General features: G+C 43.0%; 1 protein-coding gene, 1 non-coding gene and 1 pseudogene across 6 annotated transcripts; 1 reads left to right on the top strand and 2 right to left on the bottom strand.

Moving 5' to 3' along the window:
* The first annotated feature begins 57,543 nt into the window (after positions 1–57,543).
* LOC116869588 lies at positions 57,544–57,652 on the top strand. The gene has a single exon (XR_004383060.1). It is a non-coding gene; the product is annotated as a U6 spliceosomal RNA (small nuclear RNA).
* A 22,884-nt stretch (positions 57,653–80,536) lies between these two features.
* On the bottom strand, positions 80,537–82,809 carry LOC116869580 (annotated as a pseudogene).
* A 13,599-nt stretch (positions 82,810–96,408) lies between these two features.
* Positions 96,409–141,221, bottom strand: RAD23B (RAD23 homolog B, nucleotide excision repair protein). 5 transcript variants are annotated; one of them, XM_032860788.1, is made up of 10 exons: positions 140,738–141,220; positions 123,365–123,446; positions 122,964–123,043; positions 119,585–119,853; positions 113,757–113,812; positions 108,708–108,835; positions 106,191–106,323; positions 104,097–104,224; positions 103,187–103,390; positions 96,409–97,767 (listed from the first exon to the last, which is right to left on the bottom strand). In XM_032860788.1, exons 1-10 carry the CDS (start codon positions 140,801–140,803, stop codon positions 97,654–97,656), a joined length of 1,260 nt encoding a protein of 419 aa, XP_032716679.1. In that variant the 5' UTR covers positions 140,804–141,220; the 3' UTR covers positions 96,409–97,653. The 5 variants fall into 5 exon arrangements, with proteins under 5 accessions (XP_032716679.1, XP_032716680.1, XP_032716681.1 ...); XM_032860789.1 differs by having other exon boundaries at positions 103,187–103,387; positions 140,738–141,219; XM_032860790.1 differs by having other exon boundaries at positions 103,187–103,357; positions 140,738–141,216.
* Positions 141,222–144,179: the final 2,958 nt, after the last annotated feature.

The raw sequence follows: 144,179 nt of genomic DNA, 5'->3' as shown, positions 1-144,179 counted from the left end.
TTGACAGAGAGATAGATCACAAGTAGGCAGAGAGGCAGGCAGAGAGAGAGGGAGAAACAGGCTCCCCGCTGAGCAGAGAGCCCAACATGGGGTTCGATCCCAGGACCCCGAGATCATGACCTGAGCCGAAGGCAGAGGCTTTAACCCACTGAGCCACCAAGGCGCCCCTAAGCTGTTGAATTTGATTTGCTAGTATTTTGTTGTGGATTTGGGCGTCTCTGTTCATCAGGGATATTGGCCTATGATTTTCTTTTCTTGTAGTGCCCTTGACTGGCTCTGGTATCAGGGTAATACTGGTAAGATGAGTTTAGAAGTGCTCCCTTCTTTTCAGATTTTTGGAAGTGTTTGAGAAGGATGGCATTAATTCTTCTATCACTGTTTTGTAGAATTCACCAATGAAGCTATTTGGTCCTGAGCTTTTCTTCGGTAGGGGATTTTTGATTACTGCTTCAATCTCCTTATTTGTTATTGATCTGTTCAGGTTTTCAATTTTTTCCTGATTTAGTCTGGGTAGATTGTATGTTTTTTGGGGTTTATCCATTTCTTCAAGGTTATCCAATTCACTGGCATATAGTGTTCATAATAGTCTCTTATGGTCCTTTATATTTGTGTGTCATCCCTTTTAATATCTTTTATTTTATTTCCACTATTTTTATTTGAGTTTTCTCTTTTTTCTTATTCTAGCTAAAAGTTTTTCTTATTGTAACTAAAAGGAAATTTTATTTATCTTTTCAGAAAAGCAATGCTTAGATTCATTGATCTGTCATTTTTCTACTCCCTATTTCCTGTATTTCGACTCTATTATTTATTATTTCCTTACTGCTGATCATTTGGGGCTTTATTTGTTCTTTTTCTAGTTCCTTGAGGTATAAAGTTAGGTTGTTTATTTGAAATCTTGCTTCTTTCTTAATAGGGGCATTTGTTGCTATAAACTTCCCTCCCAGTGCTGATTTGCTTTATCCTGTAAGTTTGCGTATGTTGTGTTTTCATTTGTATTAATGTCAAGATAAGTTTTTATTTCCCCTTTGATTTCTTCCATGACCCATTTGTTGTTAGGTGTCTGTATGTTTGATTTCCACATTTTTGGAATTTTTCTATTTTCATCTTGTTATTAATTTCCAGTTTCATATCATTGTGGCTGGAAAGATGATTTCAATCTTCTTAAATTTTTAAGACTTGTGTGGCCTAACATGTGATCTGTCCTAGAGAGTGGTACATATGCACTTGAGAAGAGTATGTATTGTGCTGCCGATGGGTAGTATGTTCTGTACATGTCTTATATCACTCTTTTTTTTTTAAGATTTTATTTATTTATGAGAGAGAGAGAGAGAGCGAGCACAGGCAGACAGAATGGCAGGCAGAGGCAGAGGGAGAAGCAGGCTCCCTGCAGAGCAAGGAGCCCGATGTGGGACTCGATCCCAGGACGCTGGGATCATGACCTGAGCCGAAGGCAGCTGCTTAACCAACTGAGCCACCCAGGCGTCCCTATATCACTCTTTTTTAAAAAGACTTTGTTTATTTATTTGACAGAGAGAGCACAGACAGGTGGGAGTGGCAAGTAGAGGAAGAGGGATGCAGGGCTCCATCCCAGGACCCCAGAATCTTAACCGACTGAGAGGAAGGCAAATGCTTAACTGACTGAGCCACCCAGGCGCCCCTGTCTTATGTCACTCTTAACAGACAAATGCATGTGTATATAAAGAGAAGATGGCCTAATAATTCCTAGTCTTTAAAAGCATAGGCTCAAAAAGTATTCTCAGAGATAAACACTAATAAAGAAGCTAATATAAATTGAAGGTCTTTTTAAAAAAGATTTTATTTATTTCTTAGAGAGAGAACACAAACAGGGGAGGGGCAGAGGAAGAAGCAGACTCCCGGCTGAGCAGGGAGCCCAGCACAGGACACCACTGTCATGACCTGATCTGAAAGCAGCTGTTTAATTGACTGAGCCACCCAGGCGCCCCATAAATTAAAGGTCTATTATCATTTAGTCCTCACAAGTCCTTGGATAGTAGATATTATCTCTCCTAGAACTCAGGCAACTGAAGCTTAGGTGGCAGGACAAGCCTGAGATTCCAATCTTTGCTCTGTATCAGAACTAAGAGGGGATTCTCAACAGGTATGGCCCCCATGGCTGCCTGGTGACCTGCAGCATGAGCTTTTTAGGGAGGGGGGAGGCGACCCGTGTTCTGTCCTTCTACCGGTCCCTTGCCGTTGCTGAGGTTCAGGTTCTACACCCCTACCCTCCAGTTATTAATGTCATGAATAGAGGAGATAAAAGATAAAAAAAAAATTAGTGGCATTACTACTCTTACCTCTATTTGTTTTGTTTTGTTTTGTTTTTGCAATTGTGTTTGGCATTTCATAAACTCAAACGTAAGAGAGTTATGTATCATTACCTCGGTTCATTACTCTGTCACATCCAGAACAGTGCCCAGCATGCAATAGATGCTTAATACGTATCTGGGAGGAGTGGGTGAACGACTAAGGACACCAGTTTGGGAGAATTGGGTGTCTCAGCAGGTTCTCGTTTTGACTGAGCTCAGCCCTCTTGGGAGTGTGCCCCAGCCAAGCCTACCACGAGAAAGCTGTTTCTCCCAAATATTGGCCTCAGCTGCTGACGGTCGCTGATGGTGGCAGCTAGTACATGAAGAAGTGATTTGTTAAAGATGAAATAATCGGAAAACTTCAGGACTGGGAGCCTTAATGACCACTGTCCTATTCTGGCATACAGGAAGTAGCATTATTTATTTATTTATTTTAAAAATATTTTATTTACTTATTTGACAGACAGAGATCACAAGTTGGCAGAGAGGCAGGCACAGAGAGAGGAGGAAGCAGGCTCCCTGAAGAGCAGAGAACCTGACATGGGGCTCGATCCCAGGACCCCAGGATCATGACTCGAGCAGAAGGCAGAGGCTTTAACCCACTGAGCCACCCAGGCGCCCCCCAGGAAGTAGCATTTTTTTAAGAAGACTTTTTTTTTCTTTATTTGAGAGAGAGAGAACATGCATTCAAGAACATGAGCAGGGGAAGCGGCAGAAACAGACTCTGCTGAGCAGGGAGCCCGATGTGGAGCTCCATCCCAGGACCGTGGGATCATGACCCGAGCCAGAGGCAGAGGCTTAATAGACTGTGCCATCCAGGCATCCCCAGGAAGCAGCATTTAGATCAGCAGGTGGCTTTCAAGTTTGTTCAGGTAACATAGCTCTTCTGACTTTCTTTATAAAACACCGGGCATTCTGAAATTCCTAAATATATCATTCTATGCTTGCTCACATCTCATCTGCCTGCTTGGGTAGCAGAATTGTAAAAACGGTAGGCCAAGGTCAAATCTCCACTCCATCAGGGTGTGGGGCCTGCTTAGGATTCTCTGTCTCCTTTTCCCTCTGCCCCTCCCACTCCCTCTCTAAGCGGGGGAAAAATAAAAATCTCCACTCAGTCAGAATAGCCATGGGACCCTGTAGAATTCATGGAACGACCTTGAAGCTTATGTTCATCTTTTTTCAAATGGGCAGGTGGAGGGACAAAAGGAAACAACCAATGGGAAGTGTCTGCAAACACCCAGTTGTGAGGAACAGGAATTCTGGAACATATTTGAGAAGCCCTACCTGACCTCCTCCAACTCCTCCAAAACCCAGACCCCCAAAGGCCCCGGTGCTCACTCCCTTCCTCCTGGAGCTGTGGTTAAAGAATCTCGACACCGGAAGCCTAGAATCAAGTGCTGATGTACCTGCTTTCTAAGGGCAGGAACTTGGTTAGGTTACTTAACCTGCCTAAGCCTCAGTTGCATCACCTGTAAAATGGGGAAGACAATATGGTTTGTTAACAGTAAGGTGGTTAATAAGAATTAAGTGGGACACTGCATAAAGATGTTGAACATCGTGTCTGTCTCATAGTAAGCATGCCCTAAGTGTCACCTGTTTTTATCAGTATTATTACTAACTGGGTCAAATCTCTCGGCTGTTAGGAAGAGGAATGCAAGCTGAGGTTCAGTCACGAACGCTGACAATGCCATCTCTTAGAAGAGCTCTTAGGAATGAAGCTTTTCGGGCCCCAGATATTTGGTGGTTTCTGGCTCTGGTTCCTCCCCTGATTTGCTCCCTGCCCTTAGGGTCTAAGACATACAAAAATTCATTTTTCTTCTATCCAATTCCAATTCCTTACCCTGCAAGCAGAAAAGAATCCAAATTAATTTTACTCACCATGGCTGGGAGTTGTGCACCCCAAGGACCAAATCTGGTGCCTTGAGACAAGACTCCATATAGTCAAAACCTCTTACACATTGACTGATACCACTTGGAATATGGATGGTACAGAAGACAAAAGTCCTGTATCAGTGGAAATCTATGGAGTCAGTCACTGAAATTGAATGGAGCTGAGTGTCCTTAGGGTAACAAAACCATGATGCATGTAACTCACTCTTTTTTTTTTTTAAAGATTTTATTTATTTGTCAGAGAGAGAGGGAGAGAGAGCGAGCACAGGCAGACAGAATGGCAGGCAGAGGCAGAGGGAGAAGCAGGCTCCCTGCAGAGCAAGGAACCCGATGCGGGACTCGATCCCAGGACGCTGGGATCATGACCTGAGCCAAAGGCAGCTGCTTAATCAACTGAGCCACCCAGGCGTCCCATGTAACTCACTCTTAAATAGAGTCAAATCTTAACAGTAGGTGAATCTGTGTAAAGGGTAAATGAGGTGATTTGTACTTTTTTTTTTTTTGCAACTTTCTGTAAGTTGGAAATGATTTCCAAGTAAAAATTTAAAAATATAGAACCCAGTAAAGGACACGAACCCCCTGACTGTTTTGTTAATCCTTTCCCAGCTAAGGGGAAGTGCTCTAAAGCAAACAGATGAGGTTCTGGAATGAAGGTTTGCAAGCAAATACTCCATTGTAAAGTCCTGACTTTCCAGGAGTATGCAGAGCCTCTGCGAGCGGGTCACTGGATGGGCTTCTATGCAGTGTCTTCTAGTTCTGCTACGAACAGCTGCCAGGTATGACCGAATTAACTGGTCACACAGCCAGCATGTGGTCGAGCCTGCCTTTGGTCCGGAGACATCTGTCTTCGAAGCCCAGTGCCGTTGACACCATTTCCCCACCACACGCCAACGTGGGCCCTGCGCTTCGTGGAGTTTACTAAGCTTCCAGGGTCAGTACATACCTACCTAAAAAAGGAACCAGATCTTGCATATAAATCCTATATGTGATTGTAGAAACAGCTGTAAAAATAATGGGATCACTACAGAAGGATTAAAATGGAGCACATTTCAGTCAGAGGAAAGGCTTTGGGAGCTTTTAGCAGGAACTCCGCAGACTGAACCTGCAATTAAAAGGAAACCCCTGGATGTGTTATAAGCAATGTGTTTCAAAACCAGATTCACGTGAGGAAAGAAGTATGTTGGCGTTTGCTACCACATTTACCATTCTGTATCTCATCTTCCCAAACACTTATGTTGCTACATCATTGTTTTGCCTGTTTCTTCATTTCCAACAAAGTCGCTGGGCATTTTCACGATCGGTACAAGTGTTGGCTGACAATTCATTCCAAGTTTCCTTTTCCTGGGAATTCAGACCTCCTCTGGACAAATGACAGATGGGCCGTCTTCATCCCGTTTGGCTCAGAAAGGACCATCCTGCTGAAGAGAGGATGGAGCTGATTTCTAGAGACTGACAGAAATGACACTGTCCATTCAGGTCCCCTCACCAGAAGCTTGCATTTATTTATTTATTTATTTATTTATTTATTAATTATTATTAGTATTAGTATTATTTACCAGAAGTTTTTAAACAGGATCATCCACATTTCATAAGATCTGGCAGGGGCACCTGGGTGGCTCAGTCACTAACCATCTGCCTTAGGCTCAGGTCATGATCTCAGGGTCCTGGGATTGAGTCCCGCATCGGGCTCCCTGCTCAGTGGGGAGCCTGCTTCTCCCTCTCCCATTCTACCTGCTTCTGTACCCTTTCTCACTGTGTCTCTTTCTGTCAAATAAGTACAATTAAAAAAATATATATATTTTTTAAAAAAGAATAAATCTCTGGCACAAAAGCAGATGAGAAGTCTTCCAAGGACGCTCTTATGAGCAAATTCTCCGATCCTCAGTTTCCTTCCCATAAGTCAGGGTTAATGATATGTCCTTGGCCAGTTTCCTGCAAAGACTCCGTGAGGTAATGGGTATGGAGGTAGCTGTACCGGCATACAGCAAGCGCCTGGCAATAGGACCTGTAGGAAGAGTAGTAAGAGTATGAGCAACAATAACCTTTTCTTGAATGCTGACTCCAACCCAAGTTCTGTGCAGAGCATCCAAGACAGCCTGTTAGGGAGACACTACAGAAGAATATGGCTGAATGTGGCTTCTAGAGTTAGCCTGGGTCTTAGTACTGGATCTGTCATGTACCAGCTGTGGCCTGGAGCAAAGAAGTCAATCCCCATCTCCCTTGGTTTCCTGTTTGTAAAATGGGGAGCAGTGTGGATGGGAAAGCCATGTAAAGTACTTGGTACAGTGTCAGGTGCCCTGTAGATGTTACTGGCTGCTGTGAGCTCATTTGAGTACCCCAGCAACCCTTGGAGATCAGGACTGCTACTACTTTCATTCACAGAGGAGGGAGCTGAGGGCCTGGGGGTCATGGCCTCAATTTCCTTCCTCTTCTCATTGCTCCCCAACAGGTACAAATGTTAATGCCCCTCCCCATTATGTGCCCAAACTTGCATTTACATTGTAAGCCCCTATGTGCATTCATACATAGTCAAGGGTGCACGGGGCCATAGGTGTAGTACATGCCCATAGGGTATTTGTAAACTGTATACATGAGCTCTTGTACTAACACAGCATGTACATTATAAAATGCATAGGTATTATTAAAGAATGACATGACAGTAGGCAGAAATTAGAGTTCAGGTACTTTTTTTTCAGCCCCACAGGGGGTCAGGCAAAACTTCCGGATCACTGTTCCAAAGCAGCAAGGTGCAGCATGGCAGGACGGCCAGGATCAGATCACAGAGGGGGCTTGTTACAAATGTCCATTCAGGACAACTGCCCCCCATCAGGATCTCTGCAGAGGGACTAGGAACTAGTATGTAAAAGGTGACCCCAGGTGATTCTTAAGTTTAGGAAGTTGGAGAAGATTTCCAAGGCCTTAGGTCTAAAACATGCATATAAATCTGAGATCATGTATCTTCTGGAAGCTTCAATCGGTTCATTTGTAAATGAGGATAACAATCCCCATTCTCCAGGGAGACGTGGGTAAAGGGGCCTAACAGGGCATGCGCCGTTTTTCAAACTCTAAAAAAAGGGTGGCCTGTGGTAGGGAATACACTTTGCATCACAACCAGCACACACATCCAGAAACGTGTGCCTGCGCGCATGTGTGTAAGCGCAGCAGACACTACGAAACACTCCTCGGATCCTTCCTTCAGGCAGTGTCTTTGGAGTTGATTCCGATTTTGTTTAAGAAAACATGCTGGTAGAGATCCTGGGTGGCTTTTTTGAATAATATATGCCCCTTAAAAAGTTCTCCTGCGTGAATGATTTCACCATCCTTTGGATATTCTCAATAACCCTGTGAGATTAGGAGTAAGTTGGTAGCCGAGGAAGCAGAAGACAGGACTAACAGTCTGGGTCTAGGGCCTTCCCTTCAGCTCATGTGACTCCATGCTCTCCCCAGGGTCACCTCACCCAAGCCTCCCAGATGGTCCCCACAGGGCTTTTTGGAAACCAGAGCTGAGGTCATTCTCATTTTTGAGGTCCTAGTTTATTTTAAAAAATGAAGAAGTTGGGTGGCTCAGTGGGTTAAGCCTCTGCCTTCAGCTCAGATCATGATCCCAGGGTCCTGGGATCGAGCCCTGTGTCGGACTCTTTGCTCCGCAGGGAGCCTGCTTCCTCCTCTCTCTCTCTCTGCCTGCCTCTCTGCCTACTTGTGATCTCTCGCTCTCTCTCAAATAAATTAAAAAAAAAAAAAAAAAAGAAGTGCCAAAAGAGGAGGAGAATGATCCTAGTTAGCAGATCAATGCCCTGAACATACAAACACATCAACAGCAATGACTGCACATTATTATCCTTATTTGGAGATTATATCAGAAACCTACATTTGAGGCCACTCGTGATGCAGGACCCTATTCAAATAACCTTCCTGTGCCCCTCCCCTTGACAGGGGAGAGGTCCTCATGGCCAAACACATTTTGCATGAATTTCCCTTGACAGAGGTTGTTGGTACCTTGCTGGGACAGGTTCCCTGCAGGCTGGGGCTGGAAGCCGGCCACCAGCGAGCCAAGGAATCAGAGGAGCTGAAGTCATGGATAAAGTGAGTAAAAATGCCTTCCCAAAGCATGGCTGTAAAAGTCAGGAGTGAACTAGGATAGCAACTGTAGCCCGGGCTGCTTGAAGGATATTGATATGAGAGGAGACAGATTGAGCACATAGAAAATGATAGGAGGATTTAGCTAATGGACAGGTTGAACTTGAAGTCACAACAGAAGAAATTCAAGTGTGGGAAGAGGGGGAAATATGCACAGGCAGGCTGGGAGGAATCAGCCTCTTATACAAAAAGGCACCTACTTCCCCTCCAGAATCAGATGTGCTGGGTAAACCGCGTCACCCTGCAACCAAATAACAGATGAAGAAAACTGTCTCCTTATAAGATTTTCCAAATAAAGGGCACCTGGGGGGCTCAGTGGGTTAAAGCCTCTGCTTTTGTCTCGGATCATGATCTCGGGGTCCTAGGATTGAGGCCCGAGTCAGGCTCTCTGCTCAGCAGGGAGCCTGCTTCCCCCCCGACCCTCGCCTGCCTCTCTGCCTACTTGTGACCTCTTTAAATAAAATCTTTTTAAAAAAAGATTTTCCAAATAAAGTATGAAAGACATGAAAACCAGACATTATGTGTCCCCTGATGAAAGAATGCAGTGTCCTCTATAAGATTGCCAAAAAGATCACTTCTGTGTCTGACAAAGACTTTGGGGCCAGCTACCAATTTGCAAGGAATACAGGGGATGGAGGGAAATGTTGAGCTGCACCAAGAGTGTGTAATGCAACCAGAAAATTCAGAGTGTGAGAAACCACAGCTCATTCTCTAGAGTTCTTCAAAATATAAAGTGTAGGGAAAGGAAAAGGATGAAGGGGAAATCCACAGAGGGAAATAGACCTAAGAGATATATCAAGTTTTTTAAAAAAGAAAAAAATATTATAATGTTTAAATATGTCTAATTAGATGATAAATTCAAGCAAGTGGCTATTTTTAGAGGGAAGGTCAGGGCTGTGACTAGGATAAGGCATGTAGAGAGCTTCTGGGGGATAGCAAAGGTCTTTTTTTTTTTTTTTAAAGATTTATTAGAGAGAGAGAGAGAGAGAGAGGGAGAGCGTGTGCACGGGCAAGTGTGGGGAAGGACAGAAGGACAGAATCTTTCAAGCTTTCTCTCCACTGAGCCCAGAGGAGCAGAACTTGGGGCTCTATCCCATGACCTTGAGATCATGACCTGAGCCAAAACAAGAGTTGGATGCTTAACTGACTGAGCCATCCAGGCACCCTTCAAAGTTCTGTTTCTTGACTGGTGGAATTTAAGAAGGTGTGTGCCTCATTAGAGCCTTGATAAAAATGAAATACAATTTCTAAGGCCTTGGGTACCAGCAACACAGTTGGCAGAGGGATTGTGTTTATCAGGAGAGAATGATGTCTGGGATTTGTCTTATAATAACACAGGAGAGGGGTCAGAGGATGGTGGTATGGCAGGGACGTGACTGGCCATAGGGTAGTGATTCTTGGGGTTGCTTGATAGGTCCATGAGTGTTCGTTATGATCCCACTCCCTCTACTTCTGCTAAGGTTTTAAGTTCTCTTAAATAAAAAATATTAAAATTAAAAAAAAGATGTGTGCCTTATAATAATTCACCAAGCTGTCTATCCATGTGGTTTTCTGTACCTGAGCTTAATTTTACAAGGTTGAAAATATCAGAGGCAGGTTCTTCTGGTTTTATGTGCATGTAGCTTTAAGCTCTGGCACCGAACTCAACAGTTAGGATGTCAATGACAGCGGTTCTTCAAAACCCTCACAATTTCGCAGCTGTCTTCCTTCTCACAGCGCCACTAAGAAGGAGAACGTGTAGCCCAACACAAGAGAGATAACAGAGGATTTGGAATTAGATAGAGCTGGACTAAACCCTCCTATCTACACGGTTCACTTGCTGTCTTCTATCTAATAGTTGAGCAATGTTGTGTAAATTTCCAGATCCCATGGAGCTTCAAGTTCCTCATGTATCAAACAGGAGTAATGTATTGTTGTGAGGCTTAGGTAAGTGTGTACAAGGGTATACAGTAGATGCTCAAGTGATGCTATTACCGTAATTATTTTTATGAGTCAAAGAACAGGCTGGCCGGGTTCTGGGACCTGGAGTGTAAGTCCTCTGCCTTGTTGGGTAGTCATTCTGATCATTCCCATAGTTGCTCTAAGCCCAATGGTCGTTTCTCTTCCTGTCTTCTGCTTTCTCATGAGGACAGGCCCAAGCAAGGAAGCATAGAGTCATACCTTTGAGTGATTGGAGCGTGTGATGCTCTCTGGGGTGTCTTTCCCTGAGGACATTATATAAGGAATCAATGAGTCACCCTTTCAGTAAGAAAGTCAATGACAAAACAACACCTTCACTGACTTATTCGTTTCCATCTGGGGTTCTGGACTTGGGAGATATGGGCCCATCTGCGAGAAACCCCTACTTACTCTCCTGGGCCTGTCCAGAGCCACACCGCTGAGGCTGCCAGGACCTGTCTGACATTCCACCTCTTCAAAGATAAGTCTGGTTAACATTGTGCTCCTCCAGGGGGCATTTGGCAATTTCTGGAGACTTTTGGTTGTCATAACTGGGAAGATGCTCCTGGCATCTACTCGGTAGAGACTAGGGATGCTGCTAAACGTTCCACATCACTAAAGACAGATCCTTGCCACAAAGAAATATCAGGCTCAAATTGTCAATAATGCCAAGGTTGAGAAAACTGATCTGGAGGGAAGTGGGCAAGGAGGCTGGTGGCCTGCAACCTGCAGGTCCTGCCCCAGGCACGTAGGCCTGTGCCCAGTTTATAGACAGAATGCTTGAAGTTTTGAGAGGTTCTATGGCCTTCCCAAAGTCACTGAGCTGTTGGGGAGGTGGCCTCCTGACTCTAAGGCTCCTTCTCTTTTAGAGATTGCCTCCTCAAGGTTTCCTGATCGTTGAGATTTATGGCACTCCTTTAAAATATGACCTTCAAAGGACAACCTGAACCCCAAGAAGGAAGTGGAACCTTCCTTAGGAGTTGCTCATATAACACTCACTGGTTTCCCATTCCCGACTCGGGGATGATCCAGCCCAGCTTCTGAGTTGGGGCATACAAGCCCTTTCAAGTTGGGCTGCCGTTCAGCGCTCCAGCCTCCCGTCACAATTCCCTCAGCTCCACAAGGCTTTCTCCACTGCCCTCCCCGCTCGGTCTCAGAGCCATGCCTTTGTTCCCTGTTGGCCAAATCTGTACCTGTTCTACCTGAAGACACCAGGTGATTTTACGGGGATAAAGGGATGACTGTTTTTCACTTGAATATAGGTATTTGTTTTAATGGGTATTAGCAGAAAAGAAACCAGCAAGCAACCCCATGATACAGTGTGTGGTTTTTAAAAAGATTTTATTTATTTATTTGAGAGAGAGTGATAGCACAATGGGGTGGGAGCGAGGGGCTGAGGGAGAGGAAAAGTAGACTCTCTGTTGAGCACAGAGCCTGACACAGGACTCGATGCTCGGACCCCGGAACCTTGACCTGAGCTGAAGGCAGATGCTTATCCGACTGAGCCACCCAAGAACTCCCAGTGTGTGGTTTTTAAATGAATGGATTTAAGTTTAGAAATTGTCAATTAAAAATGTCACCTAGATACTGTACAGGTAGTGGTAAAAATTGTGAAGGTGGTGTGAATGGGCCCAAAGTGTATCTTTACACAAGCTCTTTTTCAGTCCCAATGCCTTTACCCTGCCTGTTCCCCAGCTCGCCTCCCTGCCTCCTAACCCATCCCGCCGCGTGTCCCGCTCCTGCCTCTTCAGGCTTGAAGACCCAGCCGAGGCTTTCATTCCTCCAGAAGCCTTTCTGATTGCCATCCGGCTTCTGGCCCCAGCTCAGTCCAGGGTTTCCTTTGTGAATTCCAGGAGGCAAGACGCACAGCCTCCTAATGCAGCCTGAGACTGAGTGGCGGGGGCTCTGAGCAATTCCAGAAGAGCAGGCACAAGGCGAGGTTTTTTACCATGACGTTCCCGTCTCCAGTTCATGCAGGAAAGAGCTTCTGACCTAAACAGAACCTTAGTGACAAGCCAGGGCTCCAGAGCATTTCAAGGTCATGTCCGCATTTATCCTGACAGGAACCAAGCATCAGGTAGCATTGGACCCCCGCTGAGTCTACACAGCCTGTCGCCCGTGTGCCAAAGAGTCTCTGAACTCGGGCCCGGGAGACCTTGCTCTGTTTGGCCAGATCCCTTTTCCCCTCTGAGTCCAAGTGTTCCCATCCATAAAATGGGACCAGGGAGGGATACCCACCTACCTCCCATGGTTGCCATGAGTTCTGACCTGAGTGAATGGCTGTGGGAGCGTTTTGGAAACCACAAACACTTCTCAATGAATGGAAAGGGTTGTTATTTTTAAACTCCTAAATGAGGACAGCCTGGTGCTCTGGGGTTTTCAGTGTGATGCTGTGTAACTAGAATAACCGGATTGCATGTTCGTGCATCTATGCGTGTGTGCACACACCCTGCTTACAGAATGCGGTTTTGAGGCCTCTTTGAGATCCAGCAAATGCAGGCAGCTCAGAGAAGACAATTAGGACACACACTCACCAGCTCTTGCTTGAGTCGCACCGCTGAGCTGGGCCCTGGTGACACGGAGAGGAAGGACATGTCTCTGGCCTGGACGAGCATCTATTTCAGCAGGCAGAACCCAAGCGTGATGAAGGACTTCCATGCTGAGCTAGGAGGACCACGACTCACGACACATAGGGTACTGCCGGAATTCCCCGGTGTAGCCCCGAATCCTGGGAAGCCTGCAAACTGATGAGAAAGATGTTGTTTTAAGATGAAAGAAATGGAATGCTACTTTATTACTTGTCTTAGACACGATTCCCCAGAAAAATGTAATGTCTTTATTTTTCAGACATGTTTTTAAATTGCATTTGGGGAGAGGATCAGATGGGCACTGAGAGGCTCAGCTTTGTCCTGAGCTGACCTGAGGCCTAGAGCCCGGGTTCTGGTACTTCCCAGCATGGCCCCAGTGGCAAGCAGAATACTCGACACCAACCCTCAAAGCTGTACATAAATGCACAGTCCACATCAGCTCACGATGACCACCAGCCACCGCTGCCTGGCCGAGTCCTGTGTGGGGCCTGGGGACTGGAGGAGGACCGGGGTGTGTGTGCTGGCCATGCGTCAGCAAGTCAGACCACCGAGGGGGAACAGTGTGATGATACCTGATGCCAAGAGGGACCAGAGGATGACATCCATGCCAGTAATGAAAGCTGCTCCCTGCCTGCCAGTTGTGGCTTCCTCCGAAGCATGCCCTGGGGGCCACCCTCTGGGGGCCAGACGAGCCAGCCCTGGCGCCACAACTCTGTGGGTCCCTACCATTCACATCCTCCCAACTCTGGGCTCCTCTAGATCAAGGACCGACGCTTTATCTCCAAATCCCTGGCACAGTGTAGGGACTCTGAGAATGGTTGTTGAGTGAATGCAAGATTGGAAAGGCATTACAATGGATAGAAGACCACTGCCCTGAAGCTTGTATTTTCAAGGGTTATAAATGGCTCTGATTTAGAGTTCCCTCATTTAATTTATCTCAGCATTTCTATTAGGCCTTTCTGCCTTTTCTTGTTAAAAGTACAAATATTATTAAGAGGCAAGATCTATATACTACATATGTAAATTATGAAACATAATTTGGAAAAATGAATACCCTAGGGGCATCTGGGTGGCTCAGTGGGTTAAGCCTCTGCCTTCAGCTCAGGTCATAGTCTCAGGGTCCTGGGATCGAGTCCCACAATGAGCTCTCTGCTCAGCAGGGAGCCTGTTTCCCCCCCACCCCCCGCCACTGCCTGCCTCTCTGCCTGCTTGTGATCTCTGTCAAATAAATAAATAAAATCTTTAAAAAATGAATATGCTTAAACCACCAACCAGCTCAAGAACTGGACCATTCCTAGTACTAATGCGTCCACCTCTCTCAAATCCTCCCCTTGAAGACCCTCACAGACCATCTCTATGGCCACTTTCCTCAACTTTCTGTTGGTTATTCCATTTATGACTTCATGGCTTCACTCCAAATGTATGTAGAATGGAATGAATCTATTATTGGGTTTATTTAAAATTTTTTTTATTTTTTAAAGGTTTTAATTTATTTGACACAGAGATAGAGAGCACAAGTAGGCAGAGCAGCAGGCAGAGGGAGAAGGAGAAGCAGGCTCTCCACTGAGCAGAGAGTCCAACGTGGGGCTTGATCCCAGGACCCTGGGACAATGACCTGAGCCAAAGGCAGCAGCTTAATCAACTGAGCCTCCCAGGTGCCCTATTGGGTTTATTTTGTTTTACTTGTTTTGAGCTTCATAAAAAGGAATACTCTGTGAAATCTTATGCACCTTGCTTTCTTTACTCATTAGTTCCATGTAATTGAACGTGGCCGTAATTCATTCATGCTCACTTCTGAATTGTATAACATTGTGTAAATATACATTCATTGGTTCGTTCGTTCGTTCATTCATTCATTCATTCACCGGCTGATGCACCTTATGCTTGTTCCCAGTTGTTTGCCATTATTTCCAATGCTATTGTGAACATTCTCTGTGTATTTTCTGGTGCACATGATTTAGGGCTTCATCTCAAGTATATACCACAAAGGAGATTGCTGGAATGTTTCAGAACGTTTGGGAGCTGGTGAAGTGTATTCATGGCCTGACATTCAGAGCTGTCTGAGACCTGGCCCAGAATCACTCCAGCCTTGCTCCCGCCACCCCTGCCGTGGCCACCCTCCCTGTGCCCTTCCCAGAACGCGGATTTGCCCTGCACGTCATGGGCTCTAGGACTTTGACCATGCCCAGAGCGCCTTTCCAGCCCCTCCTCCTTTCTTCTCTCAAAGTACAGCTCAAAGCCTCACTTCCCTGCTTCGTGGCCAGTCTCCTCTGCACCACTGCACTTTGCTTGGGTTGAGGGAGGAAATATCCACTACCAAGCCTCAGCTCTACCCCATCTCATGGTGGTGTGATTTTAGAAAGTTTTTTCATCTCTGAACTACCGGTCCACACCCCTAAGACAGAGGGATCATGCCATGACTACTGAATATTTACTGAGGCCAGGCTTACTTTTTTTACATGCATTCCACAATTAACACAATGTGGTATCATGTTGTCGTTAGGGTCATACGCTCTGGAATTAGATCATCCTGGGCTTGAGGATTAAGTGAGTCAACGTATATAAAAGACTTAGCACAATGCCTGGCACATAGAAAACGTGCAGTAATTTCTAGCTGTGGCTAGTATCCACACCCTAATAAAGGAGTCACTTATGAAGGCATCACTATTTTTATTCCCAGTTTACAGAATAGGAAACTGAGGCACGTAGAGATTCTTAACTTGCCTGAGGGATACGGTTGAGTTAGGATCTGAACCTTAACAACAAGCCTAAGCCCCTAATGACTTTTCATAACTACAGTTTGAAGATGAGAGGCAAAAAGAAAGTATTAAAATCAGAAAGTATTTTCTTCTTTTCTGTCTGTTGAATATTTGGCCAAACTCCTCTGGCCGGTGCTCAAGTCTGTATTTTCTCTCTTTAAAAATGAATACTTTCAGACAGAAAAGCCTGGTTATTTTTACATCTAATGCCTTCCTGGTATAGCCAGGGCAGGCCAAAAGGATGTATTTAAACAGTCACAATGGTTCATTCAGGGGGAACCTCCTTGCTAAGAGTCACTGCTGTTTTCTGTCTTTCTCTCACCTTAAAAAAAAAAAAAAGTTTATGAAGCAGTAAGGCAGCACTATAAACATGTTTTCCAATTCACTACCAGCTGTCTGGTGAATCATAAAGCTCCCTGAAATGAGTGTGAATGAGGACCATCCCAACAGTGAAAAGATTAGGAGGCTTTAGGGGCACCTAGCTGGCTCTGTCAGTAGAGCGTGCAAGTCTTGATCTCAGGGTCGTGAGCTCAAGCCCCATGTTGAGTAGAGCCTACTGAAGAAAAAAAAAAAAAAGATTAGGACATTCGTGGTTTTAAAGTGGTATATAAACTAGTAACCAGAAGACTTCAGACCATTTACGTCTTTTAAAGAATAAGCGCTCTGCTTGAGGCTTCCCAGGACTTTTCATCTGGGTCTTCTAAGCACTTTTCAGCGGGATTTGGTGTTTGGGTCTTTCTGCCCACAGACGGGTGTGGGGGAATCTTTAAAGGGCCTCCTCTCAAAATTCTGACTGTGGCCTCCCTGTAGGATGAGGTTAGGCTGAAGGAGTAGTGGGGGATACAGCTTGGAAGGAGAGCAGAGTTGTCCTCGGGGCTGCATGCACGCTTACGCTCCACATTCAGCAGAACTCTCTAGCAAGCCACAGTGTTCAATGGTGCTGGCGGCGGCGGGGTGGGGGAGGCAGCTGCTGGAGGAGTTTGGGCAGTCATTTGAGAGGACTCGGGGGGAGGGTCTAGCAGCCTGGCGGTCACATTTCCTGAAGCCTGTGTCCACCAGGAGCTGAGACTCTGAACCTATAACTTGATCAGAGCCAGGGTTCCCTGACGTTAAGCTCAGGGCTCTCTGTACCCAACTTTGCCGCCCCTTATCTCCCAACTTCCATCTTGCACTCTCAAAGGGGCAAAGATTTTTTGTTCTTTATCTTTAATTGTGATGAAATACACACAACATAAAATGTCCCATCTGAACCATGTTGACGTGTCCAGTTCAGGGGCATTAAGGGACATTCACGCTGTCATGCAGTCACCACAACTGGCCATCTCCAGAACATCTTTGTATTCTCATTCTGACACTCTATACCTATCAAACATGAACTCCCCATTTCCCCCTCCCTCCCAGCCCTTTGTAACCACCATTACACTTTCTGTTCCCAGGACTTTCACTACTTTTGCTACCCCAAACAAGTGGAATCACACAGTTTTTTTCTTTTTTGTGGCTGGCTGATTTTACTTAGCATAATGTCCCCAGATTCACCCATGTTGTCCATATGTCACAATTCCCTTCCCTTTTTAAGGCTGAATAATATTCCATTACATATATTCCATATTTTGCTTATCCACTCATCTGTTATTAGGCACTTAGGTTGTGCCCATCTTTTGGCTACCATGATTAGTGATGCTATGAACGTGGGTGCACAGTATCTATTTGAAATCTGATTTCAGTTCTTTTAAGTATATACCCAGAGCTGGTATTTTTGGGTCATATGGTAAATAAATTTTTGGAAGAACCGCCATACTGTTTGCCATAATGGCTACATCGTTTTTACATTCTTACTAACAGTGCGAACATGTTCTAATTGTTTCAGAACCCCATGAACCCATGTTATTTTCTATTTTTGTTTTTTTATGGTAGCCATCTTGATGGCTGTGAGACAATATTTCATTGTGGTTTTGAAGACCCTGACTCTTAGTCATCTCTCATGTTAGTCCAGGCCCTCCACCAGTGGAAGATAGGGTTAAACATGGAGGGATTTTCTTAAGAGAAATAGCTGGGAGGGAAAACCTATAGGGAGCTGTGGGAGGCTAGGGGAGCTTGGGGGGATTGGAAGGGGAACAGAGTGGTCTGTGGAGTCATCTCAAGAGGCAGAACAAGGGTGGCTGCAAGTATGGCCCCAAGTGAAGGGGACAAGGGAGAAAGTTGGGCAGAAGCATCCTAGACTGCCATGCAGTCTCAGGTAGGTTCAGAAAGGTCTTTGGGGAGACCTTGAGCCAGTGTCACCTTGCAGAGGAGTCCAGTGTCTCCCAGGATCAGGGCTGCCTTGGTATGCCTGCCACACTCAGTCAATGGCTAGGAGCAGCCCATGTAAAGTGCGGCCAGTACCAACACCATGAAGGATTTCAGAGCAGCTCAGGGTCAGTTACAGAGAATGACTCTTTCCATCATTGGAAGCTGAAGTTAAATTAGGTCCTACTAGAGTAGGATGGGCCCCTAATCCAACATGGCTATCATTTTCATAAAATGGGAGAATTTAGACACAGACTCACATCCAGGGACAGTGTCATAGGAACATGAAGGCAGCGATGGGTGATGCTTCCACAAGCCAAAGAATGTCTAAGATTGCTAGCAAGACACCAGAAGCAAGGCAAGAGATGTGGAACAGATTCTCCCCAAGGCCCTCAGAAGGAACCAGCCTCGTCAACACTTGGATTTCAGACTTCTAGTCTCCAGAACTATGAGAAAAGCCATCTCTGTTGTGTAAGCCACTCAGTCTGCAGTATTTTATGGGGCAGCCCTAGCAGATTGAAAGAGAAGACGAGGAAGAAACCAGGTTATCATGGTAATCACATTGGATATTTACTTTTTAAGGAGCTCTACCCTACCGTATGATGACATTAAAGAAAATTATATTACTAGAAAAAAATAATTGCTTATCAGGAGATTATTCTGATGTGGCAATACACAAATGTTTTCAAACAGCTGGTACCTTGTAAAAGAAGGCTCTTGTAAACAGGATATTCCTGTTGGCATGGGACTGCATATTTGCTTAAAAAAACAGTGCCCCGTTTCTGCAACAGTCAACCAACGCAAACAAGGAAATATAGCTGGAGAAATTAGAAAATGCATACATCGTAGAAAAATCCCCTGGACACGAAGGTAGGCAAGACCAGCTCAAGAGTGACAAAGGATGTCTGGCAAACACAGAAGCTTGCCCTTTGAAATGTCTGACATTTTCCTGGAAAAGTCACACTTGGGTATATTGAAAAGAAAAAGCATACAGTGTCAAGGCGGGAAGGGCGCTTAGGGATAATTTCATCTCTCTACAAAGTTTTACTGGTTGAAAGAACTGAAGCCCAGAGAGGGGAAGGGACTTGCACAACGTCACACAGCCAGCAGCAAGTGGCAGCTGGGACTCCTGAACCCAGCTTTTCTAACTCCAGGTCAAGAAGTCCTTCCCTCTCTACCATCCTTTCCTCTTTCATTCTTCTGCCTCTCCCTCTGTGCCTGGTTCCTAACTAAGTTAAATCCATGGGGGAAACAAAATCACTTTCCACCTGGCAAGTGAGCTCTTCTCATTGTTCCCATTGTCCCTGGGACATTGGCAGGCCTGGCGCAGCGCTTTCACCCACTGACCTGGGACCTTTGGAGACTTCTTCCAAGTTATGTCAGTGGAGCGGGAGGGCAGGGCGACACCCTTCTCCCCCAGTGCCTGACTTACTGCTCCAGGGGATAAACCCAATGCCCAGCAGAGTCCTCCCTCCCTCGCTCCCTCCAATCCCAGAAGGAATTGCAAGAAGACCCTTTACCTTTTTGTAACTAGGACAGGAGGATTTGGCAGGCAACTCCGTCACAGCATCCAGCACTTACAACACAACACCCTCCCAACACACACAGCCACCAAGCCCCTGGAGGAATGAGGCAAGCTCCTAAGGAGCCTGGACATGGGGAAATGTGCAGTGGCAGAGGAGAATGGGCTTCACCTTTGCATTTGCTTCTGGCCATCCTACCCCTAGGCAGGTTCCAGAACTCTGAGCTGCCACGGTAGCATCTAACCACAGGCCGTCAGGAGGACTGGAGGAGAGGATGCTTACTGCAAACGGTCAGCTGAGTGCGTGTTCCTGTTGCTATTTTTATAGGGACTGCTGCTCGTGGAGACTTCTGATGACTTCCCGCTGCGGGGTCCCTGGTTACCAGTAAGTCCAAGGCTAGTGGGATCGGGCAGGCCGAATGTGACAGCGTCCTAACTCATCCCTCCGCCTCCTGTCTCTCCTCCCTGCTCCACCTGCCCTCCGAAGCGATCTTGCTGAAGTGCCAATCTGCTCGTGTTCTTCCCTCCTCAAGAAAACCTCCTTTGGCTGCCCTTCACTTCCGGGATCAAGTCCAAACTCGAGGCTTGGCACCTGAGCCCATCATCATCTGCACCTGGCAACCCACTGTGCTCGAGCCTCATGGATTTGCTCTTCACTCTCTAAACATCTGTTGCTTTTCACCCCTCTGGTCCCTGCACTGCTTCCCCTGCCTCCTGGGCGTGTCCTTTCTGTTCTTCTTGATCTAGCTCAGTGGTTCTCAAAGTGCCACAGCAGCTGCAGCACCGGGGAGCCTGCTGGGTATGCCAACGCTTGGGCCTTACCCTTGACCTGCTCAATCAAAAACACTGGACAAGGAAACCAGCAGTCTGAATTTTACCAAGTCCTCCAGGGCACTCGGATGCATGAGTAAGTTTGAGAACCACTATCTAGTGAAAATGTCCTCATTCAGATGTTGCTTTAATTTTATTTATTTATTTGACAGACAGAGATCACAAGTAGGCAGAGAGGCAGGCAGAGAGAGAAGGAGAAGCAGGCTCCCCGCTGAGCAGAGAGCCCAATGCGGGGCTTGATCCCAGGACCCTGAGACCATGAGACCATGACCTGAGCCGAAGGCAGAGGCTCAACCCACTGAGCCACTCAGGTGCCCCAAGATGTTGCTTTAAATTTTTTTTTTTAATTTATTTGAGAGAGAGAGAGAGAGAGAGAGAGAGCATGAGCAGTGGGAGGGGTAGAGGGAGAGGAAGAAGTAAACCCCCGCTGAGCAGGGAGCCCAAGGTGGGGCTCAATCCCAGGACCCTGGGATCATGACCTGAGCTGAAGGCAGAGGCTTAACCGACTGAGCCACCCAAGTGCCTGCCAGTTTTCTTTTAATTTTATTTTTTGATTTTGGTGAAATACATAGAACATAAAATTGACCATCTTAACCATTTTCAAGGGTCCAGTGGTGTCAAATAGTCTCGCTCTATGACAGTTTTCATGGGAACAAAAGGATGATTCAAATTACTTGAAAACAAGCAAAATTGGCAATCCAAAAATGATTAATCACATCCACACTGAGATTTGGAACTCTCCAGAAGGCATGCTTGCCCCTCTTTGAGAACAAGAGTAACAGTTAACATTTGCTGAGTGCTTACTAGGTCCCAGGGAACCAGGCTAAGTCCTTTCAAACATATTTTATTCAGTGTATGTACCAACTCTAGGAAGCAGATACTACTACTACCTCCATATCACCAAAGAAGAAAGTAATGCACAGAGAAACAGAATAACTTACTAAGGAGCCATGGATCCCTGGATTCAGATCTCAGAGCTGCCCCCAAGCTTAGGTCCTAGCTTTCTACAGACAGCACTGCTCAGGGGAATAGCGGTTCTTTCTGCCTCCCAGGGCTATTCTCCATAAGCTGGCCTTTTCATCGGTGCCGTAAATGACCCACACAGTCTTCTCTTCCATCAGACCATCTCACTGTCATCCAAGCTCAGCCTCTGCTCAGTCTCATGAAGTCACAGTCCCTTACTGGAGACCAGACCAGGGCTGGAGTCCTCCACTTTGCTTTGGCACCTCTGGGGTCCAAGGCAATTTGCTTCTCTTGCTCAGTTGCAGTTTTCTCACTTGGAAAATGGGAATAATCCAGGATCACCATCTCCTACCTCAAAACCCTCTGAGCCAGGTGTCTCAGAATTCAGCCTTTTCCAGGTTTTAGACAGCCAACATGCACCCCATATTGTGTATTACATAACACCCCCACTGGAGTCTGAAAGGCACTCCCCAAATTGAACACGTGATGATTTTTGCAGCAAAAGGATAAATATTCACATGGAGTGGGATGAAGACACGGTTGTTTCAAATTAACTTTTACCATCAAATATGCTACAGAAGTGTTTTTGTTTGCGGGGGAGCTCTCTGGAATTTGGACTTGAGATTATAGATTTGTACCTGCCCCGGGGGCTTACTGCGAGGACGACACACCCTGAAAGTACACGCGAGAGCTCTTAAGTGAGAGCTCCGGCTCCGGAGGAACTGAGGTACATAGATGAGGCAGGTATCCTGTCCAAACCCTCCACTCATGCAAGCCCCTTCCAAATTGTCTTCTTTGACTTTCCCGTTCATTGACCCACCCCTCCGTGGGCTTGTCTCATCCCCAGATTGGCTTTTTCATCTTCCTCACTGGAATCTCTCCAGACATGTACGACTAGTCATTTGGCCTCATCCTCCTCCTTGGAAATGTTAGGTTGTGAGGACCTCTGTGAGCCGGCCTTGGTCTCTGTACTAGGGCCGTTTGACGTAAACTCCTCCTAAAGTTGACTGCTTTCCTACAAGAGCATGGTCACAAGCAACCCAGGTCTTTCTAGAAATATGAACACGACCGCCCTACCCTATCAGGAAGCCCACCCCAAACATCCTCTCTCTGCCTGACACTCGGCTGAGGGAAGGTCACCCGGACATGATGAAGTAGTTGGGCTAGTCTCTTGTCTTGTAGGGTCAGCCAGGTAGGGTCTTGCACCTGGTCGTCAAGGTGTTACCACACCGTGTTTCAGGAACACCCCGGGGTGCCCAGAAATGTGGGAAGGGCAGAGGCAAGGCCTTCACGGTGTATTTCCAGCAGCTCGTAGAAGCTGTTGTTGCCATGACGAGGATGTTGCACCACAGAATGGGAAAGGCTCTTCCCCAATCTAAGCCATGATTATGTGGGTCCTATTCTGGCCACAGACACCACGTGGGGAGTCAGGCCTCTGCTGTTATTTCAGCCCCAGGGGTGAAAACATCCGAACAGTGGGATCTTTTTTGTACCTGGCTCCAGCTTGGAATGCACAGACTTTGGATTCACCGTTGTTTGTCTCCACCTATCACCACGCCAAACATAAGGGCCTTCTGATGCACATCTATGCTCCCTCTTCCTAAGGCTGTCCTGTTCCCAGCGGCACCCTAGCCACCACCTTGGCAGGGGCCCGAGACCTGGAAAATTAAGGGACCTAGGCCACCCCTGCGGACACGGACTGGCTAGGTTAGGGGTGAGACTGGTGGGAGGAACAGCGGGGTGGGAAGTGGGGTATCCGCTGGGCTAGCCAGCTTGGGGTCCAGGTAAGGACAGAGGGGAGGTCCTGCGGTTTGGGGGCTGGGGAGCTACTGGTACGGGCCATATCAGCTCGTGCCCCTGGTGGCGGTCGCAGGAACTGCAGGCCGATGTCCTGGCTCACTGTTCTTGTTGATTTCGCCGGCTTTGATGAGGCCTGTAGGGAGAAGCCTTCTTCAGAGGAATGTAGACCTGTCTGTACCCGAAAACCAAAACTGAGTCCAAGGGGCGTGGCTGGGCGGCTGGAGGACAAGCCCCACCTTACCTGGGCGGACCCTGGCATCTGGAATGAAGCCTGGCCCAGTGGGCCTCGGGAGGTGGCTGCAGGCCCAGGGCCAGCCAACGCTGCTTTCCCATGTGTGCAGGTGTTGGCTTCCCCCAAACCAGACTGGGGTGGCGGGGGGGGGGGGCGGAGAAGGAGCCTCCCAGGAGAGGAGAGCTGGGGGCTTTCCCCTCTGTGTGCACCGACCTGTGCCAGGAGGCAACGGCTGCAAAGAGGCCGACTGGGCCTTTGGCAGGGATTCTCGGGACCCCTCAGTTCCGATCCCTGGCTTGAAGCGCTCCCTAAGCTCCTGTTAGCGCCCACTGACCTGTCCAATACTAGCTACTAGGTACCTGTGTCACTGAGCACCTGAGCTGTGAGCCTAATCTGCCCCAGATTTCAGAGACTTAGTATGAACAAGAGAATGTAAATACCTTATTAATAATCTTTTTGGCAAGGGCACCTGGGTGGCTTAGTCGGCTGAGCTCCTGACTCTTGATTTCAGCTCAGGTCATGATCTCAGGGTCTTGGGCTCTAGACCTCGGTTAGGTCCTTGCTCAGCAGGGAGTCTGCTTGGCGACTCCCTCTACCTTGCCATCTGCCCCTCCCCCCACTTGCATTTTTTTTCTCTCAAATAAGTAATAAATATTTTTTAAAAAGAGTTTATTTATCTGAGAGAGAGAGAGAGAATGAGATGGGGGAGGTTCAGAGGGAGAAGCCGATTCCTGCCCAGCAGGAAGCCCGATGTGGGACTCAAACCCAGATCATGGTCTGAGCCGAAGGCAGACTCAACAGACTGAGCCACTCAGGAGCCCGAATAAATAAATCGTTAAAAAAAAAACAAACAAACCTCTTTTGGCTATTGAGTTAAATAGCATATATTAAAATTAATTTTACCTGTTTCTTTTCATGTTTTAAGAATTCAGCTGCCAGGACATTTACACACGTGGCTCGCATTTAATTTGTTGGGAGCGCAGCATGCCAAGCTTCCTTCTGGCCCCAGGGTCTCTGTACTTGTCTTTCTCTCTGCCTGGAGCGCTTTCCTCTCAGCATGACTTTCTTTCTTCTTTATTCCGATCTCTATTCCAGTTTCCCAGATCTGACTCCTAAAGAGTCCCCTCCACCTCCCTTTCATCAGATGAAGACGATCCAGTTCAACTGTCTTCACAGCACTCACCACTCTTCTATATCCTGTTCACCATCCCCCAGCCCCCAGCCCCAAGTCGCTCTCATCCTTAGAAGGTAAACTCAGGAGCTGAGACCTTGAACATCCTGGTCACTGTTGTCTTCCTGGTGCCCACAGTCAGTATTTGCTGAATGAATGCTGAGGGGCCCCTCTGATGTGGACCCATGGATCCTTCAATTGCCTTCATTTGCCTTCAAAATTCGAAGTCAACAAAAGTCAAAATTCTAGTCTGTGTGCTTGACTTGGCCATTCTCCTGGATCCTTTGTTTTGCCTTTTCTGATCACTTGTCCTGGGAAGTGGGAAAGCAAATGTGGATTTGCATGACTGTAACAGTCCTTTCTTTTACTAGTTTGCAACCTATTCTGAAGGTGAAGAGTTCAGTCTTTAGACATCAAAGTTTCTGGTCTCCGTTTTGTCAATCAGTCCATGCCTCTGGCCTGGTCAGAGCCTTCTTGGAGCTCTGGTGCCGTTGAAGTGCTGATCTCTAGGGGTTCCTCTTGCCCAAAGGTGAGAATTTAGGTGTTAGGACTTGGGCAACTGCCAAGGGCATGTCACCCTGTTTTGAACTCCAAAGTCACTTGGCTAGCATGGCAAGGTCTCCATTAACCACTGAGCTGGAGTGCTTGGGGGCAAGAGATGTCCTTAACTTCCTGGCTAAGGATCAACTAACTAGAACATCCCTACTGAAAATTTGAATAGCATATGAATCCATTTTCCAGCTCTAGGACATCATGGCGTTGAATACGGTGACATATTCTTAGAAAGGACAGTGAAGTGGCATTGCTGTTTTCCTCTCAAACTTACAACTGAGTGCTGGGGCTGAGTCACAGAGAGGCTTTGGGGGTCCCTGGTTCTGTTAAGAGCAGCTGTGTGACTCTAGGCGAGGCAAGGCCTTAACCTTCAGGTTATCCGTGTCCCTGTGGGGAAAATGGGGGTGATATGACCCAGCTTGCAGGGAAGACACGAGAGGAAAGTGGGTAACACATGGGAAATGCTTAGCACAGTGTTATACGTATTGGCCTTGTTGGCAATGTCTCCGGCCGCTGCAACGCACTGAGCCACATATGTAATCAAAGGAGGGCAAGCGCTAGGACATAGAGGGCCTCCAGTCCAGGCCAGTCTGTAAGACATGCCGGGGCCCTGGGCGGCCTCCACCACTCCCTGGCCTCAGCTTCCTCTCAGGTAAGATGAGGCTGGGGCTTAGCCTCTGATTTTCACTCCAGTGCTGAGAAGCTGCCAGTCTTGGAATGCCTTAGGGTCTTTTCTTCTGACAAGCTTGTGTCTCAGCCTGGCTCCAGAAGGCTGAGCCCTCCTTCTCTCTTGGCCGGACTGGGACCTCCCCAGGTTCTGGCTTCCAGCCCAGCCAAACTGCTGTTCTCAGCCCCTGTCTGCTTGCAGCCCTGGCAAGGGCATCGCCCCGACCCTGGAAAAGTGGTCCTGCGACGCCCTCTAGAGGACGCAGGGCTTCCTTCGGCTGCCAGGTGCTCAACCTTGAATCCTGGAGCCTCAGGCATCTGACCTAGGACCCTGCTGGAGAAAGGGGTGGGGAGATCGTCAGGCATGCAAATGAATGCCAGCTGGGAGCAGAGGTAAGGTATTCTTCTTCATAATCTTATGTCTCTCTCTAATCTTGTCCCCTGCAGGGCCTCCTCTCTGGGCTCACTGACTCCAGACCCTCCCACGAATGCCCTCCTAGTCTGCCCACCAGCCCCTGCTTAAAACCCTTAAGGCTTCTCGGGCCAACCTCCCCGAAGAACAGCCAAGACCCACTTGGATGGCGCTTCCCGGTGTTTCTAGGCTCCTTTCTCTCAGGATCCCAGGACTGATTTATCAATTAGGTATTCGAGATGTAGCTACAGAAAGATTTCTTTGCATAACCTCTCTTTCTACACAGGTGTACGTTCTGCCCAAATTCTAAAACAAAGAAGCTCCCAAGTTTAATACACGTGAAATGAAATGTCTGCAAAATATAACATTCTGGGGCGCCTGCGTGGCTCAGTGGGTTAAGCCACTGCCTTTGGCTCAGGTCATGATCCTGGAATCCCAGGATCAAGTCCCACATCATGGCTGCCTGCTCAGTGGGGAGTCTGCGTCTCCCTCTGACCCTTCCCCTTCTCATGCTCTCTCTCTCTCTCAAATAAATAAATAAAATCTTTTTTAAAAAATGTAACATTCTGTCAACTGTCTTTGCAGCTGGCCTCAACTGTTACACACTGCATATTGCTCATATTAAACATGCAGTGTGGGTGACTTTTCATAGGCACAATGTGAGGTGGGGTGGGGCCATGGAGGGTAACAGCGCCTGGGGCCTCCAAGGTCTAAAGCCATCCCGGGATGCCCTCCTCACCTTCTGCTGCAGCCATTCTGGGACACTTGCTGCTCCTCCCACACTCTCGCTCTCCCTGGATTCCAGGCCTCAGCTCCTGCAGTTGCCCTGCTCTGATGCTCTCTCTTCTCCTTCCCCACCCTTCACCTTCTCCGCCTCGCCTGGCTAATTCTTTTTTTTTTTTTTTTTAAGATTTTATTTATTTATTTGACAGACAGAGATCACAAGCAGGCAGAGAGGCAGGCAGAGAGAATGGAGGAAGCAGGCTCCCCGCTGAGCAGAGAGCCCCACGCAGGACTCGATCCCAGGACCCCGGGACCATGACCCGAGCTGAAGGCAGAGGCTTCAACCCACTGAGCCACCCAGGTGTCCCCGCCTGGCTAATTCTGATGGATCTCTCACTAGACATCTCAGGAGCCGCTGCTCAGCACCTAGGTTATAGTGTCCTCTCATTGGATGTCTGGTGGATGGTCAAGGAAAAGTGGGTGGATGGATGGAAACTTCTAGCATCGGGACAGCGTAAGAAGGGAGTTCCACAGTCTGGTATCTGAATTTCCTCTTGGATGCCTCTGTCAACTTGTGGTTTAGACGCTGCTGGAATGTCTTCAGAGGGCAGAAAACTTCTGGTTCCACTACTCAGTTTGTGAGACTGGCCATGCTGCTCTCCTTCTCTAAGCTTGTCTTTTCCTCTGTAAAAGATTTCATAATCCCTAGGCCATAGGATCCCAGGGGTTGACTAAGACAACTTCCTTGAACTGTAAAGTCATTCTGACATCTGAATTTTTATCATTGCCCTGGTCCAAATTTTATTCGGCCGCTATAAGAAGCTTCTTCCTTAACTTGATTTAAAACTTTCTTCCCATACTCTACCTGGTCACTAGCCACTCTTTTCTCTGGAGTCCCACATACTGAGAATGGCCCGCCGGCTTTGGTGGCAAGCCTGGTCAGGACTCTGATGCAGAGAGGGGCAGAAGAAACAAGTGCCCTGCCCGTGTCCTCAAACCAATGACCCTCTCCTGTCAGAGCACTCAATGTCCCCCGCTGGGCCACAGGCCCCAAAGAACCAGCCACGGAGTTTATGACGTCTTGAAGTTGCAATCCGCAAGCTCCAGAATGTGGCTAACTCTAGGTAATAGGACCAGACTTGCAAGGGAAAAACAAACAAATTGCAGAAGGAAGAAAAAGGTGAAGAAGGAAAGTTTATTATTTATTTATTTTAATGACTTACTTATTTTAAAGATTTGTTTATTTGAGAAAGAGAGAGAGAGAGCACACACAAGCACATACTTGTGGGGGCCAGGAGCAAGGGGTGGGGAGAGGAGAGAGAAAATCTCAAACAGACTCTGCCTTTTATGGAGTCAGTCACGGGGCTCAGTCCCACAACCATGAGATCATGACCTGAGCCGAAATCAAGAGTCAGATGCTGAGCCGACGGAGCCACCCAGGCGCCCCTGGAGAGGGAAACTTTAGACTGAAAAGACATAGCAACCAAGTGCTACATGTGGATTTGGTTTGTATCCAGACTGGAACAAACCAACTATTTAAGATGATACAATCAGGAAAAGGTGAACATTATCAATAAAAAATAATAAAATTATTTTTAACTTTTAGGTGTGATTATGGTATTGTGCATATATGTGTGCTTATTATCTTTTGGAGATATCCACTGAAATATTTATCAGTGAAATGATTTGTGATTGGTTTGAAATGATCCTACAGTTATGGGGAATGGTAGGTAGGGAATGCATGGAGGTAGAGATGACATAAATTTGTCCCTGAAGTGATACTGGCCAGAGTTGAAGGTTTTTTTTTTTTTTTTTTTAAGATTTTATTTATTTATTTGTCAGAGAAAGAGAGAGAGAGAGCAAGCGAGCACAGGCAGACAGAGTGGCAGGCAGAGGGAGAAGCAGGCTCCCTGCTGAGCAAGAAGCCAGATGTGGGACTCGATCCCAGGACACTGGGATCATGACCTGAGCTGAAGGCAGCAGCTTAACCCACTGAGCCACCCAGGAATCCCTCCTTGAAGGTTTATTATGTCATTCCTTCTAGTTTTGTGTATGTTTGAGAAATTCCATAATAAATGCTTTTTAAAAAAAAAAAGGCATTTATTACTTGTTTGACAGACAGAAATCACAAGTAGGCAGAGAGGCAGGCAGAGAGAGAGGGGGAAGCAGGTCCCTGCTGAGCAGAGAGCCTGACGCAGGGCTCGATCCCAGGACCCAGAGACCATGACCTGAGCTGAAGGCAGAGGCTTAACCCACTGAGCCACCCAGGCACCCTAAATGCCCCCCCCCCCACTTTTTTTTTAAACTTTGGGAACTGTTTTGATTCCTGGAGACACCTTGAATGCATTCACACCAGAAAGACTAGAGAATCCTTTGAGTGTGCTGGATGGAACGCGTCCCTGGGCATGGGGGTGGGGGGCAGAAAGGAGGACCTGTGCTTGAGCACCGTGTTAGTCTACCTCAGTGTTCAGCCCTGGACGGGCTGTTACTTTTGAGCTCCCGCCATGTGCCAGCCACAGTCCTAGGCACCCTCCATCTCCTTGGAGGGAAGATGTTTTCCTCACAGATGAGAAAGCTGGCAGTCAGTGCGTTCACATAAGTTGCCCCGATTCACAAAACTCAAAAGTGTCCAAATTCTACTAGCACAGCCAGAGATGGATGGGGGACAAAAAGGAAATGGGATAACAGAAGGGAGGAAAAAACAACAACAAAAAAAGACCTGGGCATCCATGAACAGTGCAATCAACCCAGGAAACAATGAAGAAAGTACCAGATAACAATGGGGTTGAAGACGTAAGACCAGATTGGTGCAGACTGAAAAATTCCCAAAGAGAGGTTTCTGGAAACACCTGAAGGAACACATGATTTCATACAGAGGTTGGAAACACTTTATGTCATATTTCTTGCAAAAAGTATAAGACATAATGAATTTAAAAGTTAGGGGGAAAAAACCCTGTAATGTTCTAGAATAAAATAGAGAGATATAAAATAGAATAAAATAGAGATAACACATTTTATAAACCTAAGAGAAAGTTACATGTTCACAAAACCAAAATATCATTTTTTTAAAAAGGGGGGTTGACAGATTCAATTATATGAAAACTAATTTCTCCACCTCTGTGGCCAAAATTAATACAACAAAATCAGAAACCAAGTTGTACACTGGAAAAATTATTTGAACACATAAACCAATAAATGGCTCATTTTAGTAATATATATAATGTAAACGTTTTTAAAATTAATAAGAAGACCAACAATCCAATAGAAAAGTGAGCAAAGAACTTGGATAGACAATTCACAGAAAAGGAAAATGTGCTTAGTATATGAACAGGTGCTCGCCCTTACCCATAAGAGAAATGCTAATTTAAACTACCGTGAGACGCTCTGAGACTCACACTAAAACATTTGATAATACCCCTGTTGGGAATGCTATGGGGCAAGAGACACTGTTATGCATTGTTGTGGGGAGTGTCAGTTGTCCCAAACTCCATAGATGCTCCTTTGACAACATCTGTCAAAATTAAAAGTGCATATGTCCTTTTTTTAAAAAAAGATTTTATTTGTTTATTTGACAGAGAGAGAGAGAGATCACAAGTAGGCAGAGAGGCAGGCAGAGAGAGATGGGCAATCAGGCTCCCTGCCGAGCACAGAGTCCGATGCAGGACTCAATCCCAGGACCCTGAGATCATGACCTGAGCCGAAGGCAGAGGCTTAACCCACTGAGCCACCCAGGTACCTCTATATGTCCTTTAACTTAAAAACTCCACTTGTAGGAATTTACCTCATAGATACACTCAAACATGTACAAAACAATTACGTACATAAGTATTCATCACAACTAGGTTATAACAGTGAAAGTTTGGAAATCTCTATAGAGAGAACTTGCTAAATAGAGGATGGTCATTTGTACGCTGGAATAAAATGCAGCTGTTAACAAACAAAGGAAGGAGTTAAATATGCTGATAGAAGATTACCATCAAGATTAAAAGAATGTTTTAAAGCAAGAGGAAAAGGTACAGAAAGGAGGCCAGTGTAGGTGCTCTGCAAAGGTGAAACGTACATCATATCATCTTCACTATTGGCCTTTTTGTACTTGACTGGTTTTATTCCATGTGTAACTGTTACCTTTTATAAAATTTAAAATTTATAATTTATAAATTAGAAAATTAACTAATTAAATTGAAAAGACAGCCTGAAGCCACAGGAAAATTTTTTAAAACTCTAAAAGACAGGAAATGACATCAAAGAGAAAGGGCAGGAGCTCTTTCTGCCCACGGGTCCTGTCTCTGAGCTTTAATAAAACCACCTTTTGCCCCCAGAAAAAACAAACAAACAAACAAACCAAAAAAACCCAAAGATATCATAACTTAGCATCAGGCAGTATTTATATAGCCACCATACTGTAAATGCTCCTTATTGACTTTTTAAAATATATTTTTAACTTTATTCTTAAAAATGAGATTAATTCACTTATCATAAAAGTTACCCCCTTTTAAGCATCCAGTTCAGTGGTTTTTAGTATATTCACAGTGTTATGCAGCTATCACCACTATTTAATTCCAGAATATTTTCATCAGCTCCCTAAGAAACCCTGCACTAATTAGTAGTCACTCCCCATCCCCCTTTCTTCAGCCTCTGGTAACCACTCATCTATTTTCTGTTCCTGGCGTTTTCTGTAAGTGGAATCATACAAAATGTGCTTGGAGTCTCTGATGTCAGGGAAGGTCTGGGCCCCTTTTAAAGGGCTCATCTTTTTTTTTTTTTTTTTTAAAGATTTTATTTATTTATTTGTCAGAGAGAGAGAGAGGGAGAGAGAGCGAGCACAGGCAGACAGAATGGCAGGCAGAGGCAGAGGGAGAAGCAGGCTCCCTGATGAGCAAGGAGGCCGATGTGGGACTCGATCCCAGGACGCTGGGATCATGACCTGAGCCGAAGGCAGCTGCTTAACCAACTGAGCCACCCAGGCGTCCCTAAAGGGCTCATCTAATGGATAAAGAAGATATGGTCCATATATACAATGGAATATTATGCAGCCATCAGAAAGGACGAATACCCAACTTTTGTGTCAACATGAACAGGATTGGGGGAGATTATCCTGAGTGAAATAAGTCAAGCAGAGAAAGTCAATTATCATATGCTTTCACTTACTTGTGGAGCGTAAGGAATAACATGGAGGACATTGGGAGAAGGAAAGGAAAAGTGAATTGGGAGACATGGGAGGGGGGGACAAACCATGAGAGACTGTGGACTCTGAGAAACAAAGTGAGAGTTTTAGAGGGGAGGGGGATAGGAGGGTTAGGTGAGTCTGGTGGTGGGTATTAAGGAGGGCACATATTGCATGGAGCACTGGGTGTGGTACATAAACAATGAATCTCGGAACACTGAAAAAATAAAATAATAAATAATAAAATAATAAATAATAAATAAATAAATGATAAATAAAAATAAACAAACAAACAAATAAAATAAAGAGCTCATCTGATTCGGTCAAGCCCATGCTTTTTGACTAATTCAAAGTCAACTGATTAGGGACCTTAATTATATCTGCCAGCTCCTGTCACGTTTGCCACATAATATGAAGTAATTAAGGAGGGCTACCCTCTATAAGCTCTACCATATTCTATAGGCTGGAAGCAGGTCACAGGTCCTACCCATACACAAGGAGTGGAGATTCTACAGGCAGAACTCCAGAGGGAGGAGATAGCATGGCGGGTCTTAGAATTCCTAGCCACACTCTTCCTGTCAAGGATAATGCTGTGGAGGTTCCTCAAAAAGTTGAAAGTAGAGCTACCTTACAACCCAGCAATTGCACTACTGGGTATTTACCCTAAAGGTACAAACGTAGTGATCCGAAGGGGCACGTGCACCCGAATGTTTATAGCAGCAATGTCCACAATAGCCAAACTATAGAAAGAACCTAGATGTCCATCAACAGATGAATGGATAAAGAAGATGTGGTATATATATACAATGGAATACTATGCAGCCATCAAAAGAAATGAAATCTTGCCATTTGCGATGACGTGGATGGAACTAGAGGGTATTATGCTTAGCGAAATAAGTCAGTTGGAGAAAGGCAACTATCATATGATCTCCCTGATATGAGGAAGTGGAGATGCAACGTGGGGGGTTTAGGGGGTAGGAAAAGAATAAATGAAACAAGATGGGATCGGAAGGGAGACAAACCATAAGTGACTCTTAATCTCACAAAACAAACTGAGGGTTGATGGGGGGTGGGGTTATGGACCTTGGGGAGGGTATGGGCTATGGTGAGTGCTGTGAAGTGTGTAAACCTGGCGATTCACAGACCTGTACCCGTGGGGCTAATAATACATTATATGTTTATAAAAAATAAAAAAATAAAAATAAAAAAAGGATAACACTGGCTGTGGTCAGAATATCTAGACTTGCAGATTTACAACGTAACATGTCCGTGATGATCAATAAGCTACTTGGAACCCTCCGTTTTTATATACTTAAGAACAGATACATAATACCTTGGACCTGAGCCGAGGAAACCGTGGTTCTGATTCCTAGTTCACCACGAGCTCACGGTAGCAATTTAGATGACTTCTTTTCTCTCTCTGAGCTGACTTTCTTATCTGACTTGTGGGGATGGTTGAAAGTCATGCCTACCTCTCAGAGCTGGTGTGAGGATTTCGGGTGAGAACTCACACGCACTGTCCACCCCTCCCCCACCACACTGGCACTCACACCCACCCTCTTAACCATATAGTGGCCTCAGCCCACATGCGCCTCTCCCAGAGCCACAGGACAGGCCTCTGCAGTCCCACTCCTCCCTCAAAACCACTTAAGGGCCTGGGATCCCATGTCCCTGCCACCGAGTCAGCTTCCCTATCCCCGGGCAGCGGGCATGCATGTGGATTTAACATATGGCTGTCTCCTAAGAAGGGGGGAGAAAAAGCAAAAAAGAAAAGCACGACCTTCTACGGGAAAATGAACACAGCGCAAACCTGTCACATTGAATACGAATGCCTACCCTCCTGACAGCCGCCAGAGCAAGAACCAAGAGCTGCACTCAGCCCCACCAAAGGTATCATTAGCTTCTATTCCCTCTGCATTTATGATGACAGTGGGTCCAGAGTGGCACGGAACCAGCTTTAACGCCTGCTATAAAACTTTGTTCACGTGAGCCCACCCATTAAAACACGACTGGAGCACCAGATGAAAGCCCAGGGCCTTTGGGGGTGATTCTGGCTTCCTCTGTCACACCCCTGGGCCACCACAGCAGCCTTCTGTGCTCCCAAGTAATGTCCTCCTTCCTTTTTTTCTTTTTTAAAAAATTACAGTAAAACATTACAAAAATTACATAAAACATTTTTTTCTTTTCAAAAAAATCACAGTAAAACATTACAAAAATTAGAAAACATTTACCATTTTAACCATTGTTAAATGTGCAGTCCAGGGGTGCTAAGTACATTCACAGGTTGTGCAACCGTAGTAAATATCCATGTCCAGAACCTTTTCATCTTCCCAAACTGAAACTTCGTACCCATTAAACAGTAAGTCCCCCTTCCACCCTCCCTCTAATCCCTTGGTGCTCACTATTTGACTTTTTGTCTCTGAATTTGACTATTCGAGGTACATTGTATAAGTAGGATCATACACTATTTGTCCTCTGTCTGGTGAATTTCACTTAACACAATGTCTTCCAGGTTCATTTACATCATAGCAGGTTCCAAATTACTTTCCTTTTTAAGGCTACAGAATATTCCATTGCTGTATAGACCACATTTTGTCGATCCATTATCTGTTGATTGACATCTGTGTTCCTTCTATCTTTTGGCCATTTGAACCTGGTATACCAAACACTGGGGTACAATTATCTGTCTGAGTCTCTGCTTTCAATTCCTTTGGAAATATGCACAGAGGTGGAATTTCTGGTTCAGGTGGTAATTCTATGTTTAATTTTTTGAGGAGCCACCTACGCTTTTCCCCAGATGCTGCCCCGTCTTACGTTCCCACCAGCAAGGCAGAAGGGTTCCAGTTTCTCCCCATCCTTACCAACATTTACTATTTTCTGCTTTTGTTTGCTTGTTTTGTTTGCTTGTTTTTGTTGATCAGAGCCATCCTCTTGGTTATGAAGTCATAGCTCATTGTAGTTTGCATTTGGGTTTCTGACACCCCTCTTGACCCAATCAAAATTTCGTCCCTCTGCTTTGATTGAGCCGCTTCTCAAGGAGCAGCACGCCCACTGGGTTTGTCCTGCGAGGGACCTGGGCCATCCCTGAGATATCAGGTCACCACTCGCCCAGAGAGCCTGTGCATCTACGAGCAGCACTTCTTTCCTTGGCCAATTCACTGCAGACATCGAGTCCTGCTCTTGTCTTGGACTGCATGGCTCAGAGGCTCCTGCCAGATGTGGGAATGCCACAGCCAGCACGTTCCTGGGCCTGCCTCACTTGGAGCCAGGCATCGTCTAGAGGTGGAGCGGCTGGCAGCAGCCAAGTCTTCAGGGCTCAGCCTCGGAGGAAACGTAAAGGCCGGCAGACAGCACAGCCCTATAGAGTGATGTCCTTGGAGTGCTATTTTCATCTGGCTGTCATTACACCATTCGGAACTGAGATGGAACACTTGGATGAATTTCCCTCATGCTCTGAGCCCACAAGAATTTATGCTGGTCAGATGTGATACATTATGGAGCCCTGTTTGGGGACAGGGAAGCTTCTAGAGGATATTTTTGGTAAATTTGATATATCCCTGATACACGGTTGCTTCGAAACAGCCATTTGTATAAGGTATACAGTGACTGTATTTTCTGAACCTGAAATCAGAAGACTAAGTTCTGGCAAGAATGAGTGCATTTATAGAAATACAGCACATTTAAAATTGGAACTCTACCACCAAAACCCAGAGGTATGGACTCGTGGAAAGGCATGACATGCTAATGAAGCTTGCAAACAGAATGTGATTCAGGGTGGTGGTGTCCCCCACACTCGCAGTCTTGATCTCCAGAAACATGCTTCTGCACAGACTGGGAACTGTGTTTTTCATTTGATTTCAAGAACCCAAACAATACATAAGTAAACTCTCACTAGGGAAAAAAAGAAAATAATACTAATAAGGCCGGTATCTTCTTTGACTATTATTCCTAATGCCTGTCTTGTTTTAGCAGTAATTACTGCTGTAAGTTTTGATGGATTGCCTTCTTAAGCCTTTTCTATCAATTTACAGACAGGTATCTATTTATAAATACATTATTTTGTATTTTAAACATAAATTGTGCCATATTTATATTAGTTTGCAATTTAACTATTTTCACTTAATATATGTTAAAGATTTTTTTTTTTAAGATTTTATTTATTTAGCTGACAGAGATCACAAGTAGGCAGAGAGGCAGGCGGGGGGGGGGAAGCAGGCTCCCCACTGAGCAGAGAGCCCGATGTGGGGCTCGATCCCAGGACCCCAGGATCATGACCTGAGCTGAAGGCAGACACTAAATGACTGAGCCACCCAGGCGCCTTATGTTAGAGATTTCTAAAAGCCTGAGCATATAGTGATATTCAAAAATGAAGGAATTTTCTAGAAAGTCAACTTTCCCATTGGGAGTGTGTTGTACTTTGGTCCTGGGTGAAAATGAACTGTTTACACAAAAGAGAGACCCCGCCGAATGGAGCACTGGAGGTGAGACTTAATGCTCAGGTATCAAATATAAATGAGGTAAGCCAAATGTGTGGAAGACAGTCAGGAGAGGGGAGGAACATGGTGAACAGCAGACCGCTATGCCCCCATGTCTGGGGTAGCCTCTATGCAACTCTTGGCATATGGGAATGAAGACTTGGTACTGATAGATACTGCATAAGAACCCGGATTTTTTTTTTAGTTATTTTTTATTTATTTTTTTTGATATTTATTTATGTATTTATCTATCAAGAGAGTGCACGCACAAGCAGGGGGAGCGGCAGGCAGAGGGAAAAGCAGACTCCCGGGTGAGCAGGGATCATGGCCAGAGCTGAAGGCAGACGCTTCACAGACTGAGCTGTCCAGGCGCCCTTGCATATTTGCTTTTGTGATGTTCCCAGTCAACTCTGTTGAGAGCCTCAGAATCACCTGCCTGCATCTCTGTTATCCAGAAACGTTTCTTCCCTACCCTCAGCCTGCAAGATGAGGAGCCCTACCTGCCAACACGGGTGCCATTTCTTCTTCTGGGCCAGAGCAAAGATCATCTCAGAGTTGGTTCTCAGATGCCTTGACCATAGAGAGGTGACAATTGTGCTTTCAGCTTTTAGTTTTCAGGGCAATCCCGGTTTTGACATCGTGAGCCCTCTGTTGTTACAGATCGAAGCCCTCAATTCTTCAGGAGGCTGTTGGCTGCAAGTAACAGAAATCCAGTCACAGAAGTTTAACAACCATGGGCTTTCACTTTTTTCAAGTCTCGGGAAGTCTAGCAGCAGCCAGGGATGAGCCGTGGTTCTGTGGGGCCCCAAGGAACTAGACACATCCATGATCCTGCTCTGCCGCCCTCAGCACACAACTCTCTCTTGTAAGCTCAGAGCCGTAGCACCTCCCGGCCATACTGCTCTTTTCTGGGGGGATGTGGAGGAAGAACAAAGGTAAAAACCATAAACGGGTTAAGCCAATTATTTAAAAAAAATTTTTTTTAAGATTTTATTTATTTATTCAACAGAGGGAGAGACAGTGAGAGAGGGAACACAAGCAGGGGGAGTGGGGGAGGGAGAAGCAGGCTTCCCGCGGGGCAGGGAGCCGGACAGAGGACTTGATCTCAGGACCCTGAGATCACAAGGGGAGCAGAAGGCAGACAGATGCTTATCGACTGAGCCACCCAGGTGCCCTAAGCCAATTATTTTTTATCAGGAAAACCAACAGTCGATTCTCTGGAAGTCCCACCCTCTGGCTCTCACATGGGACAGCCCGGGACATGCAGTTTGTTTTTTAGCTGAATATTGCTACCCCAATAGGAGGTTGCTAGAGAGGAAATGGGGAAACCCAATGGATACTGGGCAGGCTCCTGCGGTGTCTGCCATATTAGACATGTTCTTTGTTTACAAAATACATTTCGGACTTCAGCTGTCATCCAGGGTCATGCCGGCTTGAAAACGAAGCAATCCATGGGTCTAACCCAACCACGGAATCCAGAGACTCTAAAGAGTGACAGGGTTCGCCAGGCTGGGGCATTACTACAGAGGTGAGGGACGTGGTCACAGATCAGGGCTTTGTCAGAGACAGTGGCAGACGGTCATTTCCACCCGTGACTCTCATTCTGGTGCCGCATTGCCACCTGCTGGGGTCCCCTCTTGGAAACAAGGTCCTGCTCGCCTTTCTGACTTTTTATTTTTCAAAAATATTTTTATCTAACAAAGAACACAAATATTTGTTACAAATATTGTAGCAAAGAGCACACATTGAGTTCATTCGGGCTCACTTTAAACATTTGATGCATCTTTTCGATATGTTCTTACCTAGATGTGTCTCCTCCAGCTCCTTCATATCACCGTAGCTCATGAGGGGATGAACCAGACTTTTTGGCCCATAGAGTTTCCATGGTCAGTTTTGCTGATTGCACATTCTTGGTGTACTTCTTCTTCTGTATTTCCTGGAAATTTACAGCTGGGTCCAGACACGGGATCAAGCTTAATCCTTTTGGCAGAATTATCAGTGGTATTTGTTAAGACTATAGGAGGCACGCCATATCTGGTTTCTCTTTTTGTGATCTTAGCGGCCAGTGATAGCCACGTTTCCTTTCAGTGTTAAAGGAGGAATGCAGCATCTGTAGGGACTAAAGTCTTCTCCCCGGGGATGCTGGGCTCCTAACCCCTGCTGTCTGGAAATGTCTTTATGCAAAAGGATGGGCTCCCATACTTCTTCTGGAGCTTTCTGAGGCCCCAGTGCAGGTGAGGTGGGCTTAGGATGGATGCCCACCTCTCAGGTCTACTTAGGTCTTAGCGGGTGAGGGAGGAATCCACCAGTTTCTGTCACGACACACGTGAGGTGTCAGGAGCATGCAATGCTGGACGATGGAACATACTTGGGGAGTGGGGGGGCTGCAAACTGTGGGTGGTGTCAAAGACGGATGCGGCTGCTTGTATAGCTGTGCCCAGACACACTGGAGTCTTCTGACGCTGAACACTCGTGAAGAAAACCACACTTCCACCTACGCCAAGGCCATTTCCCCAGCAAAGTCCTTGGATACTGGGTTAAACTGATGAAGATGAAGGGCTCACTCCTCCCCTTGTCCTGACATCACCCAGCCATGCATAACAGAGCCCCGAAGCATCACCACCTGGGGAAGGACAGAGGGATGGCAATGGCAATGGGAGCCAGACAGGCCAGTTAAATGCTCTTCCCTTCCACAGGCTACACTCTCCAGCTTTCCTGCCGTCCTCGTGACTAGGAAGGGATGAGAGTAAGGCCCTCCAGGGCACTGAATCGGAGGGGGGCAGGGAAACAATCTGGAGAGAGAATGTGCAGAGTCAGCTACACGGGACCTGTGCACGGTGCTTGGGCTGGTGTTCCTGCAGTCGGATGAAATGCTTACCACCCTTCCTGGTCGTGAGAGAGGTAGCAGCTCCCTTGGAGCCCAGTTCTGTTCTGTCATGTCGTTCTCTAGGAACCATTTCCAAAGCTCAGCCCAGAGCCTGTCCTTCAACCCTATCAATTATTTCTTTCAGCAGTGAATTCCCTGTTTTGCTTTTGCTTTTTTTTTAAAGATTTTTAAATTTATTTTTGAGAGAGAGAGAGAGAGAGAGTGTGTGCAAGCATGAGTGGGAGGGGCAGAAGGAGAGGGAGAGAGAATCTCAAGCAGACTCTGCATTGCGTGTGCTCTATGGCTCAAAGGATTCATGAAGCCATAAAGAAGCTACATTTTCTTTAGGAAAGAAAGAAATTCTATCTTTCCTGATCCTGAAATTCTACTTTGAATTGTGCACATATTCCAAGGAATCATAATCTCTTCAGCCAAGCACATAGAACAGAAATATCAAATCCATGTTGTGCTTGCCATTTACCCATTCTGCACTCATGACAGACATTACTAATCAATCATGTACTCTTTCTCCCCCAAGGCCAGATGTGGCTTTATCCAACTCCATATAACACTTCAAGTAACCACTTCTAATCATTTAGATAGAGAAGCAAGACTAATGCTGTTTTGTCATGTCTGCCCTAGAACAAAGATGAGTTAAAAAATGCCACAATATTTTAAAGTCTCTCTCTCTTTCCTTCTACATTTTTTTTACTGAATGCTTGTTATGTGCAAGGCTCTGAGGTATATGCATCAGAAGAATGTAAGTATTATTTTATCTCATTTTTAAAAATATTTTATTTTTAAGTAATCTCTATACCCAAGTGGGGCTCAAACTTAACAACCTTGAGATCAGGAGTCACATGCTTCACCAACTGAGCCAGCCAGAACCCCACAGAGGAATACAATTATTTTAATATGGATTCAGTCTCAGGAAACCTCTAGAACACCAGGAGGGAAGTGAGGTATAACATTAGATCACAAGCTATGCAAGGATAACACGGTGATGCACCCAGTGTATTATGAGGGATGAATGTTTCCTGCCAGGAGCTGGTAGGACGAAGTCTTGTACAATATATGAGATTTTAATATGTGGCAGTACAAGGACAGAAGGAGCAGTGGAACGGATTCTAGAGGGAAGGAACTACATGAGCACATGCAGAGAAGTCAAAGTCAGCGTGAGCAGAGCAGAGAGCAGGGGGCACCATCTGGCTGAGTAAACAAGACAATGTGATAGGGAGTGACAGTGGCTGAGGTTTGCAAGGAAGGATGGCATTCGATTACCAAGGCCTTGAATGCCTAGCTCAGGAGGTAGGGCCTGATTCACTCAACAGGGGGAAGCCAAGGAGTGGGGTTCAGGGTGGGAGAGCGGTAGACCAGGGCTTTGTTAGGAATGTGGATCTTGCTGCCAAATGAATGAGGCATCAAAATGGGAGGCCAGAAGGAGGAGAAGCCACTGGAAGGCTGCTACCATGCCCCTGAGTATCAGCCATGGTCTAACCAAGAGAGAAACCACACCTATAATTCGGGAATGGAATATAAAAACTTTTTTTTTAATTGTGGCGAAATATACACAACATAAAATTTGCTGGTTTAACCATCGTTGAGTGTACAGCTCAGCGGCATGAAGCAGTAACACCACTGTACTACCCTCACCACCATCCCTCTCCAGAACACCTTCATCTTCCCAAACTGGAGCTGTCCCCACTAACTATTGCTCCCCTCTCCTCCCCCCCTTCCCCCTCCCCCAGCTCCTGGCAACCACTATTTCACTTCCTGTCTCTGTGGGTTGACTACTTTGGGTATCTATTTAAGTATAAAGGACTTTGAACTAGGGAAGTATGGTTAATTAGTAAACAGGACAAAAGATACAGAAGCAGCAATAGCAGAGAGCAGCTATGAGTTCTGGAGCACAGTGGATATAGAAGGATACCCCTTCACCCTTCTCTCTTCCTTCCAGGGCTGGGATTCAAGTCCTTTTGGGGAGCATGTGGCTGCCATAAGATTATGAAACCTACCAACGGCAGAGAAACATGTCACAAGCTAGTGCAAAGGACTAGACTTCCAGGTGGCCACAAATGTTACCAGAAGCACAGGCAGGCTCGAGTCAGTCAGTAGGAGCAGGCTCGCGTGGAAGACATGGTGGATTCTTTCATAGTGGTACCACCCACGTGTGCACCCCAAGGTTGAGTTTACTCTAGCTCATTTTCGAAACTTGATGTGATGATCTGATATCCGTATGTATTGTGAAAGGATTACCACATAAGATGAGTTAACACATCCGGGATCTCACATAGTTACTTTCTTTTATTCTTTTTGGTTCCATGTATAAATGAGATCATACATTCGTCTTTCTGTGACTAATTCCACCTGGCATAATGTCCTCGAGGTCCATTCATGGTATTGCAAATGGTAGGATTTTCTTTCTTTTTATGACTGAATTACGTTCCTCTGTGTGTGTGTGCGTGTGTGTGTGTGTGTATCTACACTGATCAGTTCATCTATTGGCAGACACTTAGGTTGTTTCGGTCTTGGCTATTGTAAATGCTCTCACAAATATAAGGGTGCAGGTATCTCTTTGAGGTCCTTGAGATCTTTGAGTTCAGCTACATCCCTAGAAGTGGGATTGCTGGATCACACAGTAGCTCTATTTATAATTTTTTGAAGAACATTCCATACTGTTTTCCAATTTACACCAATTTACATTCCCACTAACAGGCCAGGAAGGTTCTCTTCCCACATATCCTTGCCAGCATCTGTTATCTCATCTTTCTGGTAATAGGCATTCTAACAAGTATAAGGTGATACCTCATTTTGGTCTTTTTTTGCATTTCCCTGGTGATAAGTGATGTTGAGCATCTTTTCATGTACAATTTGGTCATCTGTATATATTTTTGGGAAAATGTCTTTTTTTTAAAAGATTATTTATGTATTTATTTGACACAGAGAGAGAGATGACAAGTAGGCAGAGAGGCAGGCAGAGAGAGAGGGGGAAGCAGGCTTCCTGCCGAGTAGAGAGCCCGATGTGGGGCTCCATCCCAGGACCCTGAGATTATGACCCAAGCAGCAGGCCGAGGTTCAACCCACTGAGCCACCAGGTACCTCAATATTTGGGAAAACGTCTATCCAGGTCCTCTACCCATTTTAATCAGATTATGTGTGGGTGGTTTTTGTGTTTGTTTGCTTTGTTATTGAATTTGAACATTTCTTATATATTTAAGTTATAACCCCTTACTAGTAGATATGTAATTTGCAAATATGTTCTTCTGTTTTGTGGGTTACTTTTTTATTTTATTGGGGGGTTTTTTGGTATAAGTTCTTTAGTTTGATGTATAGTCCCACTTGCTTATTTTTGTTGTATCTGCTTTTGGTGTCATATCCAGAAAATCATTGCCAAGACCCATCCATGTCAAGGAACATTTTCTGTATGTCTTCTTCAAGGAGTTTCATGGCCTCAGATCTTATCTTTAAGCCTGTAAGTCACACTTTGTGTGAGTGGTGTAAGGTAGAGTTCCAGTTTCATTCTTCTGCATGTGGCTATCCAATTTTCTAAATATTATTTATTAAAGAGACTATCCTTTCCTCCATTGAGTATTCTTGGCTCTCTTGTTGAATATTAGGTGACTGATATGTGTGGGAATTTTCTGGGTTTCTGATCCATCCCCTTGGTCTGTGTATCTATTTTTATGCCAGTACCATAAGTATTGTGATGACTACAGCTTCCCAGTATAGTTTGAAATCAGGAAAGATGATGCCTCCATTTTGTTGTTCTTACTCAAAATGGCTTTGGCTATTTAGGGTCTTTTGTGGTTCCATTCGAATTTTAGGATTGTTTGTTCTATTTCTATGGAAGGTGTCATTAGATTTTTGATAGGGATTGCTTTGAATCTGTAGATTCTGGGTAGTATGGAATCCTAACATTAATTATTCTGATCCATGAACATGAAATATTTTTACATTTATTTGTGTCTTCGTCAGTTTCTTTCATCAATGTCAGTTTTCAGGATGAAGACTAGATTTTTCTTTTTAAAGATTGTATTTATTTATTTGTCAGAGAGCAAGAGATAGTGGACAAGCAGGGGGAGCAGCAGGCAGAGGAAGAAGCAGGCTCTCCACTGATCAAGAAGCTAGATGTAGAACTCCATCCTAGGACCCTGGGATCATGACCTGAGCCAAAGGCAGATAATTAACCAACTGAGCCACCCAGGCACCCCAAGACTAGATTTTAAGTAACAAGGCTCATAAACACTAGTTCTCAAACTTGGTTGAAAACTGGAATCACCTGGCCAGCTTTAACTTGTACATATATTTAAGACTCACCCTCAAAAATTCCAATTTCATTGGTTCAGGGTAAATTCTGAGCAGTGTGATTTCTAAAGCCCCACAAGGTAGTTGTAATGGGTAGCCAGCTGGCCCAGAGCAGAAGTTATAGGTGGGTGGCCTGAGGGCCAAGCCCAATCAGTTCATCTATTTGGTTTGGCCCACCTAGTATTTTAAATTTGTTCCACTGACAATATTTAAAAATGGAAATTTCATAGACATGCACAAACAAAGTCTACAATTCCAGCGTTTCCTGAAAAATCAGAAAATCCGGTGCACTCAGTCAGATTCCGACAAGGCCATAGTGGGCAGATATGGAGTAGCTGTTGCCCCTGTAACTGTCCTTCAGAAGCTCGGCCTACTCATTCCTCACCATTATCTCACCATGTGGACATTTAGCTTTGCTAACCCAGATTAGACTCTAGAAGTATGTTGGACCTTCTCCCTTGGATTCTGTCTTTGGCTGCTTGGCTGGGAGAGAAACATTTCTTCCCAAAATTTGGTTTTTGATTTTCAAATTGCAAAACAGCCAGTGTGTTGTATATCTGGGTATTGTGCCCATACATCTTCATCTTCAATATGTTACCTCCTGCACAGTATTGTTTTATAGGAGGTTTTTGAATGTCCTAAGACGAATTATGATCCCTGGTTGGAAACCCGTATGAACCACTTGCTGAATCTGACACCTGGTTGGTTTTGCCTTTTCAAATTAGAGCATCTATTCCACAATTCACTTGCAGGCACCAGTTGTTTGCATTTGCACAGAGAATAACAATGCCTTATGTATTCAGAATTCTGCATAGCTTTAAAAGCACTTCCTCGGACTTTCTTTCATAGGATCTTCACAGCAAACCGAACAAAAGCAACTATATTATTCTCATTGACAAGAAAAATGAGAGTAAGTGACTTTCTCAAGCAGACCTGGCCCGTTATTCAAGACTCTTGCTGTTTACCTGTCGTCTGCCCCTGCCCTTTCTACTTCCCCCGCCACCTCCAAAGAATGCTCTTCTAGGAAATCCCATGAGAAGTGTGACCCCCCTCATTGCAAACGTTAATCTGGAAAACACAAGGCTTTGGAAAGGCTCACTCCTGAGGTCACATCTGCTTTCTGGCCTCATACTGTTCAGATTAGATTGCTCTTGGAAAAGCTTTGATTTATCAAGAAAAGAAAAAAGTTATGAAAGGATGCTTGGTACAGTGGAAAGGACATGGACTATGGAGTCCCTAAACCACCCTTCCATCAGCTCATTCAAAGGGAAACCAGATGCATCCAACTGGCTGAGGGTGACTCAGAGTAAAGAAAAAGAGAAGCAGAACCTGAGGTGGGGGGGTGGGACTAGAGGGCAGGCAAAGACAAAAAAAGCGAAGAGGACTATTTGATGTAAAGGAAAGATGGGGCGACAGAGAGGCAAACTTTGATGTCTAGCTTAGGTAGGTTTGGAAGGATAGGGGGCTACCCCAAGGGAAAGCCAAGAATTGTTTTACACAATCTTTGGGACTTAGCTTGTATGCACAATAGTTTGCTAGGGGCCTCTCTGGTCTCAGGAAGCCCCCTCCCACCCTCCCTTCCACTAGAATAATAGTTTCGGTGTTTGCTTGCTTAGCCAAACTCACTTTTGTGCTGAAAGGATGTACAATGAAGAGGAACTAGGGGAAGGTGTAACAGATTTTGTATCCAAGAATATTTTTACTTATTATGCATCTGGGCTTGAGGGAAGACAAAAAGGGTCAGTGGAGTTCACCATCTCCATCCTGTTCTCATTTTTGCTCATCATCTTTCCTCGGACCTTTGCATCCATGCTACAGCTAAGAGAAGTGGTGTCATTCTTGCTCATATACTGGAATCACCTAGGGGAGATAAGGCAATAGATGAGGGAGGCTGGGGTCCGGTTGGGAATGGTTAGGTAATGCAGTTATAGGATTTAGACTTCACCCTGTTAAGCAGTTTCAGAAAATTATTTTAGCCCAGTAGCCCTCAGCCTTGACTTGACTTTAGAATCAGCTGAGGAACATTTAGGTCTGGGTCACACCCAGGCTAATTACATCCGAATTTCTGGGGTAAAACCCAGGCAGGAGTGGTTTAAATCATCCCAGGTGAGGGGCGCCTGGGTGGCTCAGTGGGTTAAGCCTCTGCCTTCGGCTCGGGTCATGGTCTCAGGGTCCTGGGATCGAGCCCCGCATTGGGCTCTGTGCTCAGCATGGAACCTGCTTCCTCCTCTCTCTCTGCCTGCCTCTCTGACTACTTGTGATATCTGTCTGTCAAATAAATAAATAAAATTAAAAAAAAAAATAAAATAAATCATCCCAGGTGATCCCAGTTACATCAAGGATGAATACTACTGCTCATGGATGCCACATGGAGGACAGACCAGAAGAAGAGGTGCTCATGAAAAAGCAAGAAGGCAGGTTCGGAGGCTGATACAGTGGTCCAGGTGAGTGATGATAAGGCAAAAGTGCTGAAAATAGGAAAAGAAGGATAGGCGCTAGCTTAGGGAAGGAGTTGGCTGGGATAGGCAGGACGGGGGAGATATCAGGATGATTTACAGGGCTCTGTTTGGTCAACTGGTTGAGTATGGCACCATAGCCTAGGAAGGGAAGACTGAGAGAGAAGAAGGAGGGGGAGGGGAGGAGATGTTGAATGTGGTAGGACCGTGAGTCGCTCAGGAGGACATACTCAATGTGTTTTCTAGAGTTTATGGTGATGCCCACAGGGAAGAGTATATGGTCCTGCCCCGGATCAAAAGGATAGTTTGAGAATCCTTGGCATCTAGTGGTAGTTGAAACTATAGGAGTTGGTGTGATGGCCAGGGGAGAAGGTGGGAACAGAGTCAAGAACATCAACTCAAAGGGGGAAATAATTAATAAGAAAGTAATGGTAAACAAAAAATTTATGACTGCGGCTAAGGTCAAGGATTCTTTTTTTTTTTTAAAGATTTTATTTATTTATTCGACAGAGAGAGATCACAAGTAGGCAGAGAGGCAGGCAGAGAGAGAGCGGGGGAAGCAGGCTCCCTGCTGAGCAGAGAGCCCAATGCAGAGCTCGATCCCAGGACCCTGAGATCATGACCTGAGCGGGCAGAGACTTAACCCATTGAGCCACCCAGGCACTCCAAGGCCAAGGATTCTTATCTCTCAGTATCCTAGAGAGCAAAACACAGAAAAGAGAATGGCTAGGCAGACTTGGCTCCCAGCTAAAGCTGAAACTTTGCCTGATATACTACTCAAATATTTGGAAAAACACAGTCTCTGACCCCCTACCTTACCATGTGCCCCTAGTCGAGTGAGGGATAACATCTTAGTTGAAAAAAAATAAATCTGAATGCAACATCCTATTCTTACCAAGTAGGCATCAAGAATCCCTGTTCATCTCATAGATCCAAAATCGGGAAGGAATTCAGCCTTATTCCATGGAGTTGAAAATGGCGGTTCAGAGGATGGAAATGCCTTGTACAAGTGCCACAGCGAGTTGGTGGCGGGGTCAGTGAGTGGGAATCCAGGTGCTTGGAGACCAGTCCATAGCGCCCCTCATTGTGGTTTTGGACCCCATGTCTCACTGTTACGAAGACCAGCACAGTGCTCAGCATCTACTTAGGCACTCCACACTTAAAGGCATATTAAAAAGATAAATGTTTCAATACTCTGTGAGACCTGACAAAATGATTATTAGGGAGAAGACAGGGGGTGTCAAAGATCATCAACTTGAAAGCATTCGTTTGGGCACAGTATTTGCCGTGAAAAATATGAAGTCTCCTGTGAAGAGTATTTTCTTTGATCATTAATGTTGTCCACAGGCTGGTCTAACAACCATCAACAGACTGGCTGAGAAGTGTCATCCCAGTCTGGGCTCAGCAGAATCAGATATGTAGGAGAAAAAGCAAGGGAGACCATGCCCAGTTCTGCCAATTCCCAGCATCTTAGGTTGATCATGTCCCCTCTCTGGGCTGCCTGTAAAACGATGAGGTCAGACTAAATAAGCTTTGAGATCCTTCAAAACCAATGACTTGGTTTATCCATTGCCTTTCTCCAGATCGCCATGAGATAGCTACTGTAAATTCTTTCCCAAACATGGAATAAGAACTCTTCCTTCTCCAATGCCTTATGCTCTCCTCCAGGTGGAATTAATTAGTAATCAAGGCTTGATGTGGGGAAAAAGAATTCCATTCTCATGTTATATTTGTTAAAAACACATTTCCATATAAGCACATCCATCTGTCTTTGTACTTGCCCTGAAAGATACTTCTGCTGACAGTTTCTTGGAGGGTTCAGAGACTAGAGGCCTCTTTTCCAGCACTCACCTCACTTGGGAGTGAGGGCTTTGAAGCCCAATTAATGTGATAGACTTCATGGTGTTGGAGTGCTGGTATCTTCCTTTCTAGCTTACAAGGTCTTTCTTATACTTTATGTGATTGGGCCCTCACTGCAGCCCTATGAGGTAGGTAGTGTGGGTGTTATTATTACCGTCTTATTAGTGAGGCATTTGAGGTTAGGTGAGGTCAAGTGACTTGGCCAAGATCACACAGTGGTCGTTGGCAGTGCTGGGGTACCAGTCAAGGTGTCCTGATCCCACAGCCAGTGGTTTTACCATTATCCATCCATCCATCCATCCATCCATCCATCCATTCGACCTACATTTACTAAGAACCTCACATGAGCCAAAGATGGTGACAGGCTCTGGAGATACAAAGCTGTGTAAGACAAGATCCCTCTTTTGAGACGCTAACAATCAAACGAGTTGGGAGGCAAATCTCTACAGCACTGATGGGAATGCGACTGTTGTGCTTTGGGAGGAGAGAAGAGAAGAGAAGGAAATTAACTCTGCCTGGGGAGACCCTCTCAGGGCAGCGGATGCAGAGGAGGAGTGTTCCCAGCTATAAAGAAGGGAGACAGCACTGCAAGGAAAAGGAATAGCATGGGTAAATAAAGGCATGGAGGCATGAATAGTCAGCATGTTCAGGGGACACTGCAAAGGGTGACTCAAGATGAGGGTGCATGGTGGGTGTGGACAGAGATGAGGCTGAGGGCAAGGGACCTGGTGTGAAGGCTCTCTAGTTTTCTGAGTGGAGCTAGCCTTGATCCAATAAGTGAGGGGTCGTTGGATAGTCAGCACGTAGGTGTTCCAGATTTTCCTGTTTATCTAATGGTGTGTCTGCCTAATCCACAGTCACCTACACAGTTTTCTCCTCCCCATACATGGCTGACTTGACCCAATTGTTCCAGAGTATTGCTCAATTTCAATATAGCTCCCATAAGAGACCAGAAAGAGAGACAGACAGAGAGAGAGAGAGAGAGAGAGGAGAAGGAAGAAGAGAGATGTTTGAGCAATGCAGATGGCCCAGCTGGGCTCTGGTCTCTTGGAGCCCGTGGGTTTCACATTCTCAGGAAAATATTTGCCACCCTCACTGGCAGAGGGAAAGTGGAGATTCTTCACGAACTATTTGAGCACAGGTCTAGGCCTGAATGGGAATGAGTCATTGGCCTTGGGTGGAGCTGAAGGGAGCCTGGAGGCTGATGGTGGGTACCAGTGGAGGGAGGCTAGGAGGGTCCTCTCCTGGCCAGGGAGATTTTCCTGTTCCTGAGGCTCTGTCCAATCCTCAAAACTCTTTGGGTTTACTCTTGTCCCTCCTCCCACACCAAAGACAAGGGTAGGAACAAGGGGGCCAGGTCAAACGAGGAAGGTAGAAAGAACCATTTCAACTCCTGTGTTTCCAGTTATACTGTACAATTAATTTCCAACTATAATACAATGTACTTCCAAATACATATACAAATATGTATATAACTTCTAACTCTAAATACAATGTACAAGTATTTGTACAAACCTAGTATTTGCACTGCCCCTGAGAGTTTCTACTTCATCACTCAAACTGGAACCCTTGAGGGGCACCTGGGTGGCTCAGTGGGTTAAGCCTCTGCCTTCGATCAGGTCATGATCCCAGGGTCCTGGGACTGAGCCCTGCATTGGGCTCTCTGCTCAGCGGGGAGCCTGCTTCCCCCTCTGTCTCTGCCTGCCTCTCTGCCTACTTGTGATCTCTCTCTCTGTGTCAAATAAATAAATAAAACCTTAAAAAAAACCAACTGGGACCCTTGAGAGGGTCATACTGCTAAACAGGACAGATCATCGTGTATATACTGGAACTATTCTGGAGGTACCGTGATGTATGGTCACTCTCGATATTTCCAAATCTAGTGGTTCATGAAACCCTCACATTTTCATTTTACGTTGGAAGAGAAGCACATGTTTCCTGGGGGCTTGCTGCCAAAGGGATGGAAGAGGAAGACGAGCCAGCAGAGACTGGGCAGGGTCAGCAGCTCCCCTGCCCAGCCACTCCCAGGCAGCAGAGGCTGTGTTAGAAGAGAAGCCCGGGAGGGACCCCCCGCTGTGTGAGTGTTTGAGATGAGGCAGGTCTTGCCTTCAGCACGTACCCATTCATTGCCTCACTTAATCCTGACATTCCGCAAGGAGCTAATAATTTGCCAGTGAGGAAAACAATGTTAGAGAAATCAAGCCACCCGTCCAACACCCAGAGGCTTTAAGTGAGGAGTTGAGATTCGAGTTCAAACCAGTACCTTTCCCATCATGCTAGGCGGCCCAGTGGGGCACCTGCATGTACTTAGCATGGAAGTTCTCAAGAAGAACTAGGTCTGGGGGTGAGAGCCATTCCCCAGCATTCTGTGCCTGCCTCTCCTAACCAACTAGGTTTCAGCAGTCACTTATCTGAATGTGCCTTGAGTCAGGCCAGCCTTGTACCCAACAGGAGATACGTGCACTGAAAAAGCCAATAAACCATCTTAACTGGGCTCCCTTGTGGCAGGAAGGCTGCTCCAACAAGCATTCCCTGCCGAAACGGAGGGAGAAGGTGCGGAAGCGAGCCACAGAGGTGACCTCTGGTTGGTGGCTTATGCTCCAGGACTAACTCTGGCCCTGAAAAAGCTACAGCTACCAATGCCAAGGGCAGAGCCCCTGGCCACTCACTCTGCTCCTGGGAGACTTTCCTCTACACCCGTCCCGATCCCGGCTAACTGCAAGAAGTCTCCTGGCAGCCTGCTTACTGCCTCTCTGCCCAAGTGGCAAGGCAAGGTGCCCAGCAACCATCACCCTTCTCCACTCATGAGCAACAACCTGCATACAAGGCGACAGGCATTTGGAGAGAGTCTTCTCTTCAAGCCACTCACGCATTTCATAAGATGAGGGCGCATGGCCGAGTTACCTCATCCTGGATTGCTTCTCCAGGTGGCTGCACGATCTTGCCAAGTTTTCTCTAGAACACTGTGAGCCCTATTAGGTTCCTGTTTGTCTGAGATTTTCCTCTCCTCTCTGGTGAGTCATTGCCCAACACAGTCGATTCCCTCGTTACTCAAAGTGTAGACCGTACTTCATTCAGCTGCATCGGTGCCACCTGGGAGCTGGCTCACAACGCACCATCTGAGCTCCCACTCTAGACTCACCACACAGCCTGCCTTTGCCATGATCGTAACACTTGAAAAGAGCTGCTCTCAGACACCCATGACCGTTCAGTTCCAAAACCCCATCATCTCAAATCAGTTTCATATAATGAAAGATGGCAGATAATGGTCAAGTACAAGATACTCTTTTTTTTTTTTTTAAAGATTTTATTTATTTATTAGAGAGAGAGAGAGAGAGCACAGGCAGACAGAATGGCAGGCAGAGGCAGAGGGAGAAACAGGCTCCCTGATGAGCAAGGAGCCTGATGTGGGACTCGATCCCAGGACGCTGGGATCATGACCTGAGCCGAAGGCAGCTGCTTAACCAACTGAGCCACCCAGGCGTCCCAAGTACAAGATACTCTTAAAACATGGCCAAACACTCCTCTCCTCAGACTAGAGAGATTTATTTGGGCACCAGCTCAATTGGCAAAATTGTCCTAGCTCAAGAATATTCACTGTCTGTCTTGTAGGCCAAAGCCAAAGTACAGGTTGTGGCAACATGGGGCTCTATGCTGAGAATGTGTTTAGGTCTGGGTTAGATTAGAGGCTAAACTTAGGTTTAGTAGGAGTGAGTGGTGATGGATTAGCAGTGTCTGCCGTGGACCCAGGGCTACAGAGTAACTGCATGTGTGCCACGCATTGCCCTCCCTATCCTAGGCACTACCTGCTTTCCTGGCACTCATTCTCATTTACAACTCTACTCAGCTCCTGGCATTTCCCTGTAACTCCTGGGAATAATAATAGGATGACTTCAGACCTGACCATTTAGGATAAGCACTAAATCCAGCACCTGTTCACTACCATGTAGACAGGGACCACTCATTCTGGCCATTTTCCACCCTATTGTCCCAGCTACATTTCTACAGGAAGAAAGCACAAATATGGCCCCCAAATGGGCTCCCCTGCTATGTTTGATCCATTCGTCCCCGTGCAAAGGCTGGAGGACCATGGTCTTCTTACCACAGGGACTAGAACTTCTTATACACCCAGAAACTTGTCCAAGTGACAGGAGTATTATCCCCAATAGCAATTTTGCTCAGAACATACCCTTCAAGGTTTTAGGCAGCAAGTCAGTCACCTTTAGCCTCAATCCATCCTGCTCAGTCCAGAACTCAATAGGAGTGAGGATAATGACCAACTGGCATGAAAACCTATGACCTCGAACTTCATTAGGGAAGATCCCTGATGACACACCAAGAGGCTAAGGGCTCAGCCTGAGCTGCAAGGGGAAATCTGCCCTCATTTCCCTCTTGGACAGAGTCAGCTGCCCAAATTTTCTGGCTTCTGGGCCAATAACCCTTTACTTTTCTTTGAAAATGAGCACTGCGGAGGTTTCCAAACCAGAACCTGAACACACCAAGACCTCTTCCCTGGGACTGTCTCAAGTTCCCTGCCTTTCCACAGCTGCCTAAAAAATGGGAACCAAAATGAACTGGATGCTGTGTAATTTTGTGTACTTGATCGTGTACTTGATGGACACTTTACAACAATCCCATCAGGGAAACATCATTATCCAAATTTACAGACAAGAGAAATAACATGTCTAAAGTCACACAGCTAATAAGTGGTGGAACAAAAATTCAAACCCAGTACTACTGGGCTCCCAAATTGGCATGCCCTCCATGTTCATAACATCTGCAGAAATTCAATGAGGTCCCTGTTGCTAGAACCTTGTGTTTACTTCTTAGTTCCCATCTTACTTGATGTTTTAGCAACATTTGACACAGCTGACCTGTACCCTTCTTCTTGGAACATTTTCTTCTCCTGGCTTTTGCACAGTCTTACTTGGTGATGTTCCTCCTACCTCTGTGACTGTTCCTCCTCACGTGACCTTTTCAGATTCTCCATTTTTTGCTTAATTTCTCAACTTCAGAAAACTCAGGACTCAATCCTGAGTTTATCATTCTTTTTTTTTTTAAGTTTTTATTTTTAAGTAATCTCTACACTCCTCATGGGGCTCGAACTCACAACCCCAAGATCAAAAGTCACTCACTCAGAGGAACAAGATGGCAGAGGAGTAGGATTCAAAATATCATCAGGTCCCAGGAGTTCAGCCAAATAGTTACCAAACTGTTCTGAACACCTACAAACTCAGCAGGAGATAGAAGAGAAGAGCAGCAATTCTAGGAACAGAAAATTGACCACTTTCTGAAAGGTAAGACGTGTGGAGAAGTGAATCCAAGATGGTATATGGGAAGAGAGACTGCAGGGGGGAGGGGCTGGCTCCTGGCAAGTGGTGGAACAGCAGAGAACAAAATCTGAACTTAGAAGTCTGCTCCACTGAGGAACATCGCTCCAGAGGCTACATGGATATGGAGCCCTCGTAGAGACAGTGTGGTATCAGGTCCCACAGAGTCACAGAAAGATCAGGGGTGTCTGAGTGTGGCAGAGCTGCCAGGTATTGGAGCAGGAAAGCAGGCAACAGAGACGGAGCCAAGGAGTGCGCTCTCATCTCGGGCTTACCTTAAACCGTGATCTGAGGCACAGCTGGGCCACTGCTCTTTGGGCACGGACGCCACAAGTGGCAGATCCAGGGAGACAGCCCACTTCCTCCTCCAGGAGAACCAGCACAGTCAGGAATCTGCTGGGTTTGGAGACTCCAAATGGGGCTGTGTGCCAGAGATAGAAACTCTTGGTCACAAGCCGGGTGAGCACAGAGCGCAGCCGGAGACCAGGGAGGGATTGACTGCTTTTCTCTGAGGTGCACTGAAGAGCGGGCCCTGAGCTCTCGGCTTCTCCAGGTGGGAAATTGGGAGGCCGCCATTTTCATTCCCGCCCTCCAAAGCAGTTCGGAAAATGTTCAGGGAACAAAAGCTCCCAGAGCAAACCTGAGCATATTTCTTAGCCTGGCCCCTGGCTAGGGTGGTGCAATTCCGCCTCAGGCAAAGACATTTGAGAAACACTACAACAGGCCCCTCCCCAAGAAGATCAGCAAGAATATCCAGCCAAGACAAAGCACACTGATCTAGGAGGACAGTGGAATTCTAGAGGAAGGGAAAGCAAAGCATGGAATTCATGGCTTTTCTCCCATGATCCTTTAGTCTTTCAAAGTTAAATTTTTTCAATTTCATTTTTTTCTTATTCTATTTTTAAAATTTTTCCTCTTTCCTATTTTAATGTTTTTTTAACTATTTAATCTTATCAATACCTTTTAAAAATCTTTAAAAATTTTCATTGTTACAGTCGTATTTTATCCCTTCATTGTATTTAACCTTATTTTTTTGTATACATATACGTGTTTTTTTTTTCTTTAAAATTGTGGGATACAATTTCTTCTAATAGATCAAAATATACCCTAATTCTAGTGCATGGCTTTGCTCTGGTCTCCAGCCTAATCACATTCTTTCCTCTTTTTTTTTTTTCTTTTTTCAACCAACTTCTTATCTTATTAATTCCTTTTTCAGAATCTTTTTAATTTTCAACTTTATAGTCATATTCCATTCCTTCATCATGTTTATCCTTATTTTTATGTATATTTATAAGTTTTTCTTTCTTTAAATTCTGGGATGTAGTTTCTTCTAACAGACCAAAATACACCCAAAAATCAAGTGTGTGGTTCTGTTCTATTTACCGGTCCCAGTCTTATATATATATATATATATGTGTGTATATGTATATACACACATATATATATATACACACACATATACATATATTTATATATATATATATTTTTTTTTTTTTTTTTAACTGTTTTTCCCACTTTCTTCTCCCCCTGATTTTGGGTCACTTCTGACTTGGTTAGTGTATATTTTTCTTGGGTTGTTGCTACCCTTTTAGTATTTTGTTCTCACATTCGTCTATTTTTTTCTGGATAAAATGACAAGGTGGAAAAACTCACCACATAAAAAAGAACAAGAGGCAGTACTGACAGCTAGGGACCTAATCAATATGGACATTAGTAATATGTCAGAACTACAATTTACAATGATGATTATCAAGGTGCTAGCTGGGATCCAAAAAAGCATGGACTATATTACAGAATCCCTTTCTGGAGAAATAAAGTCCCTTTCTGGAGAAATAAAAGTACTAAAATCTAACCAAGTTGAAATTTAAAAAGCTTTTAATGAGATGCAATCAAACACAGAGGCTCTTACTGTTAGGATAAATGAGGCAGGAGACAGAATTAGCAATACAGAAGACCAAATGACAGAGAATAAAGAAGCTGAGCAAAAGAGAGACAAATTCCTGGACCATGAGGGGAGAATTTGAGAGATAAGTGATACTATAAGATGAAACAATATCAGAATAATTGGGATCCCAGAAGAAGAAGAAAGAGAGAGAGGAGCAGAAGGTATATTGGAACAAATTATAGTAGAGAATTTCCCTAATATGACAAAGGGAACAAGCATCAAAATCCAGGAGGCACAGAGAATTCCCCCTCAAAATCAATAAAAATAGGTCCACACCCCGTCATCTGATAGTAAAACTTACAAGTCTTAGTGACAAAGAGAAAATCCTTAAAGCAGCTCAGGACAAGAGGTCTGTAACACACAACAGTAGAAATATTAGATTGGCAGCAGACCAATTCACAGAGACCTGGCAGGCCAGAAAGGACTGGATTGATATATTCAGAGCACTAAACGAGAAAAATATGCAGCCAAGAATACTACATGCAGCTAGGCTGTCATTGAAAATACAAGGAGAGATAAAAAGCTTCCAGGTTAAACAAAAACCAAAGAATTTGCAAACGCCAAACCAGCCCTACAGGAAATATTGAAAGGAGTCCTCTAAGCAAAGAGAAAGCCTAAAAGTAACAGGCCAGAAAGGAACAGAGACAATATACAGTAACAGTCTCCTTACAGGCAATACAATGCCACTAAACATATCTTTCAATAGTTACCCCTGAATGTAAGGGAGCTAAATGACCCAATCAAAAGACACAAGGTATCAGAATGGATTAAAAAAAAAAAATCCATTGATATACTGTCTACAAGAAACTCATTTTAGACCCAAAGACACCTCCAGATTTAAAATGAGGGGGTGGAAAACAATTTGACATGCTAATGGACATTGAAAAAAAGCTAGGGCAGCAATCCTTATATCAGATAAATCAGATTTTAAGCCAAAGACTATAATAAGAGATGAGGAAGGATACTACATCATACTCAAAGGTTCTGACCAACAAGAAGATCTAACAATTTTAAATATCTATGCCCATAACATGGGAGAAACCAATTATATAAACCAATTAATAACAAAATCAAAGAAATACATAAAAAATAACACAATAATCATAGGGGACTTTACCACCTCCTCACTGAATGGACAGATCATTTAAGCAAACGATCAATAAGGAAACAAAGGCTTTAAATGACACACTGGACATCACAGATATATTCAGAAAATTCTATCCCTAAGCAATGAAGTACACATTCTTCTCTAGTGCGCATGGAACCTTCTCCAGAATAGATCACATCCTGGGTCACAAATCAGGTCTCAACCAGTACCAAATGACTGGGATCATGCCCTGTATATTTTTAGACCACAATGCTCTGAAATTAGAACTCAGTCACAAGAGGAAAGTTGGAAAGAACTCAAATCCATGGAGGCTAAAGCGCATCCTACTAAAGAATGAATGGGTCAACCAGGAAATTAAAGAAGAATTTAAAAAATTCATGGAAACAAATGAAAATGAAAACACAAATATTCAAAATCTTTGGGACACAGCAAAGGCAGTCCTGAGAGGAAAGTATATAGCAATAAAAGCCTTTCTCAAGAAACAAGAAAGGTCTCAAATACACAACCTAACCTACACCTAAAAGAGTTGGAGAAAGAACAGCAAAGAAAGCCTAAATCAGAAGGACAAGAAAAATAATAAAGATCAGAGCAGAAATCAACTAAATGGAAACCAAAAGAACAGTAGAACAAATCAATGAAACTAGGAGCTGGTTCTTTGAAAGAATTAATAAGATTGATAAACCCCTGGCCAGACTTACCAAAAAGAAAAGAGAAAGGATGCAAATTAATAAAATCATGAATGAAAGAGGAGAGATCACAACCAATACCAAAGAAATACAAACAATTGTAAGAATATATTATGAGTAACAATACACCAGCAAATTTGACAATCTGGAAGAAATGGATGCACTCCTAGAGATATATAAACTACCAAAACTGAGCCAGGAAGATATAAAAAAACATAAACAGACCCATAACCAGTAAGGAGATTGAGGCAGTCATCAAAAATCTCCCAACAGGTGTGACTGGGTCGTTAAGTGTCTGCCTTTAGCTCAGGTCATGATCCCGGGGTCCTGGGATTGAGCCCTGCAGTGGGGAGCCTGCTTCTCCCTTTCCCACTCCCTCTGCTGTGTTTCCCCTCTTGCTGTGTCTCTCTGTCAAATAAATAAATAAAATCTTCAAGATCTCCCAACAAACAAGAGTCCAGGGCCAGACGGCTTCCCAGGTGAATTCTACCAAACATATAAAGAAGAATTAATACCTATTCTCCTGAAACTGTTTCAAAAAATAGAAATGGGTGCTCGCTTCAGCAGCACATATACTAAAAAATTGGAATGATACAGAGAAGATTAGCATGGCCCCTGCACAAGGATGACATGCAAATTTGTGAAGCATTCCATATTTTTAGCCCATCCGAATAACGTCAGACCTGTCCACAGAAACCTGGCAAGCCAGAAAGGGCTGGCAAGATATATTCAGGGCACTAAATGAGAAGAACATGCAGCCAAGAATACTTTATCCAGCAAGACTGACATTCAAAATGGATGGAGAGATAAAAAGTTTCCAAGACTGGCAAGGCTTAAAAGAGTATGTGACCACCAAGCCGACACTGCAGAAAATATGAAGGGGGGTTCTATAAAGGAGGAAAAATCCTAAGAATATCATTGAACAGAAATATGGAGACAATCTACAGAAAGAAAGACTTCAAAGGTAACACAATGTCAATAAAAATGTATCTATCAATAATCACTCTCAATGTGAGTTGCCTAAATGAGCCCATAAAATGACACAGGGTTGCAGATTGGATAAAATGACAGGACCCATCCATTTGTTGTCTACAAGAGACCCATTTCAAACCTAAGGATACACCCAGACTGAAAAGGAAGGGATGGAGAAGCATCTTTCATGCCAATGGGCCTCAAAAGAAGTCTGGGGTAGCGATTCTCATATCAGATAAATTAGATTTTAAACTAAAGACTATAGTCAGAGATACAAAAGGACACTACATAATTCTTAAAGGGATTATCCACCAAGATGATCTAACAACTGTAAATAACTATGTCCCCAATATGGGAGCAGACAATTACATAAGAAAACTATTAATCAAGATAGAGAGTCATACTGATATGAATACATTAATAGTAGGAGATCTTAAAACGCCTCTCTCAGTAATAGATCATCCAAACAGAAAATCAATAAAGAAACAAGAGCATTGAATGACACATTGGACCAGATGGACCTCATAGATATATACAGAACATTCCACCCTAAAACAACAGAATACTCATTCTTCTCAAGTGCACATGGAACCTTCTCCAGAATAGACCACATACTGGGTCACAAATCAGGGCTCAACCAACACCAAAAGACTGAGATTATTCCCTGCATATTCTCAGATCACAATGCTTTGAAACTGGAGCTCAATCACAAGGAAAAGTTTGGAAGGAACTCAAACACCTGGAAGCTAAAGACCACCTTGCTTAAGAATGCTTGGATCAACCAGGAGATCAAAGAAGAACTTAAACAATTCATGGAAAGCAATGAGAATGAAGACACTTCAGTCCAAAACCTATGGGATACAGCAAAGGCAGTCCTAAGGGGGAAATACATAGCCATCCAAGCCTCTCTCAAAAATATTGAAAAATCCAGAATACACCAGCTGTCTCTACACCTTAAAGAACTGGAGAATCAACAACAAATTAAACCAACTCCACACACAAGAAGGGAAATAATCAAGATTAGAGAAGAGATCAATGAGATAGAAACTAGAGATATAGTAGAACGTATCAATGAAACTAGAAGCTGGTTTTTGAAAGAAACAATAAGATTGATAAACCATTGGCCACACTAGTCCAAAAGAAAAGAGAGAAAGCTCAAATTAATAAAATTATGAATGAAAAGGGAGAGATCACAGCTAACACCAAGGAAATAGAAACAGTCATCAGAAGTTATTATCAACAGTTATATGCCAGTAAGTTTAGCAACCTAGATGAAATGGATGCATTCCTGGAAAATATAAACTCCCAAAATTGAACCAGGAAGAAATTGACAACTTAAATAGACCAATACCTAGTAACGAGATTGAAGCAGTAATCAAAAACCTCCCAAAAAACAAGAGCCCAGGACCTGAGGGATTCCCTGGGGAATTCTACCAAACTTTCAAAGAAGAAATAACACCTATTCTCCTGAAGCTGTTTCAAAAAATTGAAGCAGAAGGAAAACTTCCAGACTCTTTATGAAGCCAGCATTACCCTGATCCCCAAACCAGGCAAAGACCACACCAAAAAGGAGAATTTCAGACCAATATCACTGATGAATATGGATCCTAAGATTCTCAACAAGATCCTAGCAAATAGTATCCAACAGCACATTAAAAAGATTATCCACCATGACCAGGTGGGATTCATCCCTGAGTTACAAGGATGGTTCAACATTCACAAATCAATCAATGTGATAGAACAAATCAATAAGAGAAGAAAGAAGAACCACATGGTCCTTTCAATTGATGCAGAAAAAGCATTTGACAAAATCCAGCATCCATTCCTGATTAAAACGCTTCAAAGTATAGGGATAGAGGGAACATTCCTGAACTTCATAAAATCTATCTATGAAAGACCAACAGCAAATATCATCCTCAATGGGAAAAAGCTCACAGCCTTCCCATTGAGATCAGGAACATGACAAGGATGCCCACTCTCACCACTCTCATTCAGCATAGTATTAGAAGTCCTAGCAACAGCAATCAGACAACAAAGAGAAATAAAAAGTATCCAAATTGGCACTGAAGAAGTCAAACTCTCTCTCTTCGCAGATGACATGATACTTTATATGGAAAACCCAAAAGACTCCACCCCCAAACTACTAGAACTCATACAGCAATTCAGTAATGTGGCAGGATATAAAGTCAATGTACAGAAATCACTAACAATGAAAATACAGAAAGGGAAATTAGAGAATCGATTCCATTTACTATAGTACCAAGAACCATAAGATACCTGGGAATAAACCTAATGAAAGAGGTAAAGGATCTGTACTCGAGAAACTACAGAACACTCATGAAAGAAATTGAAGAAGTCACAAGAAGATGGAAGACCATTCCATGCTCTTGGATCGGAAGAATAAACATTGTTAAAATGTCTATACTGCCCAGAGCAATCTATACTTTTAATGCCATTCCGATCAAAATTCCACCAGTATTTTTCAAAGAGCGGGAGCAAATAATCCTAAAATTTGTATGGAATCAGAAGAGACCCCAGATTGCTAAGGAAATGTTGAAAAAGAAAAACAAAACTGGGGCATCATGTTACCCGATTTCAAGTTTTACTACAAAGCTGTGATCACCAAGACAGCATGGTACTGGCATAAAAACAGACACATAGACCAGTGGAACAGAGTAGAGAGCCCAGATATGGACCCTCAACTCTATGGTCAAATTATCTTCGACAAAGCAGGACAAATATACAGTGAAAAAAAGACAGTCTCTTCAATAAATGGTGCTGGGAAAATTGGACAGCTCTGTATAGAAGAATGAAACTCGGCCATTCTCTTACACCGTACACAAAGATAAACTCGAAATGGATAAAAGACCTCAACGTGAGACAGGAATCCATCAGAATCCTAGAGGAGAACATAGGCAGTAACCTCTTCGATATCAGCCACAGCAACTTCTTTCAAGATATGTCTCCAAAGGCAAAGGAAACAAAAGCGAAAATGAACTTTTGGGACTTCATCAAGATCAAAAGCTTCTGCACAGCAAAGGAAACAGTCAACAAAACAAAGAGGCAACCCACAGAATGGGAGAAGATATTTGCAAATGACAGTACAGACAAAAGGTTGATATCCAGGATCTATAAACAACTTCTCAAACTCAACACACACAAAACAGATAATCATGTCAAAAAATGGGCAGAAGACATAAACAGACACTTCTCCAATGAAGACACACAAATGGCTATCAGGCACATGAAAAAATGTTCATCATCACTAGCCTTCAGGGAGATTCAAATTAAAACCACATTGAGATATACCACCTTACACCAGTTAGAATAGCCAAAATTATCAAGACAGGAAACAACGTGTGTTGGAGAGGATGTGGAGAAAGGGGAACCCTCTTACACTGTTGGTGGGAATGCAAGTTGGTGTAGCCACTTTGAAGAACAGTGTAGAGATTCCTTAAGAAATTAAAAATACAGGGGCACCTGGGTGGCTCAGTGGGTTAAAGCCTCTGCCTTCGGCTCAGGTCATGATCCCAGGGTCCTGGGATTGAGCCCCACATCCGCCTCTCTGCTCGGCAGGGAGCCTGCTTCCCTTCCTCTCTCTCTGCCTGCCTCTCTGCCTAGTTGTGATCTCTGTCTGTCAAATAAATAAATAAATAAAATATTTAAAAAAAAAAGAAATTAAAAATACAGCTTCCCTATGACCCTGCAATTGCACTACTGGGTATTTACCCCAAAGATACAGATGTAGTGAAAAGAAGGGCCATCTGTACCCCAATGTTTATAGCAGCAATGGCCACGGTCGCCAAACTGTGGAAAGAACCAAGATGCCCTTCAACGGGCGAATGGATAAGGAAGATGTGGTCCATATACACTATGGAGTATTATGCCTCCATCAGAAAGGATGAATACCCAACTTTTGTATCAACATGGACAGGACTGGAAGAGATTATGCTGAGTGAAATAAGTCAAGCAGAGAGAGTCAATTATCATATGGTTTCACTTATTTGTGGAGCATAACAAATAGCATGGAGGACAAAGGGAGATGGAGAGGAGAAGGGAGTTGAGGGAAATTGGAAGGGGAGATGAACCATGAGAGACTATAGACTCTGAAAAACAATCTGAGGGTTTTGAAGGGGTGGGGGGTGGGAGGTTGGGGGAGCCAGGTGTTAGGTATTATGGAGGGCACGTATTTCATGGAGCACTGGGTGTGGTGCATAAACAATAAATTCTGTTATGCTGAAAAGAAATAAATAAAAAAAAATAAAAATATGCATGGTAAAATTAAAAAAAAAAAAAGAAATGGAAGGAAAACGTCCAAACTCATTTTATGAGGCTAGCATTACCTTGATCTCAAAACCAGACAAAGACCCCATCAAAAAGGAGAATTACAGACCAATACCCTTGATGAACACAGATGCAAAAATTCTCACCAAAATACTAACCAATAGGCTCCAACAGTACATTAAAAGGATTATTCACCACAATCAAGTGGGATTTATTCCCGGGCTGCAAGGTTGGTTCAACATCTGCAAATCAATCAATGTGATACAATATATTAATAAAAGAAAGAACAAGAACCATATGATACTCTCAGTAGATCCTGAAAAACCATTTGACAAATTACAGCATCCTTTCTTGATCAAAACTCTTCACAGTGTAGGGATAGATGGTACATACCTCAATATCATCAAAGCCATCTATGAAAAACCCATAGTGAATATCATTCTCAATGGAGAAAAACTGATAGCTTTTCCCCTAAGGTAAGAAACATGGCAGTGATGTTCAGTATCACCACTGCTATTCAACATAGTACTGGAATCCTAGCCTCAGCAATCAGAGAACAAAAAGAAAGAAAAGGCATCTGAATCGGCAAAAAAGAAGTCAAACTCTCACTCTTTGTAGATGATATAATATTTTATGTCGAAAATCCAAAAGACTCTACTCCAAAACTGCTAGAACTCATACAGAAATTCAGTAAAGTGTCAGGATATAAAATCAATGTACAGAAATCAGTTGCATTTCTATACACCAACAGCAAGACAGAAGAAAGAGAAATTAAGGAGTCAATCCCATTTACATCTGCACTCCAAACCATAAGATACCTAGGAATAAACCAAACCAAAGAGGCAAAGAATCTGTACTCAGAAAACTATAAAGTACTCATGAAAGAAATGGAAGAAGACACAAAGAAATGGAAAAACGTTCCATGCTCACGGATTGGAAGAACCAATATTGTGAAAATGTCTATGCTACCTAAAGCAATCTACACATTTAATTCAATCCCTATCAAAATACCATCAATTTTTCCCAAAGAAATGGAACAAATAATCCTACAATTTATATGGAACCAGAAAAGACCCCAAATAGCCAGAGGAATGTTGAAAAAGAAAACTAAAGTTAGTGGCATCACAATTCCAGACTTCAAACTCTATTACAAAGCTGTCATCATCAAGTCAGTATGGTACTGGCACAAAAACAGACACATAGATCAATGGAACAAATAGAGAGCCCAGAAATGGACCCTCAACTCTATGGTCAACTAATCTTCAACAAAGCAGGAAAGAATAAGCAATAGAAAAAGACAGTCTCTTCAACAAATGATGTCGGTAAAATTGGACAGCCACATGCAGAAGAATGAAACTGGACCATTTCCTTACATCACACACAAAAGTAGACTCAAAATGGATGAAAGACCTCAGTGTGAGACAGGAATCCTTCAGAATCCTTGAGGAGAACACAGGCAGCAACCTCCTTGACCTCAGCCACAGCAACTTCTTCCTAGAAACATTGCCAAAGGCAAGGGAAGCAAGGGCAAAAATGAACTCTTAGGACTTCATCAAGATCAAAAGCTTTTGCACAGCAAAGGAAACAGTCAACAAAACCAAAAGACAACCGATAGAATGGGAGAAGATATTCACAAATGATGTATCGGATGATCGGCTAGTATCCAAAATCTATAAAGAACTTACCAAACTCTACACCAAAGAACAAATAATCTAATCAAGAAATGTGCAGATACGTGAACAGATATTTCTGCAAAGAAGACATCCAAATGGCCAACAGATGCATGAAAAAGTGCTCCACATCACTCGGCATCAAGGAAATACAGTCAAAACTGCATTGAGATACCACCTCAAACAGTCAGAATGGCTAAAATTAACAAGTCAGGAAACGACAGATGTTGGCAAAGATGCAGAGAAAGGGGGACCCTCCTGCACTGTTGGTGGGAATGCAAGCTGGTGCAGCCACTCTGGAAAACAGCATGGAGGTTCCTCAAAAAGTTGAAAATAGAGTTACCCTATGACCCAGCAATCACACTACTGGGTATTTACCCTAAAGATACAAATGTAGTGATCCGAAGGGGCACATGAACCCAAATGCTTATAGCAGCAATGTCCATAATAGCCAAACTATGGAAAGAACCTAGATGTCCCTCAACAGATGAATGGATAAAGAAGATGTGGTATATATATACAATGGAATACTATGCAGCCATCAAAAGAAATGAAATCTTGCCATTTGCAATGACATGCATGGAACTAGAGGGTATTATGCTGAGCCAAATAAGTCAATCAGGGAAAGACAATTATCATATGATCTCTCTGATATGAGGAATTTGAGAGGCAGGGCAGGGGGTCATGAGGGATGGGGGGGAATGAAACAAGATGGGATCGGGAGGGAGAGAAACCATAAGAGACTCTTAATCTCAGGAAACAGACTTCGGGTTGCTGGGGTGTGATGGGGGTAGGGATAGGGTGGCTGGGTGATGGACACTGGAGAGGGTATGTGCTATGGTGAGTGCTGTGAAATGTGTAAGTCTGATGATTCACAGACCTATACCCCTGGGGCAAATAATACATTATATGTTAAAAAAAAAAAAAACATAAAATGAGAAAAAAAAATGGAGTCACACACTCCACCAACTGAGCCAGCCAGGCACTCCTCCTGGACTTTTTCTCTTCTCCATCTACGCTCTGCCCAGGTGATCCCACTGATCTTCTGGTTTAAATACCATCCATGTATGGAGGTTTCCAAACCTGTGATTCTTGCCCAGGCATCTCTCTGAAGTCCAGACTTGCATAAACAACTTTGATATTTCTAGTTAGATAATTAATGAGATTATTAGTTTTTTTTCTTGAAAAATTTGATTCTCCTTCAATTTCCCCCTTCAAAGTAAATGGCACCCAATTACCCAAGCCAAAAATCCAGTTGTCTTGGATTCCTACCATTACAAAAGAATTTCATCAATCTACGTAAACTAGAATGGAATAGATGTCATTAAGTAAAAAAAGTAAGATTCAGAATATTACATCATTGTGGTCCCATTACATTTTTTTAAATTTAAAAGTTATATGTGAATGGATAAGCAAAGTGTAGTATAGAAATACAATGGGTTATTAAGCAGTCTTAAAAAGGAAAGAAATTCTGGTCTATGCTAGAAAAACCTCTAAGACATTATGCTAAGTAAAATAAACCAGTCACAAAGACAAATATTATAGGATTCCACTTATATGATGCTATAGACCAGTGTTTGTGTCTCTCCTACATTCATATGTTGAAAACTAATCCCCAGTGTGATGGTGTTTGAAGGCTGGGCCTTTGGGAGGTGATTAGGTCATGAGGGTGGAGTCCTCATGAATGGGATTAGTGTCCTTATAAAAAAGGCCCCAGAGGGACACCTGGGTGGTGAGCCGTGGTTAAGCAGCTGCCTTCGGCTCAGGTCATGATCCCAGCTTCCTGGGATCGAGTCCCATATCGGGTTCCTTGCTCAGCAGGGAACCTGCTTCTCCCTCTGTCTCTGCCTGCCTCTCTGCCTACTTGTGATCTCTCTCTCTCTCTCTGACAAATAAATAAATAAAATCTTTAAAAAAAAAAAAAAAGGCCCCAGAGAGTTGCCTTGACCTTTCCACTCTGTGAGGGCACAGAGATAAGATAGCCATCTATGAACCAGGAATCAGGCCCTCTCTAGATATCTAGTCTTCTGGAGTCTTGATCTTAGACTACTAGCCTCGAGAATGATGAAGAATATATTGTCTTCCCAGTCCATGGTGTTCCATTATAGTTGTTGAAATGAACAGAGACATATGAGGTACTTGGAGCAGTTGAAATAATAGAGACAGAAAGCTGAGCAGTGCTTTCCAGAGGCTGGGAGAGGGAGGAATGAGGAGGCACCTTTTAATGGCCATAAAATTTCAATTTGCAGGATGGGAAGAGTTCTGGAAATGGTTGGTGGTGCTGATCCACTGAATTGTACACTTAAATGTGGTTAAGATAGAAAATTTCATGTTACAGACATTTTTGCAAAGAAGACATCCAAATGGCCAACAGACACATGAAAACGTGCTTCACATCACTTAGCATCAGGGAAATACAAATCAAATCCACAGTGAGATACCACCTCACACCAGTCAGAACGGCTAAAATTAACAAGTCAGGAAATGACAGATACTGGCAAGGATGCGGAGAAAGGAGAACCCTCCTGCACTGTTGGTGGGAATGCAAGCTGGTGCAGCCGCTCTGGAAAACAGTGTGAAAACTCCTCAAAAAGTTGAAAATAGAGCTACCCTATGGCCCAGCAATCACACTACTAGATATTTACCCTAAAGATACAAATGTAGTGATCTGAAGGGGCACATGCACCCGAATGTTTATAGCAGCAATGTCCACAATAGCCAACTATGGAAAGAGCCTAGATGTCCATCAACAGATGAATGGATAAAGAAGATGTGGTATATATACACAATGGAATACTATGCAGCCATCAAAAGAAATGAAATCTTGCCATTTGCGATGACGTTGATGGAACTAGAGGGTATTATGCTGAATGAAATAAGTCAGTTAGAGAAAGACAATTATCATATGATCTCGCTGACATGAGGAATTTGAGAAATAAGACATAGGATCATAGGGTAAGGGAGAGAAAAATGAATGAATGATTTTACAAGGTGAAATCAGAGATGGAGACAATCCATAAGAGACTCTAAATCTCAGGAAACAAACTGAGGGTTGCGGGAGGGTGGTGGTGGGGTGGGAGGGATAGGGTGGCTGGGTTATAGACATTGGGGGAGTATATGTGCTATGGTGGGTGCTGTGAATTATGTAAGTCAGATGAAGCACAGACCTGTATCCCTGAAACAAATAATACATTATATGTTAATAAAAATAAATAAATAAAAGAAAGAAAAAAAATTTCATGTTATACATTATAAAAATCAGATGTAAGATATGTGTGTGTGTGTGTGTGTGTGTATACACACATATACATGCATGCATATGACTTACCATGTAAAGAGGCAGGGCTGGGAGAATGTACACGGAACTATTGCCATTGGTGGAGGAGAGAAGTTGGGGAAGTGCCGTGTTAACGGGGAAATTCATTTCCATTCTATTTTTTACCTTGAGAATGTACTGGAAATGGGTATTCATACTTGGAGTCCTTCTGTCTTCCACGATGTCAAGTGATTAGCTTCATGGTTTTCATACTGCCCTTCCACACTGGTTCCAAGGAGAGGGCATAGTTGTCTCTAGATTCCAATGTGGAAATTCATGATAAGGTTTTACATTCATACTGCAAGATAAATTGCTACTTTTCAAACTGTGAGCTCACCACAGGGTGACAAGGGGCTTTGACTTCGAATTTACTTTGAAAAGTGGGTGGGGAGAGGAATGTGAAACACTGTGGAGGGCCACTCCTTCCTTCCTGCTCATTCCAGGCCTTTCTCTGTTGGGTTCCTTTATTTTGAAGGGTCGTTAGGGCGTACGTAGTAAGTTCTCAGTGGGTGGGTTAGAGAGGGAACACTCCATCTGTCACATAATAACTAACAATAAATGGTTGTTGAGTGAACGACAGAGAGCAATAAGACAAACGGAAGGAATCACTTCAAAGGAACCATGAGCTACACCGATCTCTGGTAATGGCAACCGCACAGTGCCATCCCGTGGGGATTAAGGATGAGGCCACTACCTTGGTTGCCAGGGTGGAGCTGGGCCATTCCTTTCTATGTCAGGACAGCGGTAAGTGGTGTGGATAACTATCATCCCCTATTGTTCTGAGGAGGAATATCAAGCAAGTCAGGCTGCGGAGCTCTCGTCTTGGTGATGCTGGCTGCTTTGAAGTGTTTTCTGCCTGGTGGTACACAAATGGCATTAATACCAACACATCAAACGTTAACCCGAAGGAGTCGTGATGAGCCCAATCAACTTGTTTGGGTTCTTCGAAACCTTCTCATGAGATTGGCCACATCGTCTGCAGGTCCCAGGGCAAAATGTTCATAAAATATGAGGCATTCTGGGGTTCCTGGCTCAGGGGGTGAAGTGGCTGACTCTTGATTTCGGCTGGGGTCATGACCTCAGGATCCTGGGAGCCTGTGCTCAGCGGGGAGTCTGAGGACTCTCTCTCCCTCGGCCCCTCCCCTCACTTGCACGCACTCTCTCTCTTTCTCTCTCTCAGAGAAATAAACCTTTAAAAAACCGAAAAAGCAAAAAACGAAACAAAATATGAAGCATTTTAAGAAGGTGACAGCGGAGGAGTTAGCCAAGCCCAGGGCCCTGCTAAGCAGGAAGCTGTGTGTGACTGCTCTGGCCCAGGAAGCCGCCCTGCCCTCCACATCAACACCCCCGCCCCACCCCCCCACCACCATCTTTCTCTGACTCCTCAGTCTCTCATTGTCTGATTCCTCCCACACACTCTCCTCAAGCCACTCCCTCAACCCAGTGTCCCCACCTCCCTAACTTGGGTAACCCCTCCGTCCTCCTGTGGGAGAGCTCTGACTCAGTTTTTGCATCTTGCAAACTCTGGAACCCTGTTCCACCAGTTGTTATGGGAAATGCTGCCCTACCTGTTTTCTGAATCAGCCCCTCGGATTGGGATGAGGAGGGGGTGTGGAGGCTCCGGGCACTCTAGCTGCAGTCTGATCTCTGTGACGGAGGAAGATTTCGCCCATTTCTTCAGAACTACCTGCGGACAACACCCTTTACCACTGAAACCATTCGCTTTCTCCCAAAGGGAATGGTCTTGTCTCAGAGAATGAATACACATTTTTTTTTCTCTGAGAAACAAATCCACCCTTTTCCTAGTAACACCATGGCCCTGGCCTTGTTGTGCTCAAAGAAACTTCTTTGTCCTCTTTTTACTACAGAGAGCCCCACATTCGCTGAATTCCTTTCTGACTGAGCTGTCTGGAACTATTCTAAAGAGCTCCTCTCTGATTCTCCAGTTTTTCTTTGACAGAAAGAGGAAATTGAGTTTCTGTCATCCCACCACGTGGCAACAGGCCAGGGACAGCAAGGACGGTTAAGCCTGATTCTTAGAGGTTATCACAGCGGGGGAAGAATGCCTCCATGACACTTCACAGGATCCTTATGGTATCAAGTCTTCCTGATCTGGGGATGTCACATTATTACACTTTCTCCTTCGGTCACATTTAGTTGCCTCCTCTCTGGGCGAGCAGGGAACATCACCAGGCTCTAAACTCATGCTGGTCGCCATCAGTGGGCCCATGTTGTGGCTCCAAAATCCTTTTGCCCAGCTCTTGCCTCTTTGCTGATCCAGCCTTTCAAAAATGTCTTGCCTCGTTTTGCATTTCCCAGAGTCCCTCATCCTGTAGAACTCTGTCTTCTTCTGCACCAGCTGGATACCTACTGAACATCTAACTTCTCCTTCTCAACTCATGTCTGTATATTCACTTATCTTCTTTCCACCCCTTTACCTGCACTAGGAAGACCTTCCATCCCCTTCCAAACCCTTTTCCATGGACTTCCCTCCCTTTCTGTCTTTGACCTTTAATCCTTTCTCCCCTGGGTTCCCCCTCTCCCTCCTAAACCCTCCAAATATCTCCCAGCCTGAAATAAATTTCCCTTCACCCCAGCTTGCCCTTAGGTGATCATCACGTCTCTTGCCTTACACTTCACAGCACATAAATTGAGCAAATATCTCTCCCACTTGGTCTCCATTTCCTCACCTCCACACATCCTCAACCCACAGCCGTCTGGTTGCTTCCCAACCTCTCCACGGCAACTGGTCTGACAAAGGTCAACAGGCTCCTTTTGCCAAACCCAGTGGGTGCATTTCAGTCCTTATCTCACTCGACCTCTCTGTGAGGCTTATGTTAATCACCCCATTCTTCATGAAGGTCACTTCTCTGGGGCTCCACACCTTTCCCTCAAGTTTCTCCTCCTACCTTCTTGGCATCTTATTCCTTTTCCTGGTTATATCTTCCTCAGTCTTGACGACAGCAGGAAGAACAGACCAGTAATTAGAAGTGGGACATGAAAGCTGGGGTCCTAGTGAGGTTGCTTCCTGGGAGGTAGACAGGATCCCAACTAACTGTTAACCGAGAGCTTGGAAACCCAGGACAGAAGGTGCCTGAGGAGCCGAAGATCGTGTGGCAGGTGGTCAAGCAAGCACTATGGAAAATTTGCATTGTCTCTCATCTCTTCAAACTGACTTCCAAGCTCCCTGAATCCTTCCTCCTTCCTATCAGGGTGGAGATATCCACAAAACAGCCATATGGCTCCACGACGCTGAATAAATCAGGACAATCCAACTACACCACGCTGATGATTAAGGGTGAGGAATGATTGATGTTCAGTCTCCCCCTTCATGAGCTACAGGAATATTTTTCTATCAATTCTTCCCTTCTCTGCTCTCCAGGATCATTCCCATCAGCATACAAAGATGCTGTTACTCTTCCAGTCTTTGAAAAAGTAGTATCCTATCGCATTTGCCTTTCTATGTCAGACTAACTTTGACTTACCATAATGCCCTCAAGATCCATTCATGTTATAAAAAAGGGCAGGATAGCCTTCTTTCTCATGGCTGAATAATATTCTGGGATGTGTGTGTGTGTGTGTGTGTGTGTGTGTGTGTATCACATCTCCCTTATCTGTTCATCCATTAATAGGTTATTTATTATTATTTATTTATTATTTATTATTATTTAATATTTATTTATTTATTATTATTTATTTATTAACCAAATAACTTAGGTTATTTCCATATCTTAGTATATATAGATACAGAAATATATATATATTTCTATGTCTCCTATATATTTATATATATCTATATGCATATATAAATATATGTTTCTATATCTATACAATCTATACAACATATATACATATACTATACAATATATATTATATATAAATATATATTTCTATATCTATACAATACAACTTTATATTATAAATAATGTTACAATAAACATGAGAGCTCAGATAAGTTTTTGGTACCTTGTTTTCATTCTCTTTGATGATAGACCCAGCAGTGGAATTGCCAGATCATATGGTGGTTCTGTTTTTAATTTCTTGAGGACCCTCCGTACTATTTTCCACAGCAGCTGCACCAAATGCATATCCCCATCAACAGTGTACAAGGGGGTTCCCTTTTCTCCACAGCCTTGACAATGCTTCTTATCTCATGTTTTTTTGATAATTGCCATTCTAACATGTGGGAGGGATATCTTATGGTGGTTTTGACTTGCTACAATTTCTAGAGGAAACAATGGAACAAAGGAAAGATGCTCTAAGTATTAAAACTTAAAAACTTAAGGGACACCTGGGTGGCTCAGTCAGTTAAGCATCTGCCTTCCACTCAGGTCATAATCCTGTGGTCCTGGGATCGAGTCCCAGGTCAGCCTCCCTGCCTGTAGGCAACCTGTTTCTCCCTCTGCCTGCCCCTCCCTCTGCTTGCGCACTCTCTTTCTTACAAATAAATAAATAAAATCTTAAAAAAAACAAAACCCAAATCTTAAAAACTTAGAAGAGGAACCCCATGGAGCTGAAGCTCAGACATCGGAGTCTTTCCCTGACTGGGCCAGTGACCCTGTGTCTGAGGTGGTTCAGAGAGCCTTGTGCTAACTCTGCTGGTTATCAAAGCTATGTTACCCCTCAGACTCTGTTCCGTCACTTGTATCAGAGAACTAATGATGCTGACTCCATAGGGCTGCTAAAAGGATAAATCAGGCAGCATAAGCCAAGCACCCCGTTCCTGAAAAGTGTAGGACAACCAGCAGACCAAGATCAATTTAGTTGCTCAATCTATAAGAATAGGACTAAATAAACAAACCGCTTGGGGAATGTCAACTGTTACACTATTTTATTTCCTTCACTGTCTGGGGGGCCGTAGCGGCAAAGCAGCAGGTATCCCAGCTCCCACCTCTCCTGGGGCCGACGATGGGGTGGCCGTGGGGACCAGACAAGGCAGGCACTCCCTCCAGGGAAGCTGACGGTGAGGCGTGGGGCAGCCGTGAAATTGGCTCTCGGGTGAAGTGTGGGTACTGACTGGTGGCGCCAGGATGTTCTGGCTAATTAATCACACGGCTTTGTTCCCTGAGAGCTCCTCTGATGGTACAGGATGGGCTGGTTGGGAGCCCTGACCCCGAGCCACCGCAGGGTGTCAGCGGGAAGTAGCTGTATGCATGTGTATGTGTGTATGTGTATGTGTATGGACTGGAGGAGTCTGGTCGCTAGAACACTCTCCCTGGCACTCATTTCTGCCATGGGCCTGGCTCACTCAGGGTGACATTGAAGGGAGAACAGTCCCCCATCCTGAGGAACAGCTTGGGGGACAAGTATCAGTAGTGGCCATCAGAGGACACCGCATCTCAACCAGAGAATTTTGAGGTGGGGCTGGTGTCCAGAGAGGGAGAGCCATGGGGGGGTGGTAGCATTGGGGGTGGGCACAGTGGGCACCATCAGCAGCCAGCCATCCCTGCAGCCGGCCACAGAGAGGCCGGCACCAGTGGCCTTGCTCCCCACATGTGAAGCCACGATGTCCCAGAACAGACCTCTGAGGTCTGAGCCACCCCTCCGGAACTTTTGGATTCACCAGAGTAGGGGGAAGTACAGAAGCAGAAAAAGGCCTCATTGTAAACAGTCTGGAATCATTCCATTTGCATTTTTTGAAGAAATCTGACCTTATTTGTAATTCCAGCTGTTAACGTGGTACAGTATCAGTTACTTAATTTGTCTTGGTTATCTTTCACATAGAAATTCGATTTTTTTTCTGATTGCATAAATAATACATAATAATTCTTTTTTTTAAGATTTTATTTATTTATTTGATACAGAGAGATCACAGGTAAGCAGAGAGGCAGGCAGAGCAAGAAGGGGAAGCAATCTCCCTGCTGAGCAGAGAGCCCGATGCGGGCCTTGATCCCAGGATCCTGGGATCATGACCTGAGCTAAAGGCAGAGGCTTAACCCACTGAGCCATTATTAAGAATTAAGAATTATTATTAAGAATTTAATTAAGAATTTAATTCATTATTAAGAATTAAGGATTATAATTCTTAATAATGAGAACTGCAGTTGACCCTCCAACCATGCAGGTTGGAACCTCAAGGGTCCGCTGACATGTGGTTTTTTTTTTTTGTAAATACAATAGAGTACTGTAAATGTATTTTCTCTTCCTTGTGATTTTCTTAAGATTTTCTTCCCTCTAGCTTACTTTATAGTAAAAATACCATGTACAATAATACATGTAATATACAGAACATGTATTAATCAACTATTTATATTATTGGTAAGGCTTCTGATCAATAGTAGGTTATTAGTACTTAGTTTGGGGGAGTCAAAAGTCGTATGTATGTGGATTTTGACTGTGCTATTCTGTGTTGTTCAAGGGTTAACTGTATTCATATACAGATCCGAACAAAAAATGTCACCTAGAATGGTAGCACCCTGAGATAACCATTAACACTGGTTGTCACCTTTCCTTGTACTTCCTTTTGCATTTCATACATGCACATATATACATCTGCCTAAACGAGAAGGCATTATTAATTTTCTAAATCATTCACACCTTGTCCTCCCATCCCCCCGACCCCGCCCACAACCTGCGGGCAGTCCTTGTTCACAGTCTGGTCCGTGTCCTTCCTTTACTCTGGACCAGGACCGTACAAACGTCTACTTTGTTGTTTGTAGCAGCCTGCTATTGGTCTTTGTTTTATAAAATGAGGTCACCTGTTTCCTTGCATCTGATTTGTCTCTGTCAGCAGCATGCCTGGAAATCCATCCAGGGTCACCTGAAAGGGCCTCGGCTCCTCTTAAGTGACTACTGTACATTCTGTGGCCGATTACATGAAGGGGAAATTTCTCCACCCACTTTCCCCAAGGAGTCTGATCCTTGCCGTTGCGGAAGAAATCGCAGTCTGCTGGGAAGGCGGTGAGGTGCGGTGGGAAACCAGGAATCATGCAAACTGAGAACCCAGTTTTCTCAGTGCCTGGTATGCATAAACTAGGATGGTTATGGGAAATATTTGCATGTATTGGTTTTGACTTTCTTGCAGACTTTGTTTTTTTCCTAAGTTTACCATTACAATAAATAATGCCTTCCCATGGTTCAAACTCCCCAAATGTACAAAGGGTACACAGGGAAAAGATTCCTTCCCACTCCCGTCTCCCAGCTGCCCAGCTCCCCACCCCCTGGAAGTACCACTAGTGGCTACTTTCTAAATTAGAAATAATTTTTATTTTCTTTCTTCCCTTTACTCATCCTACCAGAGTAAAGTAGGTCGTGGAACAGTTGTCGCTCTGTGTTACAAACGAGGAAGCTGAGACTCCAAGACTCTCTGATGGCAACAGATTCAAGCCCAACGTGGATAAGGCCCCCCAATCGGTCAGACCCCAGGTGCACTTGGCCGGGCTTTCTACTCACCTAATGAGCTCACTGTGTGGTTCAACAAAAGGAAGCCAGTCATAAATCCTCATCCAGAGTGAGTGCTTCTTCCCCCAACCCCCATCCCCGATTGAGCACTTTAGCAAGCCTGGATTTTTCGCCCCAGAGGCTTTTTATTTTTATTTTTTCCTACTGCAGAGCAGAGCTGATTCCCTGAGCAGTGGGAGGTGACCAAGCCAAGGACTGTCCCACCTACATGCTTGCAGCATCTGGAGCTTCTAGAGAAAGCCAGTGCTTGTGCAGCTGGGCCCCTTGTGCCTTCTCTCTATCTGCCCAGTGTCTGCCCTGAGGGCCCCAGGACAGAGGCTGTCTGTTTCTGCCTCTGTTTTGCTACCTCTGCCAAGAAGCCTTTCCCAATACCACTTGATAATTCCCTGATGCTCAGTTGAGAAACCTCCCCTAGGCTTTCATGGGCTCCATCCACCTGATCCTCGTGACAGTGAGAAAGGCACGAGGAATCCGAGACTCAGAGAGACCAAGCGACCCACCCGGGACTCCACAGCAGGCAAGAGTCCCCTCGAGGATGGACACCAAAGTTTTCTCAGGCCAGTTCCCAGGCTTGGTCTATGGCTCCAGGCCAAGTGCAAGGACTGCCCGTGCCCTTTGCTTCTGCCTCTGGTGTTCGAGGCAGTACTCTACGGGGGCTAAAGTCATGGGTTTGGGGATTAGCAGAGGGCTGGCTTTGGCACTTGCCAGCTCTGTAATTCGGGACATGTTCTCTATTTCTCTAAACTTTGGCCAGCCAAAAAGTGGAGATGGTGAGCTGTCTCCTAAGGTCCCAGAGAGGAAATGAGGTCACAAACAGAGCATACTTGTCACAGGGTTTGGTTGAATGTCAGCAGTGGAGATTTTCTATGAGGATTTTTTTTTAAGATTTTATTTATTTATTTGACAGACAGAGATCACACGTAGGCAGAGACACAGGGAGAGAGAGAGAGAGGAGGAAGCAGGCTCCATGCCGAGCAGAGAGCCCAATGCGGGGCTCGATCCCAGGACCCTGAGACCATGACCCAAGCCGAAGGCAGAGGCTTAACCCACTAAGCCATCCAGGCACCCCTCTATGAGGATTTTAAAAACTGGCTCCTTAGCTCTGGTTCTCCTCCCTTGCTCCCAGCAGACAGAGGCCTAGGCCCACCAGTCTTTGAGTGCGTGGCACTATTTTGCATGAGTGGCTGACATTTTGATCTGGGGTTCAAAGGGTGACAAGTTGAACAAACAAGGGAAAGGTTGCCAAGGCCAGCAGGTGTGACGGTGCTGGCATTTTCTCCGAATGAAGGCTCTTGCATGTCCTTGGACCTTACAGGTGGCTGGAGGGTGTGTGGAGAGAGATAAGCCTGGAGAAGTGAAGAGGAACCAGATTCATACCAAGAGTGGGTAAAATTGAGAACAAAATTAGCTCGTGGCCTAGCAGGTCCACGACGGGGATCAAACCAGACTCCCATGTCTAAGACTATTTTAGGCAAGTTGGAAAAGTAATGGAACTTCCTGAGTGCCTCCAGCTACCCCACAACTGATTGGCAGCAAGAAAGAACTTTTGTTGTTGGAAGAACCCATCTGTTTCTCTGCCCGGTCGCAAGTTTTCCTTCTGGATCCCTCTGATTTCCCTAGATTGACCAATCTACCCTTCCCACTGCTAGGATAATTCCAGATAAAGATGATCTCTTATGAATTTGGGAGTGGGAACACTTGGGAACGTTCAGTTATAAAATCAGAAAGGTTTTGATTATTGAAGGGAAAGATCACACTAAAACAACCAGAAACAAAGGAACAAACAAAAAGCTGCATCAGCTTCATCTGTTTGCAACAGAGCAACCCAAGCATTTAAGTTTCTTCCTAAGGTCACCGGAGGGAAATTCTCTAAAGTTTATAGTGAGGGAGAGGTCGTACTTAGAAAATGACAACAGGGTGCCCATAATTTCTAATCTCACATAGAAACCAGGTCACCAGCACTTACTTGCTTTGCTGAACATGACAGGTTCATCAGACTATTCTCAGGAAGGTAAAAATGTTCCTGAGCATGACCTAGTTTGCCCAGACCTTGTCAACCTGCGGGTAGTCTGGGGGTTGCCCTGAACACCAATAACTTAGTTTCTTTAGTCTATGCCTAGCACAGATAGAATATCGGTCCCCAACAGAGGTCCGCACCCTGATCCCCATCTCCTATGTCAGAGTACACAGCAGGGGTAATCAAGGTTGACGATGAAATTAAGATCGCTGATCGGCTGACCTGAACATAAGGGGACAGTCCATGTAGGCCCAGTGTAATCACAACGGTCTTGATAGGAGGGAGATGGGGGTCAGAGAGGAAGGGCATGCAACAATGGCATCAGAGGCCTGAAGAGTGTGGCCGCAAGCCAAGGTATGTGGGTGGCTTCTAGGAGATGGGAAAGGCAAGGAAAAAAGGATTCTCTCCCATGCTCTTGAGAAAGGAGCACAGCTCTGCTGACACCTTGATTTTAATCCCATGAGACACCCTGACGTCCAGATCTGTGCGATAACGAATCTGTGTGTTTTTTTTTAAGATTTTATTTATTAATTTGACAGACAGAGATCACGGGTAAGCTGAGAGGCAGCCAGAGAGACAGAGGGAAGCAGGCTCCCCTCTGAGCAAAGAGCCTGATATGGGGCTCGATCCCAGGATCCTGAGATCATGACCTGAGCCGAAGGCAGAGGCTTAACCCACTGAGCCACCCATGCACCCCACGTGTTATTTTAAGTTGCTCCTTTTCCAGTGATGGTTGCAGCAGAAATGGGAAACAAATATAATGCCCTGCCTTGCTGACGGAGGAGCGAGCCCTTTCTACCCACTGCAAGTCTCCTGCTTCTTCTGGACAGACGTCCCTGGGCTGACTCACATAGCTCCCGAACACACCTCCCGCATTCTTCCGTTCCAGCTCCTGCAGTGAGGTGTGATGCCCACGTCGCCCTTGGCCATGCTTTGTCACCATGGCAGGGATCCCCTGGGAGCACCCAGGCCCATCCTCAGGGGATCACTTTATAGGCGACCCAGAGCAGCACTTGCTGGGGTTTCCAAAGTGACGCTGTCCCTGCTGCCATCACTTCAAACCCCACCATTGTCTATGAAGGAACTGGAAGAAGATTGCCTCTCCCACTCCACGCTTCGCTCGGGCCTCTGGTCTCAAGGGTCTGTTCCTTGTGTTCCCAGGCAACACAGGCAGCTGGGATCCCATGTCCTCCAGGGCAGGAGAGGGATCTGCCCGTCCCGGCTCTCCCAGAGGCTCTTGGCTGTGACCACCCTGCTCCTTCAGCCTGATAGTGTCACGTCCACCAACTCCCTTTCCCCCTACATGCATTCTCACCAGACATGCCAGGTGCATTTTCATCCCTGCTAAGTCACAAGGAGGCCCTTCCACAGCCACAAAAGAGCTTTACAGTTTGACTTGCCCCACGCTGCTCCCCAACCCATGTTTCTAGACTCTTCGTTTTCTCCACAATGAACTCAGTCACTGTGGAAGTTTTAGAACCTTGACTAGCCAGTAGGAAAGAGCCACTGAAATGCTTTACTCTGGAGAAGGGGGATCCCATCACCCCACTTCTCATCTGCGGGTGGGTGTGCTGAGCACTGAGCTCAGCACCTGCTCCCCCCCCACAACCATGTGCCCTCAAAGACTTCTTTACAAAGAAGCCTCTTTTGGGGAGAGGTGAGGATGTGGCAGGAACTCAATGCCATTCCCCCTCCCTCATCCCATTATACCTCTCCCCCCTAACCTTACTTGCAAAGCTGTTCAATCCTCCTTCCTGATGGGCCTCAGGAGCAGGCTGGGGTGACCGCAGACCCCAATCCAGTCCCAGACTCTGTGATGGGCCCCAGGTGGATGCCTTGGCTGATAGAGCGATCTGGGGGGAAGAGGAGGGGTCTCCTGCAAGCTGGGCCCACCAATCAGCCCCCGTCTCTGCAGCTGAGTCTCTTGTGGAGCTCTTTTGCATAATTTGGTTCAATATTTACTGAGCCAACCTCATTTTCTGGGCTGTCTCCATGGCCGACAGCTGCGAAGGCTGCAATTACGGCATTACTCGCGCGCAGGGAAGCCACCGCGAGAGCACGCTGAGCGGAGGCTTCCAAACACATGCAGCCCTAGGGGAGCCCCTGCCGTGGGCGACTCCATCCCCGCAGCTGGAACTCTGCCTGGGCCCCAGCTGCAAGCCAGCCTGCTCCCAGATGCAGCTGACAATAACAGCAACGGCAGCAGTAACAGTAAGCCTCATAGCCGGCTTCTGCTGGGTGCTTCGGGGTGGGCACTCCAGGGCCACCCCTCTGGGACACACAGGGGAGCAAGGGAACGCAGGGAAGGATCTGAGAGCAGACAGGCAAACGCGGGTTCTGGAATGCAGGGTCATTTCAAGCAGGGGCCGATTGTGGTTACTCCCCAGCACCTAGAAATGTCTGAACATGGGAGCCTTTCAGATAAATAGGATGATTCCTGCTTCTTGAGGGATGGAACACATTTGAGGCTTAGTTTAGACAGCCATTAAATGTGTAAAAACAACTATCCCCAGGGCACCTGGGTGGCACGGTTAAGCCTCTTACTCTCGATTTTGGCTCAGGTCATGGTTTCAAGGGTCATGGAATTGAGCACTCCCTGGGCGTGGAGTCTGCTTAAGGTTCTCTCTCACTCTCCCCCTCCCCCCACCTCTCCCTCTGTCTTAAACCAAGGAGGAAGAGGGGGAGAAGGGGGGAAAGAGGAAGGGAGGGGGAAGAGGAAGAGGAGAAGGAGGAAGAAATAGCCATCAGTTTGGTGATGATTAAATGAGAACATTTAAGTACACATGCCTAAAATTCTAGATAACACACAATTAAGGACTGTAGACTTCGTGAACTCATCCTTTTTCTAGCTGTATTGACCATGGGAATCGACCCAGACAGGTAATAGTTTCCTATGGATGGCTTGCGTCCCCTGATATAATAAAGTGGTTTTTAAAGGCAATAACACTAACCACCTTTCAGCATGCCTTGCCAATTACAATGCACCTTTTGATTAACGATCTCATTTGATTCTCTCTAAACATCCATGTCAATTACTGGAGAGCTAATATTCATTGACAGTGTGTCCATGCCAGACACAGCTCTAGATGCTTTGTCTTCAAAGATGATTCCCTTCATCTTCACAAGAGCCTTAAAAAGTAGGTACAGATGAGGGAGCTGAGGGCTAGGAGGTTAAGCAACATGTGACAGTGGTCGTACAGCAAACAGCAGAGCCCCAGATTGTCAGCCTCAGTGTGCCCTCTTTAACCACGAAGCAAGATGCTGTTCTTGTTGGTTCCATGAGAAAACTGAACAGGGAATCATACAAAGGTCTCCCAAGTAAGTGGTAATTGGTAGAGGTGGGAGTGGAGGGCAATAATTCAGATCTTCGATTCCGAGCCAGCAAAGCTCGGTCTCTCTCTGTCATTCCAGAGCAGAAAGGTCATGTGCTTTCAGTGGGCAGCTGCCCCTGGGGCTCAGGACCCAGAGCAGACACACAACACATGACAGGGGGCTATGTGGTCTGTGAGGTGGCTGCGTGGCATGGGGGCAAGAACAGGGGTCCCCTGTTTCACTCTTCTTCACACCAAATCTGCAGGGCCAGGGAGCCCGGGTGGCGGGCAGGTCAGAGAGGAGGGGGGCAACGAGCCGGGAACTGCTGCGGGGCAGAGCCGAGCTAGAGGAAACTCCGGGTGCCCCACGACGGCGCCCGCCTCCAGACACACAGGAGAGCACCAGGAAATGTCTGATGGGTGAAATCAAAACAAGCACATGACTGAGTGGAGGTGGGAGTTTTCTCCACACGCCAGCAGAGAGGAGACGCAGGGAAAACAGTGAGCCAGTCAGTAGGTCACATTCTGGGGCTGCCCACACACACCTGGGGCGGTGAGCGGCCCCTGAGGGGTTTATCGCCACAGAGCCTTTGTGGGAACAGCAGGCAATGAGGTGGACAGGTCAAAAGTTTACACCGGAGAGTCCAAATCTGTGGGACACTACATGCAACATAGTAACTTGGTTTGATTTTGAAACAGTAAAAGGATATTAGTGGAAAGCCACATAAAGCCTGTGGTTTAGTTAATGGTAATATACCAGTGTTAATTTCTCAATTGTGACAAGCGTAGAACATCTGTGCAAGATCAGGGGCCCCTGGGTGAAGGGTGTGCGGGAGGTCTCTGTATTATCTATTCCTGAAAAATTTAAATTCCAAAAGTATTTTATAAAACTGGGACGCCTGGGTGGCTCAGTCAGTTAAGCATCTGCCTTCGGCTCAGGTCATGATCTCAGGGTCCTGGGATCGAGCCCTGCATCCGGCAACTTGATCAGCAGGGAGCCTGCTTCTCCCTCTCCCTCTGCCACTTGCCCTGCTTGTGTGCTTGCTCTCTCTCTCTCTGACAAATAAATAAAATCTTTTTTTAAAGTTATATATATGTATATTTAAAGATTTTATTTATTTATTTGACAGACAGAGGTCACAAGTAGGCAGACAGGTGGGCAGAGAGAGAGAGGAGAAAGCAGGCTCCCCAAGGAGTGGAGAGCCTGATGCGAGGCTCGATCCCAAGACCCTGAGATCATGACTTGAGCCGAAGGCAGAGGCTTTAACCCACTGAGCCACCCAGGCACCCCTGACAAATAAATAAAATCTTTTTTAAAAAGTTAAAAAAATAATTTTATTAAACGTGTTTTTTTTTTACATCTCCAGACGGAATCTCAATTGTGTCCCATGCCACACAATCTTGACTGAGTCATTTAAGCACTCTGTGCCTCAGTTTCTTCATTGGTGCACACAAGCATGGGGATGATAACAGTCCCTGCCTTCGAGGATCCATGACACTGAGCCTCATCTGGCCCTGGAAATGAGTGTTAACTGTTATTATTATCAGTAAGGTCTGCTTTCAAGTGTAAACTGCATTTCTGGGTTGTGGTTGACATGGGGATGGCTCCCCGCGCCCCCTGCATGGAAGGACTTGCTACCTAGCTTCAGTGAGTAGTCCTTCCCAAGGTCATGTCCTCCCCATGGCAGAGTGATGGGAGGAGGGGTGGTGTAAAGGCTCCATCACTTAGGCCAGACTGGGGGACAGCTCTGCCCAGCGAGCCTTGCTCCAGACCTCCCAGGGGACAAGCCAAGGTTTTGTCAGGTCTGCATGGCAGGGGACTTCCCTAGCCCAGTTCCTCACAGTCCTCGATCCCTGATCCACATCTTGCCCCCACCTCCATCCAAACCCCATTTCATTGTTTTCTTGCCAAGATCCTTACCTGCTGCAGCTGGTGCTGGGAGTGGTCCAAGAAAGCAGGTGGTTAGAATGGGGGCTTGGGAGCTGTACTATCCCCCCTCAGCTGGCAGGGAGGACCCCATCACTGGCTTGTGGGGAGAAGCGCAGGCACACCCTAGGGAAAGGTGGTTCTCAACTGTTAGAACATGTAGCGGTGTTGGGGTGCCTGGATGGCACAGTCAGTTAAGCGTCTGACTTGGTTTCGGCTCAGGTCATGATCTCAGGGTCCTGGGATCGAGCCCTGCATTGGGCTTTTGTGCTCAGTGGGCAGCCTGCTTCCCCCTCTCTCCCTGCCTGCTTCTCTGCCTACTTGTCATCTCTCTCTCTCTCTGTCAAATAAATAAACAAAATCTTTAAAAATTTTTTCTTTAAAAAAAAAAACAGAAATATAGATACCATCCTAAACTTTTCTGATATCCTTGTTTTTAACTGCTGTGACTTGCTGAGTCAAAGCAGCTGAGTCTGATATAAGTTCAATGTAATTTCCTTCCAGAATTAACTCGTCTTTCTGGGTTTGAGATGCTGAACAAACAACACCTGGCCTCATCTGAGCCCTGTGGACATATTCCAACAGGAGAACCATTTTCCTGAATAACAGTGTTGATGGAGAAGTGAGCATTCCCAGACCTCATCTGGTAAGGGAAGCCCAGTAGAACATGCCTTTGATCATGTCCTGTACGTGATACAGATAGTGTGAACAATAGCCAGTTCTTTTCTTTTTCCCACCGTTTGTCAGCTAGGAGCCTCTTCCTTTTCTTTCCAAGGAGACTTTTTTCTTTCCGGTGACTTCTACATCGATAGGACTGAAGCCCTTTTGCAGGAGGCTTCCCAGGAACCGCGCATCCCTTCAGAGTGATGTTGACATTTTCTGGAATGTCGACAGTCTGATTGCTGAGAATGGTCTTCATTCTTGCAGGAGATTTGGCAAAGAGAGCTGTTTATATTCCTCTTATCAGTTTATTTTTTTCCCCAGCATCCAAAATCTTTTTAATAACAAGGCAGGATCTGAGGTTAGTTTTTATAGCCACAATGGGCCAGTTGGTCTCCGGTGCACTTGGACTTCTGGTCCTTGGAGCACTCACAGGGACTGGTGGGGTTGTGTAGGGTTCACAGGGCCTTGCTGGAATGCCTGTACACCTCTGGGCCCTTTTGAGGATCAGAGAACAGGAGGGTGGCAGAGCCCTTGTGGGAGTCTGGGGCCAACTGGTTGAAGGTGACAGTCTTGTTCCTGGCCTTGATGTGGCTCCTGTGTGTAGCGTATACACCTTTAGTTTGGGGACCTCTGGGACACGTACATCCCCCACTGCAGATCCTACAAGCACAGTTGTTTTGTCTTCCTGGCAGCAAACTTCATCTTCTTGGACATCTAGAAAGGAGCAGGTACCATCAGTTAGTGCATCAGTTAGTGCAACTCGTGAACAACCTCTTCAGCACAAACCGGTTGAAGGTAGAGCTGGTTTGTCCTGCCAGAGATGTGTGCAGATTTACCAACAGCCTCAGGAGACGTCCTGGCTCTTGGGCTCTTGTGCCAAACCTTTTGGTCCCCATTGGGGTGGATGTCCCCTCCTAGGATGGTGCCTCCTGCTCAACCAGGTCCGTAAAGCCCTTCTATTATTTCTTTTTTTTTTTTTCAAAGATTTTATTTATTTATTTGACAGAGAGAGCTCACAAGTAGATGGAGAGGAAGGCAGAGAGAGAGAGAGGGGGAAGCAGGCTCCCCGCTGAGCAGAGAGCCCGATGCGGGACTCGATCCCAGGACCCTGAGATCATGACTTGAGCCGAAGGCAGCGGCTTAACCCACTGAGCCACCCAGGCGCCCCCCTTCTATTATTTCTATAATTTTACGTTTCTCATTTAGGTCTTTAGTCAACCAAAGATAACTGAAGACACACACATGATTAGGAGCCTTTATTTTTGTCTGGATAGAAGCCAGCTTCCCAACACCATTTACTGCTGATTCCATCCTTTGTCCATCTGTTCTTGATGTCACTTCTTTCCTACAACAAGCTCTCATGGATTGTTAAATCTGTTTCACAATGTCATGTTTTCTTCCATTTTCTGCTTTGTGCCCTGCCTGCTTCTTTGGCTATGGCTTCGTAATATGTCTTAATAGTTGGTGAGGGAGGTGAGTGTGAGTGATAATTATTATCACTGCAGTTGAGGACACTCAAGCTCAGATAATCTAAGTGACTTGGCCAAGATCACATGACTAATAAGTGCCCAAACCAGGATTTGAACCCACATCTGCTTTATTTATTTATTTTTAAAGATTTTATTTATTTATTTGACAGAGAGAGATCACAAGTAGACAGAGAGGCAGGGGGAGAGAGAGGGCGGGGGAGCAGGCTCCCTGCTGAGCAGAGAGCCCAACGCGGGGCTCCATCCCAGGACCCTGAGATCATGACCTGAGCCAAAGGCAGAGGCTTAACCCACTGACCCATCCAGGTGCCCCATCACATCTGCATTATTTAAAAGACTGGGCTCTTTCCACTCCTCCAGGCTGTCTTCAGAGCTGTTTTTTACCCTGGGAAGGAGAAAAGGCTGGGTGGGTATTTTGATTACATTGGCTTCATGCTTCTGGCCTCAAAGGAGGTCACGTTTCTTCCCAGAAGGAACGAACATTTCTTTTTGGCTCCTGGAACCAAAGGATAAGAAGGCTTATCCTTGGGAGCATCCAGTGGGGTAGAGACAAGCAGCCTAGAGCTCAGGGCCCAGAGAAACAGCCCTTCAGGGAGTGGGCTTCATGCTTCCTGTCCTGTGGCTGCAAGCAAGGGCTGAGAAACCACAGAATTATCTTTATCTTTTTTGAAAATAGATCTGACCATATCTGTCTCCCCTGCTGAAAACCAAATAAAGAAATGACACTACACACCCGCCCACCACCACCCACTGAGAAAAAACAAAACCCGCCGTGGCTCCTCAATGAAACAATAGGCTGCAGAATTTTTTTTTTTTTTTTAAAGATTTTATTTATTTATTTGACAGAGATCACAAGTAGGCAGAGAGGCAGGCGGTGGGGGGTGGGGGAAGCGGACTCCCTGCCATCCCAGGACCCTGGGATCATGACCTGAGCTGAAGGCAGAGGCTTTAACCCACTGAGCCACCCAGGAGCCCCAGCTGCAGACTCTTTTGTGTCTGTGTTTCTTTTTAGTCAATAAATCTTTTTTTTTCCCTAATAGAATTGCATGCAGGAGCCCCAAATGTAAAACAATAAAGTGTGGCTTTATTAAGTGTAGGTTTTCTTTTCTTCTCTTTTTTCTTTCCTTTATTTTCTTTTCTCTTTTTTCTTTTCTCTTTCTTTCTTTCTTTCTGTGCAAAATGTTTGGTTTATTAAAGCATGCATGGGCAGAAAGAGCTGCCTAAAAGTGTAGGTGTAGCTTTTTAAAGTATAGATCTGCTTAGCTCCCTCCTGGGCCTGGCACCCAGTAGGTGCTCAGTAAATATGTGTGGATTTGATAAGTAGGCTTGAGGACCTGTCCATGGAACACATTTGGCATCCACTGTCCTCGAAGTCAAGCATGAACCTCCATGACGGCACGTAAATGCCTAACTTTGGCCTTGTCCTGAATTAACCTCCCATCTCCTAGACTGACACCAGAGGCATGCTAATCAGCTCACCATGCCCAAATGTGCCCAGTCCTTTCTTGTACCTGTGCCTTTGCAAAAGCGGTTTTCTCAGCCTGGAGTGTCTTTTCCTCCCATGTCTCCTGCTTTGTGAACCACCAAATCTTCGTAACCCAGCTCACACATCCCCTGCTCCATGAAGCCTTCTTTGATTTCTTGCCAGCTACCTGGAAGCCCCATCTTTGTGCTGATTGTGCACTTGCTGTCATACTTGTCATGGCTGCCAGAACTCTGTCCCACAACTCCTCAGGGCAGGGTTCGGGCCCTTTGTCCCCATCCTCAGTCTAGCATTCAGTCTCTTGGTGCTCAACGAATGCCATGTGAATCAACGAATGAAGGAGGGAATCGATCCATGAATATGGAGACACCAGTCAACCCACTGGAGGTCTGCCATGGGAAGATCCAGCCCAGGACAGCCCTCGCAGAAGGCACTAAGAGTACTTAGTGCCTGGATGAATAAGATACAGACCTTCTCTGAAGGAGCAAAGGGTCTAGTGATGGGAAAAAAAAAAATCAGACAAAGGCAAAGCTTGTATCAGTGGCAAGTGTGACAGGACAGTCCCCAGGAGGCTCTCCATTCCCATGGGGGATCATGGGAAGTTCCTACGGTAGTCTGGGGCATCATGGGAAACTCTTTGTCCAGGGTGGAGGGTGTGGGAGACTCCCCAGCCAGTGTGGGCATCATGAGAAATTCCTGGGCTAGTGCAGGAGATCTGGTGAGGCTTATTGCGGAGGGTATATCTGGGCTGAATCTAGAAGGCTGGATGCGAAAGCAAGGGAAGAAGTGCGAGGAAGACCCTAGAGCAGTATGTGCAAAGGTCTGGAGGCCAGGCCTTTTCTGTAGGCCCCGAGAACAGGTGGACAGATAGCCATTGGTGTATGTGTATATGTTCCAAGCCCACAGTGGGAAATTTATGAGGCCTCAGTGAATTCCTGGGGTTTGTGCAAGCCCAACGTTGCTCAGAATTGCATTGTGAAACTTGAGATGATTAGTTTTGTGAAGTTGTAAAGAAAGGGACACCAAGGGATGCCTGGGTGACTCAGTGGGTTGAGCCTCTGCCTTCAGCTCAGGTCATGATCTCAGGGTCCTGGGATCGAGCCCCACATCGGGCTTTCTGCTCAGCGGGGAGCCTGCTTCCCCCTCTCTCTCTGCCTGCCTCTCTGCCTACTTGTGATCTCTCTCTCTATCAAATAAATAAAATATTAAAAAAAAAAAAAGAAAGACAGGGACACCAAAAGGTTGTAAAAGCATTCCAGGCCATAGGAAAAGAATGGCCCTTTGGAAATGTTGTCTGTTCACTTCTTCCAGGCACCCTCCTCTACTTGGGGGCTGTAGGGGCATCTGCTTGGAGAAGGCACACGGTCACGTGAGGGTCATTCCACTTCTAGTTGGAAGGTGGCTCTTGGACCGGGTCAGGGACAGACACAAGGAGCAGGGAGTTTCAGGTGATTGGTAGCCCCTTGGAGGGGCCAGCTGTTTGTTTGGTTGGGTTCTGAAGGTGAACAGCCTGATTTTTCTTCTTTTTTAAAAAAGATTTTTTAAATTTATTTGACAAAGAGAGAGAGGGAGAGCTCAAGCAGGGGGAGCGGCAGGCAGAGGGAGAAGCAGGCTCCCCACTGAGCAAGGACCTCGGCTATGTTCTAATGGGAACTTGGCAGATGGCTCATTCGGGGACTGACTTCCTCATCTGCCCGGCAGCTCTCCATGAGGACTCAATGAATCAGTGCAGATAAGGCTTGTGCCCACGGTCCTGCCAGTAGGTTTGGTTCCCTTCCCTCCATTCCCGGCATGGTGTGGGCACTAGAAGTCCAGAAGGGCTGGGTTTTCTAGCCTGGCATTTTCCCCTCCTCTCTCTGGATGGGTTCCCCACAGCTCGCTTCAACTTTTCCATGACCCAGAGGTGCTGGTTCCTCCTCACCTGCCTGGCAAGCCCCACTTCGCCCTCCTACCTGAAACACAGGATGGTTCTCCCTCACCACAAGGGGGCATGTGAGGGCATGGTGGAGGGTGGTCACCTTTCCAGCCTGTTCTCTGTCAGGTCCTGGCATTCTCCCATCCCTTACCTGGGCTTTTCATTTTACTTTTCCTTTACGATGTCAGACCCTCCCTCCTCCCACCCCAACCCCACAGCCAAGCCTTCAATGCACGATTTCTAACAGTTCCCTTGTTAGTGGTGGAGGCTGAGCTCCTACTGCCACCGATTGGTATGGCAAGTTTTGCTTTTTTGTCTTTGACCCAGTGTCTAAAAAGCAAATGTCCAAATAAGTAATAATTATGCTCAGAGAGGCACCTTTTGTATGCTACATGCTCAGAAAGTAGAACAAGGAGGCAGTCCTCTGCTGGTTCCTGGGCAGGAAAGCTTTTGTAGAGCATGTAAAGTGAAGTGGGTTTTGCAGGTTGGACAGGAGTTCCCACAGGAGGGAGGAACACTTCTAAACAGAGAGAGAGCCCAGCATATGTAAACATGTAGAAGTGTGGAAAGGCATGGGTGATGAGGTCCGGCTGTATTGTGGTAGAGAAGGAAGGAGAAAAGGTGAAGATATAAATTGGAGCAAGCTGGACTGAAAAAGGTGTGGGAAGTCAAGCAGAAGAGTTTCATGTTTGTTTTCCTGAAAGTAGGAATGGAGGGCAGTATGGCAGAGGGGTCTCAGAAAGTTCCAGAAGTCTGATAGCCCAACCATGTCTCCAGCAGACAAGAGACAACACTTCACCGGTGCCCCAGGCACTTTCCCAGCGGTTTCTGGGTCACTTAACTGGTGAAAAGTGGAAAAACCACCACCTAGAGCAGTTCTCAAACTTCCTGCTCTTAGGACCTCTTTTCCCTCTTACAAATTGTTGAGCAGCCCAGGACTTTTTGTTCATGTGTGTTCTATCTATCAGTATGTACTTGATCAGAAATTGAAGTTGAGAAATCTAAAAAATATTAATTTACTTAAGAGAAACCCACATGTCAAAATTTTAAGAAAGTCTTCACGAAAAATAATTATTTTTAAACCATGAGTGAGAAGAATGGTGTTGTGTTTGGTTTTTGCAAACCTCCTTGTTGTCTGGCTCAGCGGAGGCCAGCTGGATGGCCACTTCTGCTCCTTCGATCTGTGGTACTATCACAGGTCACACAGCCTCTGGCAAGCTCCACTATGTGCCTCTGAGAGTGGGAGTGCGAGCAGCAAGCAGAGTCGCAGGGTTATTCGAGAAGTACCGCCAACCTCACAGATGCCCCCTGTGACTGGCCCACAAGTTACCCATGAAGAACTGCTAGTCCAGCGAAGCCAGGCAGGTCACCAGAGGAGCAAAGAGCTGTCTGAACAGCTAGGAGGAATCAAAACAAAACAAAATAGAGCAACATCACAGGAGGAACAGACCTAAGTCTTGGACACAAAGAAGAGACGAATGTGAGGCAGTGTTACCTTGGGTGATTTGGGAGCTAATTGACATCAGTGTGCCTCTTGGCTCTGCCACATTGGCCTGATCGACCTCAGCTGGCCCATCTGTAAAATGGCAACCAGTACAGATAAAGCACTTAGCACAGGGCAAGGCACCTGGTCTTGTTAACTCTCTCCTTTCGGGCCAGAATAGGACTTTGTAAAAACAGCATTTGTTTAGGAGCTAGGAAATACATGTGAGTTTGTGGTGGGCTGCTTTTACTTCGGTAACACAGATCAGATGTGGACTCCAAATGAAAGAAAACCTTGAAAACTCTGGTATAACAGCATAGCTGCTAGGGTGTGATGTGACTGTTAAACCTATCAATCTCAAATTCAGGGTGCATTAATAGAGGTATCAGGCATAGAACAAGGGAGGTGAGAACTCCTCCTACAGCTCATACTGACCCTCCCTGAAGTATTTCCCTCAACAGTGTGGGGAAGGGACTTGCCATAATACATTAGCTGAAGGATTTTTTTCAGCATCTACAAGACTTGACTAGAGGGTGAGAGGTGGTCAGGGAGAGATGATCACTCTTTTTTTTTTTTTAAGATTTTATTTATTTATTTGACAGACGGAGATCACAAGTAGGCAGAGAGGCAGGCAGAGATGAGGAAGCAGGCTCCCTGCTGAGCAGAGAGCCTGATGCGGGGCTCGATCCCAGAACCCTGGGATCATGACCTGAGCAGAAGGCAGAGGCTTTAACCCACTGAGCCACCCAGGCACCCCGAGAGGTGATCACTCTTGAAAGGTTGACAGAGCGACCCACAGATGTGACTAGAGCCTGAGTCTGACCTATGCTGGGAAGCAGAGGGGTTTGACAACCACTAGTGTCTGAAATTTAAGGAGTCTGAGCCTGCAGTAAGGTCACATCACTAGAAGTATTGAAGTGGAGGCTAGAGGTCAGGCATGAATGAGGCACTGCACTTGATCACTGGAGGGAACCCACAGAACCCTTCCAAATCCGAGTTCCTGTGTCGCTGGCAGGCTGGAAAGACTATCAGAGGAAATGGAAAGAAAACATGGAGAGGAGAGTCCCTAGGGATGGGTGAGAGGAATAGTCACCATTTTGCAGGCAGGTTGGCTGCATTCTCTGCTGAATTTTATCTGGAGATGAGATGTACCTGCTAATTGCTTGGCCTGGAACCTGATAGGAGAAAATTCAGCATCGCTCAGAAACAGTTCATGGAAATTAAATCTTTCCGTGCCTGAAATGCCCAATGTTTGAGCCATGCTGCCCAGCTGAGTGTGAAGCCCACCGGCCTTATGCAAATACAGTGAGAACACTAAAGCAGGGAGGACAAAGGCACCGTATCAGACACTCAGCGCTATTGGAAATAACTCAGCCACACTCAGTCCTCTCGTGGCAACCTTCAAATCATTGGAGAAAGGTGGAGAGCTTCTTCCAGACTGCAGGGTAGGCAGTTGGCACCCACATCCGAACACAGGCCTGGCCTTGGTAGGGTGTCCTTGCATCCAGCATCTCACTCGAGAAAGGTTCGATGTGCTGGTTGAGGAAATCAGACACAGATGGAGAGAGGCATGGCTGATGTCACACAGCTGGTGTGCGGGTGTGAAAGCAGAAATCCAGGCCTGATTAGTGCAGGTCCTGACCCCCACGTCTCTCTGACCTGGCCTTGGCCTGGGATTCTCAGGAGAGCAGCTGTTTGTCCGCTCTCCACCTGAGTCTCAGATGGAGCCCCATCTGGAGCATGTCACCAGCTGCTGCTGTTGTCTACAACCAGCTCATGGATTGCATCAGGTCTTCTAGAATCTGCTGCAAGGGTCCCTAGGGTGAGGACACAAAAACAGAGCAGCCTTCAGGATATTGTTCACAGTCCCTCAACTTTTTAGCTTTTAGAACAGAAGGGGTAGCAGAAGGCACAGGAGAGCCCAGAGCCCCAGGAGAGAGGACAGACGTCCTGACGAGGTGTTCATGGACCATGTGTATCCAATATTGACTGGGCATCTCCTTTGGACTAGCCCTTCACCAGGTTCTGGGGATACAGAGGTGAGAGGTACGGGTTTCCAGGAAGAGGTGCCTTGTCTAGTTTTGGATGTGTATTTGCTGAATATATGGATCAGGGAAGCATCTCTGTCAAGACAGAGATGTGACTAATTCTTGGGGGTGGGGAGACTGGAGACCACAGAGAGCCCAGCATGGGGGCTGTACTCCTCTACCCCAGCCCGCCCCTCCTGCCGCCTCCCTGACCATTGCCAGCACCTAAAACGCACACTGGTCCCAAGGAGAAGACACTGGAAAAACTCACACATTTGAACTCCATGTGCTAACATGTGCTAAGACATCCCAGGGCATTTAGCGATTGATCTGGTGGCCCAATAATGGGAACGAATAAGGCCTTCTCCAGTGCAGATAGGCGCTATTACTGGAGTGCTGAACTCAGAACTTCTCTAAATATGCTATCACTTCCATGTAAGTCCAGTGAAAAATAACATTTAAAATATACATGTTCCAGTGTGGAAAGAAGTGGCTACACAGCCAATGGCGTGGCGCTCAACCAAGAAAGGAGCCCGAACGCCTAAGCGGACGGGTTACGGGCTGAGCATGACGAGAGCCAAGCTGCTCACTGACCAAGGAAGGAGTTAGAACATGGGCAGTGAGAAGCTAGACTGGGCCTTGTGGTGCTGGACTAGCATGAAAATTACCAGCGTGAACTTATCAATATTTATATACAGATGCGGAAACAGACACAACTGTGTGTGCACGCACGTGTGCTTAATTCCTACGTTGAGACTCTAGTAGCAAAGGGCACACCTAGCACCCAGTGGCGGTTTCTAAATACAATTTCCACTGATGGAACATGGTCTCCTTGAAGAAATGGTGAATCCCAGGGCTGTGGCACAGGGAGGACAAGAGCCTAGAACACACTCAGTGTTGTGCCACAAAGTAAGGAGAGACTCGAAAGAGTGGTAAGAGCAGGCCAAGCACAGAAGGCAGCCCTCAGAAGGCACACAATGACAGAAGCTGGGACAGTGTGCGCATCAACCCCTCTACAGTAACGGATCATATACCCCTGGGTAAGACAGCGATCTGAGCCCATACTCACGCAGATTCTGAATGGGGGAAAGAGAACGCCAGGATCCAGGAGATTGCTAACTAATAAACGTAGAAATTATGCAATCTGAAAATCACTTGGCAACCATCTTAGTAGTAATTCAGGCAAGAAACATCAGTGGATACTAAAATGAATGGGCCAAATTTTCAGGAGAAATAGGATATTCTGTCTCAGAATACCTTATCATAAAACACTTACTAAATACAAAGGAACAATGAGTAACTGTTCAGTAGAGAAGCTAGGCAGACATCACCTTCCTTGAACAACCAGAGTGAACCAAAGTGGGACAAGCTGACACTCTGTGGCCCCCTCATGGGATGCAGTGAAAAAAAAAAAGCAGCTTTTTGTTGTTGTTTTGTTTTGTTTTTTCCAAAACCACAGAACTGGAGTCTATTCATGAGGAAACAACTAAACATACATTGAGGGCCATTCTAGAAGGCAACAGTCCTATGATGTTAAAATAAAACAAAATGTTAAGATCATGAAGACCAAGTAAGGACTGAGGAAGGTATAAAAGTGGCTTATTGTCCTGGATTGGGTCCCTTCACTACAAAGACGTTTACTGGGACTCTCGCACACTGAAAAAGGTTCAGGGGTGGGGTGGGGGTGAATGGGAGCACTTTGTACTGTCCCTGGGACTTTTCTGTAATACATGTGAAATTATTTGCAGGTGAAAAGTTAATGCTCTTTGCAAAAATGCAAACATGGTCTAAAAATTTTAACACCAAAGTTAAAGACATGAAAATATTGAACTTTCCTTTAGTTTTCTTAGAACTGGAGACAAAATAAAAATTAGCAAAACAGCTATCAAACTAGCACAGGCAGGCCTAATTGACCAAAAATAAATTTGAACCCTCCCCACCCCAAGACCTCCTAAAAGTTGCAAAAACCACTCCAGGGTTCCTAACATTGTTCAAGACCTCCACCTGAGCTGTTCCAAGGCATCTCCAGCCCCAATCATTCTCATCCAGTTTTTGTCAATCACTTTTGAGTAATTTACCAAGTATCCTTCTAATCCACTATTGCAGGCAAATTAAAACCCAGATTGGCTTTTACAATTTACAGCCAAACTTTTAGGAGCATTTTTTTTTAAAGGATTTTATTTATTTGACAGAGAGAGAGATCACAAGTAGGCAGAAGCAGGCAGAGAGGCAGAAGCAGATTCCCTGCTGAACAGAGACCCTGATGCAGGGCTCAATCCCAGGGCCCTGAGATCATGACCTGAGCCAAAGGCAGAGGCTTAACCCACTGAGCGACCCAGGCGCCCCTAGGAGCAGTTTTGAGACAACTGGGGGCTTTGTTAAAGAGATGGAAGTTGTCAGTTCCACAGGCTTCCATGCAGAAGGCCCATCTGGAAAGCTAGCTCACAGGATAAAGCCTCCCAACGTTCTCGTCACAGCAAATGTAGTTGTCCAAAACATGGGGTGGGGGGGGGAACACGAGGTTGCTTGAGAGGCAGCCAGAGTTGAGAACAGCTTTCCCAGGAGCTCTGAACACCACCTCACTGCCTGGGGAGGATTACATGCCTTCAACATCAATAACTCATGGCAAACCAGCTGGGAAAGGATGAGGGCCTAGGTTAAGAAGAATGGAAAGCAAAGTTTAAGTGCAACATGAGCCAGAAGTCTGCGATGGCTATCTTCTCATCTGTGCTCCTAGAAGACAAATTCTGCCATATCTGGTAAAAGTATTCATTCCTAGTTAAATGTTCTGTCAAAGAATTTAAAACTCAATGGCAGAGTCCTGGTCTCCATTCATTCTGTTATCAGCAGCACCAGGCACATGAAGCGAACTTGTCACCACTGTTTCTTCAGTCATCCCAGCCTCCTCGCCACTGAATACCCTCCCTGGGGAACGACTGCCTTCCCTACTGAACATGTGGAGAAAGCCTTTTACAGCCAATTTGTCTCCACCACCATCCCTGTGCTTCCCAAGGCACTGCTGTGGTGCTTGATCTCTTCCCTAGCAAGCCCAGGCCTTCTCTCCGTCTCCTTGTCACCGCCCCTCCCAGAATCCCATTCCCAAACTACATACACTGTGCTGGAAACTAGTCTGCCACCCAGACAGGTCCAGCAGCTATACTCCCCCTCTAGGGTTCTACCCACTTTTTCCAGCCATGGTTAAGTTGCTTCCTTCAACTGTCTCAACTCTTACCCTAGGGCCCAAAGATTCCCAGATGTATTCATCTGATTGCTTTGTTCTGGCCAATTCATCACCATACCAGGTGCTTCTGAGTGTTTAGTGCTGAATGGCATTATCTGACTGTAAGAGCAAGGAACAGCACAGCAACAGAATGAGTCATTCCAAGGTGGTACCCTAGGGCACCACATATGTTAGGAGAGCATATAAGGGACACACTGCTTAATACCACTCCCCTGGAAAGAACCTGTGATGGTCACAAGTAAACCACACTGAAGCTAAGACCCAAAGTCAAGAGGCCAAGATGCCAAAAAGCAACAGAAAGCATCGTATACTTTGATACGGGATGGGCTAGTCACAGTTTAGAACAGTGGTGGCCAACTTTCTCTGGAAGGGGCCAGATAATAATTACTTGGGCTCTGTAGGCCTCGGTCTCAGCTCCAACTATTTGACAGCAAGCCTCTGTAGCACAAAAGTAGCTATAGGCAATATGTAAATAAATGAGCATGGTTGTGTTTCAATAAATTATAGACACTAAAATTTGAATCATCTTCACATCGTAAAATCCTTTCTTGAAAACAAACCCTTAAAAATGTAAAGACCATTCCTAGCTCATGGGACTGAAGTTTGCCAGCCCCTGGCTTAGAAGATCAAAGTAGAACAAAATGGACATGGAAGGTCAACTAATGGGACATGTTGTACTCAAGCCTCATGGCCAGGGAACTCACCAGAACAGACTTGGTCAGGAAGTACTGATGCCCTGAAATTGCTTAATATTGGTTGAATATTTTGTAGCAGTCTTATTAGGCTGGCTACTATAACACAAGAGCATGGGAAAAATGGGAATTGAACCAAAATTTCTAAAAGCCCTTATGAATCTTGATTTAGAGTCCATCCAGTATTCCATCTCTGTGTTGATGTTTTGATTGCAAAAAAAAAAAAAAAAACCCAAACAAAAACAGGAGAACCAATAAAATTGATGTAGCACCTGGGCCCCCACATGCCAATCACTGAACAGAACTATGGGTGACAGAGGCATTGTCAACTCTCAATCTAAGACTCTATATGGCAAAAGGGTCATTTTAAAAAATGAGAAATGCAATGGTGGATATATTGAAAATATTTTATAATTAATTCTCTAGAATCCTAGCCATGTAGTACAGGAAAAAATTATATGGTGGAACACTTCAGTATTTTGTAAACAATGTAAAGACATATTTGACTAGAGGATGGCAATAAAAATTAACAAATATAAACTTCAGCTTCCTCACATTTTCCATAGAGCAACTAAACAATAAAAATATTTCAAGAAATAGATGACAGAATACCTCAAACACAAAATTCCAAAATCAAAGAGCCACTTACATTAAGAGATTTACCAAAACTGTTTGTAAATTAAATGATAACAGCAAAAGGGTCATAAAAAGCCTGTCCCCCCCTTCCCCCAGCATCTTGGCTAATTCCTTAAGCGGATAGAACATGGTAAAGAATGGTCAAAACTTGGCCTCAACTGTCTTCTCGTAATGATTAATCCCACTATTTGTGGTTTTGTTGTCCGAGGACAAAAATTCCGGGCCATCAACTTCTGATGTCACTTTCCAGAGAAAAGAGGTTGCTGCTGGGGTTTTGTTTTTGTGTTGTTTTTTTCCTCTTTTCCAGTTTTCGCTATGCTGAGCAATTAGGCAGCAGACAGAATGACGTAAAATAAATGAAAATATTCCATTATTCGACCAGAAATGCCACCCTCCTCCCAACTCATTGCTCTACCCTGAAGGATGAACATATTTACAAATCCTCATTTTATTCTCCTGAGACATTTTGCATGATCCGTTATAAAACATACAGGTAATACAAAATTCAAAGGTGTGCTGTGTTTAAGGGGTACACACATGAAGATTAAACTACATGATAACACTGTGGGGAGAAATCATGGTTTCACTTATTTTCATGAGTGACAGGTACGAGTGCATGACGTAAAAGCTTAAAAGTCACCCCCAAACTTTGCTAAGAATTATTGCAAGAGATTACGCAGGGAGAAATCTGTGCAAATTCATTTTCTTTACTCAGTATCAGATGGTAGGGGGGAAAAATTCTTCCTTAAACAGTCTTGTTTATATTTAGGAAAAAAGACCTGAAAAACTGAACAAGTAGACATATTCCCCCTCTTTATGATCAAATAATAATGACAATGAAGGAGTTTAATAAAAAAAGTTGAAAAAAAAAATCCAAATAAAAGCCAACACTGCTATTAAGATTTTTCTTTTAATATGCCATGAGATATTCTTGATTGTATATTTTCCAAAGTACTTTTCCAGCTGCATCTCCCAACCCTTCCAGAAGATTCCGCCAGTCTTTCCAATTCAATAAAAGATGCTGGATTATACTTTTGTCCACCTTCTCTTTTTGAAAGTAATATAGTCCTAATGACTTTAATGGTCATACATTCTTATCTAATAAGGAAAACACTTACAAATATCAGAAACCCAGTTTTGAAACATTTGCATTAATTTTGAACTGAATCAGCATTTTGTGGGTTTAAAAAGGCAGCGATTTGAACTCACGACTTACTGACAAACACATTCTGCAGAGGGACGGGGAAGAGAGGGGTAGTGAATGCTGCATTTCTCCATTGGCCCCAAAGTGCTAATTTCACAAAGGGATACATCAAAAGCAAACATGCAATGGTGGTTTTAAAACTTTTACTGCAATATAACAATGAAGTAAACAGTAATTAGACACCTACCAATTTTTTCCCAAAACAAACTGAAAAAAAAAAAAAAAAAATGTAAACAGGAAAATAACTGCCTATACTTGTACAGCTTCTCAAATCATGTTAGAAGGGTCTCACATTCGATCATCAAGAAATTTTAAAATAGCAGTAATTATTTTCATTTTAAGAAAAGGTTCCCCTTCTCCCTCCCCCACCCTAAGTATTTAACATGAAAGAAAGGGCTTCCTTACACATTAATTCAATCCATTTTGAAGCAGCAACAATAACCATCAATAATTTGGCATTTCTGTTTATGGTTGCTGCAAAATTTTTTCAATTTCACAAAGCCATTATCCAGTGTTGCCATGAAATCGACTGTAAATTCTAGGTAGCAAAGATTCTTTCTGAAACCAATGTTAAGTCAAAGAAATATAAAGCAGGGCATTACACTAAATTTCTGGATCTAGTACACTAAAAAGAGTGAAACCTAGGAAAAGTTACCTACTGTTTTATAGAAGAAATAAAGACCTGCAAAAGCTGATTTTTGGTTGTATAATATTTTACACACTGTGTGGATTTGCGGCATCTGCTAATTGAAGCAGACATGCACTGTATTTATCCCTGCCCTATATCCTAGATCCCTCCCTCCCCACCCCCAACAATCTACTACCTTATACCAAGTATTGTGGATATGAGCCCAAGTCATCCCAGACAATCCAGTGAACAAAGTTAGTGTAATGCACTGGTGTGAAGTGTGAGATTAAAAAAAAAGTCCCTTTCAATCTTCATCAAAGTTTTGCTGTAGAAGAAAATTGGCAGCCAAGTTCTCATTCTTCTCACAAGCAAAATATGCTTGTATCACAAGTCCTTCAGGAAATCCTAGTGCCTTTAACTGGAAGAAAAGAGAAAACACACATGGGTTGCAGCATAGCAAAGGGGCAGATCAGCTCTAGAAAACATGAAAGGCACAAAAAAAAACTCTTGAAGACATTATGTGAACACGTGCCTACCTAAGTATGGATTCACTGTCCAACCCGAGCAGCAAGATGGAGCCTAAACCCTTTCCTGTATCAACCACCGACTGTTCCTAGTTGAAGCTTTTAGATGAACAGCAACTCTGCTAATACTCACTGGCATTAATACTAAAAATTAGTTGCTGACTGTGATGGTTTAAAAATAAGTGACCATACAGCCTACAGAAATGTGTAAATCAAACAGCTTTTAGTATGGAAGTGGGGGGAGATACAGATGAGAGCGACAGGAGAAGAATTTAACTACTTCATCCAATTATTTGTAATGAAGGTCAGTCAGATCAAGTATCACTCTCCATCTCCTTGGCTTATGAGAAACTTCATAATAGAAAAATAGGTGATCAATTATTAATATTACACAATATATTGAGATCAGACATATGGTGTTCTATTTATACCTGCTTAACTTTTACAGAATTTTAAATGGCGATATCAGCCACTCAATTTTGTTTTCCTAGTCTGTTAAAAATCCCTGTGATTAGGGCGCCTTGGTGGCTCAGTGGGTTGAGCCTCTGCCTTCTGATCAGGTCATGATCCCAGGTCCTGGGATGGAGCCCTCCATCAGGCTCTCTGCTCAGCGGGGAGCCTGCTTCCCTGCCCCTCCCCCCGCCTACTTGTGATCTCTCTCTGTCAAATAAATAAATGAAATCTTTAAAACTAACTAACTAAATATCCCTGTGACTCAAAAATCTGCTTTTAAAAGTGTTTTTAAGCACTCAGGTCAATTACCTAGTTCACTAGGTACTGTATATTTGTTAACCAAGTATTTTTTATAAACCCTCTGTTCAACTGTCTAAATCACCTTGCATTGACTATTACCAAGAAATGACCTTAAAAAACATTAGCAGAAGTCTCAATTCAGCATGATTAACTATTCATCCATGAAATAGGACAAAAATGATTTTGTTACCTAAGTCTTGTCCAGATTAAAGCTTGGCTAGCTGAAAACGTAGGGCACTATCCAACTGTATGCCTCTACAAGATACACACTTAAAATTCAGACACAAATACACTGAAAGTAAAAGGATGGAAAAAAGATACATTCTATGCAAACAGTTACAAAAAGAAAGCTGGAGTAGATACATTAGTATCAGACAAAATACACATTAAGATTAAAAACTGTTACTAAAAACAAAAGACATTTTATGATGACAAACCATCAGGAAGACCTTGTTATAAAGACACCTAACAAGAGAACCTGAAACACATGAAACAAAAACTGACAGAACTGAAGAAAGAAAGGGTGATTCAACAATAGTTGGAGACTTTGCTATCCCCACGTTCAATGCTGGACACAACAACCAGGCAGAAGACTGACAAGGAAGCCAATCTTAACCACATTATGAACCAACCTGACCTAACAGACATTTACAGAACACTTAACAACAGAAGATCACATGTCCTTTTCAAGTATGTATCATTCTCCATAAAGACAATGTTAAGCTATAGAACTAGCCTCAATATATTTAAGAGGATTGTAATTGTGCAAAGTACATTCTCTGACCACAACACAATGAACTCTGATATCAGCAACAGAGGGAAATTTGGAAAATTTAAAATATGTGGAAGTTAACATAATCCTTAACCAATGATGAAAGAAGGAATCACAAAGGAAATTAGAAAACACTTGAGAGATGCATGAAAACACCATCAAATGCACTAAAACTTATAGGGTGCTGCTGTTAGCAGTGCCTCGAGGGACGGTTACAGCTTTATCTGTAGTAAGAAAGATCTTAACATAACCTAAGGTTCTAGCTTAAGAAATTAGAAAAAAGAGAAAACGAAATCCAAAGCAAACAGAAGGAGAAAAAGAGTAAGGGTTAAAGAGAAAATAAGAAACTACAGACTAGAAAAATATAATCAATAAAACCAGAAGTTGGTTCTTTTTTTCTTCAGAGTAACAACACTGACAAACGTTTTAGTTAAACAGGGGAAAAAAAAATCGCATTCAAACTACTAACATCAGAAATGTGGGAACACTACTTTTTAGAGAAATAATACTATAGAATACTATACTATAGAATTTCTGAAAGTATAAAAAAATCTAATTTTAGGGAAATACTGTGAACAACTGTATGCCATCAAATTAGATAACGCTGATGAAATACACAAATTCCTAGAAAGACAAAATCACCAAAATTGACTCAGGAAACAGAAAATCTGAATAACCCTATAACAAATGAAGAGACTGAATTAGTAACCACAAAATTTTCCAAAAAGAGAAGCCAGGCCCAGATAATTTCACTGGTGAATTCTACCAACTGTTGAATGAATTAAAACTTTTCTTCATAAACTCTTCTAACAAACAGGAAAGGAGGGAGTACTTCCATACTCATTCTCTAATGAGGCCAATATGACCGATACCCAACCAGACTAAATCACACACACACAAATCCACAGACCACTACTCCTTATGAATACAGATGCAGAAATCTTCAACAAAACACTGGCAGACAAAATCCAGCAACATATAAAAAGGACTATTCACCACAATCAAGTGGGATTTATCCTAGGAATGCAAGGCTATTCCAATATACAAAAATCAATGTTATTAATAAAGCATATAAAAAAGGGAACAAAACCACATTATCATCTCAGCACACAAAAACCATTTGCCAAAAATCCAAGACCCTTTTGTGATAAAACCACTCAATAAACTAGAACAGAAAGAAACTCTCTCAACCTGAGAATCTAAATCTAGTAAAACCAACAGCTAACATCATACTTAATGGTGAAAGACTGTCTTCTCCTAAGATCAGGGACAAGACAAAGATGTTGGCTCTCATCACTTCTATTCAACAATACACATACACAGAAGGCCACAGAGAGGATTAGGTGAGAGAGAGAAAGAGAGAGAAAAAGAGGGACACCTGGGTGGCTCAGGTCATGATCCCAGAGAGTTCTGGGATCGAGTCTCGCACTGGGCTCTTGGAGCCTGCTTCTCCCTCTGCTTGTGCACATTCTCTCTCTGACAAATAAATAAATAAAATCTTAAAAAAAAGAGGGTGCCTGGGTGACTCGGTTAAGCGACTGCCTCTGGCTCAGATCATGATCCTGGAGTCCCAGGATCAAGTCCCACATTGGGCATCCTGCTCTGCAGGAAGTCTGCTTCTCCTGCTGACCTCTCTCCTCTCATGCTCGCGCGCGCTCTCTCTCTCTCTCTCTCACTCAAATAAAGAAATAAATAAATAAATCTTAAAAAAAAAAGATACAAAGGGAGAAAGATAAGGGAAGAAAGGAAAGAAAGGGGAAAGGGGGAAGAGAAGATAAAGCATCCATACTGGAAAAGAATTAAAACTACTTGCAAATAATATTCTACAATTAGGAAATCCTAAGAAACACACATGAATTATTAGAATTAATAAATGAGTTCAGGAAGATCTCAAGATGTAAGAGGAACACACAAAATTAAGTTGTATTTGTATATAGCTAGCAATGAACAATCCAAAAATGAAATTAAGAAAATATTTCCACTGATAACAGCATCAAAAATAAAAATACACTGAGGAACAAATTTAACAAAAGCATAAACCAAAGACTATAGAATTTCTGAAAGTATAAAAAAATCTAATAAATGGAAAAGCATCTCATGTTCATGGCTTGTTGAGACTTAATACTGCTAACATGGCAATAGTCTCCAAACTGATCTGCAGAAAAAAAAAACACACAGTATTAAAACCCCAGTTTTTTGTTTCTCTTTTCTTACAGAAATCAGACAAGTGGATCCTAAAATTGATAAAGAAATGCAAGGGATCCCGAACAGCCAAAACAATCTTAAGAAAAGAAAACTGGAGACTTCAAAATACACTACAAAAAGCCACAGTAATCAAGACCATGAGGTAGTGGCATAAGATAAACATACAGATCAATGGAATAGAACTGAAAGCCCAGTAAACCTTCATAATCATGGCCAGTTGATTTTCAAAAGGATGCCAAGACAATTTAATGGATAAAGAGCAGAATTTTCAAATGGTGCTGGATATCCACAAGCAAAATATTACAAAGCTAGACTCCTACACCTCACACTATAAATAAAAAGTAACTCAAAATAGATCACAGACCTAAATGTAACAAAAGCTATGAAACTCCTCAGAGGAAAATTAGGAGTAAATCTTTTGGTCGTGGATTAGGCAACTTCTCTTAGTATGACATCAAAAGTACAAATAACAAAAGAAAAAATTTCTTCTCTAAAACAGAAATCAAGAACAGATACCCCTAACCATTTAAAAAAAAAAAAAGGCGCTATAGAAAACTGAGGCAAGTGTCATTCACCCGCTTGCCTTATTTAAGGGGGAGAAATATTAGCATGATACATAAAAGAACTTTTAAGAAATATGTAATTATAAATGTTGAACACTTGAAAAAATGTTTATCATAAATATGGACAAATTATCTTTCAGATGATTTTCTAAGTACTAAGTTAAAATGAACTTTATCAGATTTCCACCTCAAAATACTTGGTAAGATAAGACAGGTTAAGTACAGTGATTTCTAATTTACAAATATTAACAATGGAGCCTAGAGAAAAATGAATGACCTGTCATAATATCATACAAACTAAGTCACTGCAGTGCCTCACATGAACTGGCTGACCTAGTAAGGATGTAAACAGAATCACGGTATCAGCTTCTGATGTTTAATGTACATATTTTTTATATATAATTCATATACATATCTATTTTACATTTTAGTGACAGTACTAAAGTGAAATTTTAAAAAGTGCATAATCTTGAGTTAGGCATTCACTTTATTATCATTTTCTTTCTTTTAAAGATTTTATTTATTTATCTGAGAGAGAGAAAAAGAGAGCACAACAGGGGGAGCAGCAGAGGGAGAGGAAGAAACAGACTCCCCTCCCCACTGAGCAAGGAGCCTGACGCAGGACTCAATCATGACCTGAGTTGACAGCAGATGCTTAACTGACTGAGCCGCCCAGGTGGTTTCCCTAGATCATTTTCCTCATAAATTTTCAGACATAAAAAGAAATTTTTAATTTTTAAAATCTGTTTATATCTATTTTATAAAGCTGCCATTCACTTAGCAGTTCCTTGGCTAGCACAAAGGCCAAGATGGGAGAGCGGGGATGAAAATACAGTCTTTACTGCAATCCTTAGGACGATGCTGTATTTGGCTGTGTCCAACAGAACTATCTCCAGTGGCAGAAATATTCTCTATCTGCGCTACCCCGTACAGCAGCCTCCAGTCCCATGTGACTACTGAGCATCTGAAATGGGGCTAGTGTGACTAAGGAACTACATTTTCAGTTTTACTTCAACTCACCCTTTCTATAGCTTCTTTCTCCTGAGGCGTTACTTGAATGTAGTTCATATGACCACTTCCGGCTTCTGCAACTCCTCCACTGCCACCTCCACCCCCTCCTCCTTGACCACCAGCTTCTTGAACTGGTTCATTTAACATCTGAATAAAATGCTCCTGGTGCTGGCTAATTTGCTGTGGTAATTTGAAGGACAGAAACAACAACAACAACAAAAAAAGACAACAAAAAAACAATACAATGATATAAAGTATCTTCAGGAAACTAAGAATTCTAAATTCAAACAGCAGAGAAAGCTAGAATTTTGTAACTGCTTTATTTTTAGAATGATTCTGAATTATTTAATCTTTGGAAGGATGTGATTTCTTATATACTATTAAAGAAACTTGGCACTTTTCAGTGAGGTAAATAGTGAAGAATTAAGAGAATTCAAATTCTCTTTCATAAATGGGTCCCATCTCCCCAAATCAATGTTAAAAAAAACTACTTGGGGAATATAAAAAGAAACAGAACTTCTGTATCTTCCACACTAGTACGCAGTACAATGCTGAGGTTCATAACTTGAGGTTTAAATAAGCCCATGGGTATGTCTCCAAGAGGCAGTGCTCCACTAATAGTAAGTTTGGGGAAAAAAGATTTTATAAATGATTTCTTTCACAAAGAGTTTCTCGGATTTTTTAATCAAGTGTTTCCCCAAATTATTATTTGACCAACTTAAATTAACCTACCTCCACCCTCCGACTCTTTTTTTAGTACATCTAATCTATAGCACATACTACTGCAACAATTTCTCTTGCAACTCAAGAGAAAAGTTTATAGAGCTTATGGAGGGGAAGGAGAGTCACATGGACTTTAAAAAAAATAGGATATATTCTATAAACCCACTTTTGAAATTAACTTTGATTAAATAGTTACCTGAAGTAATTGAGGATTTTCTCGACCTATCTGTTGTAGCAATGCTGGAAGCAGGGAAGGATTCTGTTGAATAATTTGTCTCATCTGTTGAAACTGAGGCTGATTCCGTAAAAATTCAAGGGGATGTCCTAAAAATCACATAACATTATAAACAAAAGCAGGAATTATGTATACAATATATATACATATACGTGGTTCAATCATAATTTTAGACAGCAAACACTGACAAGTAAAAAATTTGATGAGTTCTCAGATGTATATAAAAATGGGAGTAAAGAATGACAGAAATCTTTCAACTATACCAACGTGCAAGTCTTATACTACAGAAATTACGGCTATGGGTACAGGTAGAGTACAGAACACCCAAAGAATGAAGTTCTCCTCCAACCGTCCCAGGTAGTTAGTATCAGCAAATAACGAGAAATTATGATCCGCATGCGCTCTGTCAAAATAAAAAGGACTAATACTGTTCCTAAGAAAAATATCTATCTAGGATTAACAAAACCAAAAATTCCACTTACTTTCTAATACAACCCAAACCTTTAAGAAAACAAAACAAAACAATCTGAGCTCGAATTCCTGGGAAATTCTAAATCAAAGAAGTGAAAGATAATACTTAAAAGTTAAGAATTCAGATATGCAGATCAGAAGTTTTATTAATACACACTTAAATTATAATTAGGAAGACAATTTTGGTTATTACAATTAAGCTTCAAACATTTGTAATTTATAAAAGCTTGAGATAAATAAGCTACAAGTAGGGGCACTGGGGTGGCTCAGTCATTAAGCATCTGCCTTTGGCTCAGGTCATGATTCCAGGGTCCTGGGATCGAGTCCCACATCAGGCTTCCTGCTGAGAGGAGCCTGCTTCTCCCTCTGCCTCTGTCCCTCCCTCTGCTTGTGTGTGCTTGCTGTCAAATAAATAATCTTTAAAGAAAAAAATAAGCTACAGGTCAATCTAGTACTACTACATTTAGAACTCTTTAGTCCAAAATTCCATGACAATCATAAATATTAAGGATGCCAGATAAGACAGAACTTGCAACTTTTGGGGGGTAGTGGTTGTGCTCTGATCATACTACAGGAAACCAAGAATTACATGTAATTATGTTTTTGAGGTTACTAATGCATTATGGGCATTTTTTGGATGTTATTTCCTTAATTATTCAAGAAAATCATTCAAATTAAAATGGCCAAATGAGTATGAGAAGTAACCTTCCTTCTGTGACACCGGTTTTATAGATGAAGAAAATGAGACTCAGGAACTAAATTAACCCACTAAGTACTGCTAAATGGGACAGCAGTCCCTACCTGAGCCAAGCTGTGGCCTCTTCTTTCCATTCTTATGCCAACTCTGCATAAATGAAAGCCTATCCTCTGGGAGACTGTACACACAAAAATGAAAGCCTGTTCTCTGGGAGACTGTACACAAAATACTCATGGCTTTTTGTCAACCAGAGCTGTCATTACACAGAGCTAGGAAAAGCATCAAGAAGGGCCTCTTCAAAATGAAGTTTAAATTACTTTATCACTACTGTGTACAGAACGGAGCCTGAAGGAGAACAAAGTAACTCGAGCCCACCACAGGCTCTAGGGCCTCCTCTGTAGTCACACCTTCGTCAATGGAAGGGTGGATGCTGACCAGTAAACAGAGGTGAATTCAAGATTGGCTTTCAGCTCTAGATACATGTCTTCAAAGTTCTCAGTGCTTTATTTCTTTGGTGGTATAACAGCGACTAAGATTGTCCCGGCTTTGAAATTACACATAGTTTATGACATTCATAGGGGGAGAGAAGAGACAAGGTGAGCAAACATTCTGAATGGCTTCAGAATGTTAACACGAAATTCAAACTGGGAAGAATCTCTTCCTTGGAACAGGCTAAACAGAATGTGCCCTTTGCCAAAACTATGGCACTGAGGTCTCAGCGAGAAGTTAATGCAATTGCCACCTGGGAGAATTTGTTTTGGGCCCTTCTCTAACATTAATGGATAGAGAACTTGTGTGAAGAGTCCTCCAGATGCTCCAGGAACAAGCCTCACCTCACACTAGAAACTCAGGACTGTGCCCCCACACCCCCACCAGCCCACGCTAACCTCCAGGGCCCGCTGTGGTTGTTGATGCCGTCGTAGTCGCCGCAGCGGCCGCCACCGAAGATGGAGGAGCCCCAGTGCTGACCGCAGGAGGGGTGTCCACCACAGCCTGACTCTCTCTATCTCCAGGGATCCCCTACAATACAATTTCCCAGCTTTAAAATATCTTGTCATTCAAAGATAGTTCAATACTATACAAAGAAAAAGATTTATTGATCTATTTAATGAGCTTGTCTAATTTCCAAAAGCATCAAACAGATATCTGCTTCTATTAAAAGTAAAAGATTAAGACTTATCTAAAAGCTGTGTATATTCGAATTAGATTAGAAATGACCTGAGCATGATATAGAAGAACCCATAGTGCAACAATGTAAGGCAGCACAATGTCCAGCAGAATTTTCCATGATGACAAAAATGTTCTGTATCTATGCTAATAAAATATTCATTAATCACATGAAGCTACTGAGAACTTGAAATGTGGCTAATGTTACTAAAGAAACTAATTTTTAATATACTTTTAATTTTATTCAATTCAAATAACTACTTGTACTTAACACTACTTAATAGCTATTTTACTAGACAGTGCAGATCTAAGCTATAGAGATTTGTAATTTAAAACACAAGTCATAAAATGATGTTTACATACAGCAACATACTACATCTAACATCAAAGATCCTAAATTTGTATATAATAATATAATTTTTAAAATATCAATACAAACCTTATCAAAACTGGACATTTGGTTTTTATGCTATGCATTACTCTAATTTTTGAATTTCATAGAAACTTTCACCAGCTGTGTGACAGCAAGGTTTGCATTTGTAAAACTAGCCTGAAAATTATCCAAACAGGTTTTGACACATGTGCAATTCTGAAATGAATCCTGGGGCGGGTAAAAATCTAATGGAGACAGAGCAGGTGGCAACAGTGGCCAACCAAGGAGGATCTCCTCTATTGAACCACGGTTCTGAGAACGCATTCTCCAGAAAGTATCACATACAAAAAAATTAAATTATTCAAAATTTACAAAAGTAGATGTAAGAACCTTAAATATTTCAACATTTCCTAAGTTTATAGCATTTGTCTTCTGAACTTATTATAATTTAAACTGCACTGAGACTTCTGGAGCACTATTTTGATGCATGATTTACAAGACTTTTCATATACGACATATCAAAAAAGTCTTTATGAAATCCACATAGATTGTGAAGGAGAAGAATTAAGAAGGAAGTATTACATTTGGGTAAGAGAGGATAATGGTTAATGCTTCCATTTCCCAATAAATCAGAAGTTGAAACCATAAACATATGAAGAATTATGCATAATGAACCACATGAAGGGTAATGGCTGCTGGCATGAGATGTCACTCCAGGCATTAGAAACAAATGTTTTTGAGACTCCCTTGACTATTACTGACAATAAATAAGCTAACAATTCAAATGTGAATGGAACCAGGTAAGTAACATCATACACTGAATTAAATGCACACTATTATATCAGGTAACAGGGAATGGATGGGAAGATAATGAATTAAAGCGTCTATGATCTAAAACTTTTCCTAAGCCCTTGCAAAAATCCAGAATCCAAGTTGTCCAGACAAACCAGCTCTCTGAATTAATTAATCAATCTACCTATCTATCTTCCAAGTCTTTTATTTTTTTTTACCTAGGCTTCATTTCCGGCTCGGAGCCTAACTCAGAGCCTGAATTCACGACTGAGACTGAGACCTGAGCTGAGCTCAAGAGTCAGATGCTTAACTAACTAAGCCACTTGGGTACCCCTTTCAAGTTTTTATTTAGGATGTCAGTTTTTTTTCTTCTTTTTAGCTATCTGAATTTGTAAGTGAAATCTCTTCATTTTTAAAAGTTGGCAACTAATTATAAAAATGTACATAGTATAAGACAAATAAAATTGGCTTCGGGCTTCCAACTTGTTACTTTTGCCCTCTTCCATAGAGGAGGAGCACCTAGGAGGGGTGCCTGGGTGGCTCAATTGGTTAAGCGTCTGCCTTCGGCTCAGGTCATGATCCCCAGGTCCTGGGATCAAGTCCCGCTTTGGGCTTCTCACTCTCCCTGATGCTCCCCTGCTTGTGTTCTTTCTCTCTGTCGAATAAAATAAAAATAAAATCTTAAAAAAAAAAAAAAAGTATACCCAGGAGTATGCTGGCCATCAAAAAAGCCACTAAAATGGTAGATTAGATTTAAAAAATTTATCCCACACTCCAAACAAACTGTCATCCTTTGAGGATAACATGAATGGGGGTAGAAGTTACTACTCTAAGTGGAGAGCAAATTTTACAACTCATTTAGCCACGGTGTTTCCTAAATAAAAATCACTTCAAAATCTTTTAGAAGAGGTTACATTTTACCAACACAAAATGTCAACATATTAAGAAAAATAAAAACATTACATAAATTACTAGCATATATTCTCATTCTCCTGTGAATTATTAAGGTTCCTTACAAGTCTTTTGAGATTTTGGTGTTAAACTACAATAAATAAAGTGAAATATTTCTCACCATTAAAAGATACTCCACTGCTCTGTCAGGGTTGTTGAAACTGGCTCTCAGGGCTGCAATCACTTGCTCTCGTTCATATCCCATTGACATGATCTCAGTTACCATATTCTCATAAGACTGACCTGTCACTGAGAAAAGGTGTGTGGTGTGGAAGGAAGGGAAGAAAGAAAACATTTAATAAATATGCATTTCCTGTGTATTTCTTGAATGTATATGCATATACAATATTTCAGGCACTACAGGACTAGGGGTACAAAAATGAGTAACAGTACAAACTACAACATATATGTGTATGGGTAGAATAATGCCCCCCTGCCCATTCCCAGAACCTATAATTATGTTAGGTTACAAGGCAAAGTGGAATTATGGTTGTTAATCAGCTGACTTCAAGAAAGAGAAATTATCCCAGACTATCTGTGTAGGCCCGATGTAATCACAAGGGTCCTTAAAAGCCGAAGGAAAACAGAGGGGAGGCTCAGAAAAACAGATACAAAGACAAGAGCAAAGAAGCAAGGTTGCAGATGCTATGCTGCTGCCTGATGATAGAAGGGGCTATAAGCCAAGGAATACAGGCAGCTTCCAGAAGCACTGAAAGGACAGAATAGATTCTCCCCCCTGGAATGTACAGAAAGGACTGCCGCCTTGATGGTAGCCCAGTGATTTAGCCCCTTGATTTTAGTCCAGTGAGGACTATGTTAGACTTCTAACCTACTGTGCACCTTAAGACAAGTGCTCATCTGTTGTCTCCTACCAAGAAGTCTGTGGAAACTTATCACAGTAGCAACAGAAAACTAATACAGTACGCTTAGTAAGTACAATAAAAACATCAGATACAAATATACGACAGAATTAGGTCAGAGAAGGCAACCTGGAAGAGACTGATGAACTAATTTTTTGAAAACACAAAGGAGGGATATTTCAAGCAATCAATTCTACTGTAACAACTTCAGTTTTCCTTCGACATCTTTTATTATCAAAGCTGAAGAAAAAAGGAGGTTAGAAGCAGGAAAGTTAGGCTTTCATATACAGAGCTTTGTGTAATGCCCCAAGCACTGCTATCCCAGGAAGTCACATCCCACAGGCTATCGCCAACCCAAACTTGCTCTTCATGGAAATGTCAGACCACAGACAATAGTTTGAAAAGAAAGCCAACTCTCTACACCAAACTTACTTCACTTAAGCCATCCTGTCTTTCACTTCTCTTCTGGGTATCATTCCCTTTCTTGTCTCCTTAAAGAACTGGGCCCTTTGGTTATTCTCTCTCTTGTCTACCTCCCATCTTTCACTCTCCATTTAATCATCCCGATCATCAGTTGACGATATCCTAGAATGTCATCCTAAAAGCAGAAGCCAACCCCCTTGGTCAGATCCCAACTCCTCTTTCAGAAACTGGTCCATCTATCTGCTGCCTTCCCTTTCCAGCCATAGCTAACTGCACAGGCTGTGTCCACTTTTCACATTCCACCCACTCCTTAGCCAATATTGATCTGTGACTTTGAATCTGTAAGATTTCCCCCTCAGATGTGTCCCACCATTATCTGCTTTCTCCATTTCAATAACTAGCACCTCTATCCACCCAAGCACAAGAACCAGGAACCCTGGTGACTACAAGTTCCCTCTCTCTTCCCTTCCATCACTTATCTACCAGTATTATCTGCTAGGTCCTATATCTGAATTATAGCGCAAAACTGCCTACTTCCCACTTTCTTCACTGCCTTCACTCAAGACCAGGCCACAACAATCTCTCATCTGGGTAACACCCTGCTTCCTCTCCTGCCCCCGAGCTTACAATTAATTCTTCTGCTGGCTGGAAAAGCAAGCTTTTTAAAAAGAAAACCTCGGGGCACCTGGGTGGCTCAGTGGGTTAAAGCCTCTGCCTTCGGCTCAGGTCATGGTCCCAGGGTTCTGGGATCGGGCCCTGCGTCGGGCTCTCTGCTCAGCAGGGAGCCTGCTTCCCTTCCTCTCTCTGCCTGCCTCTCTACTTGTGGTCTCTCTCTCTGTGTCAAATAAATAAATTTAAAAAATAAAATAAAATAAAAAGAAAACCTCATCTCATTTTGGGTTCCCAAAACTCAACAGTCTCCGCACACCACACTCCAAACCACGCTGTTGTTTTCCAGCTTACTTCACAAGCCATACCTTTTAGAAACAGTCCTAGAACCTTTACACACATACAGACACACACACACACAAACACACACCCCCTCTTCTCTGAGGGGTCAGTTCCTTCGCAGCACCAGTTCTCAATTTAAACTGAGAATACATCCCAGAGATGTACTGCCTAACTATCCCAAGTTTAAGTACATTCTATTTTCTTAATGGGAGCCATTACTTTCCTTAAAATCATTAATCGTGATTTGCAATTTACTTTGTTTCACCACTTCTTTCCCCCATCTGAACAAAAAGTTCAGCTGTGCAAGGGACCCTGTCGTTTTACACTGCCATTTCCCTGGCACAGGTGACACTCATCAGTTGAATTTTTTTTTTTTTTGCAGAATTTTCAATAAAGGCATTTAATAGCTATAAAAGTATAGTTTAAAAAAACTAAATATCCTTGAGCAAATGTGGCATTCATGATCTTGCTTAGAGTAATGACTTTTCCTTCCCCTTCCATAAAGGACTTGTTAATGTATTTGTTCTTAATTATCCATTCAAATGACTCTAGCACAAAGCCACTTAAGTGTCAATATCCCTTCAGTAATCAAGTTCCCAGGTACAGAAATTAGCATCAATATAAACACAATTAAGAACTGTGGAGTATCTGAACTACACTATTATGACATGGTGTTTCTCATTTAATCCTCACAATAACTCCATGAGAAAGGTTTACTATGATAATGGTTTAACAATGGCTGTTAAGTCATGGTACAGATACTAACACAGGCTGTTAAGAGTCCAGAGCTCCCAAACCTAGTCATCAAGCTACACCTCCTAAAATTATGCCTCCTAATTAATCAAGTTATAGAACTCAGAAAGAGATGCCTATAAGCAGTGTGATACTTTTCAGATAGTAATAGTACAAGGGCAAATGACTCACAGAAAAACTAGAGACAATGGACAACACAAGAGAGAGCTAATGATTAGGTTACAGTGGAGTAGTGATGAAGAACCTTGTTGTGTCACTAAGAGTGAGCTTCCAGGTCACACAGAGCTGTGAAAGGAACTAAGAGCGACCTCATGAGATCTGTCTTTTATGAAGTCCACTATGACACGGCACTGACCAGTTATGAATAATGCAGGAGTTATCTGTAAGGTAAGGCTGTGAACTAAAGTAGTCAAGTGGCAGTGAAAACAAATATTCCAGGAACCTCAGGAAGGAGGGTTGTCAGGACCCTGAGCTAAATTGCCCATGAGAGGCAGGAAGGTCAAGGACGATGCCAACATATAGTAGAGATGATGATGTAAGCAATGAGGAACAAAGAAGAATCAGATGGGAGGATAAAATAGGATTCCATTTGGAACCTGAAGAGTTTATGGAGGTTGTAGGCTTCCCACATGGTGGCTTAAAGAATGAGTCTGGGGACTCAGAGGGAGATGTGTACTGGAATTATAATTTGGGGGATCTTTACAGTATATGGGTGATATCTGCCATTCCCATAGTTTGAACTTTGAACTATGATCTGCAGCAGAACCACAGAAGATCCATACACTTAAGGGTCAGATAAAATGAAGAGTTAACTAGAAAGCCTGCAAAGGAATAGTCAAGAGGCATGGATCAAGAAAAGAGCAGGGTCATAGCCACAGAAGGCAAGTTTAAAGCAGCAGGGTATCAATGTAAAAACTGGGAGGATTAAAGAGTAAAGGGGTCCTATGACCTAAGTTGTGCAGGGTGCCAGAAGACATAAAGGTACGACATTGCCCTCAGAAGGCCAGGAGTAACAGCGGCAGCTAGAATTCGGCAGCACCATGCTTTCCAACGGAGGTGGCAGTGGTGTCAGCCAGACAGTTCAGCAGCACCAGGGGCAAGTGCCAGGTGCTTCCAGCTCTGTAGGCAGACGGCACCTGACTGATTCTGGGTCACCTCTTCTAGTCCTTCCAGTATCTCACTAATAACTTCCTAGGATTAAGCCTTTCCCAGTCTGAAAGGGATTTCTGTTTTGCTGACTGGACACTAACTCATACTCATTTGACAGTAGACTAGTCCCAGAACACAGTAAATGTAAAAGAGTAAATGTGGGTATGGTACATCCAGGTGACCTTAGGTTGATTACTTACAACCATTTTGACCCTACATGCTATGGACAACCAAGATGCCATTTCCATGGCAATGAAAGGATCATGGAGTTCAAGTCAGTCAGGTCAGAGGTCAACCCCCCAGATCGTACGAAGTACTACTGCTGTTGGAACCCTGCTGCTGCAGCAACTAAGCTAGAAGCCCATACCACTCTAGCTGCTGTTCCTAGTCTTCTACCTCCCAACCATTTCCAGTAATAGAGAACAGAACAAAGGAGAGGGATGGAGTTGCCAGTCAATAGACCAACAATTAGCAGGCAAAATAGGAAATGTACTAGAGGTGTCACAATGGGAAAATGGGGAAAAAAAACAAAACTGATTTTGACAGACTAAGTGTGAAGGGGAGATGAAAAAGCATTATTCAATAGTTAAAGCTGAGACAGAAAGGTACATTCACTGCAGTACCATAAAAGCAACAAGATAGAGATGGGACCCGACAGGGCTCCAAACTGGAATAAAAATGTGCAAGGCAGATTTAGTAACATTTTATAAATATTCTTAAATAAACCTGTCAACAGTTCAAACTCTGTTAAGACTTCATTTAAAATTCACATTTGGAAAATAGAAAATTACCTGCTTTAACCAAAAGAATATGCTTAACTCTAATAATACTTTAAATAGTACAATTTAAAGAGTTCAATATATTAACACACAAACTTACAAAGTTTTTAGTAATATATTAATCAAATAATTATCTAAATCATTTAATAGCTTGATAATAAGCAACCATGAAAATGAACATTTTCATGACCTAGAAAAATGAAATTAGACCTCCTCCCTACCTCTTGTAAGGTTATTTATAATGTAGATACTTACCCAGTGCACTGGTTGCATCTTCAAAAAGGTTTGACCGAGAAGAATCTCCTGATGTACTGCAAAAGGTTTTCAGAAAATTGTACATCAGAACGTATATAGAACTTACACTGAAGTTTAGTAATGGTCCAAATTGTAAAGAGACTGTTTGATTTTAATCAAATGTATAAGTCTGGCTACAGTGTTTAAACCATCTTCTACATTAAACTCCAAAGCTTTATCCATAACATTTATGGTTTGGGAAGAATTTTCAATCTTAATATTCATACTGTTCTACAAATGCCTCATTTTAAATGTCCAAAGATATAAAATAACAACTGAACAGAATGTTTACCATTTAAGGAATACAAAAAAGAAATTGGATAACTACTTCCCTAAAAGAATTTACATAAGTTAAATAACCTGTAAGTCAAGTCAAAATAGAAGAAATACCAAACAACACAAGTATCCCCAGTTTTCCAAAGTTCATATTCCACCACATTTTGCTTTTACCAAAGACCTACATTAGTACCCATTTTCACTAACTAGAAGAAACCTGAAGAGAATTTTCTCTAGAGAGGATTTCTGCTTGTACAAGAAAAGTGAAAATAGTGTTTTGTTTGTTTTGCAGCAAGCCTTTACAGAGGAACACACCCTGAGAAGCCGGCGCGGCCCCGAAGCTCCTTCTCCAGAACTATACTCGGCATCTCAGCATCAAGCCGCCATAACTGTGTCTGTGAACATCTGCGCTTCATCTAAATTTATTCTGTGCCTCCATTACCAAGGTGTGTGTGTGTGTGTGTGTTCTAAAGTATCAGAAAAGCCTGAGAGGTTATTTTATAAGTCTGGAAATGTTCAAAACTTTTCCCACATAAACTTATGGTAATTGCTTCTTTGCAATTATTTCTTTGCTTATGCCACTTTGGCTTACAAAAGGTTTCATAGGAATACTCTACTTTCAAACAGTGGGGGAAACCTGTACAGAATAAAGAGGTAACGTAGAAACCACATTATGCTGGAAAGGCTTGGGAAATCTTTACATAATAGAATTTCAGTTAGGTCTTATAGGTAAGTTTTTCACGCAGGAGCTGGTAAGAAGGTATTCAAGTCAAGGAACATAGCAAAAGCAAAAAATGGAGAGGTGTGATAAAATCCAAGTTGTAACCGAAAGAAAACCAGTTTAAAAGGACTAAGTTTCTGCTGGGCAATTGCAGAAGATGAGTCTAGAAAACAAAGTAGACAAAAACAAGATTATGAAAGACCATGAAGAGTAGGCCAAAGAAAAATAAGTTGTTGAAGTTTACAAACTAGTAAAAGTAGCAGTTGGCAGTTTAGATTAAAACATACATACAACAAAACATACACTTATACCTCTCCCAATTTAAAAAAAAATAAAACACAGTATAGGCACCTGGGTGGCTCAATCAGTTAAGCGTCCAACTCTTGATTTCGACTCAGGTTATGATTTCAGGGCCATGAGATCGAGCCCCATGTCAGGCTCTGCACTGAGCATGGAGCTGCTTAAGATTCTCTCTCTCCCTCTTCTTCTGCCCCACTCCCCCTACCCATAGCAGAGCAAGAGCAAGGGAAATATGTTAAGTCTGAATTCATAAATTATTTTTTAATCCTCAGTTTATTCATCAATACAATGAAGTCCATAATAATATCTGTGTATCCCAAAGTGTTATATGTAGGGTTACTACTGGTAAAGTATTTAGCAAAATGCCTGGCATCATAACATCTGATATGATTAAACTAATTTTCTGGTGTAATTTTTAAATGATCTTCATTTAACTAGATAGTAAAGCTAACTTATAGGGGCGCCTGGGTGGCTCAGTGGGTTAAGCCGCTGCCTTCAGCTCAGGTCATGATCTCAGGGTCCTGGGATCGAGCCCCGCATCAGGCTCTCTGCTCCGCAGGGAGTCTGCTTCCTCCTCTCTCTGCCTGCCTCTCTGCCTACTTGTGATCTCTGTCTGTCAAATAAATAAATAAAATTAAAAAAAAAAAAAAAAGCTAACTTATACAGAAGGCAAAGCTTTGAAAAGAATTATATGTAGAACAAATAATTCTCCTGCCCAAGTCTCCTACCCAGGGAACTATCACTACTACCAGTTTCTATATAATAATGACTTGTGTCTTGCCTTTGGGTGTGTTTTATTTAACTTAATTATCTCATGTCAGCAAAACCACAATGACCTCACATTTTCCCCAGACACACAGTACTCCACTTAATTGACCAAATCAAGCTCTTCAAAGGGAATTTTCAGTTTGGTTCTCAACTTTTAAATTCCTTCTGTAGTTAAATTTACCAATTGTTCCTTCTGTGACTTCTTTGATTAAGATTATTTTTATTTTTATTATGTTCTCTAGTTTAGTTTCCTTTTATGTTGATTCTTTATCTAGCTAGAATTTATTTTTAGGAGTATAAGGTATATGACCCATCTTCCCCCTTCCATTTGGCTAGACATTAATCCCAAGAGCATCTTCCCCACGGTGGTTTTAAATTACATCTTTATCTTATGTTAAGTCCCTGGTATGTATTCTGGTCTGTTTCTAGACTACCACCTATTTACTTAAGCACTCTTTTTAGTAAGAGCCATTATAAATTACTGAAATCATTACCACCACGTATAATACATTTTACTACCTGACAGGACTAATCTCCTTCATTCCAGTTCACTTACAGAACAATCTGTGCTGTTCTGCACAATGCTTTAAAATTTCCTTTTATATATCTCAGATAAGAGTGAGGTATGGCTGAACCACCATTATTCAACCTTGATTCTACCTCACCACTTCTCCTTGCCCACCTGCAGAGGAAACCACTTATGAGTTAGTGTGCCGTCTTGTTGCTACTGTTCTTCTGCACATTGCTATACACAGCCACAGAACAGAAAATATATGATGTTGTTTTGTAGCTTTTGTTTGGTTTATGATTATTGCCCATTGTTTTGTAATGTTTTTCTCACTTGATAACAAAGCCTTAAAATCACATTCACTCAATATGACATATACTACATACTTTCACTGGCCAGTAGCACTTCAGGAAGCCCAAGAATACAGATTTCTGGGATCCACCCCCAGATAATTATGATTTAGGTGAGGGTTTAATTTCTTTTTTTTTTTTTTTTGAAGATTTTTTTTAAATTTATTTGACAGAGAGAGATCACAAGTAGGCAGAGAGGCAGGCAGAGAGAGAGGAAGGGAAGCAGGCTTCCTGCTGAGCAGAGAGCCCCATGTGGGCTCGATCCCAGGACCCTGAGATCATGACCTGAGCCGAAGGCAGCGGCCCAACCCACTGAGCCACCCAGGCGCCCCGAGGGTTTAATTTCAAACAAACTCCCAGTGATGCTGATGCTGCCTACTATCACCCTGACTAGCACTGCTCTCTAATATGAATAAATCACAGGTCGAGGCATTCCCTTACTAATGTATTTAAGTTGGTTCCTATTTGCCTTCGACTATGAATAATGTAGTCTGTGCTATATGAATGTGAACAATGTAGTTGTTTGTGCACGTGCGCAACTTCTCTAAGGTAGAGATAAACAAGTAGAATATGCATTTTAATTGGTGGTTTCTCAAGAACAAAATTGGCCTAAAGACACAAACACCTATAATGAAATGTCATGCAGTGGTGTCCCTCAAATTCATACCAACATTTCTCCTGATAATTTTAAGTTTTGTGCTTTATAGGACACTCCATGTTTTACAATACAGATGAAAGGACTAAGGCACATTTAAGTAGTTTTCTGAGCTTCTCTCATCCTTCCTTTCCTGTGTTATCCTTCTCTAAGGTGATCATTTGGAGAAATAAGAATAAACAGTTGGGGGGGGCACCTGTGTGGCTCAGCCGTTAAGCAGCTGCCTTTGGCTCAGGTCATGATCCCAGGATCCTGGGATGGAGCCTCATATTGGGCTCCTTGCTCAGCAGGAAGTCTGTTTCACCCTCTCCCCCGCTTGTGGTTCCCTTGCTGTCAAACAAACAAACAAACAAACAAATAGCTGGTATATAAGGCCCAATCAAGTAACTCTAGCATCTGCTCTTTGTATCACTGGTCATCTACTGACTTATACAACTTCTGTACGTCTGAAAACATAGTAATACTAACTCTTGAGAATGGGTAAATCAAATTATAGCCCCAGGAAGAAATTTTAAAAAGATAACAATAAAGAAATTTGGATAAATGCTCTTAGCACATTAAAATATATCAATCGATTCTGAAATTCTACACTGAGCTTTTCAAAGAGCTGAAAACATATAAGAAAATAAGATATACTACACTGAATGAAGACATGTTTACAGTTACAATGTTTAAAATGATCTGGGAAATCAATGTTGTTAAATTTGTTTAGTTCTCTCCCATACACAGAACTGATGAACAACTTTTGACAGAACAGCTTAACTTGAGTCTGGGTTGTCTCCCACCAGGTAAGAATTTGAATGCATTTCTAAATATACATAGGAGAAGCATCAAGTTAGGCAACAGTGTCTCAGAATGCCTAAAGCAAAGTTCAGCAAGCAGGCATAGGGGAAATATTTTATTACTTTAGCCTATGCTCTCCTGGTAGGGAATGAATTCCCCAGAAAGAAGCCCTAAGTGAGCAATTAATCAGATGACTTAAACCCCTTTAAACACCGTGGACTGGGTCAGACACAGTAACCAGACATAAAAGCAAAACACTAAAATAAAGGATCATAATTAATTTTTTTCTAACCATTGCTATATTTATCACAAATATGCTTTCCTAACAGTAAGTGTTTCCACATCCTGTATAGATCTCTGTTCCATCTGGTTCTGATTCCAAGAACTTTAACTACTGCCACTGAGGTCCAAAGTTGTACTAAAGGGACAAAATACAAACGGCTCCAGTGCCGTTGCACACTGGACTGAATATAACCCATGTTCTCAGGTAAAGGAGAAATTCCCTATACAAGTCCACCCAAGAGAACCAAAGCACATGTTTTGCTTATTTTATTTATCCTTGGGAGGAAAAAAACTTTTGTCATCAACTATTCAATAATCCTGCCAACTTTCGCACAAGAAATTATTTCTTGTTCCTCAAATATCCTGCACCTTTTCTTTTGTTTTAAAGATCTACACTGGTAAGACTTAAATTTCTACAAAAGTTCACAAGAAATATGGATTAAGCAGTAGACAATTCAAACAATCCATATGTTCAACAAAAGGTGGTAGGTTAACTGCGCAATAGCTGGTATTTAACTCTGCTGTGAATATGTGCTATTTCACAGCTTTTACACCCATTATTTCATTTAATACTTATAACAACTCTAGGATATAGGTCCTATTGTCATCCACATTTTACAGATAAGGAAAGTACCCAAAGATGTTACTTTTCTAAGGTTAAGTGCCAACAAACGTCAGATCCAAACACAACGCTATGCAGCAACTGGAAATATTTAGTGGCATGGAAGGATATTTATAACATAAATGACGATGATCAGAAAAGAATATAGAGCAAATATAAACAATGATTAGGGAACAAAGTCAAGTTATTTATAAAATGTCAAACTATAATAAAATAGCAAGTTATATTTTTATAATTTTTACAAGTCATTTGTCTTTCTTAATTTTTCTACACAAAATGAATAATGAATTTGACCCTCTTTCCCTTACCCCTAGAGAAAAAAAAAATGCAGAGTATACAATCTGGATTATGGAAATTTATTTTAAACAGGCACAACAGCATGCTGTTTTAGTCACAGTTCAGTGTTTAGAAAAAGTTTAATGTAGCAGAAACAAAGTTTGATCCAATCATCAAGACAAATACACGCATGAAGTTCCTGTCATGAACTTGTGTTGAAATACGATTTCCTAGACTGCAGGTCTTACCTGTCAGTTGCTGTTGGACTTGTAGCTACTGGTGTCTCTGCTGGCTTTTCTGCAGGCTTCTCTGGTTGCGTCGCACTAGCAGGTGCAGGTTCAGAAGACGCTGTCGTTGGTGCTGGAGTGATGGATGCAGGGGAAGGAGTAGGAGCCAGAGCGGGAGCAGGGGCTGGGGCCTGAGCCACAGCTGGAGCTGTGGAGGAGCTAACTGTGGTAGTGGTGGCAGGATTTGACTGTTGGGTTGTAGCTGGTGCTGGTGTTGTCACTGCTTTGGGCTAAGCACATTAAAAGAATAAAACAATGGATTATGATAAAATACCCAATTTCTAAGTAGACAGTATTGTTACAGGAGGCTGCAAACATAACATCAATAAAAACTTGCAACTTGAAAACTTCGTAAGGCAACATAACAAGTGATCAATATTAGCCATCTGAATCACTACTTATGTTACTCTCTCAAATAATTAGCTTTAGCTAATAGTTTCAGTCTTTGTTATCAACTTAATATGAAGAAGAACCAGAAGCAGCCACTACTCAGAAATATACACAATGTATACTGACAAACAAACAAACACCATGTAATTATTGTCCCACCACCCCCAAACATTACACTTTAAGTTCCTTGGTTATAACTTTCAAATATCTATTGTCATTTAAAACATCACCAAAGTAACTTTTTTGTTTGATCTGGCTAATATAAAGCACACTGGAGAAAGGGTGGCTGTGCAAGGTAGGGCAGGGGACTTAAAAAAAAATACTAGCAGTGTTCATTCTCTTCTTTCTTTAATTCTAAGAGTCCTGTGTTTAGCCCTGTAACTTTTTAAACTGCCAATACCCTGCAAATTATTAATGTCATAAAACTCCAATCTAGATGAAGTGAAATTTAAATGCATTACTATGCTCATTTATTATTTCCCTTAAAATTCCCTTAAAATTATCAGTATCATATAGTCACATTCCATGCCCTCAAGGTCTCTGTTGCCACAGAGCTACTTAAGCCTCATTCTAAATTCAAACCCATCTGCTTTTTGAAGTTTTTCTGCTCACTTCTGATCTAAACATCTTTTTCCTGTCTCTTTATAATAAAGTCATTTCTCATTGCTTCCATAATGCCTACTTTTTTTTCCCTTCTAATAGGGGGCTTCTCTTATTAACTTGAAAATAAAGTAACTGCAAATACCAGTAGAAACCTACGTAAAATGAAAGGCTTGGCTTAAGTAGCTATAAATGCATGGATCTATTCTGAGACCTATCCTGCTTAATTCTTAGTAATGTTCTAAATAATCAAGGTTATTATAATACTAAACGAAATAAGATCAATAACATACACATCCAAATATATGGCTACCACATTTTCCATTATGTACTATATGTGATAAAACTAGATGAGACAATGCAATATTATTCAGCCCTAAAAGGACACAAATTCTGGCATATAGCTACAACATGGATGAACCCGGAAGACATATTATGCTAACAGAAATAAGGCAGTCACACAAGGAAAACACACTGATTCCACTTAATATGAAGTATGTAGAGTAGTTAAACTCATAGAAAGCAGAATGGTGGTTACCAAGGACTGAGGGATGGGGGAAATAGGAGTCACTATTTAGGGGGTACCGAGTTCTAGAAACGGATGGTGGTGATGGTTGCATAATGTGAATGTACTTAATGCCACTGAACTGTACAATTAAAATGGTTAAACTAATAAATTCTGTGTTATGTATATTTTATTACAATTAACAATACTGGACTGAGTACATGATTCTGTTCCTCTATTTAACATTTAGTGAATGTAAGTGCTTTAATATAACAAAACACTATGGTTCTTAATGGATTAAAAACTTTTAAATCTAACACCCATAAACTGTTTAGCTGCTTTTTCTCAGAACAAAATATGCAGTTAATTACAATTTACTTGCTCAACTGTTTTCTACTGCATATATTACCTTAAATTTAGAAAAAAAAAATCCTCTCATTTATTCTTTCAGTCTTTGATAAACTTCCAATTACTTATTTAAACTTATTTTCAGTGTCACAAGTATCACTGATCTTCTCAGATTACAACTCAATCCAAAAAATTCCTGTCATAAGTACCACCACATCTCTATTTGTTTTAACTCTCCACTGCATGCTCATCTATCTTTAAACAAAAATATAACAGTATCTCTGAAAGAACCCAAATTCATCTTCGCGTAAGAGAAAAACTTTGACTTTTATAAACGCCCCAAATATGTTTCACTCCAGTAAGTCACAAAAAATTCCCTTTAACAAACTTCCTCAAGGGGAGCCCAGGCAGCTCACTTGGTTAAGTGTCTGAATTCTCATTTGTCAGGATTCCAGGGTCCTGAGATTGAGCCCCACGCCCAGCTCTGCACTGGGCATGGAGCCTGCTTAAAATTTTTCTCTCTCCTGCCCCACCACCTAAAAAACACCCCCAAACCAAAAGCTTTCTCACAACAGTCATTCTACCATTTCTTAAGCTGCCTATTCCCTTTTTAGTGTCTAAAAATCTACCCCTTCAACTAAGGAGCATCACTGAAATTAGGAGTTTACAATGCCTTTTCTGCCGGAGGAGTTGGTCAGATCTAGTACATAATTTACCAAGTCCCTTTAAGGCACCCCTATGAAAATCACAAAATAACTATTTACTCAATTACTAAGAATCACACTTTTAATTACATAATTACTGATTTTACTGCTCCAGCAAAACTTAACAATTTTCACATGACATTTTTTAACTGTTTCATTTAAAATCATGTTTAAGCTATATAGGGGTGCCTGGGTCACTCAGTGGGTTAAAGCCTCTGCCTTTGGCTCAGGTCCTGATCCCAGGGTCCTGGGATTGAGCCCCGCATTGGGCTCTCTGCTCAGCGGGGAGCCAGCTTCCCCCCACCAACGCCTGACTCTCTGCCTACTTGTAATCTCTGTCAAATAAATAAATAAAAAATCTTTAAAAAAAATCATGTTTAAGCTATATATATGTATGAAATAATTAATTTTATGGCTGACCCAAAGTAGACTGTTAAAAACCTTTAAATAACAGTTAAGTACTTGCCATATGGATGTGCATAAACTGTATTCACTTAAAGTATAACGGCTTAGGACCATTATTTAAAAAACAAAACAAGGGCACGTGGGTGGCTCAGTTGGTTAAGCGACTGCCTTCAGCTCTGGTCATGATCCTGGAGTCCCAGGATTGAGTCTTGCATCAGGATCCCTGCTCAGCAGGGTATCTACTTCTCCCCCTTACCCTCTCTCCTCTCATGCTCTCCCTCTCTCTCATTCTGTCAAATAAACGAATCTTTAAAACAAAACAAAACAAAAAACAAAAACAAAAAACTCTCACATGCATAAAGATATACAGAACAAGGCTTAAACTTACTTTTGTCACCATAACCACCACGAAGTTCTTTTCGTCAATTTTATATTCTTTTAGAGCAGTATCATCATTGAGGATTTTGCCTAGTACATTAAGAAAAAAAGAACACATTATCTGAAGCCCCATAACCTTTGTCTTACACATAACTGAAGTTCAAACAATCACCAACGTCAATTCTATCAATAAGAAAAACATTAACTAATCAGCCAAGATAAATATAAATAGAAATATACTTGGGTAAAAAGGCACTAACATTTGACTAAAAGATATCAAACACCAAAAACCATATATGTTTCTGACAGACTCAATTTGCATACACAATTTATAAGATGACAATTTCTAAAACCAAAGAATGTCACTGTAAGCAAGAAGACAGCATATTACTTTCAATATTTAATTCATACCTGCATAAATTAATTTTTGACCTGCTACAGGAAAGGCATCTTTCCCCTTTTCAGATTCAATTTTCTCTTTCAGTGCCTTCACCTACAGGAAAAATAAAGATTTTTTTCTAAAAAGTCTAAACAACAAATGACAATCCAGAATTTGAATAAACAATGCAAGGTAGGGTTTTATGCATATTAATTGTCAATACTTCCAAAAACTTAAAGATGTCTTTACAACAGTATTTCAAGGAAGACTCATTCTTAATGCATATCATTAGGCATAATAGGTACGAAGTTTGTTTTACCACAGTTGCTACACATACAAAGATTTAAAAAAAAAAAACGTTACCAGGTGACTTAATAAATCCATTCAAAATATTCAACATCAGAATTCAACATCAGAAAGTTTTGATTCTCATTATAATTTATGAGCTTATTTCCCAGAGTAAAAAAGATAAACTTTCTAACCTAAAAGTTCTAAGAAATAAAATAGTCACATCTATAACAATAATAGAAGTCAAATATGAATGTTAAATGGCAAATGATTCACTTTAAAAGTGGGATACGTTTCATTATAATCATACCCAAGGGGGCTTCATAAAGACCAATTAGTAAAACATAATTTCTGGGGATGGGTATGAACATCTGTGTTTTTTAAAAAGCTTTACAGGTGGTTCCAAAGTTCGACTTTGGCTGAGGAGCACTGTACCACTTAAATGATCTTAAACAAGTAGCTTAGTTTCTCTCATTACCATTCTCATCTACAAAGTAAGAGGGACTGAAATAGATAATCTTTACAGTCTCTTTGATTCCTAAAATTACTGACAATAGGCTCATTATAAGGTATTTTGAAAATGAGTCCAATCAATTTCTGAAACTGATCAGAAAGCAGGGTGGCAGAGGAGTAAAAGAGGCAAGAAGACATAATGGAACTAGTTTCATTACTTTAAAGGCACAGGAATCAAGAGCGAAAATTCTATTCCTTCTATTTCCCAGAATACTTCTAAAAATTGTCTAAGTTGATAGTTCTGAGCTTTAGGCGAAAGACTGCCAGATAGGGATACAAAGAGTGAGTACTAGTTTCATTAAAGACACAAGAATCAAAGGGGAAAATTCCATTTCCTTCAATTTCCCACAATACTTCTGAAAATTGTCTAAGTTGAATAGTTCTGAGCTTGAGATGAAAAACCTTCTGAGATATAAAGAGAAGGTCCCTTTGTACAATTAAAAAGCAACAGTGTATCTTCCAAAAGAAAAAAAAAGACAATAATGCTTATACAGCTTTAAGTACATTAAGGTACACAATTTCACATAATTCTCAAAACTCTGGGACAAATGGGAATATCATCCACTCAATGTTACAGATGAGAAGAAGAGAGTTTAAATCTCCTCCCCCCGTCACACAGCTACTACTCAGTAGCTGAAACCCAAAACACCTTTCTGACTTCAAGCTTTAAAGTAGAGTATTTTGCACACACCATAAAAATTACCCTTGCTGTACTGATCTTCCTGAAATGAGTCAACAGCATCACCACTCTTCTGATGTTACCCAGAGCAGAAATCCATCACAATATAAGCCTACTACTTTCTATTGTTCCGAATTTCAAAGGTTAAATGAACACAAGTAACAACTTAAAAAAAAAGCACTCAGAGAATCTGATTTCAACATCAGTAAACTAAGGCTATAAAATTCCATGGCCTTAGTCGATTTCATATACTGTTCTTTATCAGATGATAAACACTTGCTATGTGTGTTTCAGAATAAAGAAGTACAAAGACTTTACAACTTCAATAACTCTACAGTTGGTCCTCGCTTTAAATTAATGTTGATAGTTCTGGTTTTACCTATACATCCAGCTAGCACTTCATGCTAAGAGCAGGAAATAAAAGATACTATCCAGATTTCTAAGATAAAGTATGTTTTAAAAAAAGATTTTATTTATTTATTTGACAGAGAGACACAGAGAGGGAGGGAACACAAACAGGGAGAGTGGGAAAGGGAGAAGCAGGCTTCCCGGTGAGCAGGGAGCCTAATGTATGGCTAGATCCCAGGACACACCTTATCAGGTGGTCTGTAAGGTCAAAAGACATCATTTGCCTTTTTCCATTCTAGTTTTCTCACAAGTATATACTTGAGTTTTCCAGAGGTTACAAAGCATATAATACCAAAAAGACTGAATGCAGAAGCAGATGAGAAGCCATCTACCTTCTATTAAGCCAAACATTAAAGAGTTTTGGGAGTGCCTGGCTGGTTCAGTTGGTAGAGTATATGACTCTTGATCTTAGGGCTGTGAGTTCAAGCCCCACACTGAGTGTGGAGCCTACTTTAAAAAGAAATAGAAATGACAGGAAATGAACTTTACTAATACACAGCACTAAGCAAATTAGCGTTTTCCCATATTGTGGTGAGTTTGAGACCCACGCTGGGAGTGAAACCTACTTAAAAAAAAAAAAAAAAAAAGAGTCTTGCAAAACTAGTAAAAACTAGTAAAACATTGTCTTCTCATTACTTTTTTTTGTTATTGTTTTAGAAAAGAACTTTTCACATAAAAATATAACATTTATTGCGTTATCTTTAAATGAATATTTAAAACATTTTTCAGTTTAATTTCTAATATGGTAAACACAAGCACAATGACAAAAGTTATTTTGGAGTCCTCAAGAAATTCTGAGTGTAAAGGGTCTTGAAAACAAAAATTTTGAGAACTGCTATCTTACATGCTAAATGACTTGCCCGAAGTCAACTGAGTGATGGCAGAGCTCAGTTAGAGCACTCTGTGGTGAATGATAAATCTCCTTCCACACACCTGTTTCTTCAAAGAAGAGATGAAATACTTGCAACTGTGGTTGCTTGGTTTAAAAAAAAAAAAAAAATCACAAATGAATTACAGACCACATGTTACTAGGAGTGAATCTAGTTCTCAGAATAGCACATAATGGTGTAGCACACAGCAGTTGCTCAATTAATACTTGCTGAATGAATAAATTAATATAGCACAGAAATATGTGAAGAAAAAGTAAATAAAAAATATATGAAGCAAAAAACAAAAGAAAAATAAGCAGGAATTTCATTTCTGACAGGTCAGGATGTGGGCAATTAAGACAGACTTAACTGACATACATATATATATATAGTTTCTATCCAATAAAAATTGTACTTTTATTTCCAGCACCCATAGAATATATATACTTTAAAAATTTGGGCCACAAAGACTATTTCACTATTTCCATAAGCCTAAGTAAATAATGGAACTGACTCACTCTCTACTTTCCTATCTCAAAAAGAGGGAGGAAGGGACAAAAACCCTTAGAAGCTAAAAAAAAAAACAGAACAACAACAAACACCTCCAATCGTTTAGCTCCAAAGAAACCAAACAAATGATTAAAGCATATTAAGAACATAACAATGTATGGCTAACAACTTAAAAAAAAGTTAAGTAACAACTTAAAAACAACTCTATAGACACTCTATAGACATTACCTATAAAATCTGGCTAAAAAAGTAATCACACAGACTAACACTAAAGGTGTTTAGGGGTGCCCGGGTGGCTCAGTAAGTACCCACCTTCTGCTCAGGTCATGATTCCAGGACTCTGGGATCAAGCCCCACAGCAAGGCTCCTTGCTCTGCAGGGAGTCTGCTTCTCCCCCTCACCCCTGCCAGTGCTCTCTCTTATGTGCGCTCTCTCTCTCTCCCCAAATAAATAAAATCTTTTTATTTTTTAAAGATTTTATTTATTTGACAGACAGAGATCACAAGTAGACAGAGAGGCAGGCAGAGAGAGAAGAGAAAGCAGGCTCCCTGCTGAGCAGAGAGCCCGATGCGAGGCTCGATCCCAGTACCCGGGGATCATGACCTGAGCTGAAGGCAGAGGCTTTAACCCACTGAGCCACCCAGGTGCCCCATAAATAACATCTTAAAAACAAAACAAAACAAAACAAAACAAAAACACCCAATACTAAAAAGTGTTTATTATTGGGGCACCTGGGTGGCTAGTCAGTTAAGCATCCAACTTGATTTCGGCTCAGGTCATGATCTTGGGGTGCTGAGATCAAGTGCCATGCTGAGCTGTGCTGGGCGTGGAGCCTGCCTGGAATTCTCCCTCCCTCTGACCCTCCTCCCCGTCATGTGCACACTCTCTTTAAAAAAAAAAAAATTGTTGGGGCGCCTGGGTGGCTCAGTGGGTTAAGCCTCTGCCTTCTGTTCAGGTCATGATCTCAGGGTCCTGGGATCGAGCCCCACATCGGGCTCTCTGCTCAGCGGGGAGCCTGCTTCCTCCTCTCTCTGCCTGCCTCTTTGTGTACTTGTGATCTCTCTCTCTGTCAAATAAGTAAAAAATCTTAAAAAAAATTATTATTATTAAAGAAGGAAAATTAATAAACTAAGCATGCAAGTCAAATACAAATAAGACAAAAACAAGGAAAAATGAAAATAAATTAAGAAAAGAGAAATGGAAGAAAATAGTCTTTTGCCAACAGAAAAATGAGACAAGTAACAGGGCTACAATTCACAAGTAGTCAATAAAAAGTTCAACCTTATTACTAACCAAAACACAATTTTTAGTCAGATATGATTAACCCACTGTGCCATGATGCTAGAAAAGACAGCCTTGAACAATTCCTGGTGTTAAGTGTGAGGAGATACACTCTCAGAAAGAGTATTAATCAATGAAGTATTTAAGGGCAATACACCAAAGGTCAACATTTTTCAGGGGTTGGCCATTCACTCCAGCAATACCACTTCTGGTTAAGTATCACAGAAAACAACTGAACTAGACTTTAGAACCAGGTGCACTGACCTGTCCAAAAATTTGGCATTGTTCCTAACCTTAACACAATGATCTTTACATACTTAAAAAATGAAACCAAACAGAACATGATCTTTACTTTCAATCTACTTAAGTCATTACCTACAGGACACAGGCTGAATTTTGTCATTCCAAAACTGTCCCCATCTTTGAAATTGTAAGCACCAAATCACATTTTACTATCAGCTCTCAATAACCGTTCACTACACCTGGTCTTGCATCTCATTAAGACTCTGGTCTCCAGAGCCCCTATTTTCATCGTGATCTTTACTGCCAGCACTATTCAGCACATATAAGCAATGCCACTGTTTCTATCACTTTTCTTCTATTGTTAGACCTTCTTGTCTTTGTGCTGCTTCTGCCAGGCAAAGCTCCTTATCTGGACCAACACAACTGATTTTATTTCTATCAGTACTTAATGTAAAATTTAGTTCAACCACTCTGTGGTATCTCCTACCTTACTTAGCTAACAAATATTACTTTTAACTATCCAACCCCTACCTTTTCATTTATATCTAGTCTTCTAAATGCTATAGAAAATGAAAGATAACTAAATCCTCTGTTCTTCTGGTTCTCCTCCATTCTCGCAAGAGGTATTTCAAACCTGCAGTCTTCTCTAAATTTGATTCCCAACACTACCCTCCTTCCCACAGATAACCATCCTCTACTTCATTCAAAACATAGCAGATGTCAGAGGAACTCACCCTCCGCTTTCTGCCACCAACGGGATATACTTTTTTGTTTTTATTTTTTTTGCATCCAGATCCACCTAATTTCCTTCTCACTTATCAAGTGAAAGAGGCATCCCTATCTTTCAAACCTAATTCTTTCCATCTCTCCCCTGGTTCTCCCTTCAGTGTTCTTCAGTACCTTGCTAGATTTACTGTTTCCTATCCTCCCCCAGCTGTATTTTCAACCTCTCCCTCAAAGCCAGTTCATTTACATTCAAACAGACCCAATTTTCTATCCTTTTAAAAACAAAACAAAAACTTACCAACTCCCCTTATCTCTTGGTAGCTACACTCTCCTCCCCTTAGTCTCGGGCATTTTTCAAAAAATTAACTACACACACTGTAGTACTTACTCTTAACACCACACCTATTACTCAACCATACAGTGCTGACAGAAAAACGGACTTTATTCTCCTTCTGCTGCATATCTTCTCCCTATCCCCACAATTCCATAAAACTGCTCTTTCCAGTATCACTATTCAGCAAAAATCATAACCAGTCATTTCTTAGTCCTTCCCTACCTTACTTGACTTGTCACATTAAACAATATTGACCTGTCTCTCCTGTTCACACTGCCTTCCTTCTGCGCCCATAAAGCCATGCCGTCTGGATTTCCTATCTTTCTTTTCACTGCTTTGTGAAATCCTCTCCCCTGGCTAGCCCTTTAAGTGCAGCTCAGTGTTATACCCAAGGCTGCCTTTTTGTTCTATATAAAGTTCCCAGATAATCCATCTCCTTTAGTTTTAATAACCATCCAGGTGTCACTTCTTAGCCCTCTCCTTAACTTTAGCCATGCATACCTAAGTCTCTACTCAACACCTTTACTGGAATCCCGTAGGCATTTCAACCATAATACATTTGCTGAAAGATAGTCTATATACTAATTAGTCTAAATCCTAACCTGATCGAATTGAACACACTTTAAAACAGCTTATAAAGAAAGGCTTTCTTTCTGGATGTGGCAAAAAAAGAAGAGGTAGCACCTCTGCACATGGCTTTTCTTGGGAAAGTTATGACCAGCAACGGATGCAGTTATGACTCCTTTAACTGTGCTGAGCCCCATGCCAGTGCTATATCATTAAGTAGTGAACAGGATGGATCTAGAATTGATCACCACAGTCCCAGTAAATAACCAAGGCTATCCTTTCATTTTGCTGTTTATTCCCCCCTAAAGAATGAGTTTATCATCAACCCAACCATCAATAAAGCACTGTTAACAATCAAGAATCAAACATTTTTCCTAGTCGCATACTTCTCTGATGAAAGAAGTGCATTTTAAAAGAAAAACATACTCCTGGGAACCTGGGTGGCTCAGCTGGTTAAGCAACTGCCTTCGGCTCAGGTCATGGTCCTGGAATCCCAGGGCCACATCGGGCTCCCTGCTTGGTGGGGAGTCTGCTCCTCCCTCTGATCCTCCCCCCCCGCCATGCTCGCTCTTTCTGTCTCATTCTCTCTCAAATAAATAAAATCTTAAAAAAAAAAAAAAAAGAAAAGAAAAACATACTCTTTATCTAACATTAAACATGGCTGACAGGGCTTCCCCACCCCCCCGACAAAAGGGAGACAATCACAGTAATAATAATAGTGTATTACAAGCTGCCAACACAACAGCTGATCAGTTATCCTTTTTCATCTCATTCGCATGAGGTGCTTGTCTCTTCCACATTCCTCACACCAAATCATTCAACCAGTGGTTCCAAATTACATCTAATTATTTCCCAATGTGAATATTACACTGCATTCCCTGGCACGACCCTAGTTCAGGCCAATAACCATTAATAGTCTTTTCCATTCGACAAACTTAAGATATCAAAATAATGTCTTACAAATTATATCCCCACCATAGTAACATACTGTTTTGCACCTCAGCCTTCTCACATAGCACTGCCACATGAGATTTCTAGGACTACAGCTTGTTGATTTGGTTAGCAACTGAATATGCATATGATAAGCCAGCTTCCTAAATGTTACAGTGTATTTTCCTTATTTCTGCTATAACTGTGTTCTTACTTACTACTGTTGTAAGTAGTAAAAAAAAAAAAAAAAAAAAAAAAAAAAAAAAATTACGCAAGCTTTAATGGGTAGCCGTGAAATACAGAGGCTGAATGAATAACAGCTCATGGGTGCCATGTACTTACCACATGCCTGGCAGAATATGAAGAGCATCACAAAATTTAACTCATTTAATCTGTGTTACATCTCTTATTTGAGTCCTGGCTAGTTACTCATGTGGAAGCTGACACTTGTGAGCACTGATGCAGGCAATTCTGAAGCAAACTGACGCCTCTGACCCAGTAATTCTACATCTAGAAATCAATGCTAAAGACATGTTCACACAAATACTTCAAAGATACAGGAACAAAGTATGTGTACCACACTACTGTTTGTAATACTGAAAGCCCTAAACATTCAATGGTAAAATAGATTATTGTACACGCATTCATTTCAATACAATGCAATACAAGAACCATCACCACACATGCAAGATATTCACTGAATGAGTGTACATATGAATAAATGACACATTTATAATTATCTTTCAGGGGCAAAAGCTGGTTGATTTTTTAAAAAACATAGTGTAGTTATGTTTATGTGTTACATGTACATAAAAAAAAATGTCTAGCAGCATACGGAGTCCATAGTGGTTATTTGGACCAGAGGCATAAAGCCTTCCACTCTTCTATACACTTACTAACTATAATAAGCCTGGATTATTTTAGTAATTTAAGGGAAAATTTAAAAAGTTTAAAAGCAAAGAAAAAAATCACTGCATCCTCCCTCCAACCATTGCTTACTAACACTTATACTTACTTATACAAGAGTGCATTGCAATTTTGAGAGGAATCTTCATTAGAAAGGAAAAGTCTGGGGAGCCTGATTGGCTCAGTTGGTAGAGCATGCAACTTCTGATCTCAGGGTCTTGAGTTTGAGCCCCACGCTGGGCACAGAGGTTATTTAAAAAAGAAAAAGAGAAAGTCTAATACCTAGCTAAATTTTGAAAAACAAAAGAGCAACCAAAGTTTGGCAATTAACCATTAGCAAAAGGGGAGTCCTAAAGCAAAAGGATTTCACAGATTTACACTGTGGGCAATGCTTTTTTTTTTTTTTTTTAAAGATTTTATTTATGTATTTATCAGAGAGAGAGCGAGCGCGCGCGACCAAGCACAGGCAGACAGAGTAGCAGGCAGAGGCAGAGGGAGAAGCAGGCTCCCTGCCAAGCAAGGAGCCATGTGGGACTCGATCCCAGAACACTGGGATCATGACCCAGCCGAAGACAGCAGCTTAACCAACTGAGCCACCCAGGTGTCCCCCCCGCCTTTTTAAAAATTCTTTGGGTGGTATCCTTCCATATGATAAAGTTGCAGGCACCAAGGAGTATTTCCTGGATTCCTCCTACTCCTCATGATGAGCCTACTCCTCAAAGTAGGCTCCTGTTAATTCTAAAAATAGAACTGACTATAAAGAATCAGCTGATTTTAGTGCAACAGGAAAAATCTTCCCACTAGACCCAAGGAATGAAAGAATGTAGCAGAAGAGATTTTTTTTATTACTGAGAGTACAGTATTAATAATGTGTGAATAGACCAGTAAATAAAAGCCATCAATTCTCAAATTATGATTATGATCTAAAAGGCCATGATTTTAAAATATAATTTGGGGGATGTGTGGGTGGCTCCGCAGGGGTCATGATTCCCGCCTCAGTGTCTCTGCAGCAAGGAGCTTGCTCCTCCAGCACCCTCTGTGCCAACCCCCACCACTGATGTTCTCTCTGTTCTAATAAATAAATAATCTTTGAAAAAATGTAATTTGAAATCCAGAATCTATCTTTCCCACAGAAACTATGATATTTAGTCTCCTAAGCCGAACTATTCATGCCAATTTAATATATATTAAAATATATTCTTAACAGTATGATTTCAACAAGATTAAAACAGACACAGATTTTGAGAACTAAGTAGAAAGGTAGATATCTCAAGATACCTATAACTTTTAAAGTTTCTATATAGGCAGATAAAGGATCTTACACACTACAAAAAAGAGGGAAAGGAGAGAGGGAGTGACACATAATTTTTATCTACTTGTTGAAGTATTTAGGATCAGCTCATATATATTAGTCATTTGTAGCCAGTCTACTTCCTCTGCTAGACAAGGTTTATATAATGTTTAAAGGGTTTATAAAGTTCACTGAGTTATAAAATTAGCTCTTGGAGACACTACATAAGGATTTATCCAAACTTACAGGAACAGATGGTGTGATGTCCTTCAGCAGCATTCTGTGCTGTGACAGGTTCAAATTTAGCACATTTCTTTCCAAAAGTAACAGAAATTTTATACATTACCTATCAAATATCTCATAATTTCCAAACTAAAGAAAAAAAAAAAAAGCAGAACACCACTCTTAAAAACTGAAATTGCTGATTATATCAAGTTGACACAATGAGAGGATACCACATCCATACAATCCTTTTTAAGAAAAGATAGTGAAAGCATTGATCAAGATAACGGAAAATCGACGAAAGAGCAGGATTTGTTTTAAAAAAATTGGCATACGTTTATTTTTAGTCACTAAAAATTTTCAGATCCATGATCTTATTTGATTTTCGTATCAATTCTAAAAGGCAGGCAAGTTATTATTACTTCTATTTTACTAACGAGAAAAGAGATTTAAGAGCTCAAGGGCATAGAACAAATCCAAAATGGGGAAAAAAACTCACCCCTCAGCAGTAGTACAATGTATCTGAAAGACAGCAAGATGTAAAAACAAATAAAGAGTCAACAGCTACCCTTAAGCTGCTATGAAGAGCAGCAGGGAAATGGGATATGGAGCAGCCAAAAGGGATATGGAGACAAGTGAGACTTTTTTAACATGGAGAAAATGTCTGAATATTCTAGAATGGAAAAATGAATGAGGCAGAAGAGAAAAGAAGAGATGGATTGAGGTCCTGCACAGATGACCACGTATAGGGTACAGTGGCAAAGGAGAGGGACCAGGCTTAGTACCACCCAAATAGATACCGACCCCCAACTAAAGGAGAATAGACGAAGTAGGTAGTTGTGGTAGGACTCTGCAAAAGTTCTGTCCCAACTGCTTCTATATTCTCAATAAAATCTAAAGCTAGGGTTATCGGCTGAAAATAAGGACAACGGAAGAGTGAATGGACTGACTAGTGTACTAGTGAAGCACACTTAACAGGCAATACAAAGTGCCCAATTAACGTTCAGGAGTTTTAAGTGAGACAAATCAATGTGGCTATGTGTTTGTCTTCTAGCTACACAGTGCATGCACAAACAAAACTGAATTTAGTCACATTTGGGGTTTTCCAAGCAAAAACAATGAAGTGAGAGTGGGACCATGTTGTCAAGCGTGGTCACGGTTTTATGTGTATGTTCTCGGTTTTATGTGTATGCTCTCAAACTCGTAAAACCTTCCAACCATATGAGGTTAGTAGTTCCAGTGGCAATACCCTCATTTTAAGATGAGCAGACAGGCACATTATTGGGTAACTTGCCCAAGGTCACAGAACAGGTGCTGTAGCCAGAACTGAAACTCAGACAGCCTGCTATGCTGACCCTTGCAAGAGAGTAATTATCATCACTGACCCTGTTTTAGCTGCGTAAGAGTGGAAGCAATAACATAAAGGGAAGGCCAGCAAAAAAACAAAACAAAACAAAACAAAAACCCAAAACAGGTGGATCAAATGAACTATAGGTTTCAATACAACTGGAATCAGAAGAAAGGTAAAGTAGGATACTAAAAACAGATTACTGGGAATGGGGGAATAGCTATAGTTACTGGTAATAAGATCTAGTTACCAGTCATGGGACTGAGTAATTGAGGTAGCATAGAAGGAAAGAACACTGGATGAGAGATTAAGGAACACAAGGCCAGGTGTCTGAGCAAGACCATCTTTCACAGATAATGAAACTACCAAAGCCACTAACTGGGTGATGGCAGCAAGTTACTAGTCACATTGGCATTCATTTCTTCTTTTGAAAATATACACTACTACATTATTTTCCACAATTCTGGTGTGGATGTCTTTTTTAAACAATGTCTATCACATGCTGTGAAGCTCAGATTTGTGATCATTTTCACATGCTTTTAACACAGAGATAAAAGCAGCTACATCAGGGGAAATGACAATGTCAAGATAACTAATATAAGTTCATAATTCTATCTGCATTTCCTCATCTCCCATTCATTCCTCAGTCCATTCAAACACAAATTTTGGCTCCACCATCCCATGGAGATTACTTGTCAGGGTAACTAATAATCTCCAAGTTGTCAAAACCAAAGGGTATGTCTCTTGAATTCTCAAGCAGCAGACACATTTGATCCTTTCCTTCTTCCTGAAACGTTTTCTTTTCTTGGATTCTTCCTACCTCAAAGATTGTTCCTTGACTGACCTCTTTTACTCAGTCTCCACATGAAATCTCCAAATCCAGGCTTCAACCCCAGGCCCCATCCTATTACCTAGGTACATCCTCAGCATGGATCTTCAATTCTAGTAGAATACAATTACATATAGTGAAAAATTTAGGGTTCAAATTACACACGCAATGGACACAGAAAAAGACTGCTAGATGATCTCATCCCATCCCATGGACTGAAGTCCACCACATATGCTGTCTATTATCAAGGCTCTATCTCCAACCCAAACTTCTCTCTGGAATAAAGATTCGTAAGAAATCTACTTGCTATCTTTACTTCAAAGTTCAGTAGGGCATTTTAGACTTAAGTCTTGGGTTCCCACTGTAACCCCAAACTTGCTCCCTTCCCAGCTCTGTACATCTCAGGAAAGACCACAAGTATTCACGTAATCTATACAATCAAAATCCAGGCTTAATCTTCAATTTCTCAAATTTCCCCACTCCAACCCAACAAAAATTCTCTCAACTCTACCTTCCCAAACACATCTCAAATCCATCCATTTTTCTTCCTATCTGTCTGTGGCTCCTACTTCCCTAGTTAAGCCCTGAATGTTTAAGACTACTATGCAAGCCTAACTTGTCTCCCTGCTATCCCTCTTGCTCATCCTACTACCCCATTTCCCATCCAGCAAAGTAACCTTTTAAATCATAAAAAAAAATTTTCTCCTCTGCTTAAAATTCCCAAAGGCTTCCTATTTTACCTTGAACCCCCCCCCCCAGCTTACTGTAAAGTCCTTATAGGCTCTGGCCCCTTGCCTAACTCTGATCTATTACTTCTCTTCTCCACACTCTTAAAGGTCTTTCCCTACAGAAAACACTCATCCCCATCTGAGTACTTATTATTATTCAGATATCAGTTTAAATGTCACTGTATTCAAAGAGCCCTTCAATGACTAGTCAATTTAAAAGTAGCCACCCAGTCATACACTATCACATTACCTCACCCTATTTCAATTCTCTACATAGCTCTTAGCATCATCTGGTTATTAAAATTTGTTTTTTTAAACGGTTTATTCCACTGTAATATATGCACCATGACCAGTAGGACTGAATGTTTAGTAAGTACTCAACAAACATTAAATAAATGAATCAACATGCAAATACTGAGGGATCACTAAAAGAATGTATTAAATTAATTCAGAAGGTGTTTATTAAATGCCCACTATGTGCTAGGTATAGGAAGAAAAAAAGTCTGGAAGAAACCATACCTGATCTCCCAGGTACTTCCTGTGTTATGTTTTACCAATATGCCAAGAAACCTTAATTTCATGTCTGTGATACAGTTTTTCAGATTTACTTTTTTATTTTAAAGAGAGAGAGCATCTCAAGCAGACTCCCTGCTGAGCACAGTGCCCAACATGGGGCTCCATCCCAGATCCTGAGATCATGACCTGAGCCAAAACCAAGAGTCAGACCCTCAACCGACTGGGCCACCCAGGTGCCCCCTCCCCTGTGATACAGTATTTTTATACATTTATTACTCTTAATATATTTACAATTTAGGAAACTTCTATAATAAAGTACTATCTCCAGCACAACTATATTATTATACAATAAACCACAACAGGAACAAACTGCTAATAAATTATGGTTAATAAATACCACATACAGAAAAGTACTAAACAATATTTTACAGCATAAGCACCAATACTATACAAATAAATCACAAAGCAAGGTAATTCTTTACACATTACTGTGTGGTACACTAAATGTGCTATCAATAATAATTAAAACTACTATATCTCTACAGTTCTTTTATCCAAAACTTCCAACATATACATACAACAGCTTTGATGTCATTTATGTCCTATTATAACTGCATTTCAGCTTGTTCATTTAAAATCTAATCTCAAACTTACTTTGTTTTTCCACTTACTGAAAGCACACAACAGTGACAAGGGTTAGCATATTGAAGAATTAAATCTTAATATCACACTTTTTCTTGTCACCATTATTAGTGATACAATAAAATCTGCAATGTATTACAATCATGTCAGTTTTTGTTAATATACCGATTCCTAACTAATGGTTGAAGTAACCACAAAACAAAACAAAGTGACTTTTGATTTGAGCTTTTAGAAAAACTATGAATTCCATTTTCCTCTGTATGTCCATCCATCACATCGTCAACTTTCAAATTTTTAAAAATTTTATACATGTAGCAGTCTATTAGATATCACAGAATGCTTTATATAGATTAAATCTGTTTTGTTTTTTACAGTAAATCTCTTTAAAATAAAACTTCACACAATTAAGAATATTCTCTTTTAGCAATGGTCTTCCCATCCAAACTTCTCATTTTGTTTCTGTACTGTTTGACTATAAGAGGAGACAGATTACTTATTATAATAAAAACTTGCAATGATTACACTAAAGGCAGTGCACAGGAATGGTCAAGTAAATAACCCAGAATGGTTAACAAGTGTTAAGAAAATTTTGGCAGCTGTAAAAGGGGGAGAGGACTTTCAGCATTCAAAAACTAAAGCTAATACAAACAATATAAAAACAAATTCCATTGCTTTCCCCACTTTGTACATCTACCCTACAGCTTTTGAGCTACTAGGTCATGAAGGCTCCCAAAAGACCCACCACAGTCCACATGTGCCTTACTCCAGTGCTGACACTCAAACCACCAAACATACACATGTTCAACAAATGAATCACTCCCATGGTTCCTCTTATCTCAGTCTTGTCTTGCATTCATTTTTGTTCTGCTCATCTCAAGTTCAGAGTTTCTGTACTGGCAACTTCAAAGTTACTTAATTTTCTTACTTCTAGGTAAAAATCAAACAGGGACAAACCTTTGAGGAGCCAAAATCAAGGTCTCTGAGAGCAAAAACTGTTCATTTTATGTGGTTCTCCCTACTGGTCTCACTAAAATCCTATTTTCTCCTCCTTTATTTTAGACCTATTTCTAATAACCTTGGTTACCTAGTTTTCACAACAAATTAGAAACAGGACACTTAGAGTTTCCTTATATTATTACAACTTTCACTGTTTCTTTTCTTACAGCAATTTTACCTAAATACTCTATCAAAAATAGATATTAAAAAAAACCCACTACAAAATTTCTGAAATTTAAGTTCATTAAAATGAAATCTTACAAAGGGGGCCTGGCTAGCTCAGCGGGGGGAGCAGGGATTCTTGATCTCAGTGTTTTATGTTTGAGCTTCACATTGTGTGTAGACATTACTCAAAAATAAAACTTTAGAAGAAAAAAAAAAGGAAATCCTACATGTCATTTAACGTAAATGTTCCACACACCACTGATTAAATGTCTTCATTTCTTGCTCCAGATTAACAATGTTAGTTTTTATGTTTATATAAACAGAACAAAAATATATTTAAACAAATAGGAACAAAAAGCTGAAGCCACTCTCTAACAATGGTCTTTCTGAAAATACACTTTTAGAAGAATATTTATAAATCATATAACTCAAGACATTCCTTTGAGGTAAACTGGTAAATAATTAATACAGTGAGGCGCATATACAAATACAATATTGGCTCTAAGATGCACCAAGTGCAGAAAGAGCTATCCAAATACCAAACATTCGGTGGAGCTGTAGAAAAGTTACTGCGTAACTTCAATACACCCACAGGTATTTACAAAAACCTCCTTTAGGTTTCAATAATTCTGGAGTTAATTCTGAATATTGTAAGCTGGTAAAGTTCCTGCTGCACCAATATTAGTGCAAAGAACCAAAATCAAATAGACATTTTATAAAAAGTTTTGTCTGAAAACATTATACAGCTGCACTTTAAACTTTCATCCTTTAACTTATTAGTAAACAATCAGCAATAAAGAAAAATTTAAGAAAAAATTGACTTCTATTACTTACATCAATTCACAGGGCGTCAGTTTCTAATCTATAATTGCTATCTCCTGTACCTTTAAGAATTTAATCACAAAGTATACTTTTACATATTCTTGCAATAAAATTATTTTGTGTCACAGTTCTAAGAAGATTGGGAACTATGTTTCTTAAATAACTGAAGAGGTGCAAAACTTCAGATTAAATGAGACAGGTAAAACATATAACTATATCCTCACCCAAAAGTATCCGTTACAGATTACATTTACTGACCACCAATTAAACACCATTTAATAACCTCACATCTCTGAAAGGCAGGTACATAGCAAGTAAGACAGAAGCACAAATGGAACTGATCGAACAGCAAGACCCCTGACCTTCACCAAAACCAGAGTCAACTATTTTTTTTAAAATACAGATGGGCAGAAAGCAGCTGGTTTAAACTAAACAGGACAGTCTTAATGATGCACAGAAGCACAATTCCAAAACAACAGCAAATTCACACCGGTGGCATATTTAGATTCTTGGCATAAAGTTGTACTGACTTAAACACTGTGGCTCTTTTTGCAGTCACACATACAGAAGATGGCACGAGAATCTACCACGTGGACTTTTGAAGTGTTCGAGGGTTTAACTGCAGAAAGATCCGAAGTTTTTCCTTTTTTTTTTTTCTACCTTGAAATGCTATTATTTGAGAGCTGGGGGAAGAGTGCAAGGTTTCCAGTACCTACATTACAAGACTTCTAACGCAAGAGGAGTCAATCTGGAAGTGAGTTAGAGCCTGGATGTGAAACAAAAAAATCTTCACCACCAAAGAGGCCTGGAAGTGCAATCTACGTAGGGGTGTGGGCTCGGTGGCGGGAGAACCTAGGCTACAGAATTCAAGATAGTATATGCCAATAAAAGGGTCGCCAATTCTGGGGAGGAGGGGGCAAATAATTCATTTTCAACACTCCTTTCCACTCACCTTTCACTCTGCGGCTGACGGAACCTGATATCTTTTTTTAAAGCTCATTCTCTCCAGTTACCACCTCCCAGACTTCAGCGCCCAACCGGGTCCACGCAGGAGGTAGCGACGACGCCTACATCTCCCTCCCGCACCCAAGGACCCAGAGAGGCCGACTCCATCACCGAGGAAGCCTTGACCTCCCCCTACCCCTCCGGTTCCACTACTGAGAGCTTCCGAGGCCCAGGCCTCCCGTGCCCCGCGGCCGTGTGCTCCACGCCATCTGCCACCAGGGCTTCGGCGTCCAGCCACTGCTTCCCCTTACTCCTGCCACAAAGCCTGCGGCCAACTCCGAAAGCTCGGGTGGGCCGTACACGGCCGGGGCCGGAACCCCGGGCCCTGACCAGGGTTAGCAGGCCTTATCCAGCGCCCGGGGCCCGAGCCCCACGCTCGCCGCACACTCCCGGGTGTGCTGAGGGCTTTCCCCGCTCGGCTGCGCTGCGGGGCCCTGCTCCGGGGCCCTGCTCCGGGTTGAGGCCCCCGCCTGGCGCACAGAACCGCCGCGCCGCCCCCCGCCCAGGCCTGACGGGCTCCTCGCGCTCCCCGCGGCCCGCGCGCGGCCGCCTCCACCCTGCCCGGGCACGCTCCCCGCCGCTCGCACCGTCTCGTCGGGGTCGATGTCGATCTTGAAGGTCTGCTGCTGGAGGGTCTTCAGGGTGACCAGCATGGTGCCGGCGCGCAGCTCCGCTGCCGGGCCTGCTCCGGGTGCTGGCCGCTGGGCGGGGTCTGTGGCCTGGCGGGGCCCCGGGGTCGCCCGCGCTCCTGGCGCACTCGGGAGGAAGGCGGTGGGGGTGGGGGCTTGTCACATTCGCCCTGCGGAGCGGCCTGTCCCCCAGCCCTGGGCCCGGGCCGCGCCGCTACCTCCGCGACTGCGGCCTTCCTCGCGAGTTCTGGCCGCCGTGCTTCCTCACGCTCCCGACGCCGGCCACTGAGTCTGCAGGAGGCACGAGGGGCTCTGCGAGACAAGCAGAGAATCCGCTAGCTCACCACAGGCTGGTGGCCGCCATCAACGTGACTCGCTGAGACGCGCCCCCTCCCCCACCCGAAAAAATCTGGGGGATGGGGCCGGGCTGACGAAGCGCGCAGGCGTAGGGTGCGGCGAGGCTGTGCGCAGGCGCGGTCGAGAACTCCGCCCCGGAATTGGGGCGGGGCTGATTGCGGCTCTGGAATGTCGGCGGCCTGGATCGGGCGTGCGCAGGCGCAGTCAGTGGGCGTCTGGAGGGCTCTCGGGGCTTCCTTGTGGCGTTTGCAGCCGGGGCGTTCTCCCGCCCGCCGCTGCTCCGCCTACGTCCAGACTCCTCCCGGCTGCCTGAGTTGCGCAACCCGTAGCTGGGGAAGCGCTACGTGGAGACCGCGCTAAGTGGAAGCCGAAGTCTGGAGGGCGGTAGGTTGGGGCGGGGTTTAAGAGAAAGGCTCGTGGTAACCAAGGTACTGGGCCGGCGCTTACCGGCGCTTTCTGTGTGGATGAGCCTTTGTGGTGGCGACTCGAATTCCTTACTCCTGAGAGTGCAGACTCCAGTGCCGGATGCTTAGGTGGACCTTGGGCCTAAGTAAGACAGAGGAGGTCAAGTTCTCCAACACCTCCGTGAATAGAACTGTCCAGTGGCTCCTGTCACCGAGAAGTAAAAGTCACAGTTCTTGGAATTGGATTCATAGCCCCTGCCTCTCCCCTCATCCCCCTCCTCTCCCTGGTTCTTGGGGTTGTTGGTGGGTACTAGGCAGTTGCTCCCGCCTAAAGGCCTGCCTTCGCATTGGCTGCGCCCGTGTACGAGTCCTCTTTACCCAGATGGCTGGGTGGCTCACTTGTCTCCCCTCCTTCAAATCTTTGCTCAGATGTCACCTTCTCAGTGAAGTCTACCCTAATCCTCGGCTTAGAACAGCAACTTCCCAACTGCAGTAGCCTCCTCTGTTACCTCCATAGCGTTTATCATCTTCCAGTTGCTACATAACATAGATATTATCTTTGTAGTCTTTTCCTCCAAGCCCCAGACTGAAGCAGCGCAAAGGCGAGGGTTTTGTTGTGTTAACCGGCGTGTCTCTAGCGTGGAGAAACGTGCCTGACAGCAGGCACACAATAAATATTAGTGGAATGGGTGAATGTGCTCCCAGTTCCTCATCAGTAGGGAAGGGACAGTAGCACTCAACTCCATGGATTATTGCAGGAGGGTATCGAATAATGTACGTAAAGACAAGGAATGTAGGTGGGAATCGCATAAAGAGTTAGCTATTTGTAGTATGCCCATTTACAGATAAGAAAAATGAAGACAGAGATGCTGAGTAATGTGCCTGGAGTCACTCACCTAGTAAGTGACAGATCCAGCATTTTAACCGGAGCAGAATGACTCTAGAGCATGTGCTCCTAGGTGCCAGGCTATTATGCCTCTTGCTAAGGTACCATGTGGCAAATTTGACATAAGATGGTTTGAGAATAAAGGAAAGTTACAGTTAGATCACTAACCATGTGGCCAATTGCAAATTACATCTCTGTGCCATCATCCTGACGGATACAGTGTCACTGCTTGGTTTTTCCTGTATTTAAGAGCTCAGATATAATTCTTCCATGGAACTTTTCCTCACCAACTTCCCTCTCCACTAACCTGGCATTTCCCCTTGGACAGCACGTATGTCCCTGTATTGTAATTCAATATCTAATCCTCTGCCCTCTGTATTTCTGTATATCTACTGTTAGTCACCAGGTGATCTCATCTTGTACTTGGTTTTGAAATACCTCCAGCCAGGACCTGTCCCCTTAGCTGTAGATAGAGTTAGCCAGTTGCTACACAATACCTTCAGTTAGAATATAACAAGGGTCTGAAGCCTATTGTGGCCAAGCAGAACCATTGATTTTTCTCTGGACCTCTCTTCCGGGTGAAACCTGCCCCTTCACCAGTTTTCCCCCCACCTGTAATTCATGGCACCACCATCTACTCAGGTGCTCAGACCAAAAATCTAGTCATCATCCCTGGTAAATCTCTCCTTTGTTCCCATTTCCTCACCCACCACATGTAATCCATTATCGAGTCCTGTCAAATTTTATTCTCCAAATTATATCCCAAATTCAGCCATTTTCACCATTTCGGATTCTCCAACCCTAAGCTAATCCATCATGATTCTTCACCTGCTCCCCAACTGGTCTCTCCGCTTCTCTTTTCCCCCCACCAGCCTCCCCAGCAGTCAGAATAGTCTTTTTCAACCATAATTCAAATCATGTCACATCTATTCTTAATACCTATTTACACTTTAGAATACAGTTCAAAGTCTTTCCCTGGCTTTAAAGAGTTCACATGATCTGACTCCTGCCAAATGGTCTGGCTTCATCTCTTTTCTTCTGTCTGCCTCTCATTCACTGGCATTGATTCTTTCATACCTCAAACAGGCTGAGCTGGTTCTAACCTGTGGGACTTTGCACATGAGGTCACTTCAGCTTGAAACCCTCTCTTCCTACATCTTCGAATGTCTAACTCCTTCTCGTCTTTCAAATTCCGGGTCGTGGTATACTTCCTTAGAGAGGACTTCTTCAACAATTGTAATGATAAATGATAAACAAATGTTAACTCTTTAGGTGAGACACTATCCACTTTATGTGGATAATCTCATTTGAGCCCCCACAAAACTACATGAGATAGGTACAACATTACCCTGGCTTCAATTTTTTCATGGATCTACCTGATATTACTATTTTTCAACTTGTTTATAGTCGTCCACATTACTACTCAGTTTCCACCTCTGCTTTTTGGGGAGAGGAACTCACGTGCCTTACTCACGGCTCTTTCCCAAGCATCTAGGTCAGTGCCTGGAACACAGGTGCTCAGTAGCTTATATTGACTGAATCCCAGCTCACTTGTAAGCTTCATGAGGCCAGGTGCTATGTCAGTCTTGTTCAGAATGGTATCTTTAGAGTCTAGCACAATGTGTATGCTTAATATACATTGGCTGAAAAAATGGTGAAGTCACTTTAATTAAAATGAGTTGATTTAGTAGAAATTTTAACAGTTGTAAGAAATTATTTGAAGCCATTTTATAATTTATTATAAATTTAATTC

Source organism: Lontra canadensis, unplaced genomic scaffold (genome assembly GCF_010015895.1).
Source record: "Lontra canadensis isolate GAN:19392208 unplaced genomic scaffold, GSC_riverotter_1.0 scaffold19, whole genome shotgun sequence".
NCBI classification, from domain to species: domain Eukaryota; kingdom Metazoa; phylum Chordata; class Mammalia; order Carnivora; family Mustelidae; genus Lontra; species Lontra canadensis.
The sequence above is the reverse complement of the archived record's forward strand: the minus strand, read 5'-3'. Positions and strand labels throughout refer to the sequence as shown.

What these genes read in the sequence shown, in the direction of transcription:
- RAD23B (XM_032860788.1), bottom strand. Translation starts at nt 140,803, where the DNA reads ATGCTGGTCACCCTGAAGACCCTCCAGCAGCAGACCTTCAAGATCGAC. An exon ending in TCAAAAATTAATTTATGCAG is followed by an intron (nt 123,044 to 123,364) that starts GTATGAATTAAA and finishes TTAATGTACTAG; the next exon opens with GCAAAATCCTCAATGATGAT. An exon ending in AGAAAGAAGCTATAGAAAGG is followed by an intron (nt 97,768 to 103,186) that starts GTGAGTTGAAGT and finishes CTTTTCTTCCAG; the next exon opens with TTAAAGGCACTAGGATTTCC.